Source organism: Arachis hypogaea, chromosome 18, assembly GCF_003086295.3.
Source record: "Arachis hypogaea cultivar Tifrunner chromosome 18, arahy.Tifrunner.gnm2.J5K5, whole genome shotgun sequence".
Lineage (NCBI taxonomy): Eukaryota > Viridiplantae > Streptophyta > Magnoliopsida > Fabales > Fabaceae > Arachis > Arachis hypogaea.
Window position 1 is genome coordinate 39,488,401 of NC_092053.1, and position 144,179 is coordinate 39,632,579.

Sequence of the window (144,179 nt, forward strand, 5' to 3'; positions counted from 1 at the left end):
AAGTGGATTTATTCATCAATTACTTACTCATGTAAACCCTAGTGACTAGTTTATTATAAATAGGACCTTGTACTAGTCTTTTTGACCATCTTTTGATCATCTTAGGATCTTAGGATCATCTTTGAACGCATTGTTCTTAGATCAAGGGGGCTGGCCATCTCGGCCATGCCTGGACCTTCACTTATGTATTTTCATACGGTAGAGTTTCTACACTCCATAGATTAAGGTGTGGAGCTCTGCTGTTCCTCAAAGATTAATGCAAAGTACTACTGTTTTCTATTTAATTCTTCTTATTTCGCTTCTAAGATATCCATTCGCACCCAAGAACATGATGAAGGTGATGATTATGTGTGACGCTCATCATCCTTCTCCTTTATGAACGCGTGCCTGACAAACACTTCTGTTCTACATGAATTAAGCTAGAATGAGTATCTCTTAGATCTCCTAACCAGAATCTTCGTGGCGTAAGCTAGAATGATGGCGGCATTCAAGAGAATCCGGAAGGTCTAAACCTTGTCTGTGGTATTCTGAGTAGGATTCAATGATTGAATGACTGTGACGAGCTTCAAACTCGCGATTGTTGGGCGTTAGTGACAGACGCAAAAGGAGGGTGAATCCTATTCCAGCATGATCGAGAACCGACAGATGAATAGCCGTGCCGTGACAGGGTACGTGAGCATATTATTCACTGAGAAGAGGGGATGTAGCCACTGACAACGGTGATGCCCTTGCATACAGCCAGCCATGGAAAGGAGTAAGACTGATTGGATGAAGATAGCAGGAAAGCAGAGGTTCAGAGGAACAAAAAGCATCTCCATTCGCTTGTCTGAAATTCCTACCAATGAATTACATAAGTATCTCTATCCCTATTTTACTATATAATATTCGAAAACACCATTATCACTTTATATCTGCCTGACTGAGATTTACAAGGTGACCATAGCTTGCTTCATACCAACAATCTCCGTGGGATTCGACCCTTACTCACGTAAGGTATTACTTGGACGACCCAGTGCACTTGCTGGTTAGTTGTATCGAAGTTGTGACAACTATGAATTAAGATCAGAGCACCAAGCTTTGGAGCCATTACCAGGATTTGTTCGAGCCTGGAGATCACAATTTCGTGCACCAATCTCCATACCTTGCATCCCATTTCGATAAACAACATGAACTGTTATCTCACCCATTTCATGTTGCACTCCACTTGGAGTCTCTACAGTGGTTTAAGTTGTGTTTCGATCTTGTGCTGTTAGAGTGAGCATAGTTGATACCCTAGCTGATGACTTAATCCGCTTAACAACAATGGAAGATGTTGAAGTCATCTTAAACATGGATTGATTAGTAGCTTATCATGCTGATGTTGGATGTTACTCCAAAACTGTGAAGATTGATATTTTGAGTATCCCACCTTTTGTTTTTAAAGGTGACGATTTTTCCACTTTAGCTAGCATTGTCTCATCTATAATTTCTATACAATTCATGGACAAGGAAAGCCAAGGATTTTTGGTAGTTGTTAGAGATATCGATACCGAAGTGCCTAGTCTTGACCAGGTTCCTGTCGTTAGAGAATTTTTTACATGTTTCCTGGTGAGCTACCAGAAATGTCATTTAGCCGTGAAGCTAAAATTTTCAAAAAATTTGCTCTGGGAGTCCATCCTGTGTCCATTCCTTCCTATCATATGGCTCCAGCTGAGCTACGAGAATTAAATGTCCAATTGAAAGATATGATGGATAAAGGATTCATTCGCTTTAGCACTTATATGTGGAGAGCTCCTATTCTATTTGTAAAGAAGAAAGATAGAACGATGTAGCTATGTGTGGACTATCATTAGCTCAATAAGATAATTATTCGCAACAAGTATCCATTGCTAAGGATTGATGATTTTTTTGATCAACTTCAAGGAGCTATATGTTTCTCTAAGATTGACATGTGTTCAGGGTAATATCAATTGAAGATAAAAGAGAAAGACATTCTAAAAACTACCTTTTGTACTCACTATAGACACTACTAGTTCTTAATAATGTCCTTTGGCTTAACAAATGCACCAACATCTTTTATGAATTTGATGAATCGGATCTTCAAACCTTTCTTAGATCACTTTGTGATCATCTTCAACGATGACATCTTGGTATACTCTAAGAGTGCTAAAGAGCATGTATATCATTTGAGAATTGTGTTACAAACTTTAAGGGACTATAAGCTTTATGCTAAATTTTCTAAATGTGAGTTTTGAATTGGTCAAGTGACATTTTTAGGACATGTTGTACGAAAGATAAAATCATGATGGATCCAAAGAAGGTTGAAGCCATTCAAAAGGGCCAAGGCCTAAATCAGTGTCAAAAATTCGTAGCTTTTTAGGGTTAGCCGGCTATTATCGGTAATTCATTAAGGACTTCTCGAATATTTCTACACCATTGACCAAGTTAACCTAAAAGAATGTAAAGTTTCAATAGTTAGAAGCTTGTGAGAAAAATTTTCAGACACTTAGGGCTTGTCTAACCTCAGCACCGGTTCTTGTTTTACCTTTCGGGTTTGGAGAATTTTTAGTCTTTTGTGATACATCTCAAATAGGACTTTGATGTGTATTGATGAAGCATGATCAAGTTATTGCTTATGTCTCACGACAACTCAAGAAGTATGAACAAAATTATTTAACTCATGATTTGAAAATGGCAGTAGTTGTTTTTTCTTTAAAGATTTAGAGACATTACCTTTATGGTGAGATCTGAGATATATACGGACCATAAGATTTTGAAGTATATATTCCAATAAAAAAATTTGAATCTGAGGTGATGGAGATGGATAGAGTTGCTAAAGGATTACGATTGTACCATTTTGTATCATTCTAGCAAGGTAAATGTTGTAGCATATGCCTTAGTAGGAAGTCTATGAATAGACTAGCCCATATCACTCTTGAAAGGAGACCAATTATTGAAGACATCCACCAACTTGAGGGTACTGGAATCTAATTTGACCTCAGAGAATTAGGAATTTTTCTAGTGCATGTCTGGGCTAATCCTCCTTGATAAAACAGATCAAAATTGCACAAAGTGATGACCCGAAGTTAAGAAAGCTTATGGATGGTGTTTGTAATGGAAAGAACTTGAACTTTTCTCTTGATCAAGGTGTTTTGCATAGTGGTCACCACTTATGCGTGCCAGATAACCACGGCTTAAAGAAAGCTATTTTGGAAGAGGCTCACAATTCTAAGTATACAGTTCACCCATGCTCTAACAAGAAGTATCAAGATTTGAAATAATTATTTTGGTAGGAAGGCATGAAGAGAGATATAGGAACTTTTATTTCTCATTGCTTAACTTGCCAATAGGTTATAGCTAAATATCAAAGGCCTACTGGGTTATTGCAAGATACTTGAATGGAATTGAGAAGAGATTACGATGGATTTTGTAATAGGTTTACTTCGTAGCTTTAAGAATTTTGATTCAATTTGGATAATTGTGGATAGAATAATGAAGTCAGCCCACTTTCTTGCTATAAAAATAACTTTTAGTGCAGCTCGATATGGCAACTTTATGTCGATGAGATAGTTAAGTTACATGGGACTCCAGTGTTCATTATTTCCGATCACGGAACTCATGATCAGTTCACCTCTCATTCTTGGAAATCTTTTCAAAGAGCGTTAGGAACTCGTATGGATCTTAGCACAGTTTTTCACCTTAAACAGACGGACAATCAAAGAAGACGATTCAAACATTCGAAGACATGTTGAGGTGTTGTGTTCTAGATTTTGGTAGAAATTGGGACATTTATCTACCTCTGATTGACTTCTCTTATAATAATAATTATCAAGCTAGTATTCAAATGTTACCATTTGAGGCTTTTTATGGAAGAAGATGTAGGTCACCTATTGGGTGGTTTGAGGTTGGTGAGGTTAAACTTGTGGGACCAAATTTAATACAAGATGCAGTTGAAAAGATTTGCTTAATAAGAGAACATTTATTAGCAACTCAGAGTAGGTAGAAGACTTATGTTGATAATAGTATGCGTAACTTATAGTTTTCAGTGGGTGATCAGGTATTTCTCAGAGTATCACCTATGAAAGGAGTGATGAGGTTTAGAAAAAGAGGTAAGTTTAGTCCTCGTTACATTGATCCATTTGAGATATCGGATAGAATAGGTGCAGTTGTTTACGGATTGGCTTTGTCGCCTGAGTTATCTATGATTCATCTAGTGTTTCACGTATCAATATTGCACAAATATCTTTCCAATCTATCTTATGTGCTTGCACCACTAGACATAGAGCTAAAGGAGGATTTATCATTTGAAGAAGAACCAGTGGCTATAGTTGAACGCTTAGTATAGAAACTGCGATCTAAGGAAATAGCATCTATAAAAGTTGTTTGAAGAAACCATTTAGTAGAAGAAGTAACTTGGAAAGTTGAGGATGACATGCGCGACAAGTATCCATATTTGTTTGAGTCTGAAGGCAGTTATCATAGCTACCACAGTATATGAGTTCAAAATTCGATGACCGAATTTTTTAAGGGGGAGAGAATGTTATAACCCAAAAAAAAGAGAGAAAGAGCACGTGAAGAATGTGACCCAACTTATCCTTTTAATTTCTTTCTCTTTGAGTCTCCCAAACTCTATTCTTCCCCCTCCCTTCTTAGCCTCATCTCTCCCTTTTCTTATTTTTCCCCTCTTTTTCATCTCTTTCCACTTTTCGTATCCTTCTTTTATAATTTAACACATAACATCATCAAGTTCGCTTCATCTTACTTCCTTCTCCTTCTCTATTTTACCTCTGTTTATTGAAATCTCATTTCTCACAATCGCAATCATAGAGCTTCAACTTAATGAGTGAGAGAAGTACTTAATTTTTGAGTTTCAGTTATTACTGAGATTTCAAGGTAACTCTTTCATTTAATAATTAGCTATATCTCTAATTTTTGTCATTCCTATACTTATCGGTATGCATAAATTCTAATTAACCGATTTTTGTCAAATTGAGTAAGATTATGTTAATTGACAATATTATTAGCTTACAAATATTATTATTGTCATATTTCTAGAGTTGTAGAGTTATTAAACATTATTTGGTAGTTCAATGACGCACTCAGAACTACTTCCGATTCTGTGGAAACAAATTGTAAATAGGTATTATGTCTATAATTATTTTTAAATATATTACTATCAATATTTAATTTGATTTATGAGTTTTACATTGGAAAATATTTGATTGGTATGAATTTTGAATCATTGGAATGAATATTTATTTTTTGAAAAATTCATAATTTTATTAAAATACACACGTGACGATATTCAAATATTTTATAAAGCATACATTTTTTTTTCAATTGATTTTATTGTACTTTAATTTTATTTTTAGTATGGATACTTATATCTATTTGGTTTATTATGAAATTAATTATGTTATAAGTATTAGAGATTTGTTCTATCCAATTTATTTTGAATTGGTTTGGGAGACTCTTACTAAAAAAGCATAGTTAATGGTGGTTATGATGTTAACCTAGATGCATCTGGTTCAGACCTTAACTAATAGGGATATCGCTAGCCTAACGTATAAGCCACAAGTTAGATCTGTTATACCGTATGGACACACTAGAGGAAAGGGCTACCCTCAGAGGTGGAGCAGCCCAAATATGTAACATTCGATTTGATTTGACTTCTGGAATGAGAATTTTCATTTTAGTTCATATATTTGATTACTTATCTATTTATTTGCATGTTTACTTAATATGAATTTCTTATCTCTAAAAGGAAATATAACTTTTAAAATAAATTTGTATCGTCTTGTGCGAGTTATAGATATAATGTTTGCTCACTGAGTTGTAAAATTTACCCTATCATATTCTTATATTTTTCAGATACAAATGTCAATCCAGATTCTACTCCACCTGCATAAGCCCTTCTTCTATCTAAAAGCTATGTTTATGCTAAAATCTAGATTATGTCAATTTTTCATATGTCACAAGCAAGATCTTCTTATGGGTTATGTAATTTTGAATGTCAAACTTTTTAGATAGAAATCATAATTTAGTTACGTAAAATTGTAGATTCAACTATATACTTTAATTAATAATTTAATATATATGATGTGACTTTTGATGTGTTTGGTTGGTGAATATATTTTAGATATGCTATTATTGTTGTTGTTAAATATGGATGTTTTCTATTAATATAGAAAGATAATACTAATTTTGACAAGGTTTTAGAATAGAAAAAATTCTCCGTTGTTGTTGTTGTTGTTGTTGTTGTTTTTTTTTTTTTTTTTTTTTGTAAATTTGATTGATTAGCTTGTTAAGAAATTTATCCTTAAAGCTAGTCATGACTTGATTGGGATCATATCACTAAGAAAAGTGAAGCCAACTAATTTTATTTTCTAATAATTTTTAATTTCTTCACATAACAAATTATTATTGAAAAATACCAATAAAATAGACCAATACAAGCAATGTTTATTGTTTGTTAATTTTTTTTTGAATAATAAAAAAAATAGATCTCCTGTGTAATATGTGTAAGTATTTTGTATGACATTATATTGTTTCGTTAATATTCTTATTATATTTTTTATTTTAGAAAAAAAATTATTTCATATCAAGAGTCCAAACATAATTTAAATAATATTTTCTTTTCAACTTTGGGTTGCTTTCTATTTTTTAAGCAAAATTTATTGTTCTGTGTTTAATTTTTTTACCGTTTTGGAATACTAGCCAAATTTTCATTTTGTGTTTTTTCGTTCTTTTTTTTTATTTCAAAACAAAAATAAAAAAATTTGTTTTTATAGATTTTAGTTTCGTTCATTATCGTTATAAATTATATTATTTTATTATGATTAATTTGTTTAAAATAAATATACAAATGTTATTTAAATTATAATAATTATATGGAACTATTTTAAATGGATAAGTTAAACTTTTAGGATCCTAAGTTATGATTAATTCGAAGCGCAGATTTAATAATCTAACGTCTATAATAAATAAAAAATATTATCAAAATTAAACTAAATAATTATATGATATCATAATTTCTAACATTTTTTTTCTGTCGTAATCACACCTTAGTAATTTTTTGAGAAATGATACTCATATTTTCTGTGATATTTTTTACCACTAAACATGTTCTTGTTTCAATTGCAAAAAATTGGATGAAGATAATTTTAATACATGAAAATACTTTATTTGGCTTACATTTCAAACAATAGAATAAAACGGTACCCAAATTCAATTTTAATGTATGCAGTAGTCATAACAGATTTTACAAATCAACAAAAAAGGTTCCTACATAAGAGAGCATGTTAGACATATATTATTTCATATACCTCAAATTAAATGACATATATAATGGTAATCTCATTTATTGTTATAAATGCTAAATTAAATAAGTCATTATTACTTTTAATTTGAAATTAGATGAGAATAAAATTGGATATTATCTTTTGTTCCTTAGATAATTATCTTTTGGATTTTAAATATATATTTTTTGGATTTTAGATACTATTTTATTTGGACTTTAGGGTTTGATGGGTGCCAATGCTCAAATATAAATAGTGCTTTTAGGATTTCGATCCCCAATATACCAAAGCCACCTTTGTTGCTCTTTTCCCATCAGAAGAGTCACAATTCAGCTGCCTAGGAATACAGAAAGCTTTGGTTGAGGAAGATCGAAAGAACCATAAGATTGAGACAATTCTTCCATCTAATTTCTAATTTCTACTAGTAAAGGTACGCTTTTGCATGATAATATATTTTTTGGTAATTCAATATAAATGATCTGGACTATTAAAATTAATTTATTCTAACAAATAATATCAGAATCATCCATAATTTAATCATCAAAATATTCGGTTTATTATTCCTTTTGAATTAATATATCTATGTATATACGTACGTCGTATATATTTGGAATTGTTGCACAGTAAAACTATATACATATACGATTCGATTTATTGCCACTGTACACCTGTGTAATTTTGCTATGTGCGTGCATCATATTTCATGTATGTATGCCATCGTGGTTTCTTATATGTATGCATATACACGTATTGTTATGCTTAGGAAATTCGTAAACACCATCATATTACTTTGGCTATACACATGGTTGTACTGTTTGTGCACTTATGATGGAAATATAGTGTTTCAGACTTTCAGTTATTCCTTTTTCTTTTTCTCTTTTGAGATGATGTTCATACAATTATTTTAAAAAAATAAATATTGATGACTTATTTTGAAACATTGATCGAATATTATTGAATTATAATTGTCTCAGATTTAATTGCGTGTGTCATTAATTTGGTATAAAATTAATTGATTATTTTTTTAAGATATAAGGATTAATATGTATATATCACTTATGTAGATATTAATTGATCCAAAAGGAGATTTATATTTGTCCAAGTTATGTGTACATATTAATAATAATAAAAAAAATTGAGTAATAGAAAATATTATTTAATTGTTACATAAAGAAACTAGTAACAATTTGGATTATTATACCCACCCACTTTATAAAGTTTTCGTTTTGAAATAAATTGATTGAACATTATGCTGCCAAAGTAGCCTCTTTTGTAAAAATTGATTTATTTAAAACATTAGGGATATGGTGATATGTAATTCATGCGAATATTAGTCAACCCAAAGGAAGGTCTATATTTGGCCGAATTACATACACATATTGAAGGTAAATATGTATGTGGGTAATTAATTAAGAATAAAGTAATGCTTATTATTTATGCGGACAATAATCAACCCAAAGAAAATTTATTATTTGGCCAAATAATAAGCATTGCACACTTTTGTTTATTTTCTATCAATTATGCGCTCAATAATCGGCCCAAAGGAATGTTATTGTTTGGCCAATTAATAGAAAATATGCATTAATAAATAGGTTGCGAAGTTTAAGTTTCCATGTGCGCATTAAGTCGGTCCAAAGAAAGGCTTAATGTGTGATAGTAATTTTGACAATATTTGATTACTACAATGAGAGTATCAGTTATAGTTAATTTTCTATCCAAAGATTGAAAATTAATGTTGTTCTAGATATCTCAATATAGATTTTTTTTCCATTATTTAACTAATGTTTACTGCATATTTTTTTTTTTGTTCTAATCCAGAAACTATGGCTTTAATTAGCTACCAATTTTTCTGCACAAATTAGCAGTATTCCTATGCTAAATGGTTCAAACTTTAAAGTTTGGAAAGATACTGTGGAGATTGTCCTCAGTTGTATGGATCTAGATATAGCTCTTCGAGAGGAGAAACCCACTTCCACTCCGGAAAACCTCAATGAGGTTAAAATAGAGAAGTGGGAGAGATCCAATCACATGAGCATTATGATCATGAAATGCTCAATTCCTGAGGCGTTTCGGGGCTCAATTACTGAGGATAAAGAGGACAAACAGTTCCTAAAGGATGTTGAAAAATTCTTTACTAAGAATGAAAAGGCGGAGGCAAGTAGTCTTTTGAGCAAACTTGTCTCCATGAGGTATAAAGGCAAAGGGAACATAAGGGAATACATTATGGAAATGTCTCATCTTACTTCAAAATTGAAAGCACTAAAGTTAGAGTTGTCTGAAAATTTACTCGTGCATTTCATTTTGATTTCCCTTCCTACACACTTTAGGCAATTCAAAGTGAGTTATAACACTCTGAAGGACACTTGGTCCTTAAATGAGCTTATATCTCACTGTGTGCAAGAAGAAGAGAGGCTACAGCAAGATAAGACTGAAGGTGCTCACATGGCTTCATCTTCTCAGTCTAAAAGAAAGCGTAATACCACTACGGATGTGCCTTCTCAGCAGAAAAAGGCTAAGAAACAGGATCAAGTTTCAACCTGTTTCTTCTGTAAGAAGGTGGGACATATGAAGAAGGATTGTACCAAATATTCCACCTAGCGTGTAAAGAAGAGTATAATTTTTACTTTCGTTTGTTCTGAGACTAGTTTAAGTTATGCACCTGTTGATACTTTGTGCGTAGATTCTGCTGCTACTACTAATGTAAGTGTTACTATGCAGGGTTGCCTGTGGAGCCGACCGCCAAGTGATGCTGAAAGATACATCTATGTGGCAGACGGCAATATAGTTGCAGTCGAAGTTATAGGAACCTTTAGATTATGTTCCACGAGTGGATTTTACTTGGATTTATTAGAGACATTTTATGTACCGTCATTTAGACGGAATTTGGTTTCTGTTTCTTGTTTGGACAAATTAGGTTATTTTTGTTCGTTCGGAGACAATAAAGTCAGTCTCTTCTATAATTTGAATAATATTTGCTCTGGTAATTTGGTGGATAATCTATATAGGCTTGAATTAAATTCCTATAATAATGAAATACTGCAAACAGGTACAAAACGAAAACTAAATGAGAATTTGGCATCATTATGGCACAAACGCTTAGGTCACATCTCTAAACAGAGAATTCAGAGGCTCGTGTCAGATAGAATTCTTAGACCCCTAAATTTGGCAGACTTTGAAGTCTGTATTGAGTGCATAAAGGAGAAAAGGACAAACGAAAGAAAATTAGGTGCCGATAGAGCTAAAGATGTCTTAGAACTGATACATACCGATATATGTGGGCCATTCCCTACTGTCTCTTGGAATGGACAACGGTACTTTATTACGTTCATAGATTATTACTCTCGTTACGGGTATCTATATTTAATTCATGAAAAGTCCCAAGCCTTGGATGTTTTCAAGTCTTTCAAAGCTGAAGTTGAACTTCAACTTGGAAAGAAAATTAAAGCTGTCAAATCTGATCGTGGTGGTGAATACTACGGAAGATATGACGGGTTAGGTGAGCAATGTCCCAGACTTTTTGCACTTTTCCTAGATGAGTGTGGTATTGTTTCGTAATACACCATGCCAGGCAAACCTAGCATGAATGGTGTTGCAGAGCGAAGGAACCGAACTCTTAAGGACATGATGAGAAGTTTGATTAGTCATTCTTTCTTACCTGAATCACTCTGGAGAGAAGCCTTAAAGACCGCAGTGTACAACCTTAATAAATAATAAGGTGCCAAGCAAAGCAGTTAACAAAACTCATATGAAATTTGGATTGGAAAAAGGCCTAATATAAAGAATTTGCATATTTGGGGATGTCCAGCTGAGGCGCGACCTTATAGGCCGCATGAAAGAAAATTGGACACAAGGACAATTAGTTGCTACTTTGTTGGTTACACTGAGCATTCACGGGGGTACAAGTTTTACAATCCTACATCAAGGTCTATTTTTTGAAACGGGAAATGCGAGATTTCTTGAGGGTGTTGAGTTTGGGGGGAAGAAAATATTAGAAATGTTACTTTTGATAAAGATTCTGTAACTGACAATGATCAGATCCTTGTGCCTATTATTGTTCAAGATACAGTTATAGTACAAGAGCACAATGAAAATCCTGCTGTAGATCCAGTTACAGTACAAAAGAACAATGAGAATATTGTTGTTGCTCAAGATACCGCTACAATACCAAAAAAAATGAGAATCCTCCTCAACTCCAACCCATACAGCAAGCTCAACAACCTCAAGAAGTGTCATTAAGGAGATCCAACAGAAAAAAAAAGGAAAAAATTCATATATGATCTCAAAAAAGCTTTCCGTCAATGGTATCACAAGTTTAAGGCATTACCTCATATGGTTTTGAGGTCAATATCATAGATGAGTGTGTATACCGCAAATTTGGTGGGAGTAAATACATCTTTTTAGTCTTATATGTTGATGACATTCTACTTGCCAATAACGATATAGGCTTGTTGCATGAGACTAAGAAATTTCTATCAAACAAATTCGAAATGAAAGATCTTGGTGATGCCTCTTTTGTATTAGGAATCGAGATACTAAGAGATCGTTCTCAAGGTATTCTTGGATGATCACAAAAGAACTATATCGAAAAGATTTTAAGTAGATATGGCATGAGAAGATGTAGACCAATAGACACACTCGTAACTAAAGAAGACAAGTTCAGTCTCAAGCAATGCCCTAAAAATGATCTTGAGAGGACAGCAATGCATGATAAACCTTATGCATCAGTACTAGGGAGCTTAATGTATGCTCAAGTCTGCACACGTCCCGATATATCATTTATAGTGGGAGTGTTGGATAGATACTTGAGCAATCCGGGCATGGATCATTCGATAGTTGTTAAACTTGTAATGCGTTATCTAAAGAGAACAAAGGATTACATGCTTACTTATCAGAGATCAGAAAAGTTGGATATCATTGGGTACTCTGATTCTAATTTCATGGCATATGGTTACGAAATTTTGTCATTGAGCTTCGTATAGTAGATGACATTGAAAGGCCATTAAAGATATTTTGTGACAATAAGTCAACAGTACTATACTCCAATAACAATAAGAGCTTGACAAAATCAAAGCATATAGACATCAAGCTCTTAGTTGTCAAGGAGAAAGGTTAAGAAAAACAGATTTCTATAGAACATATTGGAACAGAGTATATGCTAGTAGACTCATTAACTAAGGAATTGATCCCTAAAGTCTTTCATGAGCACACTGCTCGGATGGGTGTCAATATTTGTGATGCCTTGGTTTAGTGGGAGTTTATTTTATGCTATATGTCCTATGACAGATATTGAATTATTTTTCTACAGAATTAAGTTGATGGTTTATTTCATGTTATGTGAAATGTTCATTTTGCAATATTTGTATTGTGTTTGATCTCAATAAAGTTTGGACCAGCTGGAAATAGACATGCATGAGATCACTTGACATGTAATTTCCATATTACTCATCCAAATTTGATCTATGTCGTTAAGTATATTAGGATGGTGATTGTCGTGGTTTAGTCACGACATTAATGTGATAAAAGCTGCGGTAGTTGCATATCTAATGTATGAGACAGACCAGATTGTTAAAGTAATGAGAGAAATAGCATTCAGATGCGCGCATAAAGTTTATAAGATGTGATTATATCACGAAAGAATATATGTATAGCCCAAGTGGGAGATTGTTAGGAAATTATTTTAATTTCCTAATTTGTTTGTGGGCAATACATATATTAATTATAATCACAAATTATGCTATTTCAAATTAAATGACTTATATAATGGTGATGTCATTTATTGTTATAAATGCTAAATTGAATAAGTCATTATTACTTTTGATTTGGAATTAAATGAGAATAAAACCGGATATTATCTTTTGTTCCTTAGATAATTATCTTTTGGATTTTAGATATATATTATCTTTTGGACTTTAGATACTATTTTATTTGGGCTCTAGGGTTTAATGGGTGTCAATGCTCAAATATAAATAGTGCTTTCAGGGTTTCGGTCCCTAATATACCAAAGCTGTCTTTGTTGCTCTTTCTCCATCAGAAGAGTCACAATTCAGCCGCCTAGAATACAGAAGACTTTGGTTGAGGAAGATCGAAAGAACCACAAGATTGAGATAATTCTTCTGCCTAATTTCTAATTTCTACTAGTAAAAGTATACTTTTATATGATGATATATTTTTTGGTGATTCAATATGGATAATCTGAGTTATTGAAATTAATTTATTCCAACATTAGTTTTATGACATGGTATCAAGACCTAATTCTTGAAACTTTTAACATTTTTTTTATCCTTCTTTCATTTACTTTCTTTTTTTTCTATCTCGTTCATGCCTTGATTATCTTTCTGCCAAAGCACGCATACATTCTGAAACACCTTTTGCTACTAAGCATGTTTTTGTTCCAATAGCAAAAAAATTAGATAGAGATAATTTCAATACATGAATGATTATCATTCAAACTCTGGAAATGAAATATTATTTGAATGGATTTAGGCTATCAATTAAATTTGAATCAGCTCCCAATTTCACTTCTAATGCAGCAGCCAAAGCAAATGCTACACAATTAACAAAAGAAGATCTTGTCGAAAGTGACATATTAGAGATATAATAATTTTTGTGCTTCGTGTTATTAAGTTAATTTTTTGAGAGAAATAATTTTATAATATTATAATAAAAGCTAATTTTTAAAACCTTTGAAAGTTTTTTGATTCTTTCTTTTCTTTTTCTTTTCCTGTCCTATTCACTTCTTCCTTTTACATATGCTTATTTCGGAGTTTACTGTGTGAGTAATAAGCAATAAATAAATAAAAATATATTTGTTTGTTTTGTATATAAAATAAAAATTATCTGATTAAGTGTAGTGTGAAAATGATAAACACATGTAACAGTTGCATATAATAAAGCGTAGGTTATTTTTGAGAGAAACATAAAAAAAATTATTGATATTGTGTCAAAGTTTTGTAATTTTCTAATAGTAATACATGTGCACTACCATTTGGCATGATGTATCATTCTTTCTTTGTTTTAAACTCTCTTTTATTTTATTTTTTCTTCTTATCCAATTTATAAAAAAATCAATTAAATAATATTTACTGTTTGTTTAGTTTTATTATAATAAAAAAAAATAAATAATGAATCTCGCATCTAATATATGTAAGCATCGTGCATAAACGCTACATTGCTCCATTATTATTCTTATTATATTATTTTTTTTTAATAAAAAATCAGAGTCGAAACACAATTAAAATGATCTATTCTTTACAACTTTTGGTTACTTTTTTTTTTCTTTTTTGGCAAAACTTATTGTTTTGTGTTTAAATCTTTCACTGTTCTGGGATACTAGCTTAATGTGCATTTTTTATTCTTTCTTAATTTATTCTAAAACAAAAATAAAAAATTAAGTTTCATAGATTTTTTTTTCACTTATTATCATGTAAATTATATTATTTCATTATGATTAATTTTTTAAAAATAAAAATACAAATATTATTTAAATTATAATAATTTGTACAATAGACTAAAATTAAATATTTTAAACGGATGTGTTAAATTTCTAATACTTCAAGTTAAAATTAATTCAAAGCGTGGATTCGCTGTAACTTTTATAATAAATAAAACAAAATATCATCATAATTAAACTATATAATTATATGTTATCAGTCAATAATGAAAATTAGAAGAAGATCAAAGCATGAATTAAACTATTTTTTTTAATTTTTTAAGATTTTATTTCAAATTTAATCATGATCGTTGGTTGAACTTAATTTTTATAAAAAATATATATATAATGCCTAACAAATAATTTTTTTTAAATCTTGAAAATGTGATATTAATTTTCGTCAATTGCGATGCCCAGATCTATGTCAAAATAATAGGGATAAATAAATATATTTTTTAAAAGGGCCGATAAAATTAAATCGACAAATAATAATAGAATAAAAAGTAACCATTTTTCCTTTTGACATCCATTGAGCCACTCTAGAATTAAAGAAAAAAAATTATTTGATGGCAACTCTGAATTTCATAGTACAATACTCTTAAAAACAATAAATATTCTCTTTATCTCTCAGTCGCCTTTAAGTCACAGCACCCAAGTTCGATATTGCGATAATATTTTAAAGATATAATCATTTATATACCTTTTTTTATTAACTTAAATTTTTGAGATATATTAAATTTTTAAGATACATAATTTCATGACATGTTATTAAGAACTAATTCTTGAAACCTTTAACATATTTCGTTATCCTTTTTTTTTTTTTCGTTTTTTCTTTTCTTTTCTTTTCTTATGTGTCCTGGTCACACCTTAGTTTAAGGGCAAAGCTTCATAGGATGGATGGGAGGCAGTGGGCAGTGGCCCCTCCCAAAAAGGAAATTTAGGGCCTCCCCCTTAATAGGCTTGCCAACTTGGGCCATGGATAGTTATTCTACGTTAAAAAAAAGGTTATAAGTCATGTAATCCCTTATTTTTGTTTTCAAAATTGAATCAAAGAATTATTCTTCTCTTTCTTTCAAAATTCTTAGAGAGTGAAAACAAAATGCTTTCTTCTCTTCTCGTACTATTCTCGCGTTTCTTTTCAGTTTGCATAGAATAGCAAATAATCTTCTATTATCATCTCTCATTCTTTTTTTTTCTTTTGTGAGTTATTTTTTTATTAATTTTTTTATTACTTTATGTACTTATTTACCTACTTTATAATCTTATAATGGTAATTTAAATTTTTGACAGAAATTGAAAATGATAATTATAATGTTAATCTAGCATATATTATTTTCAATTTTTTTATTATTAATTGTTTGTGATATTAATATTATTGATTTGTAAAAAATAAAATTAATTGAGTTTAGTTAAGTTACATAATATTTATTTATGTAAATTTCTAATTGTATGAATTTAATTGAATCATAGATAAGATAAAAATAATAGACATATTTTATAAAAAGACGGACCAAAAGAGTAAAGATGTTTCTAATATTGTTACATTAACATCAACCTCTTCAATACTCGATGTATCAAACATCGGCTGATTTTTTTGGATATGATTTGGGGGTGTGAGTTATGCTGGGATATGATCATTATGGGTGATTTACACTGTTATGACGGCGTTATTTTTTGGAATTTTGGGGGAAGAAATCGGACCCACCGATTTCAAGCAGAGAGGAAGTAACACAAATCAGTCCCACCGATTTGTGTGAGGGAGAGGTTGAGGGGCATGAAATCGGTGCCACCGATTTCTGGGTGGAAAAAGACGTTAGGTGAAGAGTGCAGTAATCGGTGGGACCGATTACTGGAGGCAGAAAATTTTATAATCCGGGGTGCACCAATCGGACCCACCGATTTGAGGGTGCAGCGGTCGGTCCGTCCGATTTGCGCGTTAGTGCATACAAAAAGCGGATGGTGAGTTCACAGAAGCCCCATTTCTTCCTCACCGGTCTCAGCTAATGTTCATCCTCTTCTCTTCTCTTCTCTGATTCTTCTCCTTCATTTTTGTAAAAGAAATTTCTGTGAGGTTGAGAATAGTCAAGTACGTGTAGTGTTATGGATGATAGAGTTGTATTGAAGATTTATTATTACGAACAGATCTTATTGCAAACATATGAGGGAGTTCAATTTTTGTGTGAAAATCCATTAGATGTTGTTATTCCGTTCACATTGTCATTTGAGGAGTTGAAAGGTGTGATTTGTGAGAATATAGATTCTCAAAGATGTAGGAGAGTATCGTGTATTTTGTACAGGTATCATTTACCTGTGTTTGGTGGGTTTGTTCAATTTCAGACCAAGTACGTGACGGACGAAGCGAGTATGCATGAAATGTTTTCAATGTACATGGAAAATCGCCACCGAATGTCGTGCATCGAGTTATATATTGAGTTTGAGCAATCTGAAGCGGACCGTAACATTGAATTGGAAGATTATAATAGTGAAAGCGAAGATGAATTTGAAAGTAACTATGAGATCGTCGGTCTAGGTGAAGATGAAGATGAAGCTGGCGGCGCCATGAACGCAGATGTGGCGGAAGTTGCAAATGCACTAGCAAATCCGCATCCGATTCAGGAGCCTTCTTTCATGCGGTCGTTGGATTTGGAGGCTATGCACGCACCGGAGTTTCCGCAATATATGAATGCAGGTGCGTAAAACCTAGGTAGCTATGTGAAACTCTGAAGTAGCAGATCAATAAGTCGGATGAGTAATGTATGTGATATGTGACTAGGCATTTGTGACTAGCATTTGATTTTTTTATTAATTAATAGTTCTTTCTTGTGAATGATATTTAGTTGTTCTTTACGTAGATGGAATAGCAAAAAATAAGACTATAATGATCTTACATAGTAAAGTGTGTTTATTAATTGAGTTGTAATAAAAGAATTCTTACTGAGTACATAATGAAGCATTTATTACTTTTGATGTATGCAGCGCCTCCTGTTGTGGCGGATGGTGAGTTCACAGTGGGGATGGAATTCAGTTCAAGGGAGGCAGTAATCAAGGCAATGAAAGATTATACCATCCTGAGAGGTGTGGACTATCGGGTATATGAGTCGGAACCGACGACATTCTATGCCAAATGTACAGAATATGAGAATGGTTGTGACTGGTTGATCAGGGTAACCAAAATGCAGAAGAAGTACTGTTGGGAGATAAAGAGGTACAATGGAAGTCACACTTGTACCAGGTCTACTATTTCTCAAGACCATTCGAAGCTGGATTCCAAGACAGTTGCAGAAGCAATAAAGCCGTTGGTAGAGTTTGACCCGTCTATAAAGGTGAAATCAGTAATTGCTGATGTCCAGTCAAAGTTTAACTACACCATCAGTTATCGCAAGGCTTGGTTAGCAAAGCAGCAGGCTGTCGAATCAATTTTCGGAAGTTGGGAAGCATCGTATGAAGCTTTGCTCATATGGTTTGAGGCCATGTGCCACAAAGAGCCATCAGCAGTGGTTCACTTTGAAACAATGCCTGCTTACCAGGGGGATGATTTGGTTCCTGATGTACGTGTTCTACATAGAGTCTTCTGGAGTTATTACCCCTGTATAAGGGCCTTCAGACACTGCAAGCCAGTGGTGCAAGTGGACGGGACTCATTTGTATGGAAAATACAAGGGTTGTTTATTGGTTGCAGTCTCACAAGATGGTAATAATAACATCGTGCCTATTGCATTTGCCATAGTGGAGGGAGAGACTTCTGATGCATGGTACTTTTTTTTGAGCAACCTGCGTCAACATGTGGTGACACGTGATGGTGTGGAACTTATCTCTGATCGACACGATTCAATTAGGTCAGCTATTGAACGAAGTAATGGGGCGTGGCCTCCTCCTAGAGCTTTCCATATGTTTTGTATTCGACATATTGAGTCTAACTTCTTAAGGAAGTTCAAGGCACCTTACTTGCAGAAGCTTATCGTCAACATTGGTAAGTTTGAATAGAATGAACTTTGAATTTATTGTAAGTACGATCAAATATAATGGTATTCATAGTTGACTGAATGTTTTTCATAGGATACTCGAGGACGACCAGGGAGTACCAGATGCGCTATGAACGATTAAAGGAACGGGGTGAGGCTTACACCAACTGGCTTGATCGGATCCCTCATGAGCAGTATGCTTTGGCATTTGATGGTGGTTACCGATGGGGTCATATGACCACCAATCTTGTGGAATGTATCAACTCCGTCTTAAAGGGTGCACGCAATCTCCCAGTCACTCCACTTGTTAAGGCTACATTTTACAGACTGAATGAGTTGTTCACTAGGAAAAGAGATGAGGCTGAAGCCCGAATCAATGCTGGACTTGTGTTCTCTGAGATGGTGACAACCAAGCTGCATGCAAATCAACGAGCATCACGTAACATACAGGTTAGCTGTTTTGATAGAGAAAATGAAGTCTTCGAAGTACGCGAGATGCCTAGTGGGGTTGAGTATGCAGTTGACCTACGCCACCATCGGTGCGACTGTGGTGAATTCCAGGTTGACCGAATTCCGTGTCGACACGTTTTTGCGTGTTGTGCAAATCAGAGGTTGGATTGGCAAGTGTACGTTAATGATGTTTACAAGATGGACCAAGTTCGAAGAGTATACAGGGCTAGGTTTAGACCACTGGGAAATCCGGCAACGTGGCCTGCTTATCATGGACCTAGATTCGTTGGAAACCCGTTCCTCAGACGGGTAGCCAAAGGTCGGCCGAAGATGATCCGCTTCTTGAATGAGATGGACACTCGTATGTTGCGTCGCCCGAGGCGATGCAAGCAATGCGGTACCGAGGGCCATAGTCGCAGTAGATGTCGTCAAAGTGGTGGGCCGAGTGCAGGTCCAGCCGAAGAGTAGTAGTTACCTTTTTTTACATTTCGTTTGAATTTATATTTATGTACGACGTTGACATTTGAATTGACCAACTGGTGCTTGTATTCATTTGAAACCTGATTAACATACTCGATAGAAAAATAGTCATAACAACGTAATTAACATATTCGATAGGCAAAAAGTAATAACAACCTAGTTAACATACTCAATAAGTAAATACTAATAACCAAATGAACATAGTCAACAATAACAACCTAGTTAACATTCTCAATAAGTAAATACTAATAACCAAATTAACATAGTCAACAATAACTACCTAGTTAAGATACTCAATAAGTAAATAGTACAAATTATTTCTTCAATAGTAGTAAGAACCTAATTAACATTCTCAATAATTAAATAGTTACAACTTCACTTCCTCGGTGCCCACTTCATATCTTTGTATAGCTTTCTGCACTTCTTTGCAATCCTGTTAAAAGCAGATGGTGTATACCGATTTGCACTCCGACGTGGAGGATCAGCTCTAAAGTTGTAACCTTTACCTTTTTCACTTGTGGCCGTACCTATGAAAACACAACAAATAGAAATACAAGTTCATTGTGTAATACAAATACAAATACAAATACAAGTTCACCATGAAGATACTAATAGAAATTCATAATCAAGCCCTAAATCATTACTAGCAGTTTATTTTACCTGCACTAGGCGCTGGATCCTCGTCAGCAGCATCGTCATCCTCATCATCACCCTCATTCTCATGCTCATCCTCATCCTCATCCTCATCCTCATCCTCATCCTCATCCGCATCCTCTGGATGGTCTACTAGGTAGTTATCAGTCTCATCATGAACTGCTCTATTACTCTCATCAATCAGAGTCATCAGAATACGTCTAGGGTTTCCACTTTGTATGATCCCTCCCGCCGCTTCAGCACTTCTGCTCGAGTCAACAGACATTTTGGCACCAGAATTATCAGATGAAGTGCGAACTCGAGATCTCAAATCCAATGACCTTCTAGCTGGAGTAATACCACCCAAATGTGCTTGATGGTCGGTGGGAATATCAACATAATTACCTGAATGTGAGTGGTGCGACCCCGATGCCATGAAACCAAGCAGCTGACTGAATGAAGGTTTCTCTCCATACTCAAACTGTGGACCACCCCAATACTGTTGATGTGCTAGGACTGACGCTGAGTAATAATCAGACGGATGCGTGTCAGGAACATATGGTGCAAAATACTCAACCCCCTGTTGGGGCGGTTCTGGTGGCGGTGGTGGTGGAGGTACTGGTGCCGGTTCCGGCTCCGGTGCCGGTGGTGGTGGTGGTGGTGGAGGACCTTTTGGATTCTCTTCAAATACAAGGTTCGACAATTGCAAGTGGTCACCAAATGCTTCTCGGTACCAATGCATGTAAATTTTCAATGGATAATGTAAATGCTCCAAGTCATCAGAGAGAGTGTGACTATACCGATTGGTCCACTGCATCACCCAAAGAGAGTGGGTATCGGCCCAATCTTGATTCTTAGGCCCAGTTAGAACTTCGCCGTGTGATGCACCTAGATCCCGCTCTTGATTAGGAACACCCTGTGTCAATCCAAATTGCCTCCTGACTCTATCAGTTGCATGCCACTCGATGCATTCAAAAGATATAAGTGACACTGTGGCACTCCAGATAATCGAATTATGACGGATGGCTAAAGGAATTACGTCTGGGTCGATGTATCCAATGCCATAAGCCTGCCAAATAAACTGGACACATCTAACCAGTCAGATGATTACACAACAATTAATTCACTTAACAAGTTACATAAGGTACTTGTATTTTACAAAATACATGTCCTTCTTGTAGATCATCCAACAACCTCCTGTAGTGCGCAAGCGTTTTATATCGGTAGGCATAGTTTTGACGGTCCCAGTTATGCCATCTGCCGACGGACAATCCATTAGTTAACTTATCTTACCCTAAACAAAATACAATTTCTATCAATTCTTTCAATGCATACTTTAATCAAAATTACCTGTTTGCAATTGGAAACACTCGGGGATTGCCAGGAATCGGCGCTAGAAATGGTAGTCGGATCCAAGCCCAAGTGACCAACAGTGTCAGTGGACCGTCCATCTCCTTGCAGTCGACACGAGTTGCCCTACACAATGATCTATACAAGTGTGTCAGGCATGCCGAACCCCAACTAAACTGTATGATCCCACCGAAGTTCCAGAGCAAAGGTAAAAATTTCCAGTGCACCGCTGCACCCGACTTATCTGCAAACAGAATTGTCCCAAATAACAACATTATGTGACACTTTACATACATCTGCATGTGCACATCATCATTCAACACTATACGATCTTTCAAACCCCTAAACCACTTTAATTTTATAAATCTCCCTCTACAGTCCGTCTTCCTCGGTGCAATTCCAAATTGGTGCAAGCACTCGGCTTCCAATGCCTCAAAGCTACTCATGGTCGGACCTGTAACCGGAAGACCATTTGTCGGCAGACCGAGAATTACCGCCACATCCTCCAAGGTCACGGCACACTCACCAACCGAAAAATAAAAAGTGAGTCTCGGGCCGCCATCTCTCAATCAGAGCATTAATCATTGCTGACTGACCTTTAATAACTCCAATTTGGGATACATAATAAAATCTAGTCTCGCGTAACTGTGACTCAACAATTTGGTTGTATGGATCCGGCGGGTGTAAATGATCGCACATCAACATCCTTGAAGCCTACAATATCACATTTCCGTTATAAGAACAAGTATAATATAACTATATTATTCAAAAACACAATTATCCTTAACATGTCCATTATAACTAATTCCCAACATAATTGCATTTCAAACATACACATTAAATCTGTTATACAAAAATCCTTCAATCATATTCATTACCTTATAACAGAAATTAATTAACCTTACAAAGTAAATCAGCCTCTATTATTATTATTATTATTATTATTATTATTATTATTATTATTATTATTATTATTATTATTATTATTATTATTATTATTATTCAAACAGCATACATACTAATTTTATTATTATTATTATTATTATTATTATTATTATTATTATTATTATTCAAACAGCATACATACTAATTTTATTATTATTATTATTATTGTTATTATTATTATTATTATTATTATTCATATAAAACAGCATACTAATTTATTATTATTATTATTATTATTATTATTATTATTATTATTATTATTCAAACAGCATACATATTATTATTATTTGTTATAATCATTATTATTCATATAAAACAGACAGCATACTAATTATTATTATTATTATTATTATTATTATTATTATTATTATTATTATTATTATTATTATTATTATTATTATTATTCAACTTATTATTATTATTATTATTATTATTATTATTATTATTATTATTATTATTATTTAACACAGCATAAAATCTAAGTTTAGTTATTACTAATTTATTGTGTAAATTTTACTGAATTAAAATTCAATTGTTAATGATCATAAATAAAATAATTAATTAAATTTTTATTATTAATCATACTAATTAATTAAACTCAATTTACTAACTAACCATATCATTCATACATACATACATATAAGGTTTATTCCTATTTTAATTTCTATTTCTAACCACCTAATAATAAAATCATACATACATACATGCTTAATCTCTACTTAGTACCATTATAATATATATTGCTAATAAAATCTAAAATTATCACTATTATTATCATTAAATCAGATTATTAAAAAATAAAAACTTACATAATTTGGATCTCCAAGATAATTAACAATATGAAACTCTGGTTGATTTACTTCCTTAATTTTTTGTCTTCTTGGTATTTTTATTCAAATTTTTCACCATGATTGTTGTGGTCCAACAATGGTGAAATGGTGGGGTTGAGAGTAAGCAGAAAGGGATAGTTTGTGTGAGAGTGAAAGAGATAGTGTTGGGAGGGTGAAAGAGATAGTGAAAGAGGGGTTTTGAGTGGTGAAACACGGATAGAGTCACGGGCCACCCAGAAGCCAGGTGCATGCGTGACGCGTGGCAAGGGGTCACCAATCGGTGCCACCGATTTGTGCACCATCCGCTCCCTGAAATCGGTCCCACCAATTTCCGCCCCCCATCGGTGCCACCGATTTCTTCGACAACGCCGTCACATCTCGGTGAAATACCCTAAAGCCCCATAACGCTACGAAACTCCTTCAACGGCTCCATATCAAAATTAAAAAACTCTCAAACATCAATACTTTAACTTCTCAACCAGATAGTTCAAAGTCAAAGCACCCATGACTTAATCCTGAACAAATGGAAGTATATCATTTGATAAGAGATCCGAAAATTTGACCAATGATTTAGAAGTTTCATCGTAAAAGAGATGAAATTCGTCGAACTTATCTTAAAACTGGATCGAATCAATCAATACTTCATAATTATCTGTTCTCAAGTGATAAAGTCATCGTCGTTTTCAAGTTTCTTGGTTTAAATTATACCCTTCATAGTTAGAGTATTCTATTAAAGATGATGTTATATATTGTTTACTTACCTATTTGCTAAGAAATCTTCAACTAACATAGGTTCAAATGCCTTCAATAAAAATGACTTCAGAAATCGGAAGAAGGTAAATAGTGGGAAGAATTGTCTTCTTTTAAATCACATTGGTAAAGGTCCCAATTGGTTCCATCACAAGACAACAAAATCGTGTGATGATTTGATGAAACAATCACAACATATTAATACACTTATGAAATGACAAGCATAAGAGAAAATTGAGAATAATTAACGTGTAGACTTTGAGCATCTATTAATTGTATTAGATGGTTGAGTTTTTAAGGTTGTGCTTATAGCGGCCATAATGAAAGCTCGAGTTCACATAATCGAGATAACTTTATTGAATTGTTTAAAGTCTTTGGGATCTTACAATAGTAGTGTTCAAAAACTTGTTTTAAAAAATGCTCCTAGATTTGCTAAATATACTTAAGCAATGTTCAGAAGAAATTTCTACATGTTCTTGCTACAATAGTGAAAAACTCAAATAGAAAAGATATGAGAGATGCCAAATTTTGTATCATTATTGATGAAGCTCGTGATGAATCTAAAAATGAACAAATGGCTATTGTTTTGTTGATATAAAATATTTAATTTATTCGTGAAGGCTTCTTTGATCTTGTACATGTTAGTGATACTAGTACCTTGACTTTGAAAAAAGAATTGGTGTTTGTGCTTTCTATTTATAATCTCCAAATTGAAAATATTTGAGGTCAAGAGTATGATGGTGCTAGCAATATGAGAAGAGAATGGAATAGTTTACAAGCTTTATTTCTCAATGATTGCCGACAAGCATATTATGTCCATTATTTTTCTCATAGATTATACTTAGCACTAGTAGCTGCTTCAAGAAAAGTACTTCAAATTTATGAATTTTTTACACAATTGATTGGTATTGTTAATTTTATTGGTGCATCTTATAAATGATGTAATCAACTACAAGAAACTCAAAAAATTCAAAATGCAAAATTGATTACCAATTATGAGCTAAAAACAAGTTAAGGTGCAAATTAAACAAAGTGGGCATTTTACAAAGAGCTCGAGATATAAGATGGAGTTTTCACTTTCATTCAATTTGTAGTTTAATCAGAATGTTTATACCTATTCATATCGTTCTTAATAATATTATTGATTATAGTACAACTTCTTCTCAAAGAAGTGAGGCTTATGGTGTCAATAAAATATTTGAATTTATTTTTGCATTACATTTGATGAAGGAAATTATAAGGATTACTAATATTTTGTACCAAGTATTATAACAAAAATCCTAAAATATTTTGAATGCAATGCATGTTGTTTTCATATTAAAACTACTTTAAAATTTGAGGGCTAATAATCGGTGCAATTTACTTGAGACTGTTAATAAATTTTGTGATAAGTATGAAATTGACATCCTTAATAGGAGTATACAGTATATAGCTGGAAGAGGTTGATCTCATCAATAAAGATAATAATTAAGCATCATTATCGAGTAGATGTGTTTTTGGCAGCAAGTGATTCTCAAATACAAGAGTTAAATAATAGATTTAAAAAAAAATTATGGAGCTTTTGACTTTAAGTACTGCTGTGAATTCTAAAGACAATTTTAAGTTGTTTAATATTCAGAATATATGCAAGTTAGCTTAAAAGTTTTATCCTTATGATTTTTCTACTCATGAAAGGATTCTTTTGAATGCTCAATTATTGCAACATTATGAATTTGATATACCAAATTATTTAAAAAATGTTTAACACTTTCTGAGTTATGTCAAAGATTGAAAGAAACAGTAGAAAAATCAAGAACTAATCATTTGGTTGATAGATTGATTCACAATGTCTTGACTCTTCTGGTATCCACAACAACAACAGAAAAAACTTTCTCAACAATGAAAATTATTAAAACAAGACTTTGGAGTAAAATGGCAGATGAATTTTTTACAGATAATTTAGTTATTTACATTAAGAAAAAAATTGTAGCTACTTTATTTTAATAAAGATTTAATAATAGATGACTTTAAATTAAGGACAAAACGTCGAGCCCAATTATTTATGTAAGTTATAAATTTTAATTCATTTCAACTCTAATAATATTGTTATTAATTTTTTCATTGCATAAATTATAGTTGTGATTTAAATTATTTACATGAAGCATAAATACATTTTGTTAATAATTTTTTTTATAATTTTACAGGAAACGTCTAACAAAGAATTGAATGGTATTTATAGACTGTAAATACAATAACCTATCCTTATAATATTTAAGTTTAATTTTGAGATATTTGTATTTAATTATTTTGATATATGATATATTCAATTATTTTGTAAGAAATAAGTTTTAAGTTTTAATTATTATTTTCAATTAAAATATTATATATATAACTATTTTTAATTTTTTTGTTAAAATAGAAAACTAAAAAAATACACTCCCTCTCTCCGCTCTAAATAGGATTTTTTATTTAATAAATAAATAAATTATAATAATTACTAAAATAATAATTTAAAAAATATTTATCAAAATATTTCTCTCTTATCTCGTTTACATTATAAACGAGATAATTTTGCATGTATCTCGTTTACAGTATAAACGAAACAAGATAGGTGGATGCAACACGTGTATATCTCGTTTACACTAAACAAGATACATGTATTTTAAAAAAAAATTGAAAATAATAAAAAATATTAATATTATCAATAATCTAAATTTTTAGCATGCAATTCATATATAAAAAGGTTGGTAAAAGAGATTAAAATGGATATGTTTGATCAACTAGTACTCAAAAAGAGTACATAAAAAGTTATAATTTAAATTATAATCTAATTGGATTGATTTAAATTCGAAAAATAAAAATAACAGTAGGGGTAGTGGAAAGAGAATTGAAACGGTTATTTCTTAATTTTTTGAATACTAATTAATCAAATATATACATTTTAATCTCTTATACCAATCTTTTTATGTACTAATTGCATTCTAAAAGTTTGGATTATTAATAATATTAATATTTTTTATTATTCTCAAATTTTTTTTAAACGAGATATATGCAAAAGAGGAATGCTAGGGGGCCAGCAATTTTTATGATTTGTAGCCATCAAATAGTCATCAAGATGGTTTTAATGGTGTGGGATTGATGTAAGATTTCATCCAATGGCTCACTTTTTTTTGCTGGTTACATGCTGGTCAAAATTTAACAAAATTGCTGATCCCCTAGACTTTTTCTTTGTGAAATTATCTCATTTACCGTATAAACGAGATAAGAGAGAAGTATTTATTTTTATAAATATTTTTTAAATTATTTATTTTAATAATTATTATAATTAATTTATTTATTAAAATAAAAAATCCGCCCTAAATATTGCCTAGCTGTTTCGCGGTTGCCTTAGTTCATTTATTTCAACCCTGACACTCATATTCTCTGAGACACCTTTAAGAGCATAATTTTAATGGATAAAAACACCTTGTTTAACTTACCATTCAAACTCTGAAAATAGAACATCATTTAGATGCAGGGATAAACTTATCCACAAACATGTGGGGGCATTTTTTCCATTGAATTTTTGGAGAAAAAAAAATACTTAAAAGTCTTAGAAAAAAATAACATTAAATATATATATATATATATATATATATATATATATATATATATATATATATATATATATATATATATATATAACGACCTATTAAATAATGTATTTATTCTCACATTTAAAGAAATTTTATTTTGTGTAAAATAAAATTATATTAGTAAATATTAACAATGATAAAAGATTATGTACTATATAAACTTAATCTACTAAGATTGAAAAAAATTGTATATACTCAAGTAAAAACACAAACAAATAATAATAATAATAATAATAATAATAATAATAATAATAATAATAATAATAATAATAATAATAATAACGACGATGATAATGATGATAATGATAATAATGATGCGACATTAGTCCATTAAGTAATTATCCAAAAATGAAACTATTAGTATTTAGTAATTTTTTTTTAAAGTTGATATATATATATATATATATTGTAAAAAAAATAAAGTCCAACCCAAAAAATATAAGGAAAGAATATTATGTACGAAAAAAAGTTGAAGCTAACAGGGCCTATCACTAATTAATGGACTCTGTAGCTTATGAAAGATTGAAAGGATATTTGTCTGCCGGGTCAGTTATTTGGCCCAAGACTTTATCCAAAAAAAAAAGATTGAAAGTATGACCCTAAAGTTAAAACAATTTAAATTGAAATTACAAATTTAAAAGTAGTCAAAACGGTCAACATCTTTCTTCTCTTTCAACTTCCAAACCCTCTTTCTCTCTTATGTGAAGTAATATACGCAAGAAGACAAAAGATGAACTATTTTAGAAGAAGAAAAGAGAAAAAAGATAATAAAGTTTCTTTTTTATCAATTTTATTTTTGCCACCTATGTTATGTTTAAAAAATTGAAACTAACTGAAGAACCAAAGATGGGTGGCATCGCAACACATATATTCGTTAAAACTATTCAAACTAGCAAGTAAGAAGAAATCAAGAGAAAAAACAAAATTAGAGAGATATATTGTTTAGTTTTATATTTTATTTAACATTAATTTTATTAAATTTATTTTTAAGAACAGAGTATTTAACAAGTAAAAAAAGAAATTAAGAAAACAAGAAAAGAAAAAATATTCACAAAAACAAAAAGTCTGTTGTTAGAACCAATGTTGTTCGCTATCAGGATCTTTTCTCCAAGCTGAAAAATTTGATCTTCGTGAGACCAACCTTTGATACCAATTGATGATTATCAGCGGCTAAGAGAAGGGGGGTTGAATTTTAACCTCCTTTTAAATTTGCTTGTAACTATGCTTTTTGTAGAGAGAACACATGAGATACTTTGATTTTGTCTCCTTACATGATAAGAGCCAGAACAGAGTTGCTTATAAGATTTGTTATAGTGAAACGTTGCTTAGTGGATAACTCAGGAGATACTTTATTTTTGTTTTCTATGTTGCAGAACCAGTAACAGAGAAGAGAGTAGAGAATGACACACAGATGTATCCTAGTTCGGCTATCTAGTGCAATGTAGCCTACATCCAGTCTCCATCATAACAATGATGGAATTTTACTATCTTTTCAACAGATTACAATTACCAATTCTCCCTAAGATCTACCCAATCCTATCTGGGACAAGCCCAGATTCTAACCCAACTTGAACTTGACTAGGACTCAACCTTGCTTTCAATTGCAAAGTGTTAACCCAACTTGTAAGGGAATCCCCTTAGGATCATGATCCTAAAACAAAATACATTCAAAGGATTTCTAAAATAACTTAGACTTTTTCTCCAAGCTTAGCTCTCTGCCTTTTTTCACTCATTGACTTTTTCTTACAAATCTCACCATGTTTGTCTTTTACCAATGAAACTGAGACAGACTAAACTGAGAAAAAGAATTACAAAATAAAAACCATGAAGGAGAAGAACAAGAACAGCTCAGGGAGCTATGAGGACCGAAACTAGTGCTCTTTCTCTCTTGCTTCAATCATTGGCCGTTCACCCTTATTATAGAAGAGTAAAGCTTCCTAGGCTTGAAACCTTGCTTCAACACATGTTGGTTTTTCTTCTCCCAAGATCAGAATCAGCAGTGGCGTTCACAGAGGCAAGAGAGAGCAGAAGCAGTGACATGCAACCATACTTTTCTCTCTCAACCTTTTTCTTCAAGCTTCTTGAATCTGAGCCGTTCATCTTTACTTTGGTCCCAAGTTTGTTTCTTGACCGTTGATTCATTGCAGAGCACCATTGACTTTAACTTCTTCATTTTTCTTAAATAGTGCTTGTGACAGAGTTGATTTTTTCACGGTTCCTTGTTGTAGCACAAATGGGAAAATCACCTTTTGTGATCCTCTGTTTGGATGAGATTTGTAGCCGCTTTCTTTCTCTTCTTGCTTGAGAATGGAACTTAACTTTTTGTTCTTCTTTTTGTCCAATCTCCAAAACTTTTCTTTTTCTTTCTTCATGTTTCAGAGGTTGATGTGATATGAAAGAAAAGGAAGAGAGAGAAGAGAGAATTTGCTTTTCGGTAGATGTGAAGAATGAATGAATTGAGGCTCAAGCTTGGAAGTGTGAGTTTTAGTTATGAATCACCGAATTGGGCTTGGTTTAGGCTATTATGTTTTCTTTCCTTATGATTTCTTTTCTGATGGAAAACATTGGTGAAAGCTTTTGTTTATAGTGAACCAATGTTTGGGCTTTATGAGTGTGTTTGTATGTGGGCCAGGCTCAGTTTGGGCTTAACTTCTTGCCTCTTGGGTCAGTTTCAACTTGATTTAATTTCTGCATATTAAACTAAATATATCACACAAACAATTTAACATTAATCCAATAATATTTAGTCATTATCTTAATCATAGTTTAGTTCATTAAACTCAACATGTTTGAATTAGTTTCCAAATCCACTTCTAACACAATAGCCAAAGCAATTGTTACACAATCAACAAAAGAGGCTCTTGCATGAGAAGACATGGTAGAGAAATAACCATTCATGTGACTCTTCTTAAATTTATGTTTTTAGGAGAATTGATTTCATAACATATATTAATGCAAAAAAAAAATGGCTTTAGAAGGGAGGTGGTGGTAGTGGTCTAGTAAAAATTGGACAACACCTACCATTCGATCGATGGACAAACTAGCTATTGCCAACTGACTGATTAATAGATTAATTTTCCTCCAACTAGCCAACTGACCAACCCTAACCAACTGCTAATCGAATGACCCCAAACGACACTGGTCGACATACGCCATGCTACCGCCAACCGACAGAACCCAGCAATCATCGACCAATCCTTGCCGAACTTCGACTAACCACTGATCATCCATTTGACTGTTTGTCCTTGGTTCTCGCTAGCATACACCAAACTCAACCGCTACCGACCAATAGAGCAACCAAGCAGCGACTGATAGACCACAACAAATGCCAGTGAAACAATTTCAACCAACTTTCAAAAGACGACGTTGGCAAACAGATCATTGACTAAAAGATATCTAACTAACCTCGACAGGCCCAAACTTTCGCTAGCCGATCTTGGAGTCTTGGATGATCCCTTTAGCCGTGGCCCAAGTCAAAGTGGTGCAAAGCCACAAATAATATTTTATTTTAAAAATAAACAATAAAAAATAAATTATTTTGTAATATTATTACATTTTTTTATGATTATATAATAATATCAACGACATAGATAGTAGTTTTATCTAAATTTCTTTCAGATCAAATAGTTCCATTTTATTTTTTTCCTGACAATTTATAATTCGACATTATTCCTACTTAACATCCAAATAAAAGGATAAATGTTAGTAAAACTCAACTTTTGATGTTATTTATGTACCACTAAAATCAGCCATCATATATTTATGTACAAATAAATGTGTAATCTAATTCATTTTTAATGTGTATTTTATATTCCAGTATGTATTCTATTCTGGTGGTTAATTTTGATGACTGATTTTAATGCACACCTATCATAGTTGATATATATATTACCAAATCAACCACTCATAACATATATACCTATACTACTTTTACATGGGGTCCTGAACATGTTGAGGAACCATTAACATCAGAAAATTCTATTATGGCACGGATGCAACACTTTGGAAATGAAAAAATGTTATCCTTGACTTTCTCCATATCAATATCTGAATAGCGTAGCCAAAATGCTGCTGATATAATCATCCTCTCCAACACTGCTGCATTACCCATCACAAACTTAACAAGAGAAATTTCGTGTTCATGCACATTAAATCCATTAAACTGAAAAACTCTGAGGCTTGAAAGAAAGCAATGAGGCACTGATGATGCATAAGACATTGCATCTTTGTTTGAGTCATGAGATACTCCCTGTAAATGTGTAGGTACAATTTAGCCACAAATTCATCATTTACATTATATGCAACAAAAGCATAAAAAAGAAACAATAGAATTTGAATTTTTTGTGTTGATTTTCTTTTGACCAGCATCACCCTTAAGATTCAACGAGCTTAACATCCTTGTTAGCACTTATAATGAATGAAGCCACTTATATTAATTGTGGTTCAAGAGAATAAAGTAATCACTTAATCCAACACTTTTCAATATTAAGCTAGCAAGAGTATATAGACTTACATTGAGTAAAACAAGAGTGTTAAGAATTGGGGAGTTGTGGAGTAATTTCGACAGGGCTTCATCGGTAACCTCGTTTAGTTGAAGATAAGTCAGCCTTCCAAAGGTAGGAAGATGGGTAAATATGTCATTGGAATGCATAAGAACCTGTATGGCAAGGCGAAATTTGATCAAACACACAGCTAAAACAAATTCCGAAGGGCAAAGCTGTTATTCATAGACACAGTAGTAGACAAAAAGCTTCACTTGCAATACATAATTACATATAGCTTTGTTGCCAGAAAACATTTTTCATGTCATTACCAAAAGTAGATCCTCTAAATTAGAAAAATCTATTTAGTGTGAATTTTCACCATCAATTGTTATGGTGAAAATCTACACTTCATATGTTAAAGTAGATTTTCCAACTAAGAGAATTCTCGGCAATTGCAAACAAATATCTATAAAAATGTTTGCTTTCAATTTAAAAATCTACTTGATCATTGTGGGATCTGTAGTAAGACCCACATTGTCAATTAACGGTAGAATTTACACTTGACAGTTGGCATAATCAAGTGAATTTTTCAACTGAGATAATCAGCTTCTATTATATTCACATAAAAAATGTTATGTATATACAAAAAATTAATCACTATGTATTTGTATATAAATATATGTATATAAATTTTATCATGTATTCTATATGAGTGGCTAATTTAGTGCTAATTTAGTAACTGATTTTTAGTATACATGCAGGCATGATTGATATTTATATATCTTTAAAACCAAGTATACCTTATAAAACAATAACTTCAGTTGTTCCACTTGATGGATTTGACTGAGAAGCTTATGTGCTTGAAACTGTAAACTTTCCATCATGACCTTTTTGTCTTCATCAACAACAATCACGATAGAAGCATCACAAACCGAGGATGAATCCAATAGAATGATATCTAGTTCGAGATCACCCTCATAAGAGAACTCTTTTAGACAAGGAGCAAAGATCTTGATGGAGGATTTACATGATTCATTAGAAATAGAAGAATAACAAAGTTCTAAGGAAAACTTTTCAAGCAGAGGTGCTTGAATACTAATACCCTGCATAGTTAACCACTCACATGCTCTAGCTTCAAACACTTTCAGAACTGGGAAATTAAGTACTATATCTTCTGAGAAAATGGATGATTCGCTCTCTAATCTGACCCCGGAGATGTTAAGGTTTCGAAGATTTGGAAAACAAGCATAGATTGGAACATTTAGAGTGCATCTAACTTTAAGGACTAATTGTACTAGAGTGTCACATTTAAAGAAGGAATGTGACGAAAATTGAACTTTACCAGCATACTGAATATGAAGCTTCTGGATTCTTCTATCTAAGACAGTGGAGATCCATTCACTAACTTGTTTTGAATCATATCTATATCTTGTTAAACAAAGAGAGAAGTTTGTGATGCTTGAATTTGCTAGATGGTGAAGAAGTACTTTGTTCACAAAATTCACAAATTGTTCTTTCTTCAGAATCTTTCCATAACAAGGCAAACTGTCACTGAAACATAGAGAGGTGATGGATTTCCAAACATGAATCCACCTTTGAGATAACACACAAGTTTGAATTGCTTCTATGGTTGGAAGGAAAGAGAGGATTTGACCAAGTGTGCTTTCATGTAATGTGCTGATTATGTCTTTGGAATCAGTTTCTTCTGTTTCTTTTATAACAATGTTCTGAGTTTGATTGCTTGAATCCATGATTATGAAGTACTACTACCTGCTACATGATATGTCAAGTTTCAACAATGGTCTAAAAAAAGTGAAAAAAAACAGTAATCAAGCTGCATTTGTTTACGGAATATAGGAACACGGAAATACAAAATCATATTTGACAGAAAAAACATGGACATAGATATTCTGTCTTGAAACAATAAATTAATGTATTTTGTATCCTTCTAAACTGAAAAGACACATAAACTCCAATAAGAAATATAACTTTTTTCCTTTTATTATTCTTATCAATTTATTTTAATTATATTTTTCTTCTTGAATTTTTTGTGTAAAAGAAAATGAGAGTAAATTAGATTTTTATAATTTTTTTATATAGTTTTTTTTTAATCGAAGATAGGGAAATTCAAATCCGCGACTTCTTGGTAGAGTATGGAGAGACTATAACATTTGAGCTATAGCTCATTGGCTTTTTATATATATAGTTTATTATCAAATAAAATATAATTTTTATATTTCTGTTTTTTATTTTCAGTATCTTATTTTATTTTGTTTCCCAACCAAATACAGTCTAAAAAGAACTTTACATTGTCTATAACCCATTATCATAAACTCCCAATATGATTCCAAGTCTTTCAAATTGAATGGTATTCTTGGTTTTAGTTTTTTAATTTTTTAAATCTTTTTTATTTTCTACAATGAGCCTGGAACAGAATGGGTGTAGTAAGAATGTAAGATATAATCAAGAGATTGCTGAATATAAAAAAAATTTAAAACCGCAACTTGCATTCATAATAAAACAGAGGCTTAGCAAATAGAACTTTCTTTTTGGTGACTGAAAAAACAAAGGAACAGAAAAAACAAGAAAAACAGAACACAGGGAAAGTCCCTATCTGACTAGCAGCATGAGAATCCTTGTGACTAAGCAATTAGAACTTTAGAAGTATGAAATCCCACTCTATTTTTTAAATAAAAGGAAAAATACATTTTAGTTTCGAACGTTTGGACAAAAATAAAATATTTTAAATCTTAAGAATAAAAAGCAGTACTTTAAAGGTGGTATAGAAAGAAAAAACTACCATATGTATAGAAATTGAAGCAGATGAATAAGATGGTAATGATGACTAACCGAATTGCACGGAAGGTTAGAGCATTGATAACCACCGGCCGGAGGAGTTCTTTTACGCTTGTTGAACTTCTGATAAAGAAACAAAATAAAAAGTTTAATTTAGGTCATCAATTTATCATTTTCAGCTTAAATAACTAGCAAGTTGCAAATAAAAAAAAAGGTAGCAAGTTGGAATGGAGGTTATTGGTGTTAGCTGTTACCTACTTAATTAGTTAATTGTACAATAAGGTGCAAATGGAGCCACGTCCATGACGGCGTGACATTAATGAAGATGACAATCACTGGTAGCTATGGAGTTAGTTGACACGTGAATAGACGACCGTTACGTATACATACTCAGATAAGCCTCTAAGGTAAGTTTGGATCGGATACGAACATAGCAGGTTATACACTTAACACTATTCAGAGAAAAAAAAGACTATCGAAACCGTCTCTAATTTTTAAAGATGCTCACAAAAATAACTTTAAATTTTGTATTTAGTAAGGCACTTATATATATATATATATATATATATATATATATATATATATATATATATATATATATTTCAAAATTTTGTAAAAATATTTAAATAACCATTTAAAAAGTACAAAAAAATCAGGTCAAATTAAAATTCAATTTTTATAATCTTTTCATTCTTTTAAAGTATTTTTGGCTATTGACTAAAACTTACAAAAAAAAATTATTTTGCATAAAATTATCAAATTTTAAAAATTAAAATATCTCATTTTTATACCCAACTTGCAAAAAATTAAATAAAAATTTAATCATTAAAATACTTTTTAAAAATATATATTTAACGTCATAAAAAATGAGATGTATTTTTCTTAATATTTTGAAAAAAAGGGGATAATTTTGATAATTTATCCAAAAAAATAATGATGAAACAAAAAAGGTACAAATTCATATTTCACATTTGAAAGTTGTTTATTTAATTACCTTTTGGTACTGACTTGATTTATGTTTTTATTTTTATTTTTTATCATTTTCGTTTACAAAAGAATGGCATTTACTTAGTTAATTTATATTATTTTTAGTATTTTCTATGATTTGAAAAAACAAAAGAAATTGTTACGAAATGTAAATTTTGAAAGAAAAAATTATAATATAAAAAAAATCTGAAATTGAGTACTAGGTTAGTAATTTATTTCTTTTTTTTTCTTCCCTGAATCTCTTTATTAGTAGTTTAATTTAAAAGTTTAAAATCAGGCCACACATATATTCGTGCATATGAAAAATATACTTATGAATCACTTACCAACAAGACTACAAGAGAAATTTTTAGTTTGTGCTTTTTTATTTTTATTATTTTTTATTTTCACGAATTTATCAAAAAATAAAAAATAAAGTCCCAACAACCATTAATAAATAACGAACAAATTCAACAAACTAAAACCATATTACGGTATTAGAGAACGAACCACCAAGGGATCAGCTTAAGAGCTTAAGCTATACACACATGGACCACAAATTAAATGCCACCCACCATTGACTTTAAGTTATGCCTTCAATAATTCAACTTAGCTACCTCGAAAAGATTGGATGAAATGTAATTTCTCTTAATTGATATGATAAAATGTAATTTCTCTTCATCATATATTTTTTAATCAAAATTGAAAGAATCCAATTTAGAAATGGCAATACCACTCGAATTTGCGGTATTCATTCTGCCCTACTCGCTCGGGGTGAGTAATTATTTGTCTCGCATTGGAATGGGTTTTTAGCGGAACGAATTTTTTGAAGGAGCGGAGCGGGGTCGGATTTAAATAATACTCGCTTTGCATATATATAATATATAATTTTAATATATAATATGTATAATATATATAAAATAATTAGTAAATGATTAACAATATTATATCATATTTAAATTTTTACTTTAATTTATGTTATGTATTTGATGATAGTTATATAAATTTTGAAATTTAATTTTATTTATTGAATTTTAATAATTATAGGGACAAGTATGAGTGGAACGGATACCCACAAGAATGGATTAGGATTAGATAAAGACGCCTAAAACATCTTTTTTTAAAGATGTTTTCATGTTGTGTTTTAATCGGTTTCTGTATAATTTATTCGGTGTTCCTCATCACATATTATTAAATCCCTCAAAAGATTTTCTTTTCAAAAACAATAAAAAATATTTAATTTGGACTAAAACAAAAAAAATAATAGATTAACTATTAGATTTTTTTAAAAAAATTATTTACATAAAAAAATATATCACATTCATCAAAATATATATATATATATATATATATATATATATATATATATATATATATATATATATATATAACAAGCTCAAGCCTCTTAAAATTTTGGGAAAATTATTGTAAAGGACCGTTAAGAAGATTTAATTATTAAAAAGGACCTTTAATATTAAAATTATTAAGAAGGACTAAATTTTTTTATAATATTTAAGAAGAAGAACCAAATCTTTCTATAAAGGGACAAATATATCTTTAATTATTTTTTATTTATTTTTTATAATTTTTATATTAACAATTTTTTTCTAAAATTTTAATAATTTTTATTATTTATTTATTTTTTTTACTTTTCTGATCTTTTAGCTTTATTTTTCTCGTTGGATAAAGATTACAAAAATAAAAAAATTAATAAAAATAATTAATAAAAATTATTAAAATTTTAAGAGAAATAAAATTTATCAACATAAAGATTATAATGTTTAAAGATCCTATATTTTATATTTTCTTTGGGGTATAGCATTCATGTTAATTTAGCCATTGAATTATAATAATAAAACATGATATAAATTCAAAAGTAATTTACGTTAATAAATAGAGATTAAAATTATACAGATGTCCTACATAAAATTATTTGATTACACATCTGTTTTAAATATATCTATATAAATTAAATTAGATAAATTTAATTTATTAATAAGATAAAATATCTAAATAAATCGAATTAGGCCATTCTAATTTATTAAAATAAGTGAAAAATTATATCTGCACTAAATTCTTTAATAAATCTAATCAATCTAATTCAATTTATTATTATTATAGAAAATACATGATAAATTGAATCAGTTCATAAACTCAATTTACTATAATACATATATAACACGAAACAAGTATTATTGTATAAGTATCTGAAGAATAATTATTAATTTAAAATTTTAGATGACCAATTTTAGAAAATAATATTTAGTAAAACTGTTATTAAAATTTTATTTTTATTATTATTTTAGTAATTTTTATTATTTAAGGAAAATTATAAAAAATAAATAAAAAATAATTAAAGATATATTTATCTCTTTATAGAAAGATTTGGTTCTTCTTCTTAAATATTATAAAAAGATTTGGTCCTTCTTAATAATTTTAATATTAAAGGTCCTTTTTAATAATTAAATCTTCTTAACGGTCCTTTACAATAATTTTCCCTAAAATTTTTATAAATAAAAAATAATTAATTTATATTTGTACAATATATAAAATAATTACTATATTATTATTATATTATAGATTAAGATTCACTAATTAAATTTTTTTTTATTTTTAATATAAGCATTAGAAATAAATAAAATTTTTATAACTAAATGTAGTGTAACAAAATATATATAATATTAATTAGTTCTTAAAAAATTCTAAAAAAATAGTTTCATTCATTTTAGTAAAATAATTATTTATTAAAGTAGACAAATTAATTATTTTCTTCTCATATACAATTTTTTTAAGACATAAAAGTAATTAATTAGGACATTAGTTAAGATAATTAAAGTCACTATTCATTAAATTTTTAATTTAAAGAAAAATCCTAGTTAATTCTGGTATGAAAATTTTAAATTTGAAAACATTGATAAAAATTATGTTGAATTTTAATTTATTTGATTCTCATATAAATTAATCACTACATAAGTTAAAGTTCTGTTTTGAAGTTATATTCGAGCTTTAATCTGATTTTTAAAGTTTCAATTTACTTAGTTTGATTTTTTAACTTAAGTATCCGTGACTCATATTAGGGTTTTAAGTGTTTAGTTGAAAAAAAAACAAGGTAAAAAAAATTTCAATTGTCACGTCAAATAGTCGCTAGAATGTATAATGTAGCCGTCATTAGTCCATCTCAGCATGCCGTTAGCGATTTTGTGAGACAGTGACAAAAATAAGATTAGGAACCAATGTGAGTCATAACTATTAAGTTGGGAGACTAAATTGAGTAAATCAAAATTTTTGAAATTAGATTGAAACATAGTTATTAGAATCGAACCAGTGATTGAACCGGTCAAGCTACTGGTTCACTAGTTTATTGGTTCAACCGATAAATCACTGGTTGAACCGATAAAATCGGTCTCACGTAAATATAAAATATAAAATAGTTAAAAACTTAAAATTAAAATTTGAAATACATATCTTCACTAACATTTTATGAAGAATCAAGTCTCAACTTCTAAAAATAACTAATATAAAAAAGCATAAAATTTTAATACTACAATAGTATCTTATTTTGACATAATAAAAAAAATAATTAATTCACAAAACCTATCATCTAACTATAATATCAGTAGATTTTAACACTAACATCAAAACAAATAACCTTAATCACAATACTAGCAATAAAATAGATAAAGTAAATTAATAAATTTTTAGTGAAATTTATATTTATATTAATAATGGTATATAATTAAAATATAATTAATTTTAAAAATAGAAAAAATAAAAATTAAATTAAATTAAATATTTATGTATACTATATAATTAGTATTTGTCAAATATAGTACTTAGAAGTGTAATGGCTAAGTGACAAGTAGAGGTTGCTTTTGCTCCAAGGTTTTCGGTTCGAGACTTTGTGGAGACATTTTAAAAAATTTTGCAAGCAGACCAGTTTGGTTAGACCGATTTGCACCGGTTCTTACCAGTTCACACCGATTTTATTCTTTAAACGGTCCAAGGAGTAAACCGAACCGGACTAGTGTCATGTTCTAGTCTAGTTCACTAGTTTTTTGGTCGAACCAGCCGATCCAGTTCGGTTTTTACAACTATGGATTGAAATACGAACATAATTTCAGAGACCAATAAGTATTATCTCTTTGTTGACAATTAAGTTGTTTTAATGGTAATTAAGATCTAATAATGGTTTATAATAAAAGAAGCATTCTTTTGCAACAATGAACCTATAACAGTAGTTAAGGGTGTTCATAGATTAGATCATATCCATATAAATCCACAGTATTTATTCGTATCTGATCTGTAATTTGAGGATATGATCTGATCTGTAAGATGATCGGATTGGATCGAATGGATCCACACTCTAATCAGATAGAAGTAAATATGTTTAAAAAAGTAAACAAAAAAAATTATTGACTTTTTTTATAAAAATAAAATTTTTAATATTTTTTATTTTATGGATATATTTGATATCTGATCCAAACATAAAAAGTGCGAATATCGAATTTGATCTAATGAGTTTAGTGCGGATTGGATCGAAATTTCAGCCATTTCCCATCTGTAAACACCCCTAGCAATAATAACTAAAAAATTATAATGATTATATTTTAAACTAAGAGGAAGTGCCAAAAAAAAGGTACTAAATACAAGAACATTTAATCAAATATTAAAAGAAAATTTTATTTTAAAACAGTTGGACTTTTTTTGCTCATATATATATATATATATATATATATATATATATATATATATATATATATATAATGTAATAATAATAATAATATGATAATTGTTTTATATATCACACAAATATAAAAGTTTTTTTTCTATGATCTTAAGAAAGGTTTTGTAAGTCCCTAACCTTGTTATCGATTTTTTTAGTGTTAGCCCTCATATTATCAATTTGATTCATATATAATTCGGATGATAAATTATTTGGTGACGTGCTTCCTTTTTTACTGTGTTATACTTGTTTATTATTATTATTATTATTATTATTATTATTATTATTATTATTATTATTATTATTATTATTATTATTATTATGTACATTAAAAAATAACAGGCCAAATTATTGCCATAACATAATAGAAGTATAGAAGTTTATCATTCTTCTCTAATGGAGGAAACAAAATTCTTTTCAATAGTTTATTTAACGTTTAGTAGAATAAAAATAAATTTTATTAGAATAAATTTTAGTACGAGTTTAATATTTTTATTCATCATAAAATATTTATAGAATTACTCGTAGATAAATTTTGAAAAAAAGAAAAAAAACCATAATTTTTAATTTTATTTTTAAATAAATTTATTTTTAATTTTAAAATAAATTTTAATTTTATTTTTTAATAATATTAATTTTTTAGCGTATATAATTATTCAATTATTTTTTAATCATATATAAATAAATTACTCTTAATAAGACTTTTTTGTGTTATTCAATTATCTTTTTTAAAAAATAATTAATTATTAAAATAATTAAATTTTTCACAACAAAAATAATAAAAAAATTATGAACGAAAAAAATTAACCATTCTGATAATTTTTTGTATTTTTATTCATATTTTAATTATAAACATAAATATAATTTAATTATATTATTTATGAAATGTGACTACAGATGTAGATAAAATTTAGTTATATTACTTATATATAGTTTCATTGTATTGTATTGCTTATAAAGTTAGATTATAATTATGACAATAGAATTGTTCTTGTATTTTTATATGTGTGACTAATTGGTGGTGTTAAAACATTACTCTTAATTATAAATAAGGTTTATAATTTAAAAAATCAAAGACTCAATTAAAAAGATATGAAAAAAATGATGTTAAAATATTCTAACTCTTTAAAATAAAAATATTCGAAATTCAATTAAAAATTATTTAAAATTTAAACTCAATAAAAATTTATATTCAATGTGTTTTGTATTAAATATATTTAATAACCTATTATATCATATTGGTTGAAATTAGTTTTTATAATGTTAATTTTTTAATAATACTTTATTAAAAAAAATCATCTTTTCAAAATTTTTTAAAAACTAATTAATATTATATATATTTTGTTATATTACCTTTTGTTATAAAAAATTTATTTATTTCTAATGCTTACATTAAAAATAAAAACAAAATTTAAATTAATAAATTTTGATCTATAATATAATAATAATATAGTAATTGTTTTATATATTATACGAATAAAAATTAATTATTCTTTTATTTATAAAAATTTTAAGAGCTTGTTATATATATATATATATATATATATATATATATATATATATTTTTTTTTTTTTTATGTAAATAATCTTTTAAAAAAAATCTAATAATTAATCTATTACCTTTTTTGTTTTAGTCTAAATTAAATGTTTTTTATTGCTTTTGAAAATTTTTTTTTTTGAGAAATTTAATAATATGTGATGAAAAACACCGAATAAATTATACAGAAACCAATTAAAATACAACATGAAAACATCTTTAAAAAAAGACGTTTTAGGCGTCTTTATCTGAGTGACTTCTTTAACATTTTACTACACACACGAATAAAAGTAAGATGAATTTTATATAAATTATTGTACGATGGAACGAGTTCAGGTAGAACATAAACCCCTCTAACCATCCGTTACCACCCCTAGAATCCATAAGACATGTAAGTTGGATATTAAGAATGTTAAATAGAAAGTGAATAGCAAATAAAAAATGCTATTCAGATTTGTTACCGTTTTTCCCATTTCCTCAACCCACACCTTCTTTATATGATACATATTTTTTGAATACTTTTTAATAAAAATCTTTTAAACATTTCTCTTACTCACACTTTTTTTATTATTTTCATCCAACTTTTCAATTAAAATATCTAATTTCGCTACTCTCTCTGCATAACATTTTCACTTTTCCTCTTTTTGATTTTTTTTGGCGAAAATTATTATTTGTACACTGTTATTTCTTCCAACAAAAATAAAATTTTATTCAATAAAAATAAATATAGAGAACTAGCTTTAATTAGCTAACATAAGTAATTTTTTATTTATTATAAAGTTTATTTTTTAATTCTCTTAATAGTTTAAGGTTTAAAATTAAGATTTATAATTTAAATTTAATTTCATGCAATAATTTTATACCATCGTTCAATTAGATTCATGCATTTAGATAACTTTTTAAATAGTTAGTTTTAAAATTCGTTATTTTTATTAATATGTGACAAAATTTTTTTACATTGAATCAGCATATGAAAAATAAATTTTAGAATTTAGAGTTTAAAATTTAGAATTTAAAATTTATGATTTAGAATTTAAGATAAAAAATAATTTTAAAAAAATTTGAATGATATTTTTTGAGTTTAGAAAACAATAATCGTATTTTTGGTAAAGACAAACACATTATATAAGGCTTAGTTTAGTAGAGCTTTTACTTTTTAAAAGTAGCTTATAAAAGTTAGCTTTTAAAAAATAGCTTTTTAAAAGTGTAGCATTTATCTTTGGTAAATCAAATTAAAAATGACTTTTAATAAACATAAGTAACAATTATATTTGGTAAAATAGTTTTTAAAATTTAAAAATACTATAAAAGACATAAATTTAAGCGTTAAATTTGAAAATTAGTTGATATATGGGGTTATATTAAACTTTTAAATTTTAAAAAGTACAAGCTAACTTTGAAAAGCTCCACCTTAGTTGCTTTCAAAAGTACCCAAATCTTTTAAGAGCTATAAGCACAAGTACATGGTCTTTTTGATTTATCAAACACAAAATGAGGAGCTTGTGCTTTTAAAAAGTACAAGCACCTCTTTGAAAAGTTTTACCAAACCAAGCCTTTTTAAAAAGACCATAATATGTTAAAAATTCAAAGTTGTTTGAAGTGAGTTGTATTATATAAGCCCATAATAAAGATTAATATGTTAAACATTGGGCTGAACTTGGCCTAAAAAAGACTTTTAAGAAAGGCCCAATGCTGTTGGTTTTTGGGCTGAACTTCACAAGCAAATAAGTAAGTTCAATTCAAGTTAAAATGAAGAAGTGCTTAATTTTTTGATGAAAAATCAAAGAGGAAAAAGAGAGAAAAGCAAAAGATTAGAGGCTAAGTCAAATCAACAAAGCCAAAATCAAATCCTTAAGTCAAGGATGTTCAAAAGAAAAAAGTAATATCTAACCAACCCTCATTGTTTTGCAAAAATTTTTTGGGATAACCAATCTAAACGGTCCAAATTTATCATTTGAGTTTTTTTTTTAGTTTTTTTTTTTTTTTTTCGAAATCCTCTAGATAGAGTATGTTAAGGATTAATATGTGGCAGATCAAATTTTTATTTAAAATTTTGTTGCTGGCTAATGAATTATTACATATCAAAGATTGGATTCAAAATTTTCAATACTTATTTAAGAGTTTAAGATTTAGAGCTTATAATTATAATAGAATGACATTTTTGCAAATAATTTTATTGGTTAGTTAACATAACCGATTTTTCTATACGAAAAAACTAACCAAACTTCACTCATATTTGTGATGATCTAAAGTGAGAACACAAAGAAATATTGCTAATTGTAGAGAAAAATGCACATAGCATGGGTGCGCGGAATTTAACTTCGCACAACTGAACCAGCAAGTACATTGGGTTGTCCAAGTAATACCTGAGGTGAGTCAGAGTCGATCCCACGAGGATTATCAGCTTGGATCAAACAATGGTTATCTTGTAAATCTTAGTCAGGCAGATAGAAAAGTTATTTAGTTGTTTCAGTGCATAAAAGTAAAATAAAGATAACGTTACTCAGTAATTGTGAATTTAGTGATAAGAAGATGATTAAGGCTTCGGAGATGCTTTGTTTTTCTGGATCAATATTTTCTTACTGTCTACTCCAACTATGAATGATTTCTCCTATATCAGGCTATATGTGATCAACGCCGGTTGAGAGGCCGCCAATCTTCCTCTAGGCTAAACACCAGGTTTAGTGCACATCCAGTCTGAATTAGGGTGAAGCTCCTGCAGTCCATTTCCTTGGTGATCCTACACAAAATACCACAGACAAGGTCAAATCTTCTGGATTAGAAAATGCTGCACTTTGATTCTAGCCTTTACCACAAAGACCCTAATCTCCCCATACCTCGGCTAAACTAATGTCTCGAGAAGTCCCCAACGAAGTCGTGGATTAGCTGTCTAAGAGATGTATCCTCAAGCTAGTGGTTCATTGATATCCGATGAAAGATGCTCACTGAACCCATGTAGAATAGAGATAACTTGTGATGGTTCAACTCATTCATAAGGTTAAAGAACGAAGATACATCTTAGGAAAGAATCAAACACGAATTGAAATAGAACAGTAGTGCTTTTATTAATCCATAAAACTCAGCAGAGCTCCTAATCTTAACCTAGGAGGTTTAGTGGCTCATACTGTACAATGAAACTAAAAAATATGAAATAATAATCTATGGTGGTCGAAGATCCTAAAACAAGGGTGATCTTCTCCTATATATACTAATCTAATAACTAAGGATTACAGATATATGATAGGCTTAGGCTTGTAGTGCAAAAATCTACTTCTGGGGCCCACTTGGTGAGTGTTTGGGCCAAGCTAGGGTGTCTCCACGTGCTAGTAAGGCTCTTGGGCATTGAATGCCCCCTTTGGACTCCTCTTTGGGCGTTGGACACCAGCTTCTCCCTTTTGGGCGTTCAACGCCAGTTTTGGGCCTTCATCTCCAAACACATGTATAAACTATTATATATTGCTGGAAATCCCTGGATGTTAGCTTTCCATAGCCGTTGAGAACGCTCCATTTGGATATCTGTAGCTCCAAAAATTATTGCTTGAATGCACGAAGGTCAGATTCTGACAACATCTGCTACGCTTTCCTTGCCTCTGAATCAGACTTTGTCAAAACTCTCAGATTTCAACCAGAAAATACCTAAAATCACCATAAAACACAACAACTCATAGTAGAATCCAAAAATGTAAATTTTACACTAAAACCTATGAAAACATAATAAAACTTAAACAAAACATGCTAAAAACTATATGAAAATGATGTCAAAAAGTGTATAAAATATTGGCTCATCAAGCATCGTTAAAGTAATGAGGATGATGATAGATGCATGTTAATTTTAAATGGTAGGAGGGGCTAAGGCATTGAGAAGAAACGGCTCATTCATAATTTCCTAATGGTAGCATCTGGAACGTGGTCAGTGTGTGCATGTTGCGACGGCACCCAGGGCACTCTAGCTTCTCCGAGATCCTCCACATTGCATGCGAGAACTCAAATATACTACAAGGGTAATCCACTACATGGAGCTTCCCATAGTGGTCGCGAAAACCTTACTCGAGCCCCTCCCTCAGAGCATGCATCCTCCAACTGTCCTTATATTCCATAAGAGTCTGCAACCCTGTTGCGGCATGTCCATCGATGTGAGATCTTCTTGACAGAATATGCAACCCTCCAATTATTACTGGTGAATTTATCATCGGAAACATAAATCCGCCAGTAATAATTTAATCTGAGGAATTCGACGCCTTTAGTGCCGATGACAAGTCATCTTATGCTAGTTCTATAAGCATTTTTGCATTAGTTTCATTAGGTTTTATGCACTTTCTTGCACAATAAGTAAGTAATTGGAGTGGATTTTCATGATTATGTTTAACCAATCAACCATCATTTATTTTACACAAAAATAATAGGTTTTATGCTAGAATTAATTGACTTCATGAAAAATGCAAAGACCTTGTGAATTTGGTGATACTTTGATTAGTTATTTGGTTGCTTGTAGGTGAAGAAATGAGAAACAAAAGGCAGCGTTCAATGAATGAACGTAGCGTTCAAAGAGTGAACGCCCATGAAGGAAACCAGCACACCAAGGCTCAACAAGAGCCAGCGTTCAAACAAGTGAACGCCACGTTCACTTTAGTGAATGTTTTTGGGCGCTCAACCAAGGGAAGCTGGGTGCGCATCAAAGCAACAAGGGTAGCGCTCAAAAATTCAAACACAGCGTTCACTTTAGTGAACTTTCTCGTGACTCAAGGCTTGGAAACAAGGGAGCAAAGCCCAGCACTCAAGGAAGGCAACGTAGCACTCGAAGAGGGAGCACCAAAGGAAAGGAAGCACGCACCAAGGAAGGGTAGCGTTCAAAATTTATAGCGTAGCGTTCTCTCTTGGCAACGTTTTCATGCTTCTCTTGGGGAGGAAGACTCAGGAAGGGTGAGCGTAGGAGAAGTGAACATGCCGTTCACAAAGGAAACGCTATAGGCAAGAAGCAATTTGCACACGTGAGGAGCCACAAGAGTGAACGCCAAGTTCACTAACCCAACGGAGCACTCCACTGGAGCATGCCTCCAACCCAATTTCAATCAATTGCCATCTTGGATCCATTTCTTCACAAATAAAAAGGCCCACTCCAAGCTTTGAAGACCAAAATAGAAAGTGTATAAATAGGAGTAGATTTGATTTAGAGAGGACCTTTAGCTCATTTTTAGTTTTTCACTTTAGTTTTCATTTTGAATTTGGGGAATTGGGATTAGATCTAATTTTCTTTCTATTTTGTTCTTGCTTCTGCAACTTCTACTTTCTGTTTTGGGTTTTTGAATTGAGATTGAAGAATTCCATTGAATTTCATAATCTTAGAATCATCTTTTACTTTTCCTTTTTGCATTTCTAAGAATTGAGAGTTAGATATGGATTTCCTTTGCTATTTTCATTTTCATTTCTTCTGCAATTTCTTTTCTGTTTGATCAAGGGAGTAATTGAGATCTAGATCTACTTTCTGAGCTCGTTGCTCTTCTTCGATCTTCAATTTCTCTTTTAGAATTTCATAATTGAGTCTTGCTGTTTGTATCTTCAAGCAATTTTTCATTTCTATTTTGCTATCGAGCTGAATGTCTTCATCTCACAGCTCTTTGATTTACTTTAATTTATATTTTCTAGTTTAATTCTAAATCCCAGTACCCAAATCCCTTTTATTCGTCAAGCAATTTACATTTCCCAGCAATTTAGATTCAGCTATTTAAGTTTCTTGCACTTTAAGTTTCAGTCATTTACTTTTCTTGCAATTTAAGTTTAAGCTCTTTTACTTTCTTGCACTTTAAGTTTCTGCAATTTACTTCTTCTGCACTTTAAGATTCAGTCAATTTACCCTCTCCTTTTTATTTACTTGCAATTTAGCTTCTGTTAATCAAGTTTCACTCAAATTATCAACTATTCGCTTAACTAAATTCATCACCTAACTAAAATTGCTCAATCCATCAATCCCTGTGGGATCGACCTCACTCTTGTGAGTTATTACTACTTGATGTGACCCGGTACACTTGCCGGTGAGTTTGTGTGAAAATCTAATTTTCACCCATCCAGTTTTTGGCGCCGTTGCCAGGGATTGATTTAGATTGACAATGATTAAGTAAGGTGATAATCTAGATTAAGCATTTTCTTTTTATTTCTACTAAGCACACTAACTGTTTGAATTTTTATTTAAGCTAACCTTAAATAACTCTAGAAATAGAGTGGATTGTTTGTGGTTTTTGGTTTTGTGTGTATGACAGAAGCAAAGAGAGAGTCTCCACCTCTTGTAACCTTGATGAGAGAACCCTCCGAAGACTAAGAAGAGAAGCAAGAGGAAAGGGGATTATTGGTGAAGAGGAATCAGAATGAGAGGATCAAGTGATGGAGGATAACATCCCAAATCACACTGATGGCGTGGCTGATGAGCTGATAATTTATACGCTTTTTGGCATTATTTTTAGTATATTTTTAGTATATTTTAGTTAGTTTTTATTATATTTTTATTAGTTTTTATTTAAAATTCACTTTTCTGGACTTTACTATGAGTTTGGGTGTTTTTCTGTGATTTCAGATATTTTCTGGCTGAAATTGAGGGATCTGAGCAAAAATCTGATTCAGAGGCTGAAAAAGGACTGCAGATGCTGTTGGATTCTGACCTCTCTGCACTCGAAGTGGATTTTCTGGAGCTACAGAATCCCAATTGGTGGGCTCTGAATTGCGTTGAAAAGTAGACATACTGGGCTTTCCAGCAATATATAATAGTTCATACTTTGCCCGATATTTGATGGCCCAAATAGGCGTTCCAAGTCAGCTCAAGAATTCTAGCGTTTAACTCCAGAACTGGCACAAAAGCTGGAGTTAAACGCCCAAACTGGTACAAAAGCTGGCGTTTAACTCCAAGAAAAGTCTCTACACATGAAAGCTTCAATGCTCAGCCCAAGCACACACCAAGTGGGCTCCGGAAGTAGATTTTTACACTAAACACCCTAGCTTACTCATTTTCTGTAACCCTAGGTCACCAGTTTACTATAAAAACTACTTTTAGTGATTCATCTTGTACCTCATGACACTTTACATGTTTCATATTGTATCTTCTACGGCATGAGTCTCTAAACTCCATTGTTGGGGGTGAGGAGCTCTGCTGTTCTTCATGAATTAATGCAATTACTACTATTTTCTATTCTATCACGCTTGCTTCTATTCTAAGATATTCATTCGTACTTCAACCTGATGAATGTGATGATCCGTGACAATCATCATCATTCTCACCTATGAACGCGTGCCTGACAACCACCTACGTTCTACATGCAATCAAGCTTGAATGTGTATCTCTTGGGTTTCTAATCTAAGATTGGAACCTTCGTGGTATAGGCTAGAATTATTGGCGGCCATTCCTAAGATCCGGAACGTCTAAACCTTATCTGTGGTATTCCGAGTAGGATCTGGGAAGGGATGACTGTGACGAGCTTCAAACTCGCGAGTGTTGGGCGTAGTGACAGACGCAAAAGGATCAATGGATCCTATTCCGACATGATCGAGAACCGACAGATGATTAGCCGTGCGGTGACAGCGCATTTGGAACATTTTCACTGAGAGGACGGGAAGTAGCCATTGACAACGGTGATGCCCAACATAAAGCTTGCCATGGAAGGAGCCTTGCGTGCATGAAGAAGAAGATAGTAGGAAAGCAGAGATTCAGAAGATAAAGCATCTCCAAAGCCTCAACCTGTTCTTCATTACTGCATAACAAGTATTTATTTCATGTTCTTTTACTTTTTGCAATTAAAACTGAGAATTATTGATATCCTGACTAAGAGTTACAAGATAACCATAGCTTGCTTCAAGCCGACAATCTCCGTGGGATCGACCCTTACTCACGTAAGGTATTACTTGGATGACCCAGTGCACTTGCTGGTTAGTTGTGCGGAGTTACAAAAGTGTGATTGTAATTTCGTGCACCAGGTTTTTGGCGCCGTTGCCGGGGATTGTTCGAGTTTGGACAACTGACGATTTATCTTGTTGCTTAGATTAGGAATAATTTTTTTTGTTGGTTTAGAGTCTTTTATTTGAGTTTAGTTTCATATTTTAAGTTTGGTATCAATTGCATGCTTTTATTTTCTTTCAATTTTTCGAATTTGCATGTTCTTAGTTCTTCCTTGATTTTTAAAAATTCTAAGTTTGGTGTCTTCTTTGTGTTTTCCTTTAAATTTTTGAAAATTTGTGTTTGATTTTCTAAAAATTTTAAGTTTGGTGTTTTTGTGCTTTTAATTACTTAAAAAATTTTTCAAAAATTTGTTCTTGGTGTTCGTCTTGATCTTCAAAGTGTTCTTGGTGTTCATCTTGACATTCAAAGTTTTCTTGTTTGTTCTCTTTGTTTTGATCTAAAATTTCTAAGTTTAGTGTCATTTTGTTATTTTTCTCTTTCCTCATTAAAATTCAAAAATAAAAAAAATATCTTTTCCTTATTTTACTCATAAATTTTGAAATTTTGCATTAAATTAGTCGAAGATATTCAAAATCATATCTTTTTTTAGTCAAGTCAAAATTCTAATTTCAAAAATTGATCTTTTCAAATCTTTTTCAAAAATCAAATCTTTTTAACTTCTTCAATCATATCTTTTCAATCATATTTTTTTTAATTTGCAATCATATCTTCTCAATCATATCTTTTTCAAAATAATTTTCAATCATATCTTTTTTTTTATAAATTGCAATCATATCTTCTTAATCATATCTTTTTCAAAATAATTTTCAATCATATATTTTTGATTGCTAAATTCAAAATCTTTTTAATTAATTAATTAATTTAGTCTTCAATTTGCTTTTATTTTCTTTTTTTCGAAATTTTATTTTATTTTATTTTCCATTTATTTTATTTTATTCTATTTTAATTTTGGTCACTTTTAATTAAATAAATAAAAAAATAAAAATATAATTTATTCGCAATCCATATCAATTCCCTTTTCTCCATGATGGACATAAGTGAAAATGAACAGTCCAGAAGGACTCTGGGGTCATATGCTAACCCCATTACAGCTGCATATGGGAGTAGCATCTGTATACCTCCCATCAAAGCAAGCAGTTTTGAGCTAAATCCTCAGCTCATTATCATGGTGCAGCAAAATTACCAGTATTCCGGTCTTCCACAGGAAGAACCTACTGAGTGTCTGGCACAGTTCTTACAAATTGCTGACACAGTACGTGATAAAGAAGTGGATCAGGATGTCTACAGATTACTACTATTTCCATTTGCTATAAAAGATCAAGCTAAGAGGTGGTTAAATAACCAACCCACAGCAAGCATAAAAACATGGAGACAGTTAACAGACAAATTCCTGAATCAATTCTACCCTCCAAAAAGGATGACATAGCTAAGGCTAGACATCCAAGGCTTTAAACAAGGGGATCAAGAATCCCTTTATAATGCCTGGGAGAGGTACAGAGGGATGCTAAGGAAATATCCCTCTGAAATGTTTTCAGAGTGGGTACAGTTAGACATCTTCTACTATGGGCTTACAGAAAAAGCTCAGATGTCTCTAGACCACTCAGCTGGTGGATCTATACACATGAGGAAGACGATTGAAGAGGCTCAAGAACTCATAGATACGGTTGCCAGAAATTAACATCTATACTCAAGCAGTGAGTCCTCTATAAAAGAAGAAGCTATGGCAGTAACTACTGATCCTAATCCTCAAGAACAGATTATTGAACTTAATCAGCAATTACTTCGGATGACAAAACAATTAGAAGAATTTAAAGAGATGCTCCAAGACACTAAAATTGTTAACAACAATATAGAATCACAATTGAATCAAACAAGACAGCAGCTATCTAAATAGATAACAGACGAATGCCAAGCTGTTCAACTAAGGAGTGGGAAGACATTGAATAATTCCGCTCAAGGTAGCAGAAAACAAAAAAGGGAACAACTGACAGAGGATGACCAGACCACTGCCCAAAATCTCTCTGAGGACAGTAAAAGCCCAGAGAGAAATAATTCTGGCGTTCAAACGCCAGAAAAGGGTGAAAAACTGGCGTTAAACGCCCAATGAATGCCCAAATCTGGCATTCAAACACCAGAAAAGGGTGGGAATCTGGCGTTAAACGCCCATTCAGCCCCCATTCCTAGCGTTTAAACACCAATGAGGGATCAGACACCTGCAAGTGCTGATAGTAACCCCTCTAAGAAGGCTTCTCCAACCACCTCTGTAAGGAATTAACCTGTAGCAACTAAGGTTGAAGAATATAAAGCCAATATGCCTTATCCTCAGAAAATCCGCCAAGCGGAACAGGATAAACAATTTTCCTGCTGTGCAGACTATCTCAGGACTCTTGAGATAAAGATCCCATTTGCAGAGGCACTTGAGCAAATACCCTCTTATGCTAAGTTCATGAAAGAGATCTTAAGTCATAAGAAGGATTGGAGAGAAGCTGAAAAAGTGTTTCTCACTGAAGAATGCAGTGCAGTCATTCTGAAAAGCTTACCAGAGTAGCTTCAAGATCCAGGGAGCTTTATGATACCATGCACAATAGAGGGTGCTTGTACTAAGACAGCTCTATGTGACCTTGGAGCAAGTATCAATCTAATACCTGCATCTACCATCAGAAAGCTTGGCTTGACCGAAGAGGTCAAACCAACCCGGATATGTCTTCAACTTGCTGATGGCTCCATTAAATACCCGTCAGGCATAATTGAGGACATGATTGTCAAGGTTGGGCCATTTACCTTTCCCACTGACTTTGTAGTGCTGGAAATGGAGGAGCACAAGAGTGCAACTCTGATTCTAGGAAGACCTTTCCTAGCAACTGGATGAACTCTCATTGATGTCCAAAAAGAGGAAGTGACCCTGAGAGTCAATGAGGATGAGTTTAAGTTAAATGTTGTCAAAGCTATGCAGCATCCAGACATGTCAAATGACTGCATGAGCGTTGATATTATTGACTCCCTGGTGAAAGAGGTCAATATGACTGAAAGTCTTGAATTAGAGCTAGAGGACATCTTTAAAGATGTTCAGCCTGATCTGGAGGAATCAGAGAAAATAAAAGAACCTCTAAAAATCCCTCAGGAAGAGGAGAAACCTCTTAAACCTGAGCTCAAACCACTACCACCATCCCTGAAATATGCATTTTTGGGAGAGGGTGACACTTTTCCAGTGATCATAAGCTCTGCTTTAAATCCACAGGAAGAGAAAGCACTAATTCAAGTGCTAAGGACACACAAGACAGCTCTTGGGTGGTCCATAAGTGACCTTAAGGGCATTAGCCCAGCAAGATGCATGCACAAGATCCTATTGGAGGATGATGCTAAGCCAGTGGTTCAACCACAGAGGCGGCTAAATCCAGCCTTGAAGGAAGTGGTGTAGAAAGAGGTCACTAAGTTACTAGAGATTGGAATTATTTATCCTATTTCTGATAGTCCCTGGGTGAGCCCTGTCCATGTTGTCCCTAAGAAGGGAGGAATGACAGTGGTTCATAATGAAAAGAATGAACTGGTTCCTACAAGAACAGTTACAGGGTGGCGTATGTGTATTGACTATAGAAGGCTCAATACAGCCACCAGAAAGGATCATTTTCCTTTACCATTCATAGACCAGATGCTAGAGAGACTAGCAGGTCATGAATACTACTGCTTTTTGGATGGCTATTCAGGTTACAACTGATGAGCGGATAATTTATACGCTTTTTGGCATTGTTTTTAGTATGTTTTTAGTAGAATCTAGTTATTTTTGGGATGTTTTCATTAGTTTTTATGTTAAATTTACATTTCTGGACTTTACTATGAGTTTGTATGTTTTTCTGTGATTTCAGGTATTTTCTGGCTGAAATTGAGGGACTTGAGCAAAAATCAGATTCAGAGGTTGAAGAAGGACTGCTGATGCTGTTGGATTCTGACCTCCCTGCACTCAAAATGGATTTTCTGGAGCTACAGAACTCAAAATGGTACACTTCTAATTGCGTTGGAAAGTAGACATCCAGGGCTTTCCAGAAATATATAATAGTCCATACTTTGCGCAAGTTTAGATGATACAAACTGGCGTTCAACACTAGCTCTCTGCCCAATTCTGGCGTCCAGCGCCAGAAACAAGTTGCAAAGTGGAGTTCAACGCCCAAACTGGCACAAAAGCTGGCGTTCAACTCCAAGAATGACCTCTCCACGTGTAGACTTCAAGCTCAGCCCAAGCACACATCAAGTGGGCCCCGGAAGTGGATTTATGCATCAATTACTTACTTCTGTAAACCCTAGTAGCTAGTTTATTATAAATAGGACCTTTTACTATTGTATTAGATATCTTTGGATTATCTTTTGATCTATTGATCACGTTTGGGGGCTGGCCATTCGGCCATGCTTGGACCTTCATTACTTATGTATTTTCAACGGTAGAGTTTCTGCACTCCATAGATTAAGGTGTGGAGCTCTGCTGTTCCTCAAAGATTAATGCAAAGTACTACTGTTTTCTATTCAATTCATCTTATTTCGCTTCTAAGATATTCATTCGCACTTCAACCTGAATGTGATGAACGTGACAATCATCATCATTCCCTATGAACGCGTGCCTAACAACCACTTCCGTTCTACATTAGATTGAATGAGTATCTCTTAGATCTCTTAATCAGAATCTTCGTGGTATAAGCTAGATTGATGGTGGCATTCATGAGAGTCCGGAAAGTCTAAACCTTGTCCGTGGTATTCCGAGTAGGACTCTGGGATTGAATGACTGTGACGAACTCCAAACTCGCGAGTGCTGGGCGTAGTGACAGATGCAAAATGATAGTAAATTCTATTCCAGTATGATCGAGAACCTCCAAGATGATTAGCCATGCAGTGACAGCGCATCGGACCATTTTCACAGAGAGGAATAGGATGCAACCAACGACAAGGGTGATGCCTCCAGACGATTAGCCGTGCTGTGACAGAGCATTTGGACCATTTTCCCGAGAGGATTGAAAGTAGCCATTGGCACCGGTGACATCCTTACACAAAGCCAGCCATAGAAAGGAGTAAGACGGATTGGATGAAGACAGCAAGAAAGCAGAGGTTCAGAGGAATGAATGCATCTCCATACGCTTATCTGAAATTCTCACCAATGATTTACATAAGTATTTCTATCCTTATTTTAGTATTAATTTCGAAAACTCCATAACTATTTTATATCCGCCTGATTGAGATTTACAAGGTGACCATAGCTTGCTTCATACCAACAATCTCCGTGGGATCGACCCTTACTCACGTAAGGTTTATTACTTGGACGACCCAGTGCACTTGCTGGTTAGTTATGCGAAGTTGTGAAGATATGTTTAGACCATGGTTCTGTGCATCCGTTTTTGGTGCCATCGCCAGGGAATCAATTTCGAACAATAATTCACAACCTGAGTAACAATTTCGCATACCAAGTTTTTGGCGCCGTTGCCGGGGATTGTTCGAGTTTGGACAACTGACGGTTCATCTTGTTGCTCAGATTAGGTAATTTTCTTTTTGTTTTCTTTTCAAAAATTTTCAAAAATCCTTCAAAAATTTCTCCTTTGTTTTCGAAAAACTTTTTAAAATAAAAATGTTTTCAAAAATATATTTTTCTTCAGAATTTTTAAGAATGAATTCTAGAGTTTCATGAAGCATGTTGAAGCATGCTGGCTATAAAACCATGTCTAAATTCTTTTGGACAGAGGTTTTGGCTTAAAATTGAATGAATTACACTCATATTTTTACTAAAGCTTGGCTGGCTACTAAGCCATGCCTGACCCTTTGATTGGAGCTTTAGACTAAAGAGCATAAGATTCCTGGAATTCATATTAAAAATTTTGGAATCCTTATTTTTCTTTTTCAAAATAATTTTCGAAAAAAATTAAAAGAAAATACAAAAAAATCATAAAATCATAAAAATAAAAAAAAATATTTTGTGTTTCTTGTTTGAGTCTTGAGTCATGTTATAAGTTTGGTGTCAATTGCATGTTCATCTTGCATTTTTCAAAAAAATTCATGCATTCATAGTGTTCTTCATGATATTCAAGTTGTTCTTGGTAAGTCTTCTTGTTTGATCTTTGCATTTGCATGTTTTGTGTCTTTTCTTGTTTTTCATATGCATTCCTGAATTCTTTATGTCTAAGCATTAAAGAATTCTAAGTTTGGTGTCTTGCATGTTTTCTTTGCATTAAAAATTTTTCAAAAATGTGTTCTTGATGTTCATCATGATCTTCATAGTGTTCTTGGTGTTCATCTTGACATTCATAACATTCTTGCATGCATTCATTGTTTTGATCCATAACTTTCATGCATTGCATCATTTTTCTTGCTTTTCTCTCTCATCATAAAAATTCAAAAATAAAAAAAATATCTTTCCCTTTTTCTCTCTTAAAATTTCGAAAATTAGATTTGACTTTTTCAAAAAATTTTAAAATCTAGTTGTTTTTATGAGTCAAATCATATTTTCAATTTAAAAAAAATCTTATCTTTTTCAAAATCTTTTTCAAAAATCAAATCTTTTTTCAATTTTTTTTAGTTATTTTCAAAAATTTCAAAAATATTTTTCAAAAATTTTTTTCTTAATTTTACATCATATTTTCGAAAATAACATCATCAATTAATGTTTTGATTCAAAAATTTCAAGTTTGTTACTTACTTGTTAAGAAAGATTCAAACTTTAAGTTCTAGAATCATATCTTGTGATTTCTTGTGAATCAAGTCATTAATTGAGATTTTAAAAAATCAAATCTTTTTCAAAAACTAATTTCTATCATATCTTTTCAAAAATATCTTCTTATCTTACCTTTTTCAAAAAAATGATTGCAAAATATCTTTTCTAACTTCCTAACTTCTTATCTTTTCAAAATTTGTTTCAACTAACTAACTAACTTTTTGTTTATTTCTTACCTTTTTCAAAACTACCTAACTAACTCTCTCTCTCTAATTTTCGAAAAAATCTTCCCTCTTTTTCAAAATTTCTTTTTAATTAGACTAATTATTTTATTTTTTATTTGAATTTTCGAAAAACTACTAACCTTTTTCAAAAACTATTTTCGAAAATCACTAACTCTTTTTCAAAAATTATTTTCGAAAATTCTCTCCTCCTCTCATCCTCTTCTATTTATTTATTCATCTACTAACACTTCTCTTCATCTCACATCTGCTCCTATCATCACCTTTGTGTTTGGATTCTTCATTCTTCTTCACCCCTATTCCTTTTCTTCTTCTACTAACAATAAGGAACCTCTTTACTGTGACATAGAGGATTCCTCTTCTTTTCTTTTTCTCTTCTCTTTCTTAAGAGCAGGGACAAAGAAAAAGGCATTCTTGTTGAAGCTGATCCAGAACCTGAAAGGACTCTGAAGAGAAAACTAAGAGAAGCTAAATTACAACAATCCAGAGACAACCTTATTGAAAATTTCGAAAAGTAAAGGAAATGGTAGCCGAACCCAACAACAATAATGCAAGGAGAATGCTTGGTGACTTTACTGCACCTAATTCCAATTTACATGGAAGAAGCATCTCCATTCCTACCATTGGAGCAAACAATTTTGAGATGAAACCTCAGCTAGTTTCTCTGATGCAGCAGAACTGCAAGTTTCATGGACTTCCATCTGAAGATCCTTTTCAGTTCTTAACTGAATTCTTGCAGATATGTGATACTGTTAAGACTAATGGAGTAGATCCTGAAGTCTACAGGCTCATGCTTTTCCCTTTTGCTGTAAGAGACAAAGCTAGAGTGTGGTTGGATTCTCAACCCAGAGATAGCCTGAACTCTTGGGACAAGCTAGTCACGGCTTTCTTAGCCAAGTTCTTTCCTCCTCAAAAGCTGAGCAAGCTTAGAGCTGATGTTCAAACCTTCAGACAGAAAAAAGGTGAATCCCTCTATGAAGCTTGGGAAAGATACAAGCAGCTGACCAAAAAGTGTCCTTCTGACATACTTTCAGAATGGACCATCCTGGATATATTCCATGATGGTTTATCTGAGCTATCAAAGATGTCATTGGATACTTCTGCAGGTGGATCCATTCACCTAAAGAAAATGCCTGCAGAAGCTCAAGAACTCATTGGAGCAAACACTTCTGAGAGGAATCCTGTGAGTAATGGGATGCCTATAAAGAAGGGAGTTATTGAAATTGATACTCTGAATGCCATATTGGCTCAGAATAAAATATTGACTCAGCAAGTCAATATGATTTCTCAGAGTCTGAATGGAATGCAAGCTGCATCCAACAGTACTCAAGAAGCATCTTCTGAGGAAGAAGCTTATAATCCTGAGAACCCTGCAATAGCAGAGTTAAAATACATGGGTGAACCATATGGAAACACCTACAATCCATCATGGAGAAATCACCCAAATCTCTCATGGAAGGATCAAAAGCCTCAACAAGGCTTTAATAATGGTGGAAGAAACAGGTTTAGCAATAGCAAGCCTTTTCCATCATCCACTCAGCAACAGACAGAGAATTCTGAGCAGAATCTATCTAGCTTAGCAAATTTAGTCTCTGATCTATCTAAGGCCACTGTGAGTTTCATGAATGAAACAAGGTCTTCCATTAGAAATTTGGAAGCACAAGTGGGCCAGCTGAGTAAAAGGATCACTGAAATCCCTCCTAGTACTCTCCCAAGCAATACAGAAGAGAATCCAAAAGGAGAGTGCAAGGCCATTGAATTAATTACCATGGCCGAACCCACAAGAGAGGAGAAGGACGTGAATCCCAAAAAGGAAGACCTCCTGGGACGTCCAGTGATCAATAAGGAGCTTCCCTCTGAGGAACCTAAGGAATCTGAGATTCATCTAGAGACCATAGAGATTCCATTGAACCTCCTTATGCCATTCATGAGCTCTGATGAGTATTCCTCTTCTAAAGAGAATGAGAATGTTACTGAAGAGCAAGCTGCCAAGTTCCTTGGTGCAATCATGAAGCTAAATGCCAAATTATTTGGTATTAAAACTTGGGAAGATGAACCTCCGTTGTTCACCAATGAACTAAGTGATCTGGATCAACTGACATTGCCTCAGAAGAGATAGGATCCTGGAAAGTTCATAATACCTTGTACCATAGGCACCATGATCTTTAAGGCTCTGTGTGACCTTGGTTCAGGAATAAACCTCATGCCCCTCTCTGTAATAGAGAAACTGGGAATTTATGGGGTGCAAGCTGCTAAAATCTCATTAGAGATGGCAAACAATTCAAGAAAACAGGCTTATGGACAAGTAGAGGACGTGTTAGTAAAGGTTGAAGGCCTTTACATCCCTGCTGATTTCATAGTCCTGGATACTGGAAAGGAAGAGGATGAATCCATCATCCTAGGAAGACCTTTCCTAGCCACAGCAAGAGCTGTAATTGATGTGGACAGAGGAGAATTGATCCTTCAATTAAATAAGGACAACCTTGTGTTTACAACTCAAGGATCTTTCTCTGCATCCATGGAGAGGAAGCAGAAAAAGCTTCTCTCAAAGCAGAGTCAACCAAAGCCCCCACAGTCAAACTCTAAGTTTGGTGTTGGGAGGCCACAACCAAACTCTAAGTTTGGTGTCAAACCCCCATATCCAAACTCTAAGTTTGGTGTTGGGAGGTCTCAACAAAGCTCTGCACATCTGTGAGGCTCCATGAGAGCCAACTGTCAAGCTATTGACATTAAAGAAGCGCTTGTTGGGAGGCAACCCAATGTTTATTTATCTAATTTTATTTTTGTTTTTCATGTTTTCTTAGGTTCATGATCATGTGGAGTCACAAAATAAATGAAAAATTTAGAAACAGAATCAAAAACAGCGGAAGAAAAATCACATCCTGGAGGAAGCACCTGCCTGGCGTTCAACGCCAGAACAGAGCATGGTTCTGGCGCTGAACGCCCAAAATAGGAAGTATCTGGGCACTGAACGCCCAAAATGGGCAGTATCTGGGCGCTGAACGCCCAAAATGGGCATCATCTGGGCGCTGAACGCCAGAATTGCACCCTGGAGAGGAGCTGGCGCTGAACGCCCAGAACAAGCATGGTTCTGGCGTTCAACGCCAGAAATGGGCAACAAATGGGCGTTGAACGCCCAAAATGGGCACCAACATGGCGCTGAACGCCCAGAGTTGTGTGCAAGGGCATTTTACATGCCTAATTTGGTGTAAGGTTGTAAATCCTTGAACACCTCAGGATCTGTGGACCCCACAGGATCCCCACCTACCTCCACTCACTCTCTTCTCTCTTCTCAATCATCCTCTATTCCCAACAAACACTCTTCCTCAAAACCCTTCACCTATCACCTCCATCTCTCTTCCCTATTAACCCTTCACCACTCACTTCCACCCACTCTTCCCCATAAACCTACCCAATAAACTCCACCTACCTTCAAAATTCAAATCAATTTCCCACCCAAACCCACCCATATGGCCGAACCTTAACCCCCCTCCCTTCCCTATATAAAGCCTTCCATTCTTCCTCATTTTCACACAACACAACCCTCTCTTCTCTTCTTGGCTGAAACACACCTCCCCCCTCTTCTCCATCTTTTCTTCTTCTTCTTCATCTAATTCTTTATTTTCTTGCTCGAGGGCGAGCAATATTCTAAGTTTGGTGTGGTAAAAGCATAAGCTTTTTGTTTTTCCATTACCATTGATGGCACCTAAGACCGGAGAATCCTCTAGAAAAGGAAAAGGGAAGACAAAAACTTCCACCTCTGAGTCATGGGAGATGGAAAGATTCATCTCCAAAGCTCATCAAGACCACTTCTATGATGTTGTGGCCAAGAAGAAGGTGATCCCCGAGGTCCCTTTCAAACTCAAAAGAAATGAGTATCCGGAGATCCGACATGAAATTCAAAGAAGAGGTTGGGAAGTTCTAACAAATCCCATCCAACAAGTCGGCATCCTAATGGTTCAAGAGTTCTATGCCAATGCATGGATCACCAAGAACCATGATCAAAGTAAGAACCCGGATCCAAAGAACTATGTTACAATGGTTCGGGGGAAATACTTGGATTTTAGTCCGGAAAATGTGAGGTTGGCGTTTAACTTGCCTATGATGCAAGGAGATGAACGCCCCTACACTAGAAGGGTCAACTTTAATCAAAGGTTGGACCAAGTCCTCATGGACATATGTGTGGAAGGAGCTCAATGGAAGATTGACTCCAAAGGCAAGCCGGTTCAACTAAGAAGATTGGACCTCAAGCCTGTGGCTAGAGGATGGTTGGAGTTCATCCAACGCTCCATCATCCCCACTAGCAACCGATCTGAAGTTACTATGGATCGGGCCATCATGATCCATAGCATCATGATTGGAGAAGAAGTAGAGGTTCATGAAGTCATCTCCCTTGAACTCTACAAAATAGCCGAAAAGCCCTCTCCTGGGGCAAGGCTAGCTTTTCCTCATCTTATCTGCCATCTATGTTACTCAGCTGGAGCTTCCATAGAAGGAGACATTCACATTGAGGAAGAGAAGCCCATCACTAAGAAAAAGATGGAGCAAGTAAGAGAGCCCATTCATGGAGCTCAAGAGGCGCAGGAAGTTCATCACCATGAGATCCCGGAGATGCCTCATATGCATTTTCCTCCACAAAACTATTGGGAGCAAATTAACACCTCCCTAGGAGAATTAAGTTCCAACATGGGACAACTAAGGGTGGAACATCAAGAGCACTTCATCATCCTTCATGAAATAAGAGAAGATCAAAAAGCAATGAGGGAGGAGCAACAAAGACAAGGAAGAGACATAGAAGAGCTCAAGGACATCATTGGTTCCTCAAGAAGGAAACGCCACCATCACTAAGGTGGACTCATTCCTTGTTCTTACTTTCTCTGTTTTTTGTTTTCTCTATGTTAAGTGCTTATCTATGTTTGTGTCTTCATTACATGATCATTAGTAGTTAGTAACTTTGTCTTAAAGTTATGAATGTCCTATGAATCCGTCACCTCTCTTAAATGAAAAATGTTTTAATTCAAAAGAACAAGAAGTACATGAGTTTTGAATTTATCCTTGAACTTAGTTTAATTATATTGATGTGGTGACAATGCTTCTTGTTTTCTAAATGTATGCTTGAACAGTGCATATGTCTTTTGAAGTTGTTGTTTAAGAATGTTAAATATGTTGGCTCTTGAAAGAAAGATGACTAGGAGAAATGTTATTTGATAATCTGAAAAATCATAAAAATGATTCTTGAAGCAAGAAAAAGCAGCAAAGAACAAAGCTTGCAGAAAAAAAATTTAAAATAGGCGAAAAAAATAAAAAAAAAAGCAAGCAGAAAAAGCCAAAAGCTCTTAAAACCAAAAGGCAAGGGCAAATAAAAAGGATCCCAAGGCTTTGAGCATCAGTGGATAGGAGGGCCTAAAGGAAAAAAATCCTGGTCTAAGCAGCTAAACCGAGCTGTCCCTAACCATGTGCTTGTGGCGTGTAGGTGTCAAGTGAAAACTTGAGACTGAGCGGTTAAAGTCAAGGTCCAAAGTAAAAAAAGAGTGTGCTTAAGAATCCTGGACACCTCTAATTGGGGACTTTAGCAAAGCTGAGTCACAATCTGAAAAGGTTCACCCAATTATATGTCTGTGGCATTTATGTATCCGGTGGTAATACTGGAAAACAAAGTGCTTAGGGCCACGGCTAAGACTCATAAAATAGCTGTGTTCAAGAATCATCATACTGAACTAGGAGAGTCAATAACACTATCTAAACTCTGAGTTCCTATAGAAGCCAATCATTCTGAACTTTAATGGATAAAGTGAGATGCCAAAACTATTCAAGAGGCAAAAAGCTACAAGTCCCGCTCATCTGATTGGAGCTATGTTTCATTGATAGTTTGGAATTTATAGTATATTCTCTTCTTTTTATCCTATTTGATTTTCAGTTGCTTGGGGACAAGCAATAATTTAAGTTTGGTGTTGTGATGAGCGGATAATTTATACGCTTTTTGGCATTGTTTTTAGTATATTTTTAGTAGAATCTAGTTACTTTTAGGGATGTTTTCATTAGTTTTTATGTTAAATTCACATTTCTGGACTTTACTATGAGTTTGTGTGTTTTTCTGTGATTTCAGGTATTTTCTGGCTGAAATTGAGGGACTTGAGCAAAAATCAGATTCAGAGGTTGAAGAAGGATTGCTGATGCTGTTGGATTCTGACCTCCCTACACTCAAAATGGATTTTCTGGAGTTACAGAACTCAAAATGGCCCGCTTCCAATTGCGTTGGAAAGTAGACATCCAGGGCTTTCCAGAAATATATAATAGTCTATACTTTTCCCAAGTTTAGATGACGCAAACTGGCGTTCAACGCCAGCTCTCTGCCCAATTCTGGCGTCCAGCGCCAGAAACAAGTTGCAAAGTGGAGTTCAACACCCAAACTGGCACAAAAGCTGGCGTTCAACTCCAAGAATGACCTCTCCACGTGTAGACTTCAAGCTCAGCCCAAGCACACACCAAGTGGGCCTCGAAAGTGGATTTATGCATCAATTACTTACTTCTGTAAACCCTAGTAGCTAGTTTATTATAAATAGGACCTTTTACTATTGTATTAGACATCTTTGGATTATCTTTTGATCTATTGATCATGTTTGGGGGCTGGCCATTCGGCCATGTCTGGACCTTCATTACTTATGTATTTTCAACGGTAGAGTTTCTGCACTCCATAGATTAAGGTGTGGAGCTCTGCTGTTCCTCAAAGATTAATGCAAAGTACTACTGTTTTCTATTCAATTCATCTTATTTCGCTTCTAAGATATTCATTTGCACTTCAACCTGAATGTGATGAACGTGACAATCATCATCATTCCCTATGAACGCGTGCTTGACAACCACTTCCGTTCTACATTAGATTGAATGAGTATCTCTTAGATCTCTTAATCAGAATCTTCGTGGTATAAGCTAGATTGATGGCGGCATTCATGAGAGTTCGGAAAGTCTAAACCTTGTCCGTGGTATTCCGAGTAGGACTCTGGGATTGAATGACTGTGACGAACTCCAAACTCGCGAGTGCTGGGCGTAGTGACAGACGCAAAAGGATAGTAAATTCTATTCCAGTATGATCGAGAACCTCCAAGATGATTAGCCATGCAGTGACAGCGCATCGGACCATTTTCATAGAGAGGAATAGGATGCAACCAACGACAAGGGTGATGCCTCTAGACGATTAGCCGTGCTGTGACAGAGCATTTGGACCATTTTCTCGAGAGGATTGAAAGTAGCCATTGGCACCGGTGACATCCTTACACAAAGCCAGCCATAGAAAGGAGTAAGACGGATTGGATGAAGACAGCAGGAAAGCAGAGGTTCAGAGGAATGAATGCATCTCCATACGTGACAAATAGATTTTTTGCCGGTATAGAAATTATCAATTGATCAGTCGTAGTATAGTCTAAACCGACGCAAATCCTTCATCAAACAAATCTACAATCTATATCCGAGAGTACTAGTCTCCCGAGTCGTTCTCCCTTGGAATTGCCAAAGTGTGCTTCTTATTGATTTAGTAAACTTTGTTGGAATTCTTTGAAGGTTTTAGCAAAGCAATGAGAAACAAACAATCAATTATCAAAAGACTTGGCTTAGGGTTGGCGTTGGAAATCCTATCCTTATAGTCCATTCAATGTTGACAACAATTAGGCCTTGCTCCATTTAGTTATCCCCTAGGTATAGAGGAAGGTCAAATGAAAGTAATTAACTTGAGTCACAAGTCCTAGCTTCACCTTATGGGAATCTAGCTTTAGTGCACTCCAAGCCAACTAGCAATCCCTAATTCCAAATCAACTATTGATACACTATTCAACTTCTTCCAAAGACCAAACCATATGCCAAGTGTGAGAATTCTACTCCATAGCTAGTGTTGTCATTTTATCAAACATGTGATGAGCAAGAAGGAAAGGCATAGTAAAATGAGAAGAAAAGTCAAATTGAAAGTATTGCAACACAAAGATCTAACAACAAGTCTCAAAGAGTAGCAATGAAAATCCAAAATAGAGATGAAATCCAAAATTACAAAGTTGAATTCTAGATCTATGAGAATTGATCAATTGTATCTACTACTTGAAATTGGAGAAGAAAATCTATGACATGAACAAAGTGGAATGAGAATTGTAGTGGATCTCACCAAAAAGTCATTGAAAATTCAGAAATTAGAAGAGGATGAACCCTAGTGAAGCTTGGAATCTCCCTCTTCTTCTCCCAAAAAATGTAACTAACTCTCTCCTCTCTCCAAAAAAAAGGGAAAATATCTAGATCTAGAAGAAATGAACTAAAAGTGTCCTTAACCCTTGTTCCTTTGGTCTTCTTAAGCTTTTCCCGCCAAGGTGCTTCTCTAAGAGTGGAATCCTTAACTGCCTCCACGCCTAAGTCACGTGACTTCTTAAAAAATCATATTCGTAAATCGGCGCGCACGCGCAAGGCACGCGCACGCGCCGTTGAGACGTCTTGCAATGTGCGCGGAGGCGTGATGTACGCGTGCGCGCCCATGAAGATCCTGGCTTAGCCGCTTCTCAAGCCGGCTCTTGGCTTCGGCTCCACGTAGCCGTATCCGCGCGGGCGCGCCAGGTGCGCGCACGCGCCTATGCGGAAATTCCCAAGGCTTAATCCTCATGCTTCCTTTCTTCGTACCCATCTTCCTTCTCTCTTTCGGTCCATTCCTATTCTATATCCTGAAACCACTTAACACACAAGTCACGACATCGAATGGCATCAAGAGAAGATTAGAGATGTATCTATTTTAGTGCAAAACAGGCATGTTTTCATTCATGAGGCAAAACTAGGGAAGGAATGCAAAATCTTGTATTTTCATATGGAAAGTGTGTGGAATCATTGATAAAACCCCTGAAATCATCACAAGATAAATCCTCAAATTGGGGTTTGTCAACCTCCCCACACTTAGATTCTAGCATGTCCTCATGCTTAGAGAAATACAAAGAAACACAGAAGACTGAGGGATCGCAAAAGTATAAGACTCATGAAGTGTAACCTACTTATATGCATGCAACTATGACTAGTGCTACTATCCTCTTGGTTGGGAACAAATTAGCCTTCTTAGGACATGTGCGAGCACATGGGACATGATGGTGGTCAAAGCATAGGACTTGCCACTTTCTAAGCATCAAATGCAATATGTGCAACCTTGCATGAGGAATGCTCGCGAGAGCCGGGAATCAAAGGATTGAGCATCGAACCCTCGGCGGAAGTGTTTGCACTCTAATCACTCGGTGTTTGGGGTTTATTCTCTCAATTCTCCCCTAATCATGCTTTCCAAGAACTGTTTTTCATCTAACAATCAACAATTATTCAATGCACGCATACAATTATCATGAGGTCTTTTCCTTAGGTTGTAATGGGGTTAGGGTCAAGGTAGGGTCATATATGGCCAGTGGACTTTAGGATTTGAATCTTTGATTAACTTAAACTTTCCCACCTAACCCTACAATTAAATACTAGCCTAACTACCCATTCCTCACTTTTCTACATACTCATGCATTTTCTTTCCGTTTCACAATACTTATGCATTGATTCCTCTTGAGCTTCACTTTGGGGCATTTTGTCCCTTATGCATTATATATATATTTTTTCTCTTTGTTTTTTTTTCTTTTTCTATTTCCATTTTTTTTCTTTTTCTTTTCCATATTGTTCTTTTTTTTTTCTTTTGTTCTTTTGTTTTTCTCAATTTTTTTTTTATATATACAAGAGCGTCAATGCACAAGGTTTTACATTTGATCACTTCATGAGTATGTACCCAATTCCCAATATTCCAATAATAATACAAAATACCCTTCTATTCACCCAACGTCCCAAGGTTCCCACACTTGAATGATATTCACACACACTAGCCTAAGCTAATCAAAGATCCAAATAAGGACTTTTATTGTTTTCCGCTTTTAAGGCTTGTAATGTGCTAAATTAAGAACAAAGTGGGTTAATCGTAGGCTCAAGTTTGGCTAACAAAGGAAGATAGAAGGTACGGCCGTTTGGGTGAGTGAGCTAATGAAATGATGGCCTCAATCATATAAATGCATGAATGCACCAAATAATGGACATAAAGAATCAAACAAATCAAAGATCACAATCATAGAGAGAGAATACTGCACACAAGAAGGAAAAATAAGTGGTTATAAGATGTAACCACACCATTAGGCTCAAATCTCACAAGCTTGTGTTCTTAACTCAAAACCATGTTCCAAAATATAATTCTTCATGCAACTTTTGCATCAAAGCATTTAAAATTTGCAATGCCATGGTTGCCCCAAAATATTGGTTTCCTAAGAGAGAATTTCATTGTTCCAACCAAGCAGACTTATGCCTACTAAAACCTAATCATGCAACCTATTCTAATTTATTCAGATTTATTCAGATGTTACCTATGGAGATCGGTCGGCCGACCTCCCCACACTTAAAACTTAGCACGGTCCTCCGTGCTAGAGATTAGGCGCACTCGGCCGAGTGTGCCACATCTCCAATGCCATTGCTATCTTCGCTTGAAGTTGCGGTGGAGGTGGAGATATTGGGTTCTTCCATAGGTGGGGTGATTACGCTTAGAAGCCTCTTCACATGAGCATAGCGGCGTTGGTTACGCCTCTCATAGCGGTCTAATTTGTTGTGAAGGTCTTCAAGGCGTTGGGCGGCTGGTGTTTGTGATGTAGATGAAGTGGTGGCGTGGCCAGTTGGTGTGGGCAGTGCAATGTCCATGGTGACTTCCGGGGGCTTGAGGCATCTCTTGGTCGGAATGATATCACCCTCGACCGGTATTAAGGTTCGCCTATCTTTAGTCTCCCGGTTGACACCAGCTTTCGCAACTAATGCCGTCACTAAAGCGGGGAATGGTATATTTCCCTTGGCATGAATGCGCCCCATGGATTGGCGGATGGCATGCGGAACGTCGATCGGTTTCTCGGTCAAGATGCACCATATCAATAAGGCAAGCTCGGCGGTGATGGATGACCCATGTGTGCTTGGGAGCACGTAGTGAGCTAGAATTTGGGCCCATGCCGTAGCTTCTTGAGTGAGGTGGCGGACATCTAGACCCTTGGGTCTTCGCTTTATGGTTCCCCGAATCCAAAATGCGTCGGGTAAAGCAATGACGCGGAGGATCGCGCTCCAATCGAATGTGCGGTCAACGCATGCAGCCAAGACTTCTTGGTAGGCGTCATACGCATCCGTTGACGGTGCAATCCCAAGGACTTCTCGGATGGTTTCCACGGTGACCGACACTTGTTTCCGGCGCACAAATATTGATGTGAGATGGGGTGAGTGGAAGTTGGAGTAGAATTCCACCACCCATGAGAGATTGGCCTCCGTTGGTTGCCTCAAGAGGAACCTCCATTGCCTCCGGTCAATATGTGGCATCACAATCGGACTGAGGTGAGCCGGTAAGACTAGGAGGGGTTCCGGATGGTAATTCCTTTCAATCATTCTGGAGTAAACAAGTTCGCAGTAACGGTTGGGAAACTTGTTTGAATCCTTAGGAGGGTTGTCCTTCTCTAGAACGTCAACGGAGCCCTTAGTCTTCTTTAGGAGGGGCTTGGCCGTTAGTTCTTGACGCGCTCTAATGGAGGCCGGCTTCTTGGGGCCTTTCCCGTTGTCCTTTTTGATGACCATCCTGTAAAAGCAAGAAAGGAAAATATCAAACCCAAAGAAGTGGAGATACATGAGTTCGATGTAATGAAAAGTTATGCCATAGAATATGGGTATCTTAGTTACATGACAGCTGCAACATGTACTAGGATAATGTGTGAAGCGCAAGGCAAATAATTCCATGTGGTGCAAGGGTAGTTTAAGCATGCAAGGAAGAGGCATGAGAAGCATACACCCTTAGGGACCATAAATGGGAGGCAAGCCAAGAGAATGGAAAGAATGGTTTGTGGAAAGTGGGGATGCACTCCAAAGTGATTGGTGAGCGGCAAGGTAGTCACAATGAGTCCAAAATTCAAGTATGCCTTTCATCGAACACTTGGTGTGCATCCTTCAAGTAGTATGTGATTGTGTGAAAATGAGAGCAATGTAGCTTTCCACAATCCATTATTAAGGATTAAGGTGCATATTGATTGCAAGAAAATTAAGCAACACCATTCATCTATTCATGTAAGTGAGGTTGAGACCTAAGTGCTTATGAAGAACAAAGAAGAAAGAAGGGAGTAACTAGAGAGGGGAGGAAGAGAGAAATAAAAGAAGAAGGAAGCCTACCTAAATGATGGTGCAACTAAAATGAGTAAGAGCTACAAGAGATTAATGGACTAAGAGGGAGCTTAGTATAATACCTTGTGAGATGGAGAAGGTTGTGGAAGAAAAAGAGAAGTGGAATGGGAATGAAGGGGTGAGTGTGTCCCTTTTATTATTATTATTTTTTTTTAAGGCGTCGATCACCGGCGCGTGCGCGCGCGGTGCGCGCTCGCGCAGGGGACGAGGTGGGCTAGGGGCGTGCGCGCGCGCAGGTCGCGTGCGCGCCCATGCGCTTGGGCTGGGGGCACAGGAGAGGCATAGGGGTGGCCTAACTCTCTGGAAGAAGTACCAGAGATGGCTGCAGCGCGTTTTGGCGCGCGCGCGCACAGTGCGCGCGCGCGTCCTCGTGGTTGTGCCCCAGGTATGAGAGGGGCCTGGAGGGGGCTCAACTCTCTGTGAAATGGCCCAGAGAGGAGTGCAGAGTGAAAGGGCGCGTGCGCGGCGGTGGCGCGCACGCGGCAATGGTGTTGGGCTGGTGGCTTAGTGTAAGCATGAGAGAGGCTTAACTCTCTGTAGAATGTACTAGGGGGGCAGCAAAGCAATCGGCGCGGACGCGCGCCATGCGCTTGCGCGTCGATTGGTGGATTTTGCTCATGTGCGCGGACGCGCCATGTGCGCGCACGCGCAGAGTGGCGGGATTTTTCTAAATTTGCAAGTGGTTACACCATTTTCAACATTTCAAACCCCCCTTTTCCATACAGCCACTTAAGCACTATAGCAAATGAAGTCAATCAAAATGAAGGGGAGTTGTCATTAAAATCTAACTAACAAACATGAAGTCAAGTGTCTATGTACAAGTCTCAAAGGAAGATCTTACCATGGTGGGGTGTCTCCCACCTAGCACTTTTGTTTAATGTCCTTAAGTTGGACTTTCAGCAGCTTATAGTGTTTATTCAAGAGTTGCATCCCTCAAGAGGAATGATGAGCGGATAATTTATACGCTTTTTGACATTGTTTTTAGTATGTTTTTAGTAGGATCTAGTTACTTTTAGGGATGTTTTTAATAGATTTTGTGTTAAATTCACATTTCTAGACTTTACTATGAGTTTGTGTGTTTTTCTGTGATATCAGGTATTTTCTGGCTGAAATTGAGGGACTTGAGCATAAATCAGATTCAGAGGTTGAAAAAGGACTACTGATGCTGTTGGATTCTGACCTCCCTGCACTCAAAGTGGATTTTCTGGAGCTACAGAACTCGAAATGGCGCACTTCCAATTGCGTTGGAAAGTAGACATCCAGGGCTTTCCAGAAATATATAATAGTCCATACTTTGGCCAAGAATTGACGATGTAAACTGGCGTTCAACGCCAGCTTTCTACCCAAATCTGGCGTCCAGCGCCAGAAAAGGATCCAAAACCAGAGTTGAACGCCCAAACTGGCACAAAAACTGGCGTTCAACTCCACAATTGGCCTCTGCACGTGCAACACTTAAGCTCAGCCCAAACACACACCAAGTGGGCCCCGGAAGTGGATTTATACATCAAATACTTACTCATGTAAACCCTAGTAGCTAGTTTATTATAAATAGGACCTCTTACTATTGTATTAGGCATCCTGGATTGTATTTTGATCCTGTGATCACGTTTTGGGGGCTGGCCATCTCGGCCATGCCTGAACCTTCACTTATGTATTCTCATACGGTAGAGTTTCTACACTCCATAGATTAAGGTGTGGAGCTCTGCTGTTCCTCAAAGATTAATGCAAAGTACTACTGTTTTCTATTCAATTCTTCTTATTTCTCTTCTAAGATATCCATTCGCACCCAAGAACGTGATGAAGGTGATGATTATGTGTGACGCTCATCACCATCTCCCCTATGAACGCGTGCCTGACAAACACTTCTGTTCTACATGAATTGAGCTAGAATGAGTATCTCTTAGATCTCCTAACCAGAATCTTCGTGGTGTAAGCTAGAATGATGGCGGCATTCAAGAGAATCCGGAAAGTCTAAACCTTGTCTGTGGTATTCCGAGTAGGATTCAATGATTGAATGACTGTGACGAGCTTCAAACTCGCGAGTGCTGGGCGTTAGTGACAGACGCAAAAGGAGGGTGAATCCTATTCCAGCATGATCGAGAACCGACAGATGAATAGCCGTGCCGTGACAGGGTGCGTGAGCATATTATTCACTGAGAGGAGGGGATGTAGCCACTGACAACGGTGATGCCCTTGCATACAGCCAGCCATGGAAAGGAGTAAGACAGATTGGATGAAGATAGCAGGAAAGCAGAGGTTCAGAGGAACGACAAGCATCTCCATTCGCTTATCTGAAATTCCTACCAATGATTTACATAAGTATCTCTATCCCTATTTTATTATACAATATTCGAAAACACCATTATCACTTTATATCTGCCTGACTGAGATTTACAAGGTGACCATAGCTTGCTTCATACCAACAATCTCCGTGGGATTCGACCCTTACTCACGTAAGGTATTACTTGGACGACCCAGTGCACTTGCTGGTTAGTTGTATCGAAGTTGTGACAATCATGTATTGAGATCAGAGCACCAAGCTTTGGAGCCATTACCAGGATTTGTTCGAGCCTGGAGATCACAATTTCGTGCACCAAGTTTTTGGCGCCATTGCCGGGGATTGTTCGTGTTTGGACAACTGACGGTTCATCTTGTTGCTCAGATTGGGTAACTTTCTTTTCGTTTTCTTTTCAAAAAGTTTTCAAAAATTTTTCAAAAACTCTTCTTTTGTTTTCGAAAAAAAAAAAAAATTTGTTTTCAAAAATATATTTTTCTTCAAAATTTTTAAGAATGAATTCTGGTGTTTCATATAACATGTTTTAGCTTGGCTGGCTATTAAGCCATGTCTAACTCCCAGGATTTTGATTGAGGACTATGAATTCATTGCTTTCTTTTTCAAAATGATTTTCGAAAAAAAAAAAATAAAAATGTTTTCAAAAAAATTTTTATTCCAAATTTTTAAGAATGAATTCTAGTGTTTCATGAAGCATGTTGAAGCCTGGCTGGCTGTAAAGCCATGTCTAAATTTATTTGGACTGAGGCTTGCAATTTGTTATAAAGAGCAATATACTCTCGTGTTAAAGACTAAAGCTTGGCTGGCCATTGGCCATGTCTAGTGTTTTGGACTGGAGCTTTCATTGAAAGCTTGGCTGGCTAGTGAGCCATGTCTAATTCCTGGACTGAAGCTTTAGACTAACATGGCAAGATTCCTGGAATTCATATTAAAAATTTTGGAATCCTTATTTTTTTCTTTTAAATTTTCGAAAAATATAAATAAAAATCCAAAAAAATTAGAAAATCATAAAAATCAAAAATATTTTCTGTTTCTTGTTTGAGTCTTGAGTCATATCATAAGTTTGGTGTCACTTGCATATGCATCTTGCATTTTTTCGAAAATTTCATGCATTCATAGTGTTCTTCATGATCTTCAAGTTGTTCTTGGTAAGTCTTCTTATTTGATCTTGATGATTTTTTGCTTTGTGTCTTTTCATGTTTATCATATGCATTCTTGAATTCTTAGTGCGTAAGCATTAAAGAATTCTAAGTTTGGTGTCTTGCATGTTTTCTTTGCATTAAAAATTTTTCAAAAATATGTTCTTGATGTTCATCATGACATTCAAAGTGTTCTTGGTGTTCATCTTGACATTCATAGCATTCTTGCATGCATTCATTGTTTTGATCTAAAAATTTCATGCATTGCATAATTTTCATGTTTTCATAAAAATTTCAAAAATAAAAAAATATCTTTCCCTTTTTCTCTCATCAAATTCGAAAATTTGGATTGACTTTTTCAAAAATTTTTAAAATCAAATTGTTTTTCATGAGTCAAATCAAATTTTCAAATTGAAAATCTTATCTTTTTCAAAATCTTTTTTAAAAATCAAATCTTTTTCAAAATTCATGGTTATTTTCGAAAATTCCAAAAAAAATAATTTTCAAAAACCTTTTTCTTATTTTATATCATAATTTTCGAAAATAACATAATCAATTAATGTTTTGATTCAAAAATTTGAAGTTTGTTACTTGCTTGTTAAGAAAGATTCAAACTTTAAGTTCTAGAATCATATCTTGTGATTTCTTATGAATCAAGTCATTAATTGTGACTTTTAAAATCAAATCTTTTTCTTATTTTTATATCAAATTTTCGAAAATAACATAATCAATTAATGTTTTGATTCAAAAATTTGAAGTTTGTTACTTGCTTGTTAAGAAAGATTCAAACTTTAAGTTCTAGAATCATATCTTGTGATTTCTTATGAATCAAGTCATTAATTGAGATTTTAAAAAATCAAATCTTTTTCAAAACTAATTTCTATCATATCTTTTCAAAAATATCTTCTTATCTTATCTTTTTCAAAAATATCTTTTCAAAATATCTTTCCTAACCTCCTAACTACTTATCTTTTCAAAATTGGTTTTCAAAATTTGTTTCAACTAACTAACAAACTTTTTGTTTGTTTCTTAACTTTTTCAAAACCACCTAACTAATTCTCCCTCTCAATTTTCGAAAATATCTTCCCCCTTTTTCAAAAATTTCTTTTTTATTAACTAATTAATCTTATTTTTATTTTTAATTTCAAAAAAAAAAAAAATTCGAAAAAATACTAAACTTTTTCAAAAAATTATTTTCAAAAATCACTAACTCCTTTTCAAAAATAAATTTCGAAAATTCCCTCCTTCTCTCCCATCTCATTCTATTTATTCATTCATATCCTAACATCTCATCTCACATTCCAATCCTCACAGTTGTGTTTCTTCCTTTACATCACATCCTTTATCTCCCCCTCTTCTTCTACTTACAAAGGGATCCCTATACTGTGGTATAAAGGATCTCTATTATTATTATCATTTTTCTGGCCATTCTTCCTTGTCATATGAGCAGGAGCAAGGATAAGAACATTCTTGTGGAAGCAGATCCAGAACCTGAAAGGACTCTGAAGAGAAAATTAAGAGAAGCTAAAATACAACAATCCAGAGATAACCTTTCAGAAATTTTCGAACAGGAAAAGGAGATGGCAGCCGAAAATAATAATAATATAAGGAAGATGCTTGGTGACTTTACTGCACCTAATTCCAATTTACATGGAAGAAGCATCTCCATTCCTGCCATTGGAGCAAACAATTTTGAGCTGAAACCTCAATTAGTTTCTCTGATGCAACAGAACTGCAAGTTTCATGGACTTCCATCTGAAGATCCTTTTCAGTTCTTAACTGAATTCTTGCAGATATGTGATACTGTTAAGACTAATGGAGTAGATCCTGAAGTCTACAGGCTCATGCTTTTCCCTTTTGCTGTAAGAGACAGAGCTAGATTATGGTTGGATTCTCAACCCAAAGACAGCCTGAACTCTTGGGATAAGCTGGTCACGGCTTTCTTAGCCAAGTACTTTCCTCCTCAAAAGCTGAGCAAGCTTAGAGCTGATGTTCAAAACTTCAGACAGAAAGAAGGTGAATCCCTCTATGAAGCTTGGGAAAGATACAAACAGTTGACCAAAAAGTGTCCTTCTGACATGCTTTCAGAATGGACCATCCTGGATATATTCTATGATGGTTTATCTGAGCTATCAAAGATGTCACTGGACACTTCTGCAGGTGGATCCATTCACCTAAAGAAAACGCCTGCAGAAGCTCAAGAACTCATTGACATGGTTGCTAATAACCAGTTCATGTACACTTCTGAAAGGAATCCTGTGAGTAATGGGATGCCTATGAAGAAGGGAGTTCTTGAGGTTGATACTCTGAATGCCATATTGGCTCAGAACAAAATATTGACTCAGCAAGTCAATATGATTTCTCAGAGTCTGCATGGAATGCAAGCTGCATCCAACAGTACTCAAGAGGCATCTTCTGAAGAAGAAGCCTATGATCCTGAGAACCCTGCAATAGCAGAGGTAAATTACTTAGGTGAACCTTATGGAAACACCTATAACTCAACATGGAGAAATCATCCAAATTTCTCATGGAAGGATCAGAAGCCTCAACAAGGCTTTAACAATGGTGGAAGAAACAGGTTTAGCAATAGCAAACCTTTTCCATCATCAACTCAGCAACAGACAGAGAACTCTGAACAAAATGCTTCTAATTTAGTAAATCTAGTCTCTGATCTATCTAAGGCCACTGTAAGTTTCATGAATGAAACAAGGTCTTCCATTAGAAATTTGGAAGCACAAGTGGGCCAGCTGAGTAAAAGGATCACTGAAATCCCTCCTAGTACTCTCCCAAGCAATACAGAAGAGAACCCAAAAGGAGAGTGCAAGGCCATTGACATAAGCGCCATGGCCGAACCTGTGAGGAGAGGAGAGGACGTGAATCCCAAGGAGGAAGACCTCCTGGGACTTCCAGTGGTCAATAAGGAGCTTCCCTCTGAGGAACCAAAGGACTCTGAGGCTCATCTAGAGACTATAGAGCTTCCATTGAACCTCCTTATGCCCTTCATGAGCTCTGATGAGTATTCCTCTTCTGAAGAGAATGAGGATGTCACTGAAGAGCAAACTGCCAAGTTTCTTGGTGCAATCATGAAGCTGAATGCCAAATTGTTTGGCATTGATGCTTGGGAAGTTGAACCTCCCTTGTTCATCAATGAACTAAGTGATCTGGATCAACTGACATTGCCTCAGAAGAGACAGGATCCTGGAAAGTTCATAATACCCTGTACCATAGGCACCATGATCTTTAAGGCTCTGGGTGACCTTGGTTCAGGAATAAACCTCATGCCCCTCTCTGTAATAGAGAAACTGGGAATCTATGGGGTGCAAGCTGCTAAAATCTCACTAGAGATGGCAGACAGCTCAAGAAGACAGGCTTATGGACACGTAGAAGATGTATTGGTAAAAGTTGAGGGCCTTTACATCCCTGCTGATTTCATAGTCCTGGATACTGGAAAGGAAGAGGATGAATCCATCATCCTAGGAAGACCTTTCCTGGCCACAGCAAGAGCTGTGATTGATGTTGACAGAGGTGAAATAGTCCTTCAATGGAATGAGAACTCCCTTGTATTCAAAACTCAAGGATCTCCCTCTGCAACTATGGAGAGGAAGCTTGAAAAGCTTCTCTCAAAGCAGAGTCAACCAGAGCCCCCACAGTCAAACTCTAAGTTTGGTGTTGGGAGGCCACAATCAAACTCTAAGTTTGGTGTTGAACTCCCATATCCAAACTCTAAGTTTGGTGTTGGAGAGTTTCAACAAAGCTCTGCACATCTGTGAGGCTCCATGAGAGCCCACTGTCAAGCTATTGACATTAAAGAAGCGCTTGTTGGGAGGCAACCCAATGTTTATCTAATTCTTATTTTTATTGTCTTTCATGTTTTCTTAGGTTCATGATCATGTGGAGTCACAAAATAAACAAAAAAATCAAAAACGGAATCAAAAACAGCAGAAGAGAAAATCACACCCTGGAGGAGCATCTGTCTGGCGTTCAAACGCCAGAACAGAGCATAGTTCTGGCGCTGAACGCCCAGAATGGGAGCATCCTGGTGCTGAACGCCCAGAATAAGCATGGTTCTGGCGTTCAACGCCAGAAATGGCAGCAAAGGGGCGTTGAACGCCCAAAATGGGCACCAACCTGGCGCTGAACGCCCAGAGTTGTGTGCAAGGGCATTTTGCATGCCTAAATTGGTGCAGGGATGTAAATGCCTTGACACCTCAGGATCTGTGGAAACCACAGGATCATCTCAGGATCTGTGGACCTCACAGGATCCCCTACCTCCACTCACTCTCTTCTCTCTTCTCAATCATCCTCTATTCCCAATAAACACTCACCCCTTCTACTTTCCATTTACCACTCATATCCATACACCCACTACCTTCAAAATTCAACATCTCTCTCCCACCCACTCCCACCCATATGGCCGAATACACATTCCCATCCATCTCCTCCATATCTTCTTCTTATTCTTCTATTCTTTCTTCTTTTGCTCGAGGGCGAGCAACATTCTAAGTTTGGTGTGGTAAAAGCATAGCTTTTTTGTTTTTTCCATAACCATTAATGGCACCTAAGGCCAGAGAAACCTCTAGAAAAAGGAAAGAGAAGACAAAAGCTTCCATCAAAGGGTCTATAGCTCAGTGGTAGAACATTTGACTGCAAATCAAGAGATCCCTGAGATACCTCAGGGGATACATTTTCTTCCACAAAATTATTGGAAGCAACTAAGGGTGGAACATCAAGAGCACTCCATCATGCTGCATGAAATAAGAGAAGATCAAAAGGCAATGAGGGAGGAGCAACAAAGACAAGGAAGAGACATAGAAGAGCTCAAGGACATCACTAAGGTGGACTCATTCCTTGCTCTTACTCTCTCTGTTTTTCGTTTTCTATGTTATGTGCCTATCTATGTTTGTGTCTTCACTACATGATCATTAGTAGTTAGTAACTCTGTCTTAAATATATGAATGTCCTATGAATCCATCACCTCTCTTAAAAGAAAAATGTTTTAATTCAAAAGAACAAGAAGTACATGAGTTTCGAATTTATCCTTGAACTTAGTTTAATTATATTGATGTGGTGACAATGCTTCTTGTTTTCTGAATGTATGCTTGAACAGTGCATATGTCTTTTGAAGTTGTTGTTTAAGAATGTTAAATATGTTGGCTCTTGAAAGAATGATGACTAGGAGACATGTTATTTGATAATCTGAAAAATCATAAAAATGATTCTTGAAGCAAGAAAAAGCAGCAAAGAACAAAGCTTGCAGAAAAAAAAAGGGGGCGGAAAAAAAAATAATAGAAAAAAAATATATAGAAAGAAAAAGAAAAAGCAAGCAGAAAAAGCCAATAACCCTTAAAACCAAAAGGCAAGGGCAAATAAAAAGGATCCCAAGGCTTTGAGCATCAGTGGATAGGAGGGCCTAAAGGAATAAAATCCTGGTCTAAGCGGCTAAACCAAGCTGTCCCTAACCATGTGCTTGTGGCGTGTAGGTGTCAAGTGAAAACTTGAGACTGAGCGGTTAAAGTCAAGGTCCAAAGCAAAATAAGAGTGTGCTTAAGAACCCTGGACACCTCTAATTGGGGACTTTAGCAAAGCTGAGTCACAATCTGAAAAGGTTCACCCAATTATGTGTCTGTGGCATTTATGTATCCGGTGGTAATACTGGAAAACAAAGTGCTTAGGGCCACGGCCAAGACTCATAAAGAAGCTGTGTTCAAGAATCATCATACTGAACTAGGAGAATCAATAACACTATCTGAACTCTGAGTTCCTATAGATGCCAATCATTCTGAACCTCAATGGATAAAGTGAGATGCCAAAACTATTCAAGAGGCAAAAAGCTATAAGTCCCGCTCATTTGATTGGAGCTATGTTTCATTGATAGTTTGGAATTTATAGTATATTCTCTTCTTTTTATCCTATTTGATTTTCAGTTGCTTGGGGACAAGCAATAATTTAAGTTTGGTGTTGTGATGAGCGGATAATTTATACGCTTTTTGACATTGTTTTTAGTATGTTTTTAGTAGGATCTAGTTACTTTTAGGGATGTTTTTAATAGATTTTGTGTTAAATTCACATTTCTGGACTTTACTATGAGTTTGTGCGTTTTTCTGTGATTTCAGGTATTTTCTGGCTGAAATTGAGGGACTTGAGCAGAAATCAGATTCAGAGGTTGAAAAAGGACTACTGATGCTGTTGGATTCTGACCTCCCTGCACTCAAAGTGGATTTTCTGGAGCTACAGAACTCGAAATGGCGCGCTTCCAATTGCGTTGGAAAGTAGACATCCAGGGCTTTCCAGCAATATATAATAGTCCATACTTTGGCCAAGAATTGACGACGTAAACTGGCGTTCAACGCCAGCTTTCTACCCAAATCTGGCGTCCAGCGCCAGAAAAGGATCCAAAACCAGAGTTGAACGCCCAAACTGGCACAAAAACTGGCGTTCAACTCCACAATTGGCCTCTGCACGTGCAACACTTAAGCTCAGCCCAAACACACACCAAGTGGGCCCCGGAAGTGGATTTATACATCAAATACTTACTCATGTAAACCCTAGTAGCTAGTTTATTATAAATAGGACCTCTTACTATTGTATTAGGCATCCTGGATTGTATTTTGATCCTGTGATCACGTTTTGGGGGCTGGCCATCTCGGCCATGCCTGAACCTTCACTTATGTATTCTCATACGGTAGAGTTTCTACACTCCATAGATTAAGGTGTGGAGCTCTGCTGTTCCTCAAAGATTAATGCAAAGTACTACTGTTTTCTATTCAATTCTTCTTATTTCTCTTCTAAGATATCCATTCGCACCCAAGAACGTGATGAAGGTGATGATTATGTGTGACGCTCATCACCATCTCCCCTATGAACGCGTGCCTGACAAACACTTCTGTTCTACATGAATTGCGCTAGAATGAGTATCTCTTAGATCTCCTAACCAGAATCTTCGTGGCGTAAGCTAGAATGATGGCGGCATTCAAGAGAATCCGGAAAGTCTAAACCTTGTCTGTGGTATTCCGAGTAGGATTCAATGATTGAATGACTGTGACGAGCTTCAAACTCGCGAGTGCTGGGTGTTAGTGACAGACGCAAAAGGAGGGTGAATCCTATTCCAGCATGATCGAGAACCGACAGATGAATAGCCGTGCCGTGACAGGGTGCGTGAGCATATTATTCACTGAGAGGAGGGGATGTAGCCACTGACAACGGTGATGCCCTTGCATACAGCCAGCCATGGAAAGGAGTAAGACAGATTGGATGAAGATAGCAGGAAAGCAGAGGTTCAGAGGAACGAAAAGCATCTCCATTCGCTTATCTGAAATTCCTACCAATGATTTACATAAGTATCTCTATCCCTATTTTATTATACAATATTCGAAAACACCATTATCACTTTATATCTGCCTGACTGAGATTTACAAGGTGACCATAGCTTGCTTCATACCAACAATCTCCGTGGGATTCGACCCTTACTCACGTAAGGTATTACTTGGACGACCCAGTGCACTTGCTGGTTAGTTGTATCGAAGTTGTGACAATCATGTATTGAGATCAGAGCACCAAGCTTTGGAGCCATTACCAGGATTTGTTCGAGCCTGGAGATCACAATTTCGTGCACCAAGGAACACTTCAAATTCCTTGGCGTTCTTTCTTTGCTCGCCATGATACAATTTGAGACGGTGCCCGTTTACCTTGAAGATGTCCGGGCTTGATGGGTGGCGCAAGTGATAGACTCCATAAGGTTCTACTTTCTCCACTTGGTAGGGTCCATCCCACCTTGATCTAAGCTTTCCGGGTAGTAATCTCAACCTTGAATTGTAGAGAAGGACTAGGTCACCGGGTTGGAATTCTCTTCTCCTAATGTTCTTGTCATGGATGGCTTTCAACTTTTCCTTATAGAGTCGAGAGTTGTCATAAGCTTCCAATCTCATACATTCTAATTCCGCCAATTGAAGCTTTCTCTCTACTCCGGCCCCACCCAAGCTCATATTACACTTCTTTACGGCCCAATAAGCTTTATGTTCGATCTCTACCGGTAGGTGACATGCTTTGCCATATACAAGCCGGAAGGGGCTCATGCCAATGGGTGTCTTGTAAGCCGTTCGATAGGCCCATAGTGCATCGGGGAGTTTGATGCTCCAATCTTTCCTATTCGGCTTTACAATCCTTTCCAACACATGCTTGATTTCCCGGTTAGAGACTTCGGCTTGGCCGTTTGTCTGAGGGTGGTAAGCCGTGGCGACTTTGTGGATGATGCCATATTTTCTCATGAGGCCATCTATTCTTTTGTTGCAAAAGTGGGATCCTTGGTCACTTATGATTGCTCTTGGGGCGCCAAAGCGACAAATGATGTTGTTCCTCACAAAAGAATACACAACATTAGCGTCATCCGTTCGGGTGGGGATTGCCTCAACCCATTTTGACACATAATCGATGGCTAACAAGATGTAGAGAAAGCCATTGGAACTTGGAAATGGTCCCATGAAGTCGATTCCCCATACGTCAAAGATTTCGCAAAAAAGCATATTTTGTTGGGGAATTTCGTCCTTCTTGGAAATATCTCCAAACCTAATACATTGGGGACAAGATTTGCAATAGAGAGAAGCATCTTTGAGAAGAGTTGGCCACCAAAATCCGCAATCAAGGATTTTTCTTGCCGTTCTTTGGGGTCCGTAGTGACCACCTCCTTCGGAAGCATGGCAAGCGTCCAAGATTGCTTGGAATTCGGTTTGAGGTATGCACCGGCGCACTATTTGGTCCGCTCCACACCTCCACAAATAGGGATCATCCCAAATATAGTATTTGGATTCGCTTTTCAGCTTATCCTTTTGGTGTTTGTTGAGATTGGGAGGGAAAGTGCGTGAAACCAAATAGTTTGCTATTAGGGCATACCAAGGAACCACTTCCGAGATTGCATGCAAGGCATCTAAAGGAAAGGAATCATTGATAGGAGTGGTGTCGCCGTTTGTGTGTTCGAGGCGACTTAAATGGTCCGCCACTAGGTTTTGGGAACCGCTCCTATCTTTGATTTCCAAGTCAAATTCTTGTAATAAGAGCACCCAACGAATTAATCTCGGTTTTGATTCCTTTTTTGCCAACAAGTATTTTAGTGCCGCGTGATCCGAGTACACTACTACCTTGGAACCAAGAAGATAGGCTCGGAACTTGTCCAAAGCAAAAACAATAGCTAGGAGTTCCTTTTCGGTAGTAGTGTAGTTGGATTGGGCTCCGTCTAATGTTTTGGAAGCATAAGCTATGACATAGGGAGTCTTACCCTCGCGTTGTGCTAACGCGGCTCCTATCGCATAATTCGAAGCATCACACATGATTTCAAAGGGTTGAGTCCAATTGGGTCCTCGTACAATAGGGGCTTGTGTCAATGCTACCTTGAGTTTGTCATATGCTTCCATACATTCCTTGCTCATCTCAAATTCGGTGTCTTTTTGTAGTAATCGAGAAAGAGGTAGGGCCACCTTGCTAAAGTCCTTGATGAATCTCCAGTAGAATCCTGCATGTCCAAGAAAAGAACGGACTTCCCTCTCGGAGGAGGGGTAAGGTAAACTAGATATGACATTTATTTTTGCCGGATCTACGGAGATGCCTTCCTTTGATACTATGTGTCCCAAAACAATGCCTTGTTTGACCATGAAATGACATTTTTCAAAATTTAGAACAAGGTTTGTTTTGGTGCATCTTTCTAAGACTTTTTCAAGGTTACCTAAGCAATGCTCAAATGACTCACCATACACGCTAAAATCATCCATGAAAACTTCCATCGATTGCTCTAGAAAGTCCGCAAATAGGCTCATCATGCATCTTTGAAACGTTGCCGGTGCATTGCATAGGCCAAATGGCATACGCTTGTAAGCATACGTTCCAAAGGGGCAAGTAAATGTGGTTTTTTCTTGGTCTTCTAGAGCAATATGAATTTGGAAGTATCCGGAGTAGCCATCAAGAAAACAATAGTATGATTTACCGGCTAACCGATCAAGCATTTGATCGATAAATGGTAGTGGAAAGTGGTCTTTTCTTGTGGCCGCATTCAATCTTCGGTAGTCTATGCATACTCTCCAAGAATTCTGCACTCTTGTTGCTATAAGTTCACCACTTTCGTTTTTGATTGTTGTCACTCCGGACTTCTTTGGCACTACTTGGACCGGGCTTACCCATTCACTATCCGAGATAGGATAGATGATGTCTGCCTCAAGTAGCTTAGTGACTTCTTTCTTTACCACCTCAAGAATAGTTGGGTTGAGTCTCCTTTGAGGTTGTCGGACCGGTCTTGCTCCTTCTTCAAGAAATATGCGGTGCTCGCATACTTGGGGGCTTATTCCCACTAGATCCGCCAAACTCCACCCAATTGCCCTTTTGTTTTTCCTCAATACTTTCAGCAATTTTTCTTCTTGTTGAGGAGTTAACTCTTGTGCAATTATCACGGGTAGCTTTTGGGCTTCATCAAGGTATGAATACCTTAAGTGAGGTGGTAGTGGCTTCAATTCCATCTTCTTGTCATTCCTTGAAGTTTGAGTTTCCGGATGGCTTGTATGATGTGTGGTATTTAGTTCGCTTGACTCTTCATTTGCCTCTTTGACCATGTATTTCTCATCTAATCTTGCAAGATGCACTTCGGCTACTATGTTATCGATTGGGTCACACCGAAATAGAGAATGATTCTCCGGTGGATGCTTCATTGCTTCCTCTAGGCTAAAGCTTACAATTCTTCCATCAATTTCAAATGAGTAGTTCCCCGAGTAAGCATCAAGTTTAAATCTAGAAGTTCTCAAGAAGGGCCTTCCAAGTAGGATAGAGGATGCTCTCTCGGTTTCGCTTGACGGCATTTCAAGGACATAGAAGTCAATCGGAAATACCAACCCCTTTATATTCACCAATACATCTTCCGCAACACCCGCTACGGTTATTATGCTTTTATCCGCTAGGACAAATCTTGCCGTCGACCTTTTTAGTGGGGGCAAGTTCAATATCCGATAAACGGAGAGCGGCATGATGCTAACACATGCTCCGAGGTCACACATGCAATCTCTAAATTGAACTCCATTGACGGTGCAAGTGACCATACAAGGGCCCGGGTCATCACACTTCTCCGGTAATGTTCCCATCAAAGCGGAAATAGAACTCCCCAATGGGATGGTTTCCAATTCAAGAATTCTATCCTTGTTTATGCATAAATCTTTGAGGAATTTAGCATATCTAGGAATTTGATGGATGGCATCAAAGAGGGGAATGGTTACCTTAACTTTCTTAAACATTTCTACCATTTTGGGGTCGAGTTCTATGCGCTTTTTAGCTTTCTTTGCAAGTGTTGGAAATGGAAGTGGTTGAGCAATTCCTTCTTCCAAGGTTCTTTTGGTCTTGGGTGTCTCCCTTGTTGGTTGGGCTTCATCCTCAATTATGGCTTGTGGTGTCTCCTCTTCCACTACCTCCTCTTCCACTACCTCCTCTCCCACTACCTTTTCTATATCTATTCTCTCTTCCTCTTGGGCGGTTGTGATAGGACTTGGGTCCTTTGCTTCCTTTTCTTTTAGTTGTGTACCGGATCTAAGGGTAATGACATTGATGCCCCCTTTTGGATTTGGTTGAGGTTGAGAGGGAATGACACTTTGGATTGGGGGTTGAGGAGTAGAGGTCGATGGTGTGTCCATACGTGCAAGAAGAGCTTGTAGTGTAGAGGTGAGGCCGGTGAGGCCGGAAGCAAGTGTGTTTTGTAATTCCTTTTGGCCTTGGATGATGGTCCAGAGTGTTTCATCTTGGTTGGAGGGGGTGGTTGCATATGTGAGTTGAGGAGTTTGTGATTGGTTGGGTGGTGGTCTTTGATGTGGTGGTTGGTATGTTTGGTAGTTTCTTTGTGAGTTTTGTTGGTTGTATGGTTGATTTTGGAAGTTGTATGGTCGGTTTTGTGAGAAATTTTGCGAGTTGTTGTTCCATCTTTGACCTCCTCCATTGTTGTTGTTATCCCTATTCCCTTGTTGATGATTGTCTTTCCAATTTTGATTATTGTGTCCACTACCTTGGTTGTAGCCTCCTCCTTGATAAGGGTGTCCTTGGTTAGGATTACCTCCTTGGTAGTACCCTTGATTGGGGCGGTCATAGAAATTATGGGTGGCCGCCAAAGTGTTGTCTTCTTGAAGGTTTGGGCACTCATCCGTGTAGTGAGAGTAGCAAGAGCAAATGCCACATACTCTTTGAGGGACCAATTGTTGTTGGTTGTGTTGTTGAGATGGTGGAGGTTGTTGTTGATATGTTTGAGGTTGTTGTGGTTGTTGTTGATTCAATTGGAGTTGCCTCAAAACGGATGTCATCTCATTCAAGGATTGAGTTAGAGCAGTGGCTTCACTACTAGTTGATACCTCGTTCACGGTCCTTGGACGGTTGACTCTTCGCCTCATATGTTGATTGGATTCGGCTAAGTCAATAATGAGTTGCCATGCCTCCTCCGCAGTTTTATATTTGGACAAGGAACCATTGCTAGAAGTGTCCAAGAGGGTTCTATCTTGCTCTCGCATCCCTTGACATATGTATCCGAGCAATACTTGAGTGTCGAGCATGTGATTAGGGCACGCATCTAGTAGTTTGCGAAACCGTTCCCAATACTCATATAGTGGTTCCGTCTCACCTTGCACAATACAAGACATTTCTTTCCTTAGCCTATCCATCTTTTCCGGGGGTAAGAATTTATCTAAGAATCCCCTTCTAAGTAGGTCCCAATCGGAGGTAACTTCGCTAGAGAGAGTGTAGAACCATTCTTTAGCCTTGTCCTCAAGAGAGAAAGGGAAAGCAAACAACCATATAGCAACTTCATCGGAACCTTCCCGTCTAGTAGTTGAGCATATGCGATGAAAGTCTTTGAGATGTCGAATAGGGTCTTGTGCGGGAAGCCCGTGAAACTTGGGTAGGAGGTTGATCAAAGCGGTCTTCAATTCAAAATTCGCATTCAAATTGGGGTGAGTTACATGAAGGGGTTGAAGGACATAATCCGGTGCACCCGCTTCCTTGATGGTAACTCTCCTTGGAGCATCCATAGTATTAGTACCTAAAACAAAAGAAGAATTGTTAGTGAGGTTGATGGGAGTATGATTAATGCCTTCTTTGAGTGACGGTTCAATGTTCACTTGTAGTAAGGTGGTTGAGGTGGTGAAAACCTCTTCACCCTTTCCAAATCTTAGCCGCCTCCGAGCTTGCCTAATGTGAAACAAAGTTCGTTCTATTTCCGGATCAAAAGGGGCTAAGCTCGGATTCGGTTGTGAACGCGTCATGCAATGAAGGGGAAATGGAATTCATTGTAACGATGAGAAGTTAATCAATTGAGCAATTTACAATGAAGTGCAACTATGTACATATATACACACTTAATCCAAAACAATAACATGGCACACTAAGCAAGTTCCCCGGCAACGGCGCCATTTTGACAAATAGATTTTTTGCCGGTATAGAAATTATCAATTGATCAGTCGTAGTATAGTCTAAACCGACACAAATCCTTCATCAAACAAATCTACAATCTATATCCGAGAGTACTAGTCTCCCGAGTCGTTCTCCCTTGGAATTGCCAAAGTGTGCATCTTATTGATTTAGTAAACTTTGTTGGAATTCTTTGAAGGTTTTAGCAAAGCAATGAGAAACAAACAATCAATTATCAAAAGACTTGGCTTAGGGTTGGCGTTGGAAATCCTATCCTTATAGTCCATTCAATGTTGACAACAATTAGGCCTTGCTCCATTTAGTTATCCCCTAGGTATAGAGGAAGGTCAAATGAAAGTAATTAACTTGAGTCACAAGTCCTAGCTTCACCTTATGGGAATCTAGCTTTAGTGCACTCCAAGCCAACTAGCAATCCCTAATTCCAAATCAACTATTGATACACTATTCAACTTCTTCCAAAGACCAAACCCTATGCCAAGTGTGAGAATTCTACTCCATAGCTAGTGTTGTCATTTTATCAAACATGTGATGAGCAAGAAGGAAAGGCATAGTAAAATGAGAAGAAAAGTCAAATTGAAAGTATTGCAACACAAAGATCTAACAACAAGTCTCAAAGAGTAGCAATGAAAATCCAAAATAGAGATGAAATCCAAAATTACAAAGTTAAATTCTAGATCTATGAGAATTGATCAATTGTATCTACTACTTGAAATTGAAGAAGAAAATCTATGACATGAACAAAGTGGAATGAGAATTGTAGTGGATCTCACCAAAAAGTCATTGAAAATTCAGAAATTAGAAGAGGATGAACCCTAGTGAAGCTTGGAATCTCCCTCTTCTTCTCCCAAAAAATGTAACTAACTCTCTCCTCTCTCCAAAAAAAAGGGAAAATATCTAGATCTAGAAGAAATGAACTAAAAGTGTCCTTAACCCTTGTTCCTTTGGTCTTCTTAAGCTTTTCCCGCCAAGGTGCTTCTCTAAGAGTGGAATCCTTAACTGCCTCCACGCCTAAGTCACGTGACTTCTTAAAAAATCATATTCGCAAATCGGCGCGCACGCGCCGTTGAGACGTCTTGCAATGTGCGCGGAGGCGTGATGTACGCGTGCGCGCCCATGAAGATCCTGGCTTAGCCGCTTCTCAAGCCGGCTCTTGGCTTCGGCTCCACGTAGCCGTATCCGCGTGGGCGCGCCAGGTGCGCGCACGCGCCTATGCGGAAATTCCCAAGGCTTAATCCTCATGCTTCCTTTCTTCGTACCCATCTTCCTTCTCTCTTTCGGTCCATTCCTATTCTATATCCTGAAACCACTTAACACAAGTCACGGCATCGAATGACATCAAGAGAAGATTAGAGATGTATCTATTTTAGTGCAAAACAGGCATGTTTTCATTCATGAGGCAAAACTAGGGAAGGAATGCAAAATCTTGTATTTTCATATGGAAAGTGTGTGGAATCATTGATAAAACCCCTGAAATCATCACAAGATAAATCCTCAAATTGGGGTTTGTCAATACGCTTATCTGAAATTCTCACCAATGATTTACATAAGTATTTCTATCCTTATTTTAGTATTAATTTCGAAAAATCCATAACTATTTTATATCCGCCTGACTGAGATTTACAAGGTGACCATAGCTTGCTTCATACCAACAATCTCCGTGGGATCGACCCTTACTCACGTAAGGTTTATTACTTGGACGACCCAGTGCACTTGCTGGTTAGTTATGCGAAGTTGTGAAGATATGTTTAGACCATGGTTCTGTGCATCCGTTTTTGGTGCCATCGCCAGGGAATCAATTTCGAACAATAATTCACAACCTGAGTAACAATTTTGCATACCAACAACCAAATTGCAGTGGATCCTTAGGACCAAGAGAAAACAGCATTCACATGTCCTTCTGGAGTATTTGCCTACAGAAGGATGCCTTTTGGTCTGTGCAATGCACCTGCAACCTTTCAGAGATGCATCTCTCTATTTTCTCTGATGTGGTGGAAAAATTTCTGGAAGTCTTCATGGATGACTTTTCAGTATTTGGAGACTTATTCAGCTCCTGTCTTGACCATTTAACACTTGTTTTGAAAAGATGCCAAGAGACCAACCTAGTTTTAAACTGGGAAAAATGTCACTTCATGGTGACTGAAGGAATTGTCCTTGGGCATAAAATTTCAAACAAGGGAATAGAGGTGGATCAAGCTAAAGTGGAAGTAATTAAAAAATTACCACCACCTGCCAATGTAAAGGCAATCAGAAGCTTTCTGGGACATGCAGGATTCTATAGGAGGTTTATAAAGGATTTTTCAAAAATTGCAAAACCTCTGAGCAATCTGCTAGCTGCTGACACGCCATTTGTATTTGACACAGAGTGTCTGCAAGCGTTTGAAACCCTGAAAGCTAAGCTGATCACAGCACCAGTCATCTCTGCACCAGACTGGACATTACCATTCGAACTAATGTGTGATGCCAGTGACCATGCCATTGGTGCAGTGTTGGGACAGAGGCATAACAAGCTTCTGCACGTCACTTACTATACTAGCTGTGTTTTAAATGATGCACAAAATAATTACACAACCACAGAAAAAGAGTTACTTGCAGTGGTTTATGCCATTGACAAGTTTAGATCCTATTTAGTAGGTTCAAAAGTGATTGTGTATACTGACCATGCTGCTCTTAAATACCTACTCACAAAGCAAGATTCAAAACCTAGGCTCATAAGATGGGTGTTGCTTCTGCAAGAGTTTGATATAGAAATAAGAGACAGAAAAGGGACAGAGAACCAGGTAGCTGATCACCTATCCCGGATAGAACCAGTAGTAGGGGCGTCCCACCCTCCTACTGAGATCTCTGAAACCTTTCCAGATGAGCAACTCTTTGCCATTCAGGAAGCACCATGGTTTGCAGACAGGAAAGGGAAGAAGCATGAAAGGTTTCTCTCAATATAGAGTCAAATAAAACCCCCACATTTAAACCCTAAGTATGGTGTTGGGAGGCCACAACCAAACTCTAAGTTTGGTATTAAGAGGCCATCATCATGCTCTGAGTATCTGTGAGGCTCCATGAGAGTCCACTATCAAGCTACTGACATTAAAGAAGCGCTTGTTGGGAGGCAACCCAATTTTACTTATCTATGTTAAATTTTTATTTTCCATTGTTATTTTATGTTTTCTATAGGTTGATGATCATGTGAAGTCAAAAAACAACTGAAAGAACAAAAACAGAATGAAAAACAGTATTAAAAACAGCACACCCTGGAGGAGAAGCTTACTGGCGTTTAATCGCTAGTAAGGGCAGCAGAATGGGCATTAAACGCCCAGTCTGGCACCATTCTGGGCGTTTAACGCCAGAAAAGGGCAAGACGCTGGTGTTAAATGCCAGAAATGGGCAGCAACCTGGCGTTTAACGCCAGGATTGGCAGTAGAGGGCGTTTTGCACGCCTAATTGGTGCAGGGATGAGAAATCCTTGACACCTCAGGATCTGTGGACCCCACAGGATCTCCACCAACCTCAACTCACTCTCTTTCACTTCTTCACACCTTTTCATAATACTCTTCCCAAAATAACCTCTACCAATCACCTCCATTACTCCTCCAAGACCATCATACAAACCACCTGCACCCACCCACTCAAATTCAAACCATCACTCCTTCCTTTTCCACATCATAACCACCTAAAACCCCCCTTGACCGAACAATTCACACACCTCTATCTCCCCCATCTCTTCTTCTTTTCCTCCTTTCTTTATTCTTTTGCTCGAGGACGAGCAATCCTTTTAAGTTTGGTGTGGAAAAGCTCAGCTTTTTGTTTTTCCATAACCATTTATGGCACCTAAGGCCAGAGAAACCTCTAGAAAGAGAAAAGGAAAGGTAATTGCTTCCACCTTCGAGTCATGGGAGATGGAGATATTCATCTCAAAGGTCCATCAAGACCACTTCTATGAAGTTGTGGCCAAGACTCCTTATTGAAGAGAACAAGCCCATCACTAAGAAAAGGATGGAGCAAACAAGAGAGCCCACTCATGGACCTCAACAAGAGCATGAGGAAATTCCTCATCATGAAATCCCTGGGATGCCTCAAGGGATGTATTTTCCTCCACAAAATTATTGGGAGCGAATCAACACCTCCCTAGGAGAATTAAGTTCCAATATGGGACAACTAAGGGTGGAGCACCAAGAGCATTCTATCCTCCTCTATGAAATTAGAGAAGACCAAAGAGTTATGAGAGAGGAGCAACAAAGGCAAGGAAGAGACATTGAGGAGCTCAAGCACTCCATAAGATCTTCAAAAGGAAGAACTAGCCGCCATCACTAAGGTGGACCCGTTTTTTAATTTCCTTATTCTTTATTTTATGTTTTTCAAATTTTTATGCTTTATGTTTATTTATGTTTGTGTCTTATTACATGATTATTAGTGTCTAAGTGTCTATGCCTTAAAGCTATGAGAATGAATCCATCACCTTTCTTAAATAAAAAATATTTTTAATTGAAAAAGAAAAAGAAGTACATGAATTTCAAATTTTAAAACAGTTTAATTATTTTGATGTGGTGGCAATACTTTATGTTTTTCTGAATGAATGCTTGAATAGTGCATATTTTTGAAATTGTTGTTTATGAATGTTAAAATTGTTGGCTCTTGAAAGAATGAGGGAAAAGGAGAAATGTTATTGATGATCTGAAAAATCATAAAAATGATTCTTGAAGCAAGAAAAAGTAGTGAATGTAAAAAAAAAAAAGAGAAAAAAAAGAAGAAAAAGTGAGGAAAAAAAAAAGGGAGAAAAAGCAAGCAGAAAAAGTCAATAGTCCTTTAAACCAAAAGGCAAGGGTAGAATAAAAAGGATCCAAGGCTTTGAGCATCAGTGGATAGGAGGGCCCACAGGAATAAAATCCTGGCCTAAGCGGCTAAACCAAGCTGTCCCTAACCATGTGCTTGTGGCGTGAAGGTGTCAAGTAAAAACTTGAGACTGAGCGGTTAAAGTCGTGGTCCAAAGGAAAAAGAGTGTGCTTAAGAGCTCTGGACACCTCTAATTGGGGACTTTAGCAAAGCTGAGTCACAATCTGAAAAGGTTCACCCAGTTATGTGTCTGTGGCATTTATGTATCCGGTGGTAATACTGAAAAACAAAATGCTTAGGGTCACGGCCAAGACTCATAAAGTAGCTGTGTTCAAGAATCAACATACTTAACTAGGAGAATCAATAACATTATCTGGATTCTGAGTTCCTATAGAAGCCAATCATTCTGAACTTCAAAGCATAAAGTGAGATGCCAAAACTGTTCAGAGGCAAAAAGCTAAAAGCCCCGCTCATCTAATTAATACTGATCTTTATAGATGTTTTTGGAATTCATTGTATATTCTCTTCTTTTTATCCTATTTGATTTTCAGTTGCTTGGGGACAAGCAACAATTTAAGTTTGGTGTTGTGATGAGCGGATAATTTATACGCTTTTTGGCATTGTTTTTAGTATATTTTTAGTATATTTTAGTTAGTTTTTATTATATTTTTATTAGTTTTTATTTAAAATTTACTTTTCTGGACTTTACTATGAGTTTTTATGTTTTTCTATGATTTCAGGTATTTTCTGGCTGAAATTGAGGGACCTGAGCAAAAATCTAATTCAGAGGCTGAAAAAGGACTGCAGATGCTGTTGGATTCTGACTTCTCTGCACTTGAAGTAAATTTTCTGGAGCTACAGAAGCCCAATTGGCGCGCTCTCAATTGCGTTGGAAAGTAGACATCCTGGAATTTCTAGCAATATATAATAGTCCATACTTTGCCCGAGATTTGATGGCCCAAATAGGCGTTCCAAGTCAGCTCAAGAATTCTGGCGTTTAACTCCAGAACTGGTACAAAAGCTGGAGTTAAACGCCCAAACTGGCACAAAAGCTGGCGTTTAACTCCAAGAAAAGTCTCTACACATGAAAGCTTCAATGCTCAGCCCAAGCACACACCAAGTGGGCCCCGGAAGTGGATTTTTACAGTAAACACCCTAGCTTACTCATTTTCTGTAACCCTAGGTCACCAGTTTACTATAAAAACTACTTTTAGTGATTCATCTTGTACCTCATGACACTTTACATGTTTCATATTGTATCTTCTACGGGATGAGTCTCTAAACTCCATTTTTGGGGGTGAGGAGCTCTGCTGTTCTTCATAAATTAATGCAATTACTACTTTTTTCTATTCTATCACGCTTGCTTCTATTCTAAGATATTCATTCGCACTTCAACCTGATGAATGTGATGATCCGTGACAATCATCATCATTCTCACCTATGAATGCGTGCCTAACAACCACCTCCGTTCTACATGCAATCAAGCTTGAATGTGTATCTCTTGGGTTTCTAATCTAAGATTGGAACCTTCGTGGTATAGGCTAGAATTATTGGCGGCCATTCCTGAGATCCGAAACGTCTAAAGCTTGTCTGTGGTATTCTGAGTAGGATCTAGGAAGGGATGACTGTGACGAGCTTCAAACTCGCGAGTGTTGGGCATAGTGACAGACGCAAAAGGATCAATGGATCCTATTCCGACATGATCGAGAACCGACAGATGATTAGCCGTGCGGTGACAGCACATTTGGAACATTTTCACTGAGAGGACGGGAAGTAGCCATTGACAACGGTGATGCCCAACATAAAGCTTGCCATGGAAGGAGCCTTGCGTGCATGAAGAAGAAGATAGTAGGAAAGCAGAGATTCAGAAGATAAAGCATCTCCAAAGCCTCAACCTGTTCTTCATTACTGCATAACAAGTATTTATTTCATGTTCTTTTACTTTTTACAATTAAAACTGAGAATTATTGATATCCTGATTAAGAGTTACAAGATAACCATAGCTTACTTCAAGCCGACAATCTCTGTGAGATCGACCCTTACTCACGTAAGGTATTACTTGGACGACCCAGTGCACTTGCTGGTTAGTTGTGCGGAGTTGCAAAAGTGTGATTGTAATTTCGTGCACCAGTGGCCAACAACAATGGCTAGTCTCAGAGAAGAGTTTTAGCTTCATACACTATCCCCAACCCAAGAAATTATGGGAGTAGCATCCTAACTCCCAATGTCAATGTCAATAACTTTGAACTCAAGTCTCATTTGATTACCCTGGTTCAAAACAATTGTCAATATGGAGGAAGTGCTGCTGAAGATCCAAACCACCACCTCTCTGTATTTTTGAGAATTTGTGACACTGTCAAAACCAATGGAGTCAATCTTGATATATACAAGCTTCTTTTATTCCCATTTTGACAGAGAGACAAAGCCACACATTGGTTAGAAACCTTCCCTAAAGAGAGCATTACCACCTGGGATGATTTGGTTAGCAAATTTTTAGCCAAATTCTATCCACCCCAGAGAGTTATCAAGCTAAAAACTGATGTGTAAACCTTTAGACAGCAGGAAGGAGAATCATTGTATGAAGCTTGGAAGAGGTATAAAGCTCTAATTAGAAGGTGCCCAGAAGGAATGTTCAGTGAATGGGTGGAGTTGCAGAATTTCTATGAAGGCTTATCCTTACCTTCATGGAAAGCTTTGGACTATTCATCAGGAGGATCCTTGCAAATGATGAAAACTGCTCAAGAGGCACATGATCTCATAGACATGGTGGTCAATGAGTATTTCTATTCCTCTGAAAGGCAAGCAGCCCCAAAGAAAGGAGTATTTGAGCTTGAAGAAGTTGATACCATACTAGCTCAGAACAAACTCATGCACCAGCAGCTCCAACAGCAGATTGAAACAATGTCAAAGAGGATGGATGGATTGCAACTTGCAGCAGTGAGTACAACTAACTAACCACCAGTGGTATGGGGACAACAGGAGGAAAATTATGAGGAGCAGCAGCAAGAGCAAGTGCAGTACATGCACAATCAAGTTCTGGATCAAATGACTTCCATGGAGACACTTACAACTCATCCTGGAGAAACCACCCAAATCTGAAATGGGGAGAAAACCAAAACCAACAATCTTGGCAAAGAAACTCAAACCAAAACAACTTCAGAAACACAAACCATCAAAACCATCAAAACATTAACCAAAATTCATACAGAAAACCAAAAAACAATCAACCCCAACCCAACTACTATCCACCCAACAGCTCATCCACTAACCAAAATAACTATCATTCACCCTCAACATCCATAATCAACCACAACCATCCCAAGAATCTCAGAGGATCTCCAACTTGGAGATGATGATGGAGCAGATGATCAAGCATCAAGAACTAGCCAACAAAAACCATGAAGCTTCACTGAGGAACTTGGAGAGGCAAATTGGTCAATTATCAAAGCAAACAGTGGCTGAAAGAGCACCCAATACATTACCAAGTGACACCATTTCCAATCCAAAAGAGGAATGCAAAGCCATCTAATTAAGGAGTGGAAGAACCTTGGCAAATGACAAAGAAACTACCAAGAGGCCAGCTGAGGATGACAAGGCCAACAGTAAAGAGCAAGTAACAATTGAGGAAAAGAACCAAGAGAAACTCAAGAAGAAAGAGGAATAGCCACAATCTTCAAAGAAGGATAAGCAAAGTATAGAGGAGCCTCCACAAGCTTCCAAGAAGGAGGAGAAGCCATACACCCCTTCCATTCCATATCCTCAAAAGTTCAATAGAGAGCTTAAAGACCAACAGTTCCCCAAGTTTCTAGAAGTTTTTAAGAAGCTGAAAATTAATATTCCACTTGCTGAAGCTCTAGAACAAATGCCTCTGTATGCAAAATTCCTCAAAGAGCTCATCAATAAGAAAAGGAGCTGGAATGAGAAGAAGACAGTGATTTTAACCCAAGAATATAGTGCAGTGACTCAAGAAGGCCTCCCACCAAAACTCAAAGACCCTGGGAGCTTCTACTTGCCTTGTACCATTGGTAACACAGTAATTGACAAGGCACTGTGTGATTTGGGCTCCAGTATCAACCTCATGCCTCTGTCTATGATGAGAAGGCTATCTATAGAAGAAGTGAAGCCTACACAGATGTCATTGGAGCTAGTGGATAGATCTTTGGTAATTTCCAAGGGGGTGATTGAAAATCTATTGGTCAGAGTAGGAAAATTCATATTCCCAGCAGACTTTATAATCATGGACTTAGATGAAGAGGGGAATGATTCTATTATATTGGGAAGACCTTTCCTGGCCACAACAAGGGCCATCATTGATGTGGAACAAGGAAAAATGACTCTGAGGATAAATGATGAGAAAATCACTCTAAATGTCTTCCAGAAAATACAGCACACTGTTAAAGAGAAAAGCTGCTTGAAGGTTGAAGAAGAAGATTTGCAATGGAAAGAAAAGTCCAATGAAGCACTCATCATCTCACTTGTAAAGCAAGAGATAAACAATAGAGAAGAAAAAGATGGTAAGGAATATGTGAAGGCTAAGAAGGGAAGGCAGGAAGAGATTGAAGATTTGATTATTGGGAAGGAAGTCCCTGACACAAAACCTACTACAAAGAAAGAAGGGCCATTGAAGAAAGGAAAGAAGAGTAAGAAAAAGATTCCAAAAGGGTGGAAGAACAAAAGGATACCAACTGAAGGATTCTCAAAAGGGGATAGAGTAAGATTGATATACTAGCAGTTGTAAACAGATCCACAAACTGATGACTACTACACCATTAATAGGATACTCTCACTGGAGCATGTGGAGATTGATCATCAATGCACAGGAAGAAGGCTCACAGTGAGAGGGAACAAACGGAGGCACCACAATCATCAGCCACCCTAACAAGGGACCAATGTCAAGCTAGTGACAATAAAAGAGCGCTTCATGGGAGGCAGCCCATGATTTAATATTCTTGCTTTGGTTTTAATTTCAATAATTAATGGTTTTTCTAGCATAAATTTGAGCTCTCATGAACAGATTTGATAACTGTACACATCATTTTGAAGCATATGTTTGATTCCTAAGTTTGGTGTGCCTAAAGGCACTTTAAAAGAGCTTTTCAAGCATAATGATCATAAACCCAATTTAGGATATATACTCATTTATTTTGTTTAAGTATATAGCCAAACAATAAGTTTGGTGTCTATATATGCTATGAATTTCAAGAAAATCATTTTTTACTCAAGGGTTCAAATTCATGAATAGATAAACCATACATTGCATCATTTTATGAGTTTATGGTAGCATGGTAGCAAATAAAGTGTTCCTTATAATGAATATACTAATTATGATAGATGTTCATTAGATTTCATATAAAGCACGTAGCAAAGAGCAAGTTTAGTGTTCACCAAAATTTAGTTCAATTCTTAAGGAGCATAGTTGGTTTTTCATAAATAAGGAACATATAGAAAATTTTATTTTTCTTTATTACTTTCCACTTAACAAACACCACCGTACCAAATTTAATTTTTGGCTTACCATTTCCTTGGTTTACGTGGTCAGGTATGAAGAAGGTTGAGAAAAGGACAAAATTCATGCATGCACGGTTGTCCCAAGGAGAAAAGCAAGTCACATGTGCATGCTTGGAAAGCTCAATACTGCAGAAATCAGCACCTAGGAGGCCGAGCCATACACCCAATAGAGGAACAATCCTTGTCTTCAACCATCTTCACATGCACACCGTCCATTTCATGGATCCTCAACAATAATTTGCTCAATTCTCACCCTTCATTGCCACATAACCTAACCAATACATCTCTCTAACAATACCTCCCCTTTTATAAATTGGCAGTAGCACTTCTCAAGCTCACATACCATTGCTTTCTTCATATATTCATCCCACACACGTTACATCATCCTTCTCTCACTCAAAGACATCACACAACACCTTACCTCCCATTCCTTCCATTATAACCGTGCTTTAACCAAGGCATTTCTTCTCCCTTCCTTCTTTCCTAATTCATGGCTTCATCAAATTCTAGAAGAAGGAAAGGAAAGGAACCAGCTGTAGCCAAACCACCAACCTATGATACCAAGAAATTTAAGTCTCAATTTCATGAATCAAGGTATTATAGGCTAATGGAGTCAAAGAAAGTCATTCTAGAGATGGGGTTCAGGCTGAAAGATGGAAAATATCCCATCATGAGAAGAATAACCGTAGAGAGGAGATGGGAACTTTTGTGTGAGCCTCTCATAGACATCAGTGCAGTCATGATAGGGGAGTTTTATGCAAATGCTGTGAGGTCAAGCAAGGACAACCCTCCCTATAAGAGCTATGTTAGGGGGGTTGAGGTAAATTTCAGCCCACCATCCATTATGAGAGTCTTACAGATAAGGGTGATATCATATGGAGAACCTAGCTTTGAGGAAAGACTGCAGGGTGAGAATGACCCTGATGAGATATTAAATGTGTTATGCTTTGAAGGCAAGGACTGGAAAAGGGACTCAGAGGGAGCTCCAAGCCACTTGAAGAGAATGGATCTCATACCTGAAGTCAAAGGTTGGTATGAGATAGTGAGAAGATCCATCCTCCCTACTGCAAATACATCTGAAGTCACAATAAAGAGAGCAATTCTGATATATTGCATCCTGAGGGGAGGAGAAATCAATATTCCATAGCTCATAGCAGATAGCATCCAAGAGATGGCTGAGGACACTGAAAAATCAAGTAGGCTTGGTCACCCAAGTACTATTCTGAGGCTGTGCAAAAGAGCAGGAGTACTCTTTGAAGATGAAGATACAGAGAAGGTAAAAGGAAGCAGAGGGGTCACCAAGCAAAGCATGGAAGGTGTTACTGACACTAACAATCAGCAAGAGAGAAGAGATCAAGGAAGAAGGAGAAGACCACAGGTGGAGGGGGAACAAGCTTCTGGTGCAATAGACTTGAGCCAAATGCAAAGAGCCATTGAAGAAATGTCTCAACAATACATGAGAGCACAGGAGCAACAATAGGAGCAATACTTAAGGCAATAGGAGCAGTATTTGAAGGATCGTGAGCAACAACAGCATTGGCAGCAGCAAATGATGGAGAAGCAAGAAAACTTCCAGCTCAAGATGTTGGATCAATAGAGAGAGTTTCAGGCAAGAATTCTTGAGGGGCAAAGGGAACAATCAGCAAACTTTTAAGAATAATTTAATAGATTGTCCCTACGACAAGCTAACTATGGGGAGTACACCCAAAATCTCTATCAATGAAAGAACATATATCATACAATTGGAGAGCATAGGAACTTGGACAGAATGGAGTATGATATAGCAACTCAAGCAAAGTTGGACTATGTAGTCCATAGCATACCAGCATTGAACCAACAGATCAAGCCATTTGAGCAATGTCAAGAATTGGTAGACCATCAGAGAGCACAAGCCAATAAAAATATAGCACACATGCAACAAGGATTGAAGGATGCTGGGCTCTGGGGTCAGATAGACCATATTTGGGATCGAAGATGCCCTGTTGAAGAACCCCAAGAAACAAGCAAGAAGAGGAAGAAGAAGAAAGGAGAATGCAGCAAAGGGAAAGAGCACGACAACTAGAGGTGGTGGAGTCCTTTTTATAGTTTTAATTAAATAAGGATGATGCATATCTGAAACATGATATGCCTCCAAATATTTTATACTCTGCACTTTCATATCTTGAGTAGTTTTCTTGTTAGGATCCGCATTATGCTTGTTATCACTCATCTGCTTTAAATTCTGTCTTGTTTTCCTTTTGCATCAATGAGAGAAAATGTTTGATATAGAGAGTAAGTGTCCAATGTGGTAGGAATTAGAATAAAATTCTGTGGTGGTAATTGCTTGATTGGATGATAAGCCTAATAATAAAAGCTGCATAATAGAATGCTCTTTGTAGTATGAACTTAGTTGCTGTCATAAAACCTTTTATTAATGAACATCCCTGGGAAATGAAGAAAAGTAAGAAAGAAAAAGAAAAGAAAATCCAAAGATTGGCAACAAAATAAAAGAAATAAACAATAAGGCTAGACACCAATAGCTTGGACCTTAGGACATATGTCTGTGATGTTTCTTGTACTAGGATATGCTTGGACAATTAGGTTCTGAGGAGTCTTTTAAAACTTGGTAACTTGGATTAACTAATCCAGGATTATCAACCGAAAGTCCATTATCAAGAGCAACCTAGTTACAAAGCATTTAGTAACCCAAAGAGGTGCTGGACATCAATGTTCCTAAGAAGAATTGTGAGCCAAGTGTCTGTAGTGAAGAAGTGTTGAGAAAAATTGAGTCAAAAGGCTGTTGCAACACATGACACTGAGCTACCATTGAGAAATAAGCTTTCTAAGCAAAATAATGAAGGAAAAATAAAAAAGGGATCAATCAAAGAGCAAGAAATTATAACAGCAACTCTAGTGAATCCTCAAAGAAGCATTTCTTATCTATCAGCAAATAATAAGTGAGCTGTATCTTGTCTGCATAAAATCCCATGATCTCAATTCAATTATCTGCTAAATAAGGATATATGCTTCCCTGTTTTATTTCATTTCTTCTCATGTTTAGTGCTTGCTTGGGGACCAATAAGATTTAAGTTTGGTGTTGTGATGACAAGTCATCTTATGCTAGTTCTACAAGTATTTTTTCATTAGTTTCATTAGGTTTTATGCACTTTCTTGCACAATAAGTAACTAATTGGAGTGGATTTTCATGATTATGTTTAACCAATCAACCATCATTTATTTTACACAAAAATCATAAATTTTATGCTAGAATTAATTGATTTCATGAAAGATGCAAAGACCTTGTGAATTTGGTGATACTTTGATTAGTTATTTGGTTGCTTGTGGGTGAAGAAATGAGAAACAAAAGGCAGCGTTCAATGAATGAACGTAGCATTCAATGAATGAACGTAGCGTTCAAAGAGTGAACAACCATGAAGGAAACCAGCGCACCAAGGCTTAACAAGAGCCAGTGTTCAAGCAAGTGAACGCCACGTTCACTTTAGTGAACGTTTTCGGGCGCTCAACCAAGGGAAGCTGGGTGCGCGTCAAAGCAACAAGGGTAGCGCTAAAAAATTCAAACGCAGCATTCACTTTAGTGAACTTTCTCGTGACTCAAGGCTTGGAAACAAGGGAGCAAAACCCAGCGCTCAAGGAAAGCAACGCAGTGCTCGAAGAGGGAGCACCAAGGGAAAGGAAGCATGCACTAAGGAAGGGTAGCGTTCAAAATTTATAACGCAGTGTTCTCTGTTGGCAACGTTTTCGTGCTTCTCTTGGGGAGGAAGACTCAACAAGGGCGAGCGTTGGAGAAGTGAACGTGCCGTTCACAAAGGAAACGCTATAGGCAAGAAGCAATTTGCACACGTGAGGAGCCACAAGAGTGAACACCAAGTTCACTAACCCAACGGAGCGCTCCACTGGAGCATGCCTCCAACCCAATTTCAATCAATTGCCATCTTGGATCCTTTTCTTCACAAATAAAAAGGCCCACTCCAAGCTTTGAAGACCAAAATAGAAAGTGTATAAATAGGAGTAGATTTGATTTAGAGAGGACCTTTAGCTCATTTTTAGTTTTTCACTTTAGTTTTCATTTTGAATTTGGGGAATTGGGATTAGATCTAGTTTTCTTTCTATTTTGTTCTTGCTTCTGCAACTTCTACTTTCTGTTTTGGGTTTTTGAATTGAGATTGAAAAATTCCATTGAATTTCTTGATCTTAGAATTATTTTTTACTTTTCCTTTTTGCATTTCTAAGAATTGAGAGTTAGATATGGATTTCCTTTGCTATTTTTATTTTCATTTCTTCTGCAATTTCTTTTCTGTTTGATCAAGGGAGTAATTGAGATCTAGATCTGCTTTCTGAGCTTATTTCTCTTCTTCGATCTTCAATTTCTCTTTTAGAATTTCATAATTGAGTTAAGTTTTCTTGCTGTTTGTATCTTCAAGCAATTTTCCATTTCTGTTTTGCTACTGAGCTGAATCTCTTCATCTCATAGCTCTTTGATTTACTTTAATTTACATTTTCTAGTTCAATTCTAAATCCCAGTACCCAAATCCCTTTTATTCTTCAAGCAATTTACATTTCCCAGCAATTTAGCTTCATCTATTTAAGTTTCTTGCACTTTAAGTTTTAGTCATTTTTTTCTTGCAATTTAAGTTTCAGCTCTTTTACTTTCTTGCACTTTAAGTTTCTGCAATTTACTTCTTCTGCACTTTAAGATTCAGTCAATTTACCCTCTCACTTTTATTTACTTGCAATTTAGCTTCTATTAATCATGTTTCACTCAAATTATCAACTATTCGCTTAAATAAATTCATCACCTAACTAAAATTGCTCAATCCATCAATCCCTGTGGGATCGACCTCACTTCTGTGAGTTATTACTACTTGATGCGACCCGGTACACTTGCCGGTGAGTTTGTGTGAAAATCTAATTTTCCCTCATCAAGTTTTGGTAAATTCGCTGCTATTTTGTGATGCTAAATCCAACAGTACTCAATATTTTTCTTGTAGTGACAATCCACCCACTTAGCTTGTCGTAGCTAAGAAGCTTCTTCAGTTCCTGCATCACGAGGTCAGCATCATCATTGGCTTGTTTCAGCTGGATCTTGGAGAAGAGCATGCTCTCAAGGCGAGTCCAGAAGAACAATCTAATGTTGTGCTCTTGCCAGCTATGAATTTGGAGTTTCTCCTGAGTTATGACGGCAAGGACTTCTTGGACTTGATGATCCCTTTCGTTTATCTTCCCAACACACACCATCTCTAAGTTAATTCGTGAGGCCAGTACAACCTTGCGGGTAGAAGATTTTTTCTCTTGTTAAAGGGTCTATTCTTTTTTTCATCATTTTTAGAAAAGTCGACAAATTGGGTGGATAGGCAAAAGATATTATTTCTTTTGAATCACTTTTTCTAAGTAATGGGAAAGAGGACCGAAACATGCCACTGAAAGACTCTACTGAGACAAAGATGGGTTGTCAAGAACGTAGAGGAGGTAGGATGGGTAGTTGGTCAAATCTAGTTGGGGTCATACATGGATGGTAGTTGGAGTCGGTGACTCTCCTAGAGTTTCCTCATTTGGTATCTTTGGGAAGAGGATTTTTCTTACAAATTTTTTAACCCAGTCAGCGTCATTCCTTCTATATAAGAAGATAAATTTATCATTGATAAACCCCAATTTTGTGGTTTATATTGTGTAGAATTTGAGGGATTTTATCAATAATTTCCGCACTTATTCACAAAAATTGCATGATTTTGTGTTCCCTTCCTAATATTGCTACATGACGGAAAATATGCTTCTTTTGCCTTAAAATTGCCATATTTTGATCCTCTTTTATTATCATTCGATGTCGTGACGTGTTTGTTGAGTGATTTCAGAGTTTATAGGGCAAGAATGGCCTAGAAGAGAGAAAGAAAGCATGCACAAATGGAAGGAATATGAAGATTTGGATTTTGGGAAATTCAGCATGAGCGCACATGCGCACCTCGCGCGCACACGTGGATGCAGGAAGCTAGAAATGGTACGCGAAGATTGGCGCGTCCGCGTGGATTAGCAAAATCTCCATCGACGCGCACACGTATTGGACACGCATTCGTGGATCGCGAATTTCAATCAGCGCGCACGCGTGCATGGCACATACGCGCATCAAGCTGCACGTGACCTCATTAAAGGAAATCGTGCCTGGCAATTTCTGAGGCTCAAGAGGCCCAAATTCCAGCTGGTTCTGCATGGAAAAGACCAAAGGATGCTAGGGGAAAGGGGGGGGGGGATCATTCATTCACACTTAGACACAATTTTTTAGCTAATTTTTTGTTTTTGTTCTTCTAGAGAGAGAAACTCTTGTTCCTCTCTAGATCTAGTTTGATTTGATCTTCCCTTGTTGAACTCTGAATTGGATCCTGTTGATTTCTAGTTTTGATTACTTAATTTGAATTCCTTAATATAATTTTGTTTAGATCTTGTGTTAGATTTATGTTTTCTTGTCAATTGTCATTTTCTACCCATTTCATGAATCTTGTGGATCTTGAATTGTTAATGTTACATTGATGATTTCCATGGTTAATTGTGTTGTTTGAGTAGTTTTACATTGATAATTGTTAGTGAGTATTTGTTAATTTCAACTTAATTGCATTTTGAATATATCTTTTAGTAATGCTTACCATGTGTTTGATGATATGTTTCCTTTGATTATGGAGTAGTTTTCCTTACTCTTGGCCTAGGCTAAGGGAATTGAGTGACCTTGAGTCATTGGGTCTCCTTGAATTGGTGATTTGAGAATCCTTGGTGATAAATTTGATACCCATTAACACTAACCCACTACTAATCTAATTAGTAGATAGGTTGGGACTTATGAGTTGATGTGATCAAACCTATTTGACGTACTTCAAGTTTAGGAGTAGGCATTACGTACTTAAGGCTTTTGGGAAGTAGACTTAATGGGTTGGTATCTCATAATTATCAATATTTGGTATGTAGATAAGGATGGTGATATCAATTACCCATGCCTAGCCAAGAGTTGCTTTTATTATTCATATTTAAAAACCCAAATTTCAATTGCTTAATTCTAGTTATAGTTACTTGTTAGTTTTAGAGTAGAATTATATTACTTGTTCTCTTATTAGTTTGAAATTGCTCATACCTTGGTTTATCTACTGGAATTAGTTTCTTGCATACTGAGATTTCTTGTTGATTAAGTCTTTTAGTTTAAATCCTTGCTCATGACTTGCAACCCCGGAATTCTAACCAATGTTGAAGTACATGTTTGTCCATTCCTTGTGAGACGACCCGAGGTTTGAATACTTCGGTTACTTTTCTTGGGGTTGAACTTGTGACAACCAATTCCTTAAAATTTGATTCGCAGATTATTTGTCGGTTGAGAGTTATACTTGCAACGCAAAAATCTTGTGAAATTCCTTACCGACGGTATTCCTCCCATCAATCATCCTTGATCTGGCCAAATATAAAATTAAAGTAGATTGGTCTGCAGAAATACAGGATATATAACATCTCAATCGTAGAAAAGATAATGTTAGTATGGAAGGAAGCTTTTCATAAGAAATAAATTAAGATGTTTAGACAAAATAAATATAATTAACTTTACTCGTGCAAGGATCAAAATCTATGATGGCTTCATGTGAATTTTGTGACACTTCTCATCACATTGCCTTTAAAACTCAAATGAGAGCCATGCACCGTAGTTTCTACCATTGTGACTTGTGAAATTAGTGTTCGTACGTCATATATTTATATTTAGGGGGTGAAAACAAGTCAAGTCTGTAATGTATTTAACAAGCTTCATCCTGGTCTGTAGCTTGTTATAGGCTTTATTTAAGTACTAAGTCTGGCCTATTATTGAATCTAGTCTAGCTTAGAGCTTGATAAAAGACATGATATATATAATTTTTTATTAAAATAAAAAATATTTAAAAAATTAATTTTTTTACAAAAATATTTAAATAAAATATAACAAATTTAAAATTTTTAATAATTATTTTAATTATAAACAATATTTTTGTATTTATTTATATTTTAACAAATTCAAACAGGTTTGACAGGTCTATTAGACTATTTTGTAAGCCTGGACCTAACCTATTAATATAATTAAACTTTTAAATTAGTATGGACTTAAACCTATTTTATAAAGGTAAGGTAAAGTCTAATACAAACTAGGTTACAGACTCCTGACATACTACTGACTTATTTTTAGCCCTACTTATATTTGAAGTATAATTATTAGGTCCTGGCTATGACATTTATTAAGCATTTCACTAAAGCATAATCAAAATGATTTCTAGAATTGGGAATAAAATTTATGGTTTATTTGAATGCCAAAGTTTATACTCACCTAATTCAATATTTCTGTGTGGATGTCATTCACGAACAGTTCAAGTCTCCAGGTCTCCTCCCTCCACAGAGCTTCTTCTTTGATGCTTGTGAAGGGGAAGGCAGTAGATCACCAAATCTACATCATGTGAATATCATTAGGGCAAAAGCAACCCTACCTTGAGGATCCAGAACCACAAGAATTGGCATGTTCTTGTACTTCCATTTCCTCTAGATGAATCGGGTGACCGACTTGCTTATCGCTAAAGGATGATACACAGAGAACTATGGCATGGTTAACATCAGGTCCTCAAACTACCTTTGCTTTTGTTGTGTCTATTCAGATTCATGGAGTTCCACAATTGGGAGCCAAACAATCTCATATTTCCTTTCAAGCCTTGATTGCACGACACTCGATTCATTATAGATTTGTTCAAGGATCAGAAGCTCATCAGGGGAGAACTCTAACCCTAAAATAACAAGTAACACATTCTTCCTTCTCAGGGGTTCCAGGCTAACCTGTTTATTGGTTTGCATTAAACCACACCAATATTAGCTTCCCCAACTTTTGAAAATAGTAGTGCATCATCATATATGCAATTACAATGTTAGAAAAAGTCTAACCTTTTTCTTGGAAGCACAATCATATAGAGGCGGGCTATCATCCTTTGTGGAAAAAGCCTTCAAAACCTTCATGTTGTCAATAAGGGTTACAACAACAATAAAGCCTTGTCCCACTAGGTAAAGTCGGCTACATGAATCAAACAACACCATTGAACTCTATCATGTATCATGTCTATAGAGAGACCATTTATATGTAGATCTCATTTGACCACCTCATAGATGATTTTCTTAGGTCTTCCTCTACCTTTAACCCCTTGTCCATCTTCCAGCTCATTTACCCTCTTGACTAGGTGTTCTGTCGGTCTTCTTCTCACATGTCTGATAAACCACTATTTTATGGTTTATCTTGTGCTCAATTGAGTGGTTTTTATCTACTCTTTACCCACTTATTCATACTATTTACATGGTTTTACATTTGCCTTCCTAATTATGTGCTTTAATTGAAAACATGTTTCTTTGGACTTATCTTTGCTAATATTAATCCTCTCTTATTACTATTAGATGCCTTGATATATGTGTTAAGTGTTTTCAGAGATTACAGGGTAGAAATGGCTCAGAGGATGGAAAGGAAGCATGCAAAAGTGGAAGGAATACAAGAAGTTGGAGAAACTGCTAAGCTGTCCAGCCTGACCTCTTCGCACTCAAACGGCTATAACTTTAGCTACAGAGATCCAAACGACGCGGTTCCAGTTGCATTGGAAAGCTAATGGCCGGGGCTTTGATTTGATATATAATTTTCCATAGCTGCCTCAACGCCAGGTGATGCGAACGCGTGGGTCACGTGGACGCGTGACCTGGCAGGAACGCAACCCGCGCGGACGCATGGACGACGCCTCCGCGTCACTTGCCCGCGACCTGAACGTACCAGAATACGCTGGGGGCGATTTTTGGGCTGTTTTTGACCCAGTTTGCAGCCCAGAAAATACAGATTAGAGGCTATAAAGTGGGGGAATGCATCCATTCATAAGAAAGCTTTCACATTCACAAATTTATGAGTAGATGTAGTTTTTAGAGAGAGAGGTTCTCTCCTCTCTCTTAGAATTTAGTTTTAGGATTTAGGATTATTTCTTCTTCATCACAGGTTCAATGTTCCTTTTATTTATTTTTCTAATTTAATTTATGAACTCTTTCATGTTACATTTGATATCTTTATTAGTGCTAATTGAGGTATTTCAGATTTATGATTGCTTTCTTTTATCTATATAAATAATTTAGATTTTTCTCTTTTGGCTTTGATTGAGTCATTGGAGACACTTGAGTTATCAAACTCATTGTTGATTAAAAATTGGAATTCTTCAAGAATTAATTCAGGTTCCAATAACTCTAACTTTTCCCAAGGAAAGACTAGGACTTGAGGAATCAGAATTAATTCATCCACTTAACTTACCTTCATAGTTAGAGGTTAAAAAAGTGGGAGAAAAATCTAATTCTCATTACAATTGATAAGGATAGCCAGGATAGGACTTCCAGTTTTCATACCTTGCCAAGAGTCTATTTTATAGTTATTTATTTTATTCTTCTTATCATTCAACATACTGCTTCCTTACTTTCAAAACCCCCAATTTACAAACTCATAACCAATAATAAGAACATATTTTCCTGCAATTCCTTGAGAAGACGACCCGAGGTTTAAATACTCGGTTATCAATTTTAAAGGGGTTTGTTACTTGTGACAATCAAAATGTTTGTATGAAAGGACTTTTGATGGTTTAGAAACTATACTTGCAACGAGGATTTATCTGCAAATTTCTAGACGACGCAAAAGTTCCTCTCATCAAAATGGCGCCGTTGCCGGGGAATTGCAGACGTGTGCCTTATTATTGGTTATTGTAAATATTTGCTTTTTACCTGTTTTATTGTTTTTATTTTTTTATTTTTGCTTTTTCGTAAATTAAGAGGTTATTGGTTTTTATTTAGTTATTAAAATTTTTTTTTCAAAAATTTGTTCTTGGTGTTCATCTTGATCTTCAAGTTGTTCTTAGTTGTTTTCTTCGTTTTGATCTAAAAATTTTAAGTTTGGTGTCATTTTATTGTTTTTCTCTTTCCTCATTAAATTCAAAAATCCAAAATTTTAATTCAAATTTCAAAATTTCAAATTTCAATTTTCAAAATTCAAATTAAAAAATTTAAAATTCAAATTTAAAATTTCAAAATTTAAAAATCAAATTTCAAATTTCAAATTTCAAATTTCAAAATTTCAAAATTTAAAATTCAAAATTTAATTTTCAATAACTTTTTAATTTAAAATTTGTTCTTATTTTTCGTTTTTAATTTTTATTTACTATTATGAGTTCTCACCCCTCTCGCTTTGAGTTTGGTTCCAATGTTGTTGCAAGGAATGGAAATTATAACAGGAACATGCATCAAGGTCAAAACAATCAGAGATGGAAGGAGCCACGAGGATCTGATCAACCCTTCCGGCAACAACACCTTCCACAGTTCCACAGACAAAGACCATTCCACGATGCATACCAAGATGATAGATATGATGGACCCCCATCATATGCCTATGAACCTCCTCAACACAACTTTGAACCACCACACTCACAAGCCAACTACAACCATTCACCTCCATATGAACCTAACCCGTATCCACCATACCAACCACCTTATGAGCCAAATGAACCATACACAGAACCACCACCTTTCCAACACAACTACTCTCATGAACCACCACCTCAATATTCACCATCTCCATATCATTATTAAGATGAACCACCTTCCTATTATGAATCCTCTCTCCCAACCAATGAATCCTCATATCCACCCCAACCTCCAATGGATGACAGACTTCGTGTTATTCTTCAAAGGCAAGAAAGGATGAATAAGAGTGTGCTAAATTTTGCGGCCGCCTTAGGCGAGTTAGTAAATATAATAGCTTCCCAATATCTGAGCACTCAAAGAACTCCTATGGCTACATGTGGAGAATCAAAAGAAGAGCAAAGCATGAAGGAGACACTAGAAACTTCGGTGGACAATGAGGAACATGGCTTTGTATTGGAACAAGTGGAGAAAGCCATAATAGTTGCAGAGAAAGAAGTGGTTGAAGACTTAGGAGATGTTGAACCTCTATGGGAAAGTCAAGACATAGAACCTCCTTTCAAGACGGTGCAATTGATGTTGAGGAGGGTGTACAACCTCCAAGGTATATCATGGCTAAAGACTTTGAAGAGGTTAACCAAGATATGGAGATTCAAGAAGAAGAAGCACAACCTCCTATGCCTTTGGTAAGTAGTGAAGAGGAGATTGAATTGGAAGAAAGCTACCAAGAGGAAAAGGTTGAAATTAAAGAAGCTTGCAAAGAGGTGGTAATTATCAGAAAAGAGCACAAGGGAGTGGAGCTTGCAATTTCATTAAAAATACCTCCCCCTAAGTTGCCATCATCCTTCACAACATTCAAGTGGGTAAAATTCATATCCCTTAGCTTTCTAATTCCACTTTAATATGGGCTACTGGAGACGGATGGTCAACTTAGAGCTCTTTGTAACATTAAGAGTAAGAGGAAGATGGCCAGGGGTAAGAATTGTCCTGCAAGGTTCATCATGGTTGGAAGCTTTAAGTTTAAACGCAAAGGTTGGTGTAAAGCTCAACTGAATGGGTCTAGGAAGCTGTTTGGTAGCTGCAGTGAGAATTCAAATTACTTATCACCCAGTTGGAAAAATACATATCCCGACAAAGATGGGTGTAAAAGCAAGATTTGGGATCCTGGAATCTGCTCTGACACTTGTTACCCCGGGAGCCTAAGAATCTGTTTGAAGCTTCTTAAGGGCTTTACATGCTTAGTTTGGGACCCCGGAGGCTACTGGAGATGCAAACATTGGTGGAGATTTCTGGATGAGTTCAAGCACAAGTCACCATAATAGGAAGCTCACCAAATGTCCAACTTAAGGACTTTAACTAAAAGTGCTAGGTGGGAGACAACCCACCATGGTATGATCGTTCCTTTTTCAATTTTAATTTTATTTAGTTTTGTTTGTTTTGAATTTTATTTTATTTTATTGAACCTGGAATCATGCATAGCATTCACATTAAGCATTACATTCTGCATTTTACAAAAAAAAAATACGCACGTGACGCGGCAGCGTCGCTGACGCGTCCGCGTCACTAGTGCGTTGGGGAGAAAAGAATTGAACAGAGAGTCACGCGAAAGCGTGGCTGGAGGCGCGCCTTTAGCATAATTTGACCCCACACGACCGTGTCACTCACGCGACCGCGTCATGTGGGAACTTTGGCCTCCCACGCGACCGCGTGCCCCACGCGGCCGTGTGCCATGAAAATCGACGTAACAAGGGTGTATGGCCGAAAGTTGAGCTGGAATTGGGCCGGACTCGTGCTGGAAGCCCAAGCCTTCTGACGCGAACGCGTGCCCCACGCGGCCGCGTCGTTTTCCAAAAATGGGCATCCACGCGATCGCGTCACCCAAAATTTGGCAAAATAATATTTTGAACGGAGAGTTGTGCGACCGCAAGGCTGCCCTCGCGCCAGTTGCATAAAACGTGTCACGCGACCGCGTGACCGACGCGACCGCGTCGATTAACTTAAAGCGCAAGTCACGCGACCGCGTGCCCCACGCGTCCGCGTCGCTTGTGCCGCACAGCTTATCCTAATTTTTCCTACCTCCTTTCTTACTTACTTCTTCTTCCCTTCTTTCCCTTCTCATTCTTATTATCTTTTATTTTATTTTATTTTAATTTATTTACATACTTTCATTCATTGCATTTTAATCTTGTGCATGTTTTTATTTTTCTCATTGGTGTTAAAAATTTTCTTATTCAACTGTTACATCTTCTCTTGAATTACTTTGGTGCTTAGTAACTTGTTTTACACTATGGGATGATATTAATTATCTGCCAATGCTAATCTTTTATGATACTTGCACTTCATTTGTATTGACATGAACTTATATTGATATTTTCATTACCCATACTCCTCCCCTTTGTTGCAAATTTTGTACCACTGGTATGCCATGGCTTCTATTGTTTTCTCACTGGCATGTTGTAGCTACCATGTAATTGAGACCCTCATTATTTGGCATTAACCAACCCATGTTTTATTTGTTTTTTATCTTTGTTTTGGGTTACTTTTCTTCCCTTTTTCTTTCAGGATGGCCACCAGGAAGAGAACCGGAAGACGTTTACATGGGAGAGACAAACAAGTTCCTACACACATTTCTTGATGAGAAAAGCATCAGTTGAAGCAACCCGTCCACTTGCACGTCTTAGCATGCACCGAGGACGGTGTAATCTTTAAGTGTGGGGAGGTCGATACTGACTTCCGTGGGTTAGTATTTCCTTCTCAAACACCAATGTTTTATTTTCCTTGTTAGTTGTTGCATTTGCATGTTTGATTGCATATTTGTTTGATTTTTTGCACATTTTACCACTTGGTTAAAGTAATATTTTCTTTTTCAAGAAACCTTTTAGAGCATTTCACTAATTTGAATAAAATTTAATGTTACACTTGTTTGAAGAGATATTATACTGGAACATGGTTTAGAGCTCGAACACACAAAACCTGTGAGATTTTGAGCCTATTTGAATCGGTTACATTTTATCAACCAATATTTTATTTTTTTTAGTGTGTATTTTTCTCTCTAAAATTGTGATCTTTGTCTTGCTTAATTCTATATTTCTATTATTTGATGTATGCATACACTTACATGATTGAGGCCTTTGTTTTACTAAGCTTACATACCCATATGGCCTTACCTTTCATTATCCTTTGCAAACCAATGTTGAGCCTATTATACCCCTTTGTTCCTTACTTTAGCACATCATTAACTCTAAGCAAAAAACAATAATGTCCTTAATGTGAATCCTTGGTTAGCTTAGACTAGTGAGAGTGCTCATAAATTAAGTGTGGGGAAATTGGGATTGAAAATATTTGGTTTGAGAATTGAGTATGTTAGAATTTTCTAAAAATGTGAAAGAAATAGGACATGTTCATGCATTCAATAATTTAATCATATGCATTGAAAAAAAATAAAAGAAAAAAAAATATATATATATAAAATAAAAAAAAAGGAGAAGAAGAAAAAGAGAAAAAGAAGAGAAAAAGAGCAAATAAGTAAAAGGGGACAAAATGTCCCAAAGTAAGTAGTGAAAGCAATGCATATGTACTGTACTTGAAATTAGAATACATGAATATGTGGAAAACATGGTTAATGGATAGTTAGGTTTTGTATTTTGATTACATGGATTGTCTAAAGTTAGGTGGAAAGTTTAAGTTAATTAAGGATTCAGATTTTAGTCTACTTGGCCAAATACAATCCTACCTTGACCCTAACCCTATTACAATCCTTAAAAGACCTCTTGATATGTGTATCTGTGCATTAAATTTTTGTTGATTGTTAGATGAAGAGCAAGCCTTAGAAAGCAAGGATAGTAGAAAATTGAGAGAATCGAACCTTAAACACTTGAGTAATTAGAGTGTATACACTACCAGTGAGGGTTCGATGCTCAATTCCTTGTTCCCTATTTTCATGAGCTATTTTCTTCTTGTAAGTCTATTTGTACTTCATTTTCATGATTTGAATTAGTGAAATCCAGTTCATATTTCTTCTTGAAAGATTTGTTTACTTTTAACTAAGTAGGTAGAAACATTTTGCATGTAGTTGCATTCATATAGATAGGTTGTATTTCATATTAATCTACCATTCCTCTTCATCTTTATAGTTTCTCTTGAGCTTAGCATGAGGACATGCTAATGTTTAAGTGTGGGGAGGTTGATAAACCACTATTTTATGGTTTATCTTGTGCTCAATTGAGTGGTTTTTATCTACTCTTTACCCACTTATTCATACTATTTGCATGGTTTTACATTTGCCTTCCTAATTATGTGCTTTAATTGAAAACATGTTTCTTTGGACTTCTCTTTGCTAATATTAATCCTCTCTTATTACCATTAGATTCCTTGATATATGTGTTAAGTTTTTTCAGAGATTACAGGGCAGGAATGGCTCAGAGGATGGAAAGGAAGCATGCAAAAGTGGAAGGAATACAAGAAGTTGGAGAAACTACTAAGCTGTCCAACCTGACCTCTTCGCACTCAAATGGCTATAACTTTAGCTACAGAGGTCCAAACGACGCAGTTTCAGTTGCGTTGGAAAGCTAACGTCCGGGGCTTCGATTGGATATATAATTTGCCATATCTGCCCCAACACCAGGTGACGCGAACGCGTGGGTCATGAGGACGCGTGACCTGGCAGGAATGCAACCCGTGCGGACGCATGGACGACGCCTCCGCGTCACTTGCCCGCAACCTTAACGTACCAGAATACACTGGGGGCGATTTTTGGGCTGTTTTCGACCCAGTTTGCGGCCCAGAAAACATAGATTAGAGGCTATAAAGTGGGGGAATGCATCCATTCATAAGAAAGCTTTCACATTCACAATTTTAGGAGTAGATGTAGTTTTTAGAGAGAGAGGTTCTCTCCTCTCCCTTAGGATTTAGTTTTAGGATTTAGGATTATTTCTTCTTCATCACAGGTTCAATGTTCCTTTTATTTATTTTTCTAATTTAATTTATGAACTCTTCTATGTTACATTTGATATCTTTATTAGTGCTAATTGAGGTATTTCAGATTTATGATTGCTTTCTTTTATCTATATAAATAATTTAGATTTTTCCCTTTTGGCTTTGGTTGAGTCATTGGAGACACTTGAGTTATCAAACTCATTGTTGATTGAAAATTGGAATTCTTCAAGAATTAATTCAGGTTCCAATAACTCTAACTTTTCCCAAGGAAAGACTAGGACTTGAGGAATCAGAATTAATTCATCCACTTAATTTACCTTCATAGTTAGAGGTTAACAAAGTGGGAAAAAAATCCAATTCTCATTACAATTGATAAGGATAGCCAGGATAGGACTTCCAGTTTTCATACCTTGCCAAGAGTCTATTTTATAGTTATTTATTTTATTCTTCTTATCATTCAACATACTGCTTCCTTACTTTCGTAACCCCCAATTTACAAACTCATAACCAATAATAAGAACATACTTTCCTGCAACTCCTTGAGAAAATGACCCGAGGTTTAAATACTCGGTTATCAATTTTAAAGGGGTTTGTTACTTGTGACAACCAAAATGTTTGTATGAAAGGACTTTTGATGGTTTAGAAACTATACTTGCAATGAGGATTTATCTGCAAATTTCTAGACCACGCAAAAGTTCCTCTCATCAATGTCCAAACCACTTGAGATGAAATTCTACCATCTTTTCCACAATAGATGCTACTCCAACCCTCTCTCTTATATCTTCATTTCTTATTCTATCCAATCGCGTATGACTACTCATCGATTTTAAAATCTTCATCTCTACCACACTTAGCTTATGTTCGTGCTCCCTTTTGGCTGTCCAACACTTTGTACCATAAAGCATAGCTGCTCTGATAGCAATACGATAGAATTTACCTTTAAGTTTTAAAGGCACTTTTTTTATCACATATAACACCAGACGTACTCTGCCATTTTGACCAAACTGCTTGGATCCTATGATTTACATCCTGTTTAGTCTCTCCATTATCCTGTATGATGCACCCTCTATATTAGGATGTTATCTCCAATCTTCACCTCTATATTAGGGTTTTTCCTTTGTAGGCCGAACTTACATTCCATATATTCCATATATTGGGCAGACTGATTATGGAGTTGGTAGTATTGGTAGTAGGTATGAGGGTTATGCTGCGAGAACTGTTATTTTTTGTGCTGAGGATAATGTCACAGATCTGATATTTAGAAAAAAACGAAGATTGATGTTTTTTGTTAAGCAGGGTGTGGCTGTAGTATTTGAAGGAGCTAGATAGGAAGGGACGGATGTTTGCCCTAAGTTGGGGGGATAAAATTTAAAAAAAAATTTAAGACAGTATATGTTTAAATACATTTATGATCCCGTTGAATATTTATATTTTCCGCCACGTTATGAAGTATATATTCATTTTTGTATGAAAATATTTAGTTTATATATTTTTTTTAGCTTTCAGAATTAAACAAAATATATAGTAGTTGCAGTTGTGAAAATGAGCATCGAAGATCTATTGACGTTATTAGACAATTGGAGAAAATATTTTATAGTTGGCATACATTAAAATTAAAGTCCTAGTTGTATGTTAATTTATAACATAAGAATGTATATTAAATCAAATTAGTAATGAACAAAAAATTATTCGAGTTGAAGGTTGTACCGTTGAATTAATAACCATATTATTACCTATTAATATATGAATTTCAATAATATAGTTTAAAATTTATTAAAAATTTAAGATTTTCATGTTATTTATTTTCAATATGCTTTGATATGTTATTTATTCTGGTTGTGTGAGTTAGAGTAAATCTTTGGTACATGAAAGACTTGCGATAACAAACCAGTCGATAATAATTTTTTTAGGAGACAATGTTTGATACGAAAGTTGAGGCAGATGCTGAGTTATCCAATTGGGAAGGGAGGGGACTTCTGTGTTGCCTAATTTTTTAGGTTTGGATGGGTTGCGGGCCGAAGATGTCCTTGAAATGGAGTTTTCTACACCTGAGGAAGCAAGCGGCTTCTATAACAACTACAGCCGATGAAAGGGCTTTGTATCAAGGCGAAGTAACACGGTTAGAAACACCTCCGGGGAGATTATGAGGTACACGTTCGTTTGTAACATGCTAGAGTTTCGAGAAAAGAAATGGTTGAAAAAATTTGATCGTAAAAAGGAGCATAAGGTAGTAAGCCGATGCGAATGTCTTGTGGTATGCGAAATTGTTACTCAGGTTGTGAATTATTGTTCGAAATTGATTCCCTGGCGATGGCACCAAAAATGGATGCACAGAACCATGGTCTAAACATATCTTCACAACTTCGCATAACTAACCAGCAAGTGCACTGGGTCGTCCAAGTAATAAACCTTACGTGAGTAAGGGTCGATCCCACGGAGATTGTTGGTATGAAGCAAGCTATGGTCACCTTGTAAATCTCAGTCAGGCGGATATAAAATAGTTATGGAGTTTTCGAAATTAATACTAAAATAAGGATAGAAATACTTATGTAAATCATTGGGGAGAATTTCAGATAAGCGTATGGAAATGCATTCATTCCTCTGAACCTCTGCTTTCCTGCTGTCTTCATCCAATCAGTCTTACTCCTTTCTATGGCTGGCTTTGGGTAAGGATGTCACCGGTGCCAATGGCTACTTTCAATCCTCTCGGGAAAATGGTCCAAATGCTCTGTCACAGCACGGCTAATCGTCTGGAGGCATCACCCTTGTTGTTGGTTGCATCCTATTCCTCTCTGTGAAAATGGTCTGATGTGCTGTCACTGCATGGCTAATCATCTTGGAGGTTCTCGATCATACTGGAATAGAATTTACTATCCTTTTGCGTCTGTCACTATGCCTATCACTCGCTAGTTTGGAGTTCGTCACAGTCATTCAATCCCAGAGTCCTACTCGGAATACCACGGACAAGGTTTAGACTTTCCGGACTCTCATGAATGCCGCCATCAATCTAGCTTATACCACGAAGATTCTGATTAAGAGATCTAAGAGATACTCATTCAATCTAATGTAGAACGGAAGTGGTTGTCAGGCACGCGTTCATAGGGAATGATGATGATTGTCACGTTCATCACATTCAGGTTGAAGTGCGAATGAATATCTTAGAAGCGAAATAAGATGAATTGAATAGAAAACAGTAGTACTTTGCATTAATCTTTGAGGAACAGCAAAGCTCCACACCTTAATCTATGGAGTGTAGAAACTCTACCGTTGAAAATACATAAGTAATGAAGGTCCAGGCATGGCCGAATGGCCAGCCCCCAAACGTGATCAATAGATCAAAAGATAATCCAAAGATGTCTAATACAATAGTAAAAGGTCCTATTTATAATAAACTAGCTACTAGGGTTTACAGAAGTAAGTAATTGATGCATAAATCCACTTCCGGGGCCCACTTGGCGTGTGCTTGGGCTGAACTTGAAGTCTACACATGGAGAGGTCATTCTTGGAGTTGAACGCCAGCGGGCGTTGAACTCCACTTTGCAACTTGTTTCTGGCGCTGGACGCCAGAATTGGGCAGAGAGCTGGCGTTGAACGCCAGTTTGCGTCATCTAAAATTGGGAAAAGTATGGACTATTATATATTGCTGGAAAGCTCTGGATGTCCACTTTCCAATGAAATTAGAAGCGCGCCATTTTGAGTTCTGTAGCTCCAGAAAATCTATTTTGAGTGCAGGGAGGTCAAAATCCAACAGCATCAGCAGTCCTTCTTCAACCTCTGAATCTGATTTTTGCTGAAGTCCCTCAATTTCAACCAGAAAATACCTGAAATCACAGAAAAACACACAAACTCATAGTAAAGTCCAGAAATGTGAATTTAACATAAAAACTAATGAAAACATCCCTAAAAGTAACTAGATTCTACTAAAAACATACTAAAAATAATGGCAAAAAGCGTATAAATTATCCGCTCATCACAACACCAAACTTAAATTGTTACTTGTCTCCAAGTAACTGAAAATCAAATAGGATAAAAAGAAGAGAATATACTATAAATTTCAAACTATCAATGAAATATAGCTCCAATCAGATGAGCGGGACTTGTAGCTTTTTGCCTCTTGAATAGTTTGGCATCTCACTTTATCCATTGAAGTTCAGAATGATTGGCTTCTATAGGAACTCAGAGTTTAGATAGTGTTATTGACTCTCCTAGTTCAGTATGATGATTCTTGAACACAGCTATTTTATGAGTCTTGGCCGTGGTCCTAAGCACTTTGTTTTCCAGTATTACCACCGGATACATAAATGCCACAGACATATAATTGGGTGAACCTTTTCAGATTGTGACCCAGCTTTGCTAAAGTCCCCAATTAGAGGTGTCCAGGGTTCTTAAGCACACTCTTTTTTTGCTTTGGACCTTGACTTTAACCGCTCAGTCTCAAGTTTTCACTTGATACCTACACGCCACAAGCACATGGTTAGGGACAGCTCGGTTTAGCCGCTTAGACCAGGATTTTATTCCTTTAGGCCCTCCTATCCACTGATGCTCAAAGCCTTGGGATCCTTTTTATTTGCCCTTGCCTTTTGGTTTTAAGAGCTTTTGGCTTTTTCTGCTTGCTTTTTTTTCTTTCTATTTTTTTCGCCTATTTTAAATTTTTTTTCTGCAAGCTTTGTTCTTTGCTGCTTTTTTTTGCTTCAAGAATCATTTTTATGATTTTTCAGATTATCAAATAACATGTCTCCTAGTCATCATTCTTTCAAGAGCCAACATATTTAACATTCTTAAACAACAACTTCAAAAGACATATGCACTGTTCAAGCATACATTCAGAAAACAAGAAGCATTGTCACCACATCAATATAATTAAACTAAGTTCAAGGATAAATTCAAAACTCATGTGCTTATCCATGTTGGAACTTAATTCTCCTAGGGAGGTGTTAATTTGCTCCCAATAGTTTTGTGGAGGAAAATGCATATGAGGCATCTCCGGGATCTCATGGTGATGAGCTTCCTGCGCCTCTTGAGCTCCATGAATGGGCTCTCTTGCTTGCTCCATCTTTTTCTTAGTGATGGGCTTCTCTTCCTCAATGTGAATGTCTCCTTCTATGGAAGCTCCAGCTGAGTAACATAGATGGCAGATAAGATGAGGAAAAGCTAGCCTCCAGGAGAGGGCTTTTCGGCTATTTTGTAGAGTTCAAGGGAGATGACTTCATGAACCTCTACTTCTTCTCCAATCATGATGCTATGGATCATGATGGCCTGATCCATAGTAACTTCAGATCGGTTGCTAGTGGGGATGATGGAGCGTTGGATGAACTCCAACCATCCTCTAGCCACAGGCTTGAGGTCCAATCTTCTTAGTTGATCTGGCTTGCCTTTGGAGTCAATCTTCCATTGAGCTCCTTCCACACATATGTCCATGAGGACTTGGTCCAACCTTTGATTAAAGTTGACCCTTCTAGTGTAGGGGCGTTCATCTCCTTGCATCATAGGCAAGTTAAACGCCAACCTCACATTTTCCGGATAAAAATCCAAGTATTTCCCCCAAACCATTGTAACATAGTTCTTTGGATCCGGGTTCTTACTTTGATCATGGTTCTTGGTGATCCATGCATTGGCATAGAAATCTTGAACCATTAGGATGCCGACTTGTTGGATGGGATTTGTTAGAACTTCCCAACCTCTTCTTTGAATTTCATGTCGGATCTCCGGATACTCATTTCTTTTGAGTTTGAAAGGGACCTCGGGGATCACCTTCTTCTTGGACACAACATCATAGAAGTGGTCTTGATGAGCTTTGGAGATGAATCTTTCCATCTCCCATGACTCGGAGGTGGAAGTTTTTGTCTTCCCTTTCCCTTTTCTAGAGGATTCTCCGGTCTTAGGTGCCATCAATGGTAATGGAAAAACAAAAAGCTTATGCTTTTACTACACCAAACTTAGAATATTGCTCGCCCTCGAGCAAGAAAATAAAGCATTAGATGAAGAAGAAGAAGAAAAGATGGAGAAGAGGAGGGAGGTGTGTTTCGGCCAAGAAGAGAAGAGAGGGTTGTGTTGTGTGAAAATGAGGAAGAATGGAAGGCTTTATATAGGGAAGGGAGGGGGGGGTTAAGGTTCGGCCATATGGGTGGGTTTGGGTGGGAAATTGATTTGAATTTTAAAGGTAGGTGGAGTTTATTGGGTAGGTTTATGGGGAAGAGTGTTTGTTGGGAATAGAGGATGATTGAGAAGAGAGAAGAGAGTGAGTGGAGGTAGGTGGGGATCCTATGGGGTCCACAGATCCTGAGGTGTTCAAGGATTTACAACTTTGCACCAAATTGGGCATGTAAAATGCCCTTGCACACAACTCTGGGTGTTCAGCGCTAGGTTGGTGCCCATTTTGGGCGTTCAACGCCCATTTGTTGCCCATTTCTGGCGTTAAACGCCAGAACCATGCTTGTTCTGGGCGTTCAGCGCCAGCTCCTCTCCAGGGTGCAATTCTGGCGTTCAGCGCCCAGATGATGCCCATTTTGGGCGTTCAGCGCCCAGATACTGCCCATTTTGGGCGTTCAGTGCCAGAACCATGCTCTGTTCTGGCGTTGAACGCCAGGCAGGTGCTTCCTCTAGGGTGTGATTTTTCTTCCGCTATTTTTGATTCTGTTTCTAAATTTTTCGTTTATTTTGTGACTCCACATGATCATGAACCTAAGAAAACATGAAAAACAAAAATAAAATTAGATAAATAAACATTGGGTTGCCTCCCAACAAGCGCTTCTTTAATGTCAATAGCTTGACAGTGGGCTCTCATGGAGCCTTACAGATGTGCAGAGCTTTATTGAGACCTCCCAACACCAAACTTAGAGTTTGGATATGGGGGTTTGACACCAAACTTAGAGTTTGGTTGTGGCCTCCCAACACCAAACTTAGAGTTTGACTGTGGGGGCTTTGGTTGACTCTGCTTTGAGAGAAGCTTTTTCTGCTTCCTCTCCATGGATGCAGAGAGAGATCCTTGAGTTGTAAACACAAGGTTGTCCTTATTTAATTGAAGGATCAATTCTCCTCTGTCCACATCAATCACAGCTCTTGCTGTGGCTAGGAAAGGTCTTCCTAGGATGATGGATTCATCCTCTTCCTTTCCAGTATCCAGGACTATGAAATCAGCAGGGATGTAAAGGCCTTCAACCTTTATTAACACATCCTCTACTTGTCCATAAGCCTATTTTCTTGAATTGTCTGCCATCTCTAATGAGATTTTAGCAGCTTGCACCCCATAGATTCCCAGTTTCTCTATTACAGAGAGGGGCATGAGGTTTATTCCTGAACCAAGGTCACACAGAGCCTTAAAGATCATGGTGCCTATGGTACAAGGTATTATGAACTTTCCAGGATCCTGTGTCTTCTGAGGCAATGTCAGTTGATCCAGATCACTTAGTTCATTGGTGAACAAGGGAGGTTCATATTCCCAAGTTTCAATACCAAATAATTTAGCATTTAGCTTCATGATTGCACCAAGGAACTTGGCAGCTTGCTCTTCAGTAACATCCTCATTCTCTTCAGAAGAGGAATACTCATCAGAGCTCATGAATGGCATAAGGAGGTTCAATGGAATCTCTATGGTCTCTAGATGAGTCTCAGATTCCTTAGGTTCCTCAGAGGGAAGCTCTTTATTGATCATTGGACGTCCCAGGAGGTCTTCCTCCTTGGGATTCACGTCCTTCTCCTCTCTTGTGGGTTCGGCCATGGTAATTAATTCAATGGCCTTGCACTCTCCTTTTGGATTCTCTTCTGTATTGCTTGGGAGAGTACTAGGAGGGATTTCAGTGATCCTTTTACTCAGCTGGCCCACTTGTGCTTCCAAATTTCTAATGGAAGATCTTGTTTCATTCATGAAACTCACAGTGGCATTAGATAGATCAGAGACTAAATTTGCTAAACTAGATGGATTCTGCTCAGAATTCCCTGTCTGTTGCTGAGTGGATGATGGAAAAGGCTTGCTATTGCTAAACCTGTTTCTTCCACCATTATTAAAGCCTTGTTGAGGCTTTTGATCCTTCCATGAGAGATTTGGGTGATTTCTCCATGATGGATTGTAGGTGTTTCCATATGGTTCACCTATGTATTTTAGCTCTGCTATTGCAAGGTTCTCAGGATCATAAGCTTCTTCCTCAGAAGATGCCTTTTGAGTACTGTTGGATGCAGCTTGCATTCCATTCAGACTCTGAGAAATCATATTGACTTGCTGAGTCAATATTTTATTCTGAGCCAATATGGCATTCAGAGTATCAATTTCAAGAACTCCCTTCTTCATAGGCGTTCCATTACTCACATGATTCCTCTCAGAAGTGTACATAAACTGGTTATTAGCAACCATGTCAATGAGTTCTTGAGCTTCTGCAGGCATTTTCTTTAGGTGAATGGATCCACCTGCAGAAGTATCCAATGACATCTTTGATAGCTCAGATAAACCATCATAGAATATATCCATGATGGTCCATTCTGAAAGCATGTCAGAAGGATACTTTTTGGTCAGCTGCTTGTATCTTTCCCAAGCTTCATAGAGGGATTCACCTTCTTTCTGTCTGAAGGTTTGAACATCAGCTCTAAGCTTGCTCAGTTTTTGAGGAGGAAAGAACTTGGCTAAGAAAGCCGTGACCAGCTTATCCCAAGAGTTCAGGCTGTCTTTGGGTTGAGAGTCCAACTATATTCTAGCTCTGTCTCTTACAGCAAAAGGGAAAAGCATGAGCCTGTAGACTTCAGGATCTACTCCATTAGTCTTAATAGTATCACAGATCTGCAAGAATTCAGTTAAGAACTGAAAAGGATCTTCAGATGGAAGTCCATGAAACTTGCAGTTCTGCTGCATCAGAGAAACTAGCTGAGGTTTCAGCTCAAAATTGTTTACTCCAATGGTAGGAATGGAGATGCTTCTTCCATGTAAATTGGAATTAGGTGCAGTAAAGTCACCAAGCATTCTCCTTGCATTATTGTTGTTGGGTTCGGCTGCCATCTCCTTTACTTGTTCGAAATTTTCAATAAGGTTGTCTTTGGATTGTTGTAATTTAGCTTCTCTTAGTTTTCTCTTCAGAGTCCTTTCAGGTTCTGGATCAGCTTCAACAAGAATGCCTTTTTCTTTGTCCCTGCTCATAAGAAAGAGAAGAGAAAAAGAAAAGAAGAGGAATCCTCTATGTCACAGTAAAGAGGTTCCTTATTGTTAGTAGAAGAAGAAAAGGAATAGGGGTAAAGAAGAATGAAGAATCCAAATACAAAGGTGATGATAGGAGCAGAGATGTGAGATGAAGAGAAGTGTTAGTAGATGAATAAATAAATAGAAGGGGATGAGAGGAGGAGAGAATTTTCGAAAATAATTTTTGAAGAAGATTAGTAGTTTTTCGAAAATAAAAATAAAAAATAAAATAATTAGTCTAATTAAAAAAGAAATTTTGAGAAAGAGGGAAGATTTTTTCGAAAATTAGAGAGAGAGAGTTAGTTAGGTAGTTTTGAAAAAGGTAAGAAACAAACAAAAAGTTAGTTAGTTAGTTGAAACAAATTTTGAAAAGATAAGAAGTTAGGAAGTTAGAAAAGATATTTTGCAATCATTTTTTAGAAAAAGGTAAGATAAGAAGATATTTTTGAAAAGATATGATAGAAATTAGTTTTTGAAAAAGATTTGATTTTTAAAATCTCGATTAATGACTTGATTCACAAGAAATCACAAGATATGATTCTAGAACTTAAAGTTTGAATCTTTCTTAACAAGTAAGTAACAAACTTGAAATTTTTGAATCAAAACATTAATTGATGATGTTATTTTCGAAAATATGATGTAAAATTAAGAAAAAGATTTTTGAAAAATATTTTTGAAATTTTCGAAAATAACTAAAAAAAATTGAAAAAAGATTTGATTTTTGAAAAAGATTTTGAAAAAGATGAGATTTTTAAATTGAAAATTTGATTTGACTCATAAAAACAACTAGATTTTTAAAATTTTTGAAAAAGTCAAATCTAATTTTAGAATTTTTAAGAGAGAAAAAGGGAAAGATACTTTTTTGATTTTTGAATTTTTAATGATGAGAGAGGGAAACATGAAAAATGATGCAATGCATGAAGTTTTTAGATCAAAACAATGAATGCATGCAAGAATGCTATGAATGTCAAGATGAACACCAAGAATACTATGAAGATCATGATGAACATCAAGAACATATTTTTGAAAAATTTTTAATGCAAAGAAAACATGCAAGACACCAAACTTAGAATTCTTTAATGCTTAGACATAAAGAATTCAGGAATGCATATGAAAAACAAGAAAAGACACAAAACATGCAAATGCAAAGATCAAACAAGAAGACTTACCAAGAACAACTTGAAGATCATGAAGAACACTATGAATGCATGAATTTTTTCGAAAAATGCAAGATGAACATGCAATTGACACCAAACTTATAACATGACTCAAGACTCAAAAACAAGAAACACAAAAAATATTTTTGATTTTTTTTGATTTTCTAAATTTTTTTGGAATTTTTTCGAAAATTATTTTGAAAAAGGAAAATAAGGATTCCAAAATTTTTAATATGAATTCCAGGAATCTTATGCTCTTTAGCCTAAAGCTCCAATCAAAGGGTCAGACATGGCTTAATAGCCAGCCAAGCTTTAGTATGTAACTCAGACATGACACGCCTGACATGCCCTACACAGAAGAATTAGACATGACTTTACAGCCAGCCAGGTTTCCACATGCTTCATGAAACACTAGAATTCATTCTTAAAAATTCTGAAGAAAAATATATTTTTTTGAAAACATTTTTATTTTAAAATTTTTTTTTTCGAAAACAAAGGAGAAATTTTTGAAAGAATTTTGAAAAATTTTTGAAAATAAAACAAAAAAAAATTACCTAATCTGAGCAACAAGATGAACCGTCAGTTGTCCAAACTCGAACAATCCCCGGCAACGGCGCCAAAAACTTAGTATGCGAAATTGTTACTCAGGTTGTGAATTATTGTTCGAAATTGATTCCCTGGCGATGGCACCAAAAATGGATGCACAGAACCATGGTCTAAACATATCTTCACAACTTCGCATAACTAACCAGCAGGTACATTGGGTCGTCCAAGTAATAAACCTTACGTGAGTAAGGGTCGATCCCACGGAGATTGTTGGTATGAAGCAAGCTATGGTCACCTTGTAAATCTCAGTCAGGCGGATATAAAATAGTTATGGAGTTTTCGAAATTAATACTAAAATAAAGATAGAAATACTTATGTAAATCATTGGTGAGAATTTCAGATAAGCGTATGGAGATGCATTCATTCCTCTGAACCTCTGCTTTTCTGCTATCTTCATCCAATCAGTCTTACTCCTTTCTATGGCTGGCTTTGTGTAAGGATGTCACTGGTGCCAATGGCTACTTTCAATCCTCTCGGGAAAATGGTCCAAATGCTCTGTCACAGCACAACTAATCGTCTGGAGGCATCACTCTTGTCGTTGGCTGCATCCTATTCCTCTCTGTGAAAATGGTCCGATGCGCTGTCACTGCATGGCTAATCATCTTGGAGGTTCTCGATCATACTGGAATAGAATTTACTATCCTTTTGCGTCTGTCACTACGCCTAGCACTCGCGAGTTTGGAGTTCGTCACAGTCATTCAATCCCACGGACAAGGTTTAGACTTTCTGGACTCTCATGAATGTCGCCATCAATCTAGCTTATACCACAAAGATTCTGATTAAGAGATCTAAGAGATACTCATTCAATCTAATGTAGAACGGAAGTGGTTGTCAGGCACGCGTTCATAGGGAATGATGATGATTGTCACGTTTATCACATTCAGGTTGAAGTGCGAATGAATATCTTAGAAGCGAAATAAGATGAATTGAATAGAAAACAGTAGTACTTTGCATTAATCTTTGAGGAACAGCAGAGCTTTACACCTTAATCTATGGAGTGCAGAAACTCTACCGTTGAAAATACATAAGTAATGAATGTCCAGGCATGGCCGAATGGCCAGCCCCCAAACGTGATCAATAGATCAAAAGATAATCCAAAGATGTCTAATACAATAGTAAAAGGTCCTATTTATAATAAACTAGCTACTAGGGTTTACAGAAGTAAGTAATTGATGCATAAATCCACTTCCGGGGCCCACTTGGTGTGTGCTTGGGCTGAGCTTGAAGTCTACACGTGGAGAGGTCATTCTTGGAGTTGAACGCCAGCTTTTGTGTCAGTTTGGGCGTTGAACTCCACTTTGCAACTTGTTTCTGGCGCTGGACGCCAGAATTGGGCAGAGAGCTGGCGTTGAACGCCAGTTTGTGTCGTCTAAACTTGGGCAAAGTATGGACTATTATATATTTCTGGAAATCCCTGGATGTCTAGTTTCCAATGCAATTAGAAGCGCACCATTTTGAGTTCTGTAGCTCCAGAAAATCCATTTTGAGTGCAGGGAGGTCAGAATCCAACAGCATCAGCAGTCCTTCTTCAACCTCTGAATCTGATTTTTGCTCAAGTCCCTCAATTTCAGCCAGAAAATACCTGAAATCACAGAAAAACACACAAACTCATAGTAAAGTCCAGAAATGTGAATTTAACATAAAAACTAATGAAAATATCCCTAAAAGTAACTAGATTCTACTAAAAACATACTAAAAACAATGCTAAAAAGCGTATAAATTATCCGCTCATCATCTTGCCGAGATGAGGATGAAGAGGAAAGACGGTAGTGGGAAGTAGTATGTGTCATGTTTTGTCGAGGAGCATAAGCACGAATTGGCATTTAGGAAGCTTATGGATTATCTATGGTCACATAGGAAGATATCTAAGGTAGAAGTTTCTCAGCTAACAAGCATGAGGGAAATTGGGATTAGCATTTCGAAGATTTATCAGTCGTTTGCAGCACAACTTGGGAGTTTTAACCTAGTTACATTTACAAAGCAAGATATGTATAACGAGGTACGGAAGCAGCGAGGGCTCCAAGGTGGAGACGTAAATGCAGCTATAAGGTACCTGGAAGGTCTGGCACGCATGATAAACCATTATTTTATGATTTATATTGTTTTTAATTGTGTGGTTTTATCAAATCTTTACCCACTTATTCATTAAATAAGCATGCATTTATAATTCCTTCCTAAAAATACTTTATGGTTGAAAACTTACTTCCTAGAGACTTTTAATTTTGTATTTTAACTCTTCTTTATTCCATTCGATGCCGTGATTTGTGTGTTAAGTGTTTCAGGCTTTATAGGGCATGAATGACTTGGAGATTGGAAAGGAAGTTTGCAAAAATGGAAGGAACACAAGAAATCAAGGAGATGACCAGCGAGAAGTGACGCGGACGCATGGCTCACGCGATCGCGCGATATAGACAAAATTGCAGTGACGCAGACGCATGGCTCACGCGACCGCGCGGATTGGAAACTGTACCAGTGACGCGAAGGCGTGGACGACGCGCACGCGTGGCAAGGCAAAATGCTGGATGACGCAAACGCCTGGATGACGCGATCGCGTGACATGCGCGATCTGTAGAATTTGCAAAATTCGTTGGGGGCGATTTTGGGCCCTGTTTTGACCCAGTTTTTGGCCCAGAAAAGCAGATTAGAGCCAGGGAACATGCAGAGACAGGGGAGAACATTCATTCCACATAGTTTTAGTTTTTTTAGATCTGATTTTACCTCTCCTCTAGGTTTTTTCTCTACACATCTATAGTTCTTAGGATTTGATTTTATTGCATTTTGGATCGGAACATTGGGAAGAGTTATTACCTCCGTCAAGACTTCGTCATTCTAGTTTGTTTCCTTACTTGTCACTTACTCTTTCATGTTCTGTATTTACTCAGAGTTATTCTTGGATTATTTCTAGAATTTATTTATATAAGAACTATTTTTATTTTTAATTGATCTTTTAATTATTATTTATCATGTCTTCCTTTACTTTTCTTTCTTATGTTATGAAATTTACACTCACAATGAGCGAGTAGTTCCATAACTTGATTGGGAGATGATTGAAAGGAAACCTTGAGTTGGATTACTTAAAAGAAAAATTGTAATTGGGTTTATTGTTGGATCGCCCTCTAGTTATTGACACTAGTCCTTCCCAAGGGAGAGGATTAGGACTTGTGACTAGAAATAGTTTTCCAACTTGCTTGACTTTCCTCTACCTAGCAAAGGGTAACTAAGCAGAACAACCTCCAATTATCAATTAATCTTGAGAGTACTCCAACAAGAATAGGGCTTCCAACTAATCTACTCCCAGTCAAGGTTTTTATTTAAAATTACATAATTTCTCTAATTTAATTTCCTGCTTATCAACTCAACCTATTTTGGAAAACACCTGATTAATAAAATAGCACATCTTTCTGTAACTCGTTGGGAGACGACCTGGGATTCATACTCCCAGTATTTTAATTTTAATTTTGTGACAACCCTTTTAAATTGATAAGTGAATTTTTGGTTGGTTAAGAACTGTACTTGCAACGTATCTATTATAATAAATTCTTAACTCGCCAATTTCCAGAAGAGAAAATGAAAAGATATTACCATGGTGGCGTGTCTCCCACCTAGCACTTTTGTTTATTGTCCTTAAGTTGGACTTATGGGGAGCTCCTCTTAAGGTGGCTTGTGCTTGAAGCTATCCTTGAACATCCACCAATGCTTGAGTCTCCAATAAGCTCCATTCTTCAATTTTAATATCTTCAAGCTTTGATGGAATTCTTCACAAACCATGAGCTCCCAAATTTGATTCTCCTTGTGTGATCCGGGATCCCACACTTTGTTTTGACACCCGTCCTTAATTTGGTCATCATTATTCCATCCGGGTGGCATGACCTTAGAATTCTCAATTAAGCATCCAAACATTCTCCTAGACCCATGCAATTTGGTTCTACACGAACCATTGCTATTCAACTTTGAGCATGCAACCATCATGAACTTAGAGTGATGTTTCCAACCACTACACAACTCTCTCCTACTCTTAATTCCACAAAGAGCTCTAAGTTGACCATCATTTTCAATCAAACCATATTCAAGTGAGAAAGTGAAGCTTAGGGATAGAAATTTTACCCACTTGAATGTTGTGTTGGATGATGGTGACTTAGGAAGGGGTGGTCCCAATGATCTTGCAAGCTCCACTCCCTTGTACTCTTCCTTGATTACCTCCACCTCTTTACAACTTTCCTCAACTTCAACCTCTTCCTCTTGGTGGCTCTCTTCTAATTCAATCTCTTCTTTATTGCTCACCAAGCACATGTGAGGTTGTTCATCTTCTTCTTTGACCTCAATTTCAAGCCCAATAGGAGAGGATTCAATTGTAGATAGGAACTCCTCAATGATTGAATCCATCTCTTAATCAACCTATTCAAAGTTTTCAATCATAATGTGCTTTGGAGGTTGTACACCCTCCTCAACATCAACATTAAGCATCTTGGAAGAGGGCTCTCTAATTCTACATTCCCATGGACTTCCTACATTTCCTATGTTTTCAACCACTCCTTCCGGCTCAATTGTCTTAACTTCCTCTCCTTGTGACAATTCTTGCTTCAACCCTTCTTCTTCACCTTGAAGCTCCAAACTCACTCCCTCACTATGCTCCTTGATTACTTCTCCACATTCAACAATGGGAGTTCCATGATTGCATAGGCTTAGGCGGGAGGAGACCATGTTGCTAACGGCTTCCGCTATGGTAGCTATCTTGGCTTCTAGCTCCTTAAACTCCTTTTGGTTCTCTTCTTGTCTTTGAATGTAAGAACTAACACATTCTTGGAGAGGATCATCCATTGGAGGTGGTGTGGAAAAAGAAGGTTCATTGTTTGGGAAGGAGGTTTCATAATTGGAAGTTGGTTCATCTTAGTAAGGGTATGGAGGTGGTGTATATTGAGGTGGTTCTTGAGAGTAATTGTGTTGGAATGGTGGTGGTTCCATGTGTGGTTCATATGGTTCATAAGGTGGTTGGTATGGTGGATAAGGATTAGGGTCATAATGAGGTGTTTGGTGGTAGGGGGCTTGTGAGTAAGGTGGTTTAAAGTCATGTTGAGGGGGTGGTTCATAGGCATGTGGTGGTTGTTGTTGACAATCACAATAAGGGTCACCACATCCATTAGATTGATATGCATTAGGATGAGAGTTATACCCATAAGAATCTGGAGGTTGTTGTTGCCAATAAGGTTGATCAATCCCTTGAGACTCCTCCCATCTTTGATTGTTCCATCCTTGATGCACATCCTCATTGTAGCTTCCATTCCCTACAACATAATTTGAGCCAAACTCATAGCCGTAACAAGTATAACCTACCCGTTATTGTCTTCTCTGGAGTAAACCACCACAATCAGACATGCGTTTTTGGTATAACGATAGTTTCATGCGAGTCACATGAGTCTTACATATGGGTTCTTGAGCAATTTTTGGAATGCATGCAAGGAAAGGCACTGCAGTTTGTTATCACCGATGGTGACCCAACCATGCGGATAGCGATTCAGACCGTTTTCCTGATGCGCGTCATCGGTTATGTGCTTGGCATTTTCTGAGAAATGCAACGTCTAACATATGCAACCCGAGATTCACACAACTATTTAGACACTGTATGTTGGTTGATATGGAAATTAATGAGTTTGAAGCGCATTGGGAGTCCATGGTCAATGAGTATGGTGTTAGCGAGGTTGACTGGGTGAAGGACTTGTATACTAAAAAGTACGCATGGGCAACAACATACATCCGAGGTCGATTTTTTGCTGGGGTACGGACTACTTCTAGGTGCGAGTCACTACACGCCAAACTCAATAGGTTTGTTGAGGGCAGGTACGGTGTGTTGGAATTTGTTACAAATTTTCAGAGGTGTGTCAATTTTCTTCGGGACAACGAGGATGAGCTGAAATTTTGCTCTTGGTATAGTACACCTGTATTACAAACCGAGTTTGTTGATTTGGAAAAGTCAGGGTGGACAAAGTTCACTCGTTAAATGTTTGCTAGATTTCGGGAGAGCCTGAAACGGTGTGTACATGTTAGAATATGTGAAATCAATGACACAATGCAACCACATGTATATACTATCCAAAAGTATCTGAGGACTGAGATGACTTAGTAGGTTTATAGGAAGCCTACTTCTAACAACTTTAATTGCATGTGTATGCGAATGGAGTCATTTGGTATTCCATGTGTACACATTGTGGCCATGTGTGTAAGGCTAGACTTAGGGGAAATTCCTGAAAGCCTAGTTCTACGTAGGTTGTCCAGGACCACCAAAATGGAGATGGAAAACGAAAATGTTGACCACCCAACAACTGACCAAAGCGTGACCTATAGAACAAGGTTGGGTGCATTTTCACAGCTATGCAAGCGGTTAGGGAAGGTGGCTTGCATGAGTGACGAGGATGATTTACGAGAATTGTCGTGTCGGTATAGAATTTCAGACAAAATGAAATCTCGTTGCAAGTATAGTTCTACACCAACAAACAATCCTCCCAATAAAAAATTTGAGTTGTCACAAGTACAAACCCCAATAAGAATTAACCGAAGTATTTAGACTCCGGGTCATCTCACAAGAAATTACAATGAAGTGCTCAATTATTGGCTATGAAGATATTTTGGAGTTTTTGGGATAAGAGACATGAAATATAAATAGCAATAAAATTAAACTAACAACGAACAAAGCTCTTGGCTAAATATGAGAACTAGAAGTCACATCCTAGTTATCCTCCCCAATTGTGATCACAAATTGTCCATTGCTACCACTTAGTTAACCTCTACCATGGAGGAAAGTCAAGTGGATGAATCAACTTGATTCCACAAGTTCTAGCCAACTCCCAAGGGAAAGACTAGCATTAGTGATATCCAAATCAATTAGCAACTTCTAATTGTCGATCAATCAAAGGAATTAGATAACTCAAGCGTCACTAATTACTCCACCTAGGCCAAGAGGAACAAAATCTACACCAAAATCCAACCAAACATTTCATCAAACACTTGGAAGGCAAAAAGGAAAGCATGGTAAAAGTGCAAAAATAATAAATCTACCAACTATCAATTGCAAGGAAAGTAAATTCACAACTCAAATCAACAATTAAAAGAACATCAAACATAAATTTCATAAAATGTAAACAAGATCCAACATGAGCATTCATAAACATAAAAGAGACATAAAAGTGAAATTAACACTACAAATCTTGAGAATGAAAGAGTAGAAGCAAGAAATCATAAAAGAAACAAGATGAAAACATGTAATTGAACCTAAATCTAGAAGAAATTAACCTAACCTAATTCTAGAGAGAAGAGGGAGCTTCTCTCTCTAGAAACTAACCTACATGATGCTATTCTACCAAACAATTTCCCCCCCTTTTCCCGAGCTTGAATTCTGCATGAAATAGCATTAGAAATGAGTTGGGTTGGGCCCAAAGTACTTCAGAAATCGCTGGGGGCGATTTCACTTTAGTGGGCCACGAGCAGCATCGGCGAGCACGCGGACATGGTGCGTGCGTCCCCCTGAACGTGAAGTAACATATAAAAAATTTTATATTATTTTGAAGCCACGGATGTTAGCTTTCCAACGCAACTAGAACCGCCTCATTTAGACCTCTGTAGCTCAAGTTATGGTCGATTGAGTACGAAGAGGTCGGACTTGACAGCTTTACGGTTGCTTCATTTCTTCATGAGTTCTCCCACTTTACATGCTTTTCTCCTTACTTCTTCCATCCAATACTTGCCCTATGAAACTGAAATCACTCAACAAATGCATCAAGGAATCGAATGGAATTAAAGTGAATTGAATTTAGCTATTTTAAGGGCTAAAATGCATGTTTTCATATTTAAGCACAAATCAAGGGAGAATTACAAAACTATGCTATTTCATTGAATAAATGTGAGAAAAGTTGATAAAATTACCCAAATTAAGTACAAGATAAACCACAAAATCGGGGTTTATCAGAGGACTTCAAGGTTTACTCGAAGAAGCTTTTAGCCGATGCGATTTTCCTTGAAATCAAGTATGGCCTTCGACTAGCAAACAATGTTCTTACCACGGCAGCAGATAATGGAGTCAAGGACCCAATTTGTGTTAGAACAAAAGGCACGGGTCGGTGTAGTCAAGGTGGTAGTTCTGCTGTGAAGACCAAAAGAAAGTGCAGTACATGTGGGAAGCTCGGGCACCAGAGGACTCAATGTCCTAACAGAGGCACGCAACATGCATCAACAAATTAAAAGGACAACGCAGGAGGACATAAACGCAAGCGATCAAAGGTTATTTTATAAGTTAAACCTTCAATCATTATATAAGGTGAAACATAGGACACTTAAAGTGAAGCTATGGTATGAAATATACTTGGAGATTTAATTCTATGTATCAAGTTTGATTTGAGGCACCACTTTTTATTTCACTATTTTGTTTTTCACCCTTTTTTTCTCACCTTCGGATTAGAAAGCTTTATTTTTTCCATCTATTTCGCAATGCATATTCTTCGTAATCAGACTTTTAAAAATTGAAGCTGGCCTTCTACTTGTGTGAAGAACTGAAGTTCAAGTTTTTATCTTTTATTTTGGTCCCAATATTATTTCTGTGCTGGAATTATAATTACGATTTCTAGTTTCGTTATTTATGAATCTAAGGTATTGTGTGTGAAAAATTCATGTCAAAGCTTACAAATACTATATTCTTTCTGTTCCCAAATGATAAAAAATGGACAAGGACATCAGAACTGAAAGGAGAGGGATGAGTTACTATAAAATGGAAATATCTGTGATAGGTTCATATAAAATCTACAAACCGTTATTATATTATTCGCATTTAAACCTTTCAGTCATTTAGGGATTAAGCATTTTAATTTTATATTGTATCCTTTATAGCTATCAGTGTATGACTCATTTTGTTATGGATACGATTATGCCTATGTGTGTTTAATTTTTTTGTACGCTAATGTGTTAAAGGTCTATGTAGTAATTTTTTTTATTTGTCATTCAACCTGATGTTAACATCTAGTTTGTTTTTCAACATATGTTATTGTTTTTACTCTGTTGAAGAACCCTTGGTTTTCACTTTTAAATAAATTTTCAAAGTTTACTTGGCCTTTGCTTAATGCAGACTCCTTAGTAATGGTTTGGCCAATGATGTATTGTACTGCATATATTAGCTAGTTAAATCTCTAGGTTGTTATACTTTCTCCATTTTCATTCCATTCCATCATTTGTACCCGGTTTTGCTAATTGCATGCTGTTGGTGATACAGGGACAAAACTGAAGCCGGGTGTTATTGATGGGTGAGAATTTGTCTCATCTGGCTTAGGAATGGCAACAGGTCCCCATGGGGGTGGAGACATGGCCCCCACCCCCCATCCCCGCTACCCATAATCTGTCCCCATCCTCGCGACGGGTAACGGGGACCCCGTATCCGCCGGGAATTGAAGTCTCCGCGGATATCCGTGAATTCTTTAAAAATTAAAAAAATCAGAAAAATAAAAAAACCTCAATTATCATTACAATCATAATCTTCATCACCAACAATATTTAGTCATAACTCATAAGTTCATAATCTATACCCAAACCAAGTCAATCAATCATCAAAAATTACTCAAATCTTAAAAATATTCATATTCATGCTTTCAATTTGAACACAACCATATACCAAATTAATCAACCGCCACATCAAACACCAATTTACATCCGGCCATCATTAATCCAAAAATAAAATTTAAACAAAATCCACAAACCAACCATTAACTATCAAAGATCTTCTGCAAACCCACCTCAACCTTCATAAAAAAACATAACCAAATCCTTCAAACATTCAAAAATTAATATTTCAAATATTCAACTATCCATAACCAAATATCCTCAAAACATAACAATTAACTTCAAACATTCAATTCCAATTTTGTTTTAGCCACTACATTACCAAAAAAATAGAAGCATATATATATATATATATATATATATATATATATGAAGTAAAACCACAAGATAATTGTTTGAAATTCAAATAAAATAAAAGAAAATCATAGAAACCACAAGACAATTAATGACAAAAAAAAAACAAATGCTTCAAGTAAATAAAAATTACAAAAATCACTGAAGAAAAATAGCTTGTCTCTGCGAAGAAGATGAAGAAGGCGACGGTGAAGAACACTTCTGTCTCTACCGAAGATGAAAAGAGTGACGCTTCAACCTCCTCGCGACGAATCTGTGTCTCGCGATGACGGTCCTCCTAGGGTTGAGTGTCAGGCGCGCGAGTGAGTGCGAACGAGGGAGCCGGACGGCGGAGAGAGTGTCTGAGTGGAAGAGTGAGCATGGAGGAGGAACAGAGATGAAGAAGGAGAATCAGAGTTTTGAGAGGAGAGTGAGTAAGTTACAGGAGGTAGAGAGGAGAGAGTTAGGAATTAGGGTTTCAGGACTAACATGTATATATATATATACTAGGGATATTTTGGTCATTTTGTATATGCGGGTATTATACGGGTCTCCACGGGGCGGGGACCTTATTCTCCGACCCCGCCCCGTTTATTTCACAAATCCCATCCATGCCCCCAAGAGTGAAAATATGTCCTTATCCCCGTCCCTCAGCGAGTAAATCCCCGCGGATACCCGCCCCACTGGGGGGAAATTGCCATCCCTAATTCGGCTAGCCAAATTCCTAAACAATCTTCCCTTGCAGACGCCTGACTATCCTTGTCATTTTGTTCTGTGCTGTCGGTTGGTTCCATCCAAATTTTAGTGCTTCATGCTGCCAAGAATATATGCTCCGGTAAACTGAAGTCATGTATTGAAGAATATTTAATTCAGTAGTATTGTCTTGACTTTAAGGATTAAGTTGTTAAGATCTTGTGTAATCAAATTTCTGTGCCTTGCCAAAGCCAACCATTTCATCGACTGCATCCCCTCCCTTGTTGGCTGAACCATTAACGCAACATTGTGGATGATAATTTTCATTACATATAAGGTATGACGTATGCTTCGTTGTATGTTTCTCCACCAGTACGGTTGCCTATTAGTTGTTCTTGCAACCTCCAACAACCTCATTTGTGCCATTGCATTTTACGAATGTAATGCATGGGGTGTTGTTGATTCAATATGAGTGCTAAATATTATGCGGAGTCCTATATTATTGGAAATAGGAATTAACAGCCTTTGTAATTGCCTTTTCTTTACAATTGACCACAACTTTTTTGTATTTTCTTTTACAATGGCTGGTTGTGCCTTATTAATTTGGTATTGTAAAGAGTGATTGTTATTTAGTTGGCCACATATTACAAAGTATTAATTTCGATGATACGGTTCCTTTATTCGCATCAGCTTGTAAATTATTTGTTTCGTTGATCTCAAATGTTATCGACCATGTTCCACAGTGTGACATACCCATCACTGAGTAGGATTCATTATCTTCGTTGCATAAAAATGATTCGTTTGATATGCTAATTATATTCTTCATTCTTAACTTTCAGATCACAATGGTTCCAAAAAATAAAAACCGTTGACAAGTTAACAAAATAATATCAACAACTTTGATAACCGTTTACTAATTAAGTGGAAAGGGTACACCTAGTTTTGCAAGAAAAAAATAGTTACTTCTATTAATAACCAATTCCATGATTGGGTAAACATATCTCATACAGTCCACACATAATGCAACAAAATAGACTTTATTTAGTATTGGCTATATCCCCATTTCAATTACAGTAGATGTAAGTGGGGTGTGGATATTGTGCTCTAGTCTGTCGGCAGGACCACTAGTTTTCACACACAAAAGTAGCCATCATACAGAAATTAAAGTAGATATACCCTAAAATGACTACATCAACAATAAACCAAAATACTGCTAAATGTTTTCAACAACATCAAGGGGTGTTGGAATCAAAATAAAACATAGCCTATATCAATATGCTCTACATTTGTGTCGCTAACCCACTTCTTGATGGAGATTCACTCCTTAGTGCACACAAGCCTCCTCCAAGCACCCTCTGCCTTGGAATCAACTGCAGCCTTCACCCCGTTGCAGCCCAAAAGAATAATTTTTGTAGCAGTCTTCATCCTTAACTTCAAACGGTCCATCTAGCATTCATAAAAGGACAATAGTGAAAAGACGATTCTTGCATCTGTGAGACACAAATAAATTATTTGCATGCCAAACCTGCCAAGGAAGATTGGCTAGTGTGAATTTGCCCTCTGTTTGGAGCCAGTGCAATATTCAGAGACATGAATCATTACTACATAACAATAATAGCACCAGGAATTCATTAAGGTGGAACTAGCCCACTTATTAAACCATTCTTTAAATTAACTACATAATTCATAGAAAATACTAAATTTACCAGTCTGGGTGGCATGGGACTCTTTCGGGATACTGAACTGATCCCCATGTGGTTGGATCAGCTAAAACATGGGCAAAACTTTTCAGGTTCATATCTAGCTTGAAAATCTAGGCTAGCATAAGGAACTGCATGCGATAGAAGGACAAGCATGAGATGGAACCGCTTCATGAATACAATTACAACGGTCTCTTGAAAAATAAATCATAATTTTTAAAAATTGTAAAGCAAATTTCAGGATACTCACAATAGTTCGCATGTTGCATTTCCTCCATTCCGTATGCTCAGGTGCTCTTGTTACATCTAGGCAGTACACCTTGCCATGCTTCACGTCCACAACCATCAGGTACCATGTGTATTTTGGTTCACATACTAGCATAGAAATCTATTAAGACAGCCAGGTCATCAGACGTTTAAAATGGGTACTCAAGACACAGTAGAAGAAGAAATAGCTAAGTTTCTAACATGTTCAGGCCTATTTGTCGCTGGCATCCATCTGTTTAGGTATTTTTTCATTATAACTTCAAATGGCCTAAGAGCAAGAACGTCATCCGCAAATAGCTAAGGTGTGTACTGTGTACCACACACGAGGAGGCACAACGCAGCATGCTCTCATAGAAGCACTCATGAAGATGATGTTCATAATCTGTACAAAAAAAACCAGATTAGAGTGATGTGGGGGCAGACATTATCCTATTTTGAAGGGCTTCGATTTAACTCACATCGACATTCGACATGTAAACCGGAGAGAGAGAGTGGAACCCTGCTCTGGGTACCTCCAATGTCGAGAATTTGAACATCATTTCCCTAGCAGTTAATAAATGCAAAAAGTGTTTGACCAAATTTTTCATGGAGAAATAAAGGAAATAGTCTTACGATAGCAATAAGTACATCGGAGTGCTTACAAATATTGATCATTTTTTCCAAAAATATAAGTAGCCATTTTACATTCATCAAAAGTCAGATCCATGTGCACAATTGGCCTAAAAACCATTTGGAACCCCTAATCAAACAACAAAAATTAAGCTTTCACATTAGTCACTATATAGTTCTAAAAGATGTACGTTATCATGGGGTATATATTAGGCATAGAGTGTTTTTCGAAGACTTGCTAGTGGAATCAACAAAATAGGAGACTCTATTATGTTTAGCATCCCATGTGATTTGAATCCACTCCCAACCTGCATAGAAGGAGTACGTATGTTGGCCTAGGAAGTGTTTGCAGCAGTTGTGTGCAGGCTACTGAAGGGCTATTCTGCTACGTGCATAGGCGTTGAGTCAACGGGTTCCAATTTGGGGATCTTGAGTGGACTGTTGCACTTCTCTGGTAACGAGAATAGCTCACACACTTTAGTTGTGCAGTCAAACTGGGACAGGTTGGGGAGGTTATTAAAACCTGCACAAATTAGTGTTATGGGTGACTCATATGTTTTCATTGCAAAAAACAACCATTGAATATATTCCAGGGGGAAAGGGTATACCTTTTCACAAGCTACGGTAGCGGAATCATGTATAATGGCACCAGTTATGGTGGTCCTTTTTGGAACTCGAGAGCATCAATATTGCGAAAGCGACCCCTTTGGGAATCCTGACAGTGCCTTGCAATGTATCGGACGAGAAGTTGACAGTGCCTCATCGAAGATGACGTCGTTGTCATAACCGGGAGAGTTCGCCACAATGATGTCTAGTGTTGAGTTGGTATTCGTCAACATGACCACCTAGATTGCAATAATCATTACTTCTAGTATGGCATTGCAACTGTTATTTGCTTGTAATCGCTGTAGTTGTATGTTTTCGTTGTTTTTATCCCTTTTATTGGCACTCGTTTAACAATGGCAGACTGCTATTTGAATGAAACCATCTTGCTAAAAAAGTCATGTTTACTTTTCCTTGGACTTATCATAGAATACTAAAATTCTAATAAAATTGCTTTGGTTGGGTGATAAACCCCAATTTTGTGGTTTATATTATGTAGAATTTGGGGGGTTTTGTCAATATTTTCCACACTTATTCATAAAAATTGCATAGTTTTGTGTTCTCTTCCTAATTTTGCTTTATGATGGAAAACGTGCTTCTTTTGCCTTAAAAATGCCATATTTTGATCATCTTCTATTACCATTCGATGCCGTGATATGTTTGTTGAGTGATTTCAGAGTTTGTAGGGCAAGAATGACCTAGAAGAGAGAAAGGAAGCATGCACAAGTGGAAGGAACATGAAGAATTCGGCTTTGGAAAATCGGCTACGTCGCGCACGCGTAGCCCACGCGCACGCGTGGGTGCTAGGAGCTAGGCATGGCGTACGAAGAGTGACGCATCCGCATGGATTAGCGAATTTCCCATCGACGCATACGCACGCTGATGAGAGAACTTTTGCGTGGTCAAGAAATTTGCAGGTAAATCCTCGTTGCAAGTATAGTTTCTAAACCAACAAAAGTCCTTTCATACAAACGTTTTGGTTGTCACAAGTAACAAACCCCTTTAAAATTGATAACCGAGTATTTAAACCTCGGGTCGTCTTCTCAAGGAACTGCAGGAAAGTATGTTCTTATTATTGGTTATGAAGATTGTAAATTGGGGTTTTGAAGATGAGGAACAAGTGATTTAAATTGCAATTAAAGTAAGTAAAAGACTGTAAATTAAATAAATAACTGTAAAACACACTTTTGGCAAGGTATGAGAAATTAGAAGTCCTATCCTAGTTATCCTTATCAATGATGATAAAAATTGAATCTTAATTCCACTTAGTTAACCTTTGCTAGAGCAAAGGAAAGTCAATTGACTAATTAGTTAGATCCTCAAATCCTAGTTAATCCCTAAGGAAAGATTGGGATTATTGAAGTTCAATTCAATTAGTAAAGATAACGATTATCAATCATGTTGAGTTTGATAACTCCTGAGTTACTGATTTCTTAACCAAGACCAAAAGGGGAAAAGTAAATCTACTGGAATAAAAATGTCTTCAGATTGGGGATAAAAGTAACATAAATAAAAGAAAGCAATTGTAAACTAAAATACTTCAAATAACATTAATTCAAAGAGTAATCTGTAACATAGAAGAATTCATAAATAAAATTGAGAAAATAATAAAAAGGATGATTGAACCTGGTAAAGAGATAATCCGGAAAGCGAATAAAATCCTAAATCTAAATCCTAATCCTAAAGAGAGAGGAGAGAATCTCCCTCTCAAAACTAAATCTAAATCATGAAAAACTAACTAATTAGAGACTCTCCTTGAATGGATGCATTCCCCCACTTCATAACCTCTGGTCTATGCCTTCTGTACTTGGATTTGGGCCAAAAAGGGCTTCAGAAATCGCTATGAGCATTTTCTGCAATTTCTGATGCGTGGCCTCTGTCATGCGTCCACGTGGGTCATGCGGTCGCGCCATTGGGAGTTTTTCCTTGTCACGCGGTCGCTTCAGTCATGCGTCCGCGTCATATGTGTTTCGCTCAAGGCGCGCGGTCGCGTCGCCCATGCGATCGCGTGGCTGCCAGTTTCTTCAAAAACTTCGTTTTGTACTTTCCTTCTATTTTTGTATGTTTCCTTTCCATCCTTTAAGTCATTCCTGCCGTAGAAGAACTGAAACTACTCAACACATGAATCACGGCATCGAATGGAAATAAAGGGTAATTAGAATAATTAATTTTAGAGCATAGGAAACATGTTTTTCACATACATCACATAATAAGGGAGGGAAAGTAAAACCATGCAATTAATATGAATAAGTGGGTGAAGGATTGAATAAATCACTCAGATTAAGCACAAAATATATCGTAAAATATGGGTTTATCAACCTCCCCACACTTAAACAATAGCATGTCCTCATGCCAAGTCCAAGATAAAGAGTAAGTTAAGGTTAAAGTGGTGGAATCTCATGCAATGCAATCTACTCTAAATGCAACTACCTACATGCATCATGCAATTCTTAATTGTTATTCACTTGTATATAAAGAATACATGTAGTTGAATTAATTCACATTCTCAAGGAGTCATATATATACATACATAGCCAAACCTTAGATAATGATAAAGCACTTTTACAGTTGAGATGGGAGAGAAAAATATTTTATAAACTTGCAAGACAATTAATAATTCAAGTAGAGATATATGTTAATGAGCTATTGAACCCTCACTGGACTTTGTGTTTACTCTCTAGTCACTCAGTGTTTATTGGGTTAATCACTCTATTCTTCTTTTTATTCTTACTTTCTATAACTTTGTTCTTCATCTAACCAATCAACAATTATAGAATATATAGGCATACAAAAGTTATGAGGTCTTTAATTAAGGTTGTAATGGGGCCAAGGTAAAGGTAAAGGTATATGTGTAAGGCTAAGTGAGCTAATTAAGTGAATCCTTGATTAGTCTAAGATCTCACCTAACATACATACTTTGTAAAGCAAAACTTCTTTACCTATTTTCCCACTTTTTCCCACTTTTGATGTTACATGCTCATACTTTAACTTTTGTCCCATGTACATTTATTTTGCATTTGGGGAATTCTTTTGTATCCCCTTTATTCAAATACTGAAAAATAACATTTTTTTTATTGCACATGGTAATTCAATTATTTGATTTTACATGAGCATGCTTCCCAAAATTTTTATTTGAATAATTTTATTCTTTTCAACTTTTCTACCTTTTGTTTTTATCATCCATGTTCCTAATAGGTTTTCCATACTTAAACAATTACACACTTTCTATCTTAAGCTAACCAAGGATTCAACTTGGGATTTTTATTTTGTTTTTCTGCTTAAGGCTAGTATTGTGGTTTATAGAATAAGAGGGGGTTTAAAGGTTCAAGGGGGCTGACAAGGGTGATGTAAAAGGTAGGCTAATTTGGAATAAGTGAGCTAAAATCAAACAATGGCCTCAATCACTCTCTTGGTATGTATTTCTATTCTATAATTGGACATATAGATTAAAACAAAGTAAAGAACATCAGAATAAATAAGAAGGGCGGAACACACAGGAATAAAAATTATGGTTTGAATGTAACCATACAATTAAGCTCAAAACTCACAGGCTATGTATTCTCTAGCTCAAAAATCATTTATCAATTATGTATGTCATGCAAGTAAAATTAAAAGTTCCCATTATTTTCAATGTAAAATTTATTTTGAATGGCTTTAAAGTTCTAATGTTTCTCCTTGATGAAATGTTGTTAACTAACTAACATATAATGCTATATATACAAGGTGTGTGGACTGTTTCTATTATGTTCAAGTTCCTAGCTTACTTTCTTTTTATATTTTCAATATAAACTAAGCTATCTTATGCTAAAAAGGGTAAACTATACTAATTAATCCACAATTTTTATAACTAATAAGTTAGAATTGCAACTAAACTAAATGGTTAAAATATGAACTAAAAATGCAAAATGTAGAAATAGGGTAGAAATACATGAAAATAGCAATGTATAAGTACTGAAAAAAATAAAAATAAAAATAAAGAGAAAAAAATACAGAAAAATATCAAAATAAAATGAAAGAGTCTGTAGTGGTTCACCAAAAAATACGCCAGAGATGGCGACCTCCCCACACTTAAAATGAAGCATCGTCCCTGATGCTCACTCAAGCAGGGGTGAAGGGGTGTCATCACTGGAAGGGTGGGTAGCTGGAGTCTCTGTGGTGGTGGTCTGAGGATCTGCCTGTTGCAGAGGAGGTGCTGACTGGATAGGGATCTCGGGGTCTACAGCCTGAATCTGAGGTGGAGCCTCCTGATGTGACGCGGCCTGCTCTGTGCCTGCCTGCGCAGCCTCGCTCCGTGGATGGGTCTTTGCCTCGTGATCATCCGCCTCCTCCTCAGATGCCTCGGATGGTGTGTCAGGCTCGGAGGGGATGTCGCCAGATCGTATCATCAGCTTCAGGTGCTCATAGCGTCGCTTGTTCCGACGCTCCATCTGGTCAAGCCGTCGAAACAGGCGGTGCACTAGGTGATAGATGGGCTCTGAGGCATGTGGAGGTGTAGTGGTGGTAGCAGGGGTAGCTGGGGTAGCTGTGGAAGAAGAGGGGCCGGCAGATGGTGTGGCTGTCTCAGTAGTAGCAGTGAGGAATGGAGGTCTGTAGCCCAAAGCCAGAAAGTTCCTGCTGTGAGGGATAATCTTCTTGCATTCTGCAGCAGGTGGCTTCTCATCAGCATCCTCCCAAGGCACGTCAGCTCGACGGCCTAGCTATGTAATCAGATAAGGAAAGGGTAGAGTGCCTCAGACGTAGACCCTGGCCATATAGTATCGGATAAAGCGTGGCAGGTACAGGTCCTTACCCTCCATCACACACCATAGGAGGGTGATCATAGCGGCAGGTATCTCTGTATCATGGGTACTCGGCATGACAAAATTGCTCAGGATCTGGTGCCATAGCCGAGCCTCATCATTTAAGTAAATCCGCTTGATTCCCTTTGGCATGGTGGTGTTCTGACCCATGATCCACGGAACGGTCAAGTCAAGGGCTATCCTGGCCTTGACTGCATCCCAATCAAATTTCATGAAGTGCATATCCTCCTCAGCTCTTTGATAGCAATCCAGCTGATCAGATTTAGGCAGAAGCTTCAGAACATCCTCTATGGCCTCTTCAGTGACCAGAATCTGCTTCCCCCTAAGGTTCACTGCATCTAGGGAAGTTTTGAAGTAATTGCAGTAGAATTCCCTTACCCAAGATGCATTGACCTCAGTCAGGTTTCTCTCCAGGAAGAACCAGCCTCTTTGTTTGATTTGCTCAGAGGTGTATTGCTGGAGGTCTTCTGGGATTTTCAAAGTCCTCTCCAGGTACAGGTTCCTGGAGGTTGCAAACACCGGATATTTCAGCTCACAGTATCGGTTTGCAAATCTAAGGGGATCAGTGGCAGGGAGTAGCTGGTCAGCCTTCTCCTGCGGGGTAAAGTATTTCTCCCGCTAGGAGTCATCGTGCATGGTATCCAGGATGGACATGGAGGATTCTCCTCTTTTACGTTTGCCAGTAGTTGCCTTTGCTTTTCCTTTTCTTTGGCTGGCAGACATCCTGAAAAATAGAAAACCAGGATATAATAGAAACAGGAAAACAAATAGGCAAATAATCAAAAGAAACACAAAGTGGCAAAGGAGCAATAGAAGAGAAAATTGAGTTAAGTAAATTTGCATTAAGGATTGTATAGGAGTGAAAAGTCTGAAAAGAAGAATTCACAATCCAAAATGTAATGGAAGTCATGTTAATTAGAAAAATTAACATTATGCCTTGGTTAGAAGGTTAAAAGAAAGTGAAAAAACAGAAGAGATGTTTTGAAAGGTTAGGTTGGTTTGAATTGAAAAAGAGTTTAAGAAGTTAAAATTAGGGAGTTAGTAAAAAGTGGTTCAAAGAAAGTGGCATAATGATCATATTCCAAGTAATAAGCATTCACAATGAGAAGATATAGGTAACTCATATTCAAACAAGAAAATTAGGTTGATGATGATTCAGATAGATATAGAAATAGCAAAAATTGGAATCTAATCATCAAAAATGCAGATTAAGAATCAGGAAATCAAAAAGAATAAGAAAGCTTGCCCTGTCATTCAGCAATTGATTTGGTAAAAGCTGATTAAAGCAGAGTCCAAGTTTGCCAAAACCAAAACAGGAATAAAAATCAAAACAATGTACAAAAATTTGGGCAGCATTCCGGCTAAAATTGGATGTTCCCGGAAAATAAATAGCAATCAGAATAGTTCATATGAATTAAAACATATTGCAATTAAAGAGTATGAACAAGAAAGAGCAATTGCAATAGTAGCATGAACTTGAATAACAGCAAATGAACATTACTAACACACAGCAACAGCAGAATTGCGAAAATTATAAAACAAGAAACACGAACAGCGCAATTAAACAAGCCTAAATCCACTAACCACATCCTAGGCTACCTAACAATCTAAAATCCACTACAACATGCATATCTAACTAGCCTAAATATGAACATAAATAGAAAAATATGAATTAACTACGAATGGATAGAAGGGTGATGTTCGTCGGAACCTGGTAGGCGAATTAAGGAGAGTGGGGTAGAGAGGTGG

The 144,179-nt window shown here is 36.1% G+C and overlaps 2 protein-coding genes, 2 non-coding genes and 1 pseudogene across 5 annotated transcripts; 1 reads left to right on the plus strand and 4 right to left on the minus strand.

The window, feature by feature from the left end:
* Nucleotides 1-16,806: 16,806 nt before the first annotated feature.
* On the plus strand, nucleotides 16,807-19,585 carry LOC140181361 (uncharacterized). Its single transcript, XM_072224905.1, has 3 exons — nucleotides 16,807-17,395; nucleotides 17,683-18,675; nucleotides 18,762-19,585. Exons 1-3 carry the CDS (start codon nucleotides 16,807-16,809, stop codon nucleotides 19,583-19,585), a joined length of 2,406 nt encoding a protein of 801 aa, XP_072081006.1.
* Nucleotides 19,586-31,410: 11,825 nt separating this feature from the next.
* Nucleotides 31,411-35,190, minus strand: LOC112772771 (F-box/FBD/LRR-repeat protein At3g14710). 2 transcript variants are annotated; one of them, XM_025817770.3, is made up of 4 exons: nucleotides 35,054-35,190; nucleotides 33,004-33,973; nucleotides 32,233-32,376; nucleotides 31,411-31,968 (listed from the first exon to the last, which is right to left on the minus strand). In XM_025817770.3, the coding sequence occupies exons 2-4, from the start codon at nucleotides 33,952-33,954 to the stop codon at nucleotides 31,639-31,641; spliced, it is 1,425 nt and encodes a 474-aa protein (XP_025673555.1). In that variant the 5' UTR covers nucleotides 33,955-33,973; nucleotides 35,054-35,190; the 3' UTR covers nucleotides 31,411-31,638. The 2 variants fall into 2 exon arrangements, with proteins under 2 accessions (XP_025673555.1, XP_025673556.1); XM_025817771.3 differs by having other exon boundaries at nucleotides 33,004-33,976; nucleotides 35,054-35,185.
* Nucleotides 35,191-46,097: 10,907 nt separating this feature from the next.
* Nucleotides 46,098-105,583, minus strand: LOC112769957 (protein SIEVE ELEMENT OCCLUSION B-like; annotated as a pseudogene).
* On the minus strand, nucleotides 58,014-58,117 carry LOC112774481 (small nucleolar RNA R71). The gene has a single exon (XR_003188970.1). It is a non-coding gene; the product is annotated as a small nucleolar RNA R71 (small nucleolar RNA).
* LOC112773352 (small nucleolar RNA R71) lies at nucleotides 74,728-74,835 on the minus strand. The gene has a single exon (XR_003187906.1). It is a non-coding gene; the product is annotated as a small nucleolar RNA R71 (small nucleolar RNA).
* Nucleotides 105,584-144,179: the final 38,596 nt, after the last annotated feature.

Excerpts from the sequence above, each read along its gene's own strand:
- LOC112772771 (XM_025817770.3), bottom strand. The coding sequence starts at position 33,954 with ATGGATTCAAGCAATCAAACTCAGAACATTGTTATAAAAGAAACAGAA. Across the intron at positions 32,377-33,003 it reads TGAAGTTATTGTTTTATAAG|GTTCTTATGCATTCCAATGA; the intron begins GTATACTTGGTT and ends CTTGCCATACAG. Across the intron at positions 31,969-32,232 it reads ACACTCTTGTTTTACTCAAT|GGAGTATCTCATGACTCAAA; the intron begins GTAAGTCTATAT and ends ACACATTTACAG.
- LOC140181361 (XM_072224905.1), top strand. The coding sequence starts at position 16,807 with ATGGATGATAGAGTTGTATTGAAGATTTATTATTACGAACAGATCTTA. Across the intron at positions 17,396-17,682 it reads TCCGCAATATATGAATGCAG|CGCCTCCTGTTGTGGCGGAT; the intron begins GTGCGTAAAACC and ends TGATGTATGCAG. Across the intron at positions 18,676-18,761 it reads GAAGCTTATCGTCAACATTG|GATACTCGAGGACGACCAGG; the intron begins GTAAGTTTGAAT and ends TGTTTTTCATAG.